Raw genomic sequence first — 144,179 nt, 5'->3', positions numbered from 1 at the left:
ATGACTTTGTGTTACGATTCCTGTACTCCAGACTGGAGAAGATCTTATGGCAGAGATCTGAGTACAGGAATGAAATACAGGTTGTGGGAGCTGGAAAGCCTAGTAACCCCTGGCACCCTAACTCCGTTGTCTCGCCCGTGTTATCAGAAATCCCCTGCGAGACTATGGTTGCTTGAGCCCATGGCAGCCGCGTTCGAAGGGCGGATTATGTCTGCCCAACCCCGATGCCCCCGCAGGTCTTAATGGGAGACAAGGGGAAGTCCGAGACAGGGTGATAACAAGGGGCCCTCTGACTAAGCAACCAAGCCAGGGGTTACAAGCTAACTTAACTAAATCAAAAGGTATGTGCGGACTAGCCGCCAGGGAAAAGGACAACCAAAGATCCACTGATCCGACACTCCTATCCGGCACCGCTGGACACCAGAGTGGATCTTGTGGAAGCGGAATCCTCCGCAAAGCTCCAGAACACAATATAAACAAAATAATAAATAATAGCGGACAAGCCGCAACACACGGCTGCGCCGCGACTCACGAACACCACCAGATGTTAAAGGTGCTCGATCAGACTCCAGGAACAGATGGTAACTTCCGAGTACAGGATCACTGAGAACAGGAACAAACGAACAGACCGGGACTGGGAACTCTCTCAGCAGCAGAATCAGACAAACAGGAAGCTATCACCGGCGTCTGTGAGGAGTCCTGGGAGTGCTTTTAACAGAGAGTCCTAATTAAACAATCCAGAGCAGCTGGCCCACTGCATGATTCCAACTGACAAAATGCAATCAGCAGCCAGGTGAGGCTGAACACATGGAACAAGCTGCAATTACACAGACTAACCAGCGGCAGCAGACAAGAGCATACTAAAACAGAGCAACAGGAAATCCTGGCATGCAAGACAACTAATAAACATGAAATACCTAACAAAAATGCAAAACAGGAATGAGCCACAGCCGTGGCTCATAACATTACCCCCCCCTTGAGGAGGGGTCAAAAGACCCCAAAATTCAGACTATCCAGAACAAGGGATACAAAAAAAAAAAAACCTGACACATTGGTCTAACAGACCAGAAAACAAAAAACAAGCTGTAGCAACAACTTGTAACAGTGCCCTCCCCTTGATGGTGGCCACTGGACACAAGACAAGGAGAAAAAAAAAAAAAATCTCTCTTTTTTTTTTTTATCAAGGCAAGAGTCAAAAATTATTTCTTTTTCTTCTTCTTCTTTTTACAAAGCTCTTTAGGTCTGACCAAGGTAATTCCCCAAACATTGTCTGAACTGATGGTACCACCCAGCAAGGCTGCGTTCAAATCAGAGACAGGTCTCTTACCCTTGGGAGCTGAACTTTCTGGTAAAGTACTATTATTAGAAGAAGAAGTCAGAAAAGCACATCCTGCAGTCAAAGCAACGGGCTGGGACTCTTGTGCCGAGTTTACAGTATTTGGTGGACTCTCAGCAGACAAGACGGGTGACTTAGAGGAACCTGAACCAATTTCTTTGAAACCGTATCTTTTAACAATTGCATCACAGAATGCTTGGGGATCCTGAAGAATGGGATCTTCAGCTTTCATTAGGCTGGTTGCCCACTCAGAAGGCTCTCCTCTAAAAGAATAAATCAGATAGAGCCCAAGGTTTTCTGAAGTGATGCCCAGAAATGGTCTAGACAACATAATAGTGTAATAGTGTTTGAAAAGCGCCATAAATTGGGCGAAGTCCCCATCAAAGGTTATGGATGTTGAAATATCAGAGTCAGGATCTGTTTCCTTTTCATCTGACTGACTGGAGTGCTTTGCTAGGACCTGGTCACTATTGACCTTACTCGAGGCTGAGACTCTCTGAACCCCACCCGGGGCTGAGACTTTCTGAACCCCACCCGGGGCAGTGACTTTCTGAACCCCACCCGGGGCAGTGACTTTCTGAACCCCACCCGGGGCAGTGACTTTCTGAACCCCACCCGGGGCAGTGACTTTCTGAACCCCACCCGGGGCAGTGACTTTCTGAACCCCACCCGGGGCAGTGACTTTCTGAACCCCACCCGGGGCAGTGACTTTCTGAACCCCACCCGGGGCAGTGACTTTCTGAACCCCACCCGGGGCAGTGACTTTCTGAACCCCACCCGGGGCAGTGACTTTCTGAACCCCACCCGGGGCAGTGACTTCCTGAACCCCACCCGGGGCAGTGGCCTCCGGGAACCCCGCTGGGGTCAGCACCTCGGATTCTTTTACTGGGACCGGGCCGTTGGCCTCCCTGACTGGGATCGGGCCACCGGCCTCCCTCTCTGAGTCGATAATTATCGAAAGTTCTTCCGTGACTATGACTTCCGGGACTTTTGCTGAAGCAATAACGTTCAGATCCTCCACTAATGCTATGCTTCTTAAGTTCTTTCCTGGGGAAGCGACTTCTAGACCCTTCTTTGGGGCTGCGTCTCTCGAGACCCCACTTGGGGATATTACTTCAAAGATCCCTTCTGGGGTTTTGCTTCTCGAGTTCCCTTCAAGAACTATGGTTTTAGATACCCTTTCTGGGGTTGCGCTCCTCAAGTCCCTACCTGGGGTAACAGCTTCTGAGACCCCTTCTGGTATGGAAACCTGAGCTACAATATTTGATTTCCCTCTATAAGCTTGGGTATCGGGTACCGCTCCAGCACTCTGGGCATCGGGTACCGCTCCAGCACTCTGGGCATCGGGTACCGCTCCAGCACTCTGGGCATCGGGTACCGCTCCAGCACTCTGGGCATCGGGTACCGCTCCAGCACTCTGGGCATCGGGTACCGCTCCAGCACTCTGGGCATCGGGTACCGCTCCAGCACTCTGGGCATCGGGTACCGCTCCAGCACTCTGGGCATCGGGTACCGCTCCAGCACTCTGGGCATCGGGTACCGCTCCAGCACTCTGGGCATCGGGTACCGCTCCAGCACTCTGGGCATCGGGTACCGCTCCAGCACTCTGGGCATCGGGTACCGCTCCAGCACTCTGGGCATCGGGTACCGCTCCAGCACTCTGGGCATCGGGTACCGCTCCAGCACTCTGGGCATCGGGTACCGCTCCAGCACTCTGGGCATCGGGTACCGCTCCAGCACTCTGGGCATCGGGTACCGCTCCAGCACCCTGGGCATCGGGTACCGCTCCAGCACCCTGGGCTACGGGTACCGCTCCAGCACCCTGGGCTACGGGTACCGCTCCAGCACCCTGGGCTACGGGTACCGCTCCAGCACCCTGGGCTACGGGCACCGCTCCAGGACCCTGGGCTACGGGCACCGCTCCAGGACCCTGGGCTACGGGCACCGCTCCAGGACCCTGGGCTACGGGCACCACTCCAGGACCCTGGGCTACGGGCACCACTCCAGGACCCTGGGCTACGGGCACCACTCCAGGACCCTGGGCTACGGGCACCACTCCAGGACCCTGGGCTACGGGCACCACTCCAGGAACTTGCAACTCCGCTTCCACAGGAACCTCAAGAGAGGAGAGAAACATTCTCTTTTGATTCCTGAATCTATAATGGGGCTCCCTTGCCCAAGGACCCCAATTATAGGACAGAGAGCTTTTTTGTGTGGGTTGTGTGACAAGTACCTCTGCCACAGTAGAGACAGGAGTAGGTCTTGTATCATGACTCAACTTGGACAGAGGGCAAGACTCGTCACCACACTTTGGCTTGCGCAACTCACAGGTCTGCAGATAATGGCCTAAACCCCCACAATATAGGCATAAGTTTAAGTTTCTGCGACGCAGACGCTCCTCTTCTGAGAGCCTGGGCCGCAGAAAACTTTTAAACTTTTTCTCTTCAATTAAACCAGAGGATTCTCTTGTCACCATACTGTGAACAAGAGTCTCTTTAGAGATAGATGTACTCTCAACGACTTCTGGCAAAATAAGCAAGATTTTAGTCAGAAGGTTTTGCAGTTGCTTTAGGGATTGCTGAAAAGCTTCTAGTCGCTCTGGTCTCAAAGCACTGAATACAGAGTTCAGGGCTGCGAGAGATGCCTGCAGGGCTTGCATAGTAGACATAGGAGGATTTAAAACTAGACAAGACAAGACAAGGCAAGACAAGGCTAGGCAAGGCTAGGCAAGGCAAGGCAAGGCAAGGCAAGGCAAGACTAAATTTTGCTAAACAAATCAAGAGTTTTTTTTTGTATTTTTTTTTTTTTTTTTTTTTAAAACACCGGACTGGATTCTAAACTCCGGACTGGATTCTAAACTCCGGACTGGATTCTAAACTCCGGACTGGATTCTAAACTCCGGACTGGATTCTAAACTCCGGACTGGATTCTAAACTCCGGACTGGATTCTAAACTCCGGACTGGATTCTAAACTCCGGACTGGATTCTAAACACCGGACTGGAGTCTGCACACTGAATTCTATACAGGACTGGATTCTAAACACCGGATTGGATTCTGCACACTGAATTCTAGACAGGACTGGATTCTAGACTAGACACTGGACTGGACCAAAAAAGAAAAAAAAGTTTTATTTCTTTTTTGTGGTATGGCCGGTGATAATGTTACGATTCCTGTACTCCAGACTGGAGAAGATCTTATGGCAGAGATCTGAGTACAGGAATGAAATACAGGTTGTGGGAGCTGGAAAGCCTAGTAACCCCTGGCACCCTAACTCCGTTGTCTCGCCCGTGTTATCAGAAATCCCCTGCGAGACTATGGTTGCTTGAGCCCATGGCAGCCGCGTTCGAAGGGCGGATTATGTCTGCCCAACCCCGATGCCCCCGCAGGTCTTAATGGGAGACAAGGGGAAGTCCGAGACAGGGTGATAACAAGGGGCCCTCTGACTAAGCAACCAAGCCAGGGGTTACAAGCTAACTTAACTAAATCAAAAGGTATGTGCGGACTAGCCGCCAGGGAAAAGGACAACCAAAGATCCACTGATCCGACACTCCTATCCGGCACCGCTGGACACCAGAGTGGATCTTGTGGAAGCGGAATCCTCCGCAAAGCTCCAGAACACAATATAAACAAAATAATAAATAATAGCGGACAAGCCGCAACACACGGCTGCGCCGCGACTCACGAACACCACCAGATGTTAAAGGTGCTCGATCAGACTCCAGGAACAGATGGTAACTTCCGAGTACAGGATCACTGAGAACAGGAACAAACGAACAGACCGGGACTGGGAACTCTCTCAGCAGCAGAATCAGACAAACAGGAAGCTATCACCGGCGTCTGTGAGGAGTCCTGGGAGTGCTTTTAACAGAGAGTCCTAATTAAACAATCCAGAGCAGCTGGCCCACTGCATGATTCCAACTGACAAAATGCAATCAGCAGCCAGGTGAGGCTGAACACATGGAACAAGCTGCAATTACACAGACTAACCAGCGGCAGCAGACAAGAGCATACTAAAACAGAGCAACAGGAAATCCTGGCATGCAAGACAACTAATAAACATGAAATACCTAACAAAAATGCAAAACAGGAATGAGCCACAGCCGTGGCTCATAACACTTTGCATCTGATGCCCAAGTCCCTGCCCCCAGCGGAGCTTACGCTCTATGCTTCCCACCAAATGGAAACATGCATAGATACTGTAGGTTCAATTTAGCTAGTAGCCATTTGACCTACAGTACCAATGTGTCTTTGGAGTGTGGGAGGAAACTGGAACACCCAGTGGAAACCAGTGCAAATGCTGGGCCAGATGTACTAAGCCTTGAAAAGTCATATATTTCACAGGGATAAAGTACCAACCTATCAGCTCCTGACTGTCATTTTTCAAACCCATCCTTTAACATGGAAGTTAGGAGCTGATTAGCTGGTAATTTATCACCATGAAATATATCACTTTTCAAGGCTTAGGGTGGATATTTAATTACTGCCGAAGAGACATCGGGAGTGAAAACTCCCAATGTTTCTTCTATTTTTTTTTTCCGGGATATTCAATTTGAACACCCAAAAAAAAAGTACTTTTTCACCCGAAAACACACAGGTTCAGTGAAACCTGTGTTTTTTTGTCAGAAACAGCCCCGTTTTCAGACGAAAATGGGGCTGTTTTCGGGGATTTTGCTTCGCCTGCCGGAGGTGTATCGGGGCTAAATTAATAGGCCCCCGGTGATACTTTTACACCTGAGCAGTAAGTGCAGGTAATTGAATATCCCACTTAGTACATCTCCCGCACTGGGAGTGAGAACATACAAACTCCACAGACAGATGCATTGAACTAGAAATATAATAGCATATCCTAATTAATCCCGATCTGCTAATGTGAAGATTGTGCACTTATTGTTCTGTACCTGCACATAATAGGGTGTTTCAGGAGAACAGTGAGCGCATCTTACCATTGGGTTGTAGTCCGTGACAAGTCTTAACTCATTTATAGTGAGATATCGGTAGAGTTTAGCAACATTCAGTTCCGGATTCTCATTGACTACAAAGTCATCTCGGAAATTGTCAGCCTGTAATCAGTAAAGTGAAACGCTTCATTTTCAATTCTATAATATTTTTAGTTTCTCACTGTATAGTAAACTGAAAATTGCAAAGAAATCTCTGCCTTCTGTGTTACAGTTGCCATATTCCTGTAGCCCCTAATTAGTAATGCCTAGGCAAGATCAATATCTTTAAAGATGAGAAAATACTTAGCTTCTCTCATCTTTTTGCTCAGAACATACTGTAATGCTGCCTCTGGATGGCGCTAAGGGTCCCTTACCAGCTTTCCCTGACTGCATTACTGAGATCTTTTACTATGTATGCACAGTCTTCTACATGTGTGGCCATACCGTATCACGCATGCGCTATGCGCAAATGAAGTTGAAGGAGCTTCCGAAACGACCTTGCCGGAGAGGTAGGTTTAGGCAGGACCTCTCCAGCTGATGTTTTTTTTTTAAATAAAGCACATAGGGCCCAATTCAGACCTGATCGTAGCCGTGCAAAATTTTGCACGGCTACGATCAGCCACCCGAAATGTGGAGGAACACCCAGCACTGGGCTAGTCCGCCCCGCATGCCTGGGCCTCCCCCTGCCGCACGGGTGCGATTGCATCTCACGGCGGCAATGCTAGCGCACCCGGTGAGTAAGTCCCTACCTGTGCTGCAGGACGCAGGCAGAGGTGTTCGCTGGGCGGAAGGGGGCGGGCCGGCGGGGGTTGGCCGCCATTTTGGGGGCACAGTCCGGACAACGCAGGCGTGCACGGACCGTTGCGGGGGGGCGGGCCGCAGTGGCTGCGTGACATCACACGTAGCCGCTGTGACCCAGGAGGGGTGATGTCACGCAGCCACTGCGACCGCCCGCCCGCAACGGTCCGTGCACGCCTGCGTTGTCCGGACTGTGCCCCCAAAATGGCGGCCAACCCCCGCCGGCCCGCCCCCTTCCACCCAGCGAACACCTCTGCCTGTCAATCAGGCAGAGGCGATCGCTAGGCTAAGATGGCGATCATATATCTGGCATGCACGTGCGCACAGCAATGATCAGGTCTGAATTAGTCCCATAGAGAGGCGATATTTTACCCACCACTTTACTAAATAATAGAATAAGTCATATTATTAATGACCTGGACTTGTGCGCTCTTTAACTGACTTTGGGGGTCATTCAGACCCGGCCCCGCAGTTCAGTTTGCTGATTATGGGCGAATGGGGCGGCATGCCGGGACTGTTTAATTTATCGGTTTCCGATAAAAAAAAAATAGCCGCTGACCACCTGACAGCGCAGCCAGGGGTCAACTTTGGTTCTGATATCCTGATTTTTGGTTCTAATATTATTATTTTCAATCTTCAAACTATTTGGTCGATTCAATTCGGCAACTTATGAATAGCGCCGGGAATTAGCTCCCGACGCTATTCAATTCAGCTAAAGTTAAGTCGGCGAATGCCCGTTCTCGCCAACTTAACAGGTAGTTTTGTCGGGAGAACGGGTATTCTCCGACTTAACTACCCGCGGCGATGCCGGGCGCGCGGCAGCACTTTTGACGGTTTTCTTCTCTCACCCCCCGGGGATGAGAGAAGGATTCCCGACAAATGCAGGTAACTAGCAGCTGAATTGAATTGCGTCGGGAGCTAATTCCCGGCGCTATTCATAAGTTGCCGAATTGAATCGACCCCTATAAATGGGATACGGTCGTTAGGTCGACACAGCTTAGGTCGACAGTCATTAGGTTAACCACTGAAGGTCGACATGCATTAGGTCGACATGGTCATAGGTCGGCATGCACTAGGTCGACAGGTCAAAAGGTCGACATGAGTTTTTCACATTTTTTCTTCTTCACTTTTTTTATTTTTTTATACTTAACGATCCACGTGGACTACGATTGGAACAGTAACCTGTGTAGAGGAGCGAGGCACCTTGCCTGAAGCATGGCGAGCGTAGCGAGGGGACACGGTGCACTAATTGGGGTTCCCCGTCAATTTACGAAAAAAACAACGCCAAAAAAAAGTTTTCAAAAACCATGTCGACCTTTTGACCTTTCGACCTAGTACTTGTTGACCTTCCATGATCAACCTAATGACTGTTGACCTAAGTTGTGTCTACCCAACGACCCATACCCCTATAAATGTATTTTAAAAGTAGACATAGCAACAATGATGGTAGATGTCTCTAAACTATTTTTCTGGAAAGTTTTGTACATACAGCATGCTCTTAAATAAGAGAATTGCCTTACCCATTCATTTTCTATACTGTACGTTTCTGCAAACTATAATGATCAATCTATATGATAAAACTGTTCGCAGTAGCGATCTATATATATATTTCCAGATGATATATCCACCTTACCTTCCGGAAAATTGTTATTGTGTTACTTTTGATTTTGTAGTGTTTTAAAACTTCTGTAGTGGAACTGGTCCCATAATCCCATTCCGGATGCTTTGTTACAACTGTGTTAAAATATTCCACTTCCGGGGCCTCCAAATCCTGCCAAAAAGATCACAGCATAAAAAATTATTCCACGGAGCGCAGGTAAGTAGGACATTGTTGAATCATATTAAAAAAAATCAAAAAAACAATTACAGTGTATTTGAATATTTTGAATATGGAATGCACAGAAACTACAGTATGTATTGGATCAGTGATGTATATGGTAATTACACATTTTCTAATAAATTTTGCAGTCATTCTTCCAGGTTTCTGCGTTTTTTGGACTATAAAGCCAAGCACTAAGAAGGTTTGTGTTTTACAGGCTCCACCCACTGAAACAATTACTTTACCCAGTCTGTAACCTTTCCACCGCACAATTTATAATGAAACAACGAGCCTGTTAGGGTCAACGGTTCAAAAATAAAGATCTTCTTAAATTCCTACCACATATATATAATAAAATAAAGTGGTGATAAAAAATAAATAACGGGCCTGATTCAGAGATTTACCTAAACCCGACGTTTGCGTGTATATCTGATGTTTTTAGGTCTGAGCAAGTGCAGATCTGGGCATGCAGTGTAGCTCACAGTGTCCAAAAGAAGCAGCATGAGGGGGCGCAGAAGCCTGTGGCTCCATCCTTGGGTGCAGCTTCACTGGCTCCAGGAGCGTGATTCCACAAGACACCCTGAGTAACCTAAGGCTGTCCTTCAAACTAATGGTAGGGTGGTCAAGGCCCTTATTTAGGACCTTATCAATTGCCAGGGTGCTGTGGGTGAGAAGTTGATGGAGAGAGAATTACAGCACTGAACCATTTATGGCATTGGAGACCCACCAATCTGAGGCATCATCAAAGCCCTTTTAGGTGAGATTTAGCATTTTATTTCGTTTTAGTTTATTCCACACAAAAATGTTTTTATTCCAACAAGCCTTTACGTAAATAATTAATGAGACACACGGGATGGGATTCTGGGCTCGATGCAACAACTTTTTAGGCCTTCGCAGCCGAAGGGAGCATGACCATATGGACCAGCTGTAAACCACAAGTTCTGTGCTACAGATCTATGCAGTCACATACAAAATAGCTCTACACATCTCTAGGGTGGATGAACCTGAAGCTGGGGGACTCCTCAATTTCTGGGTTCCATGTCGTAGCCACATTTGCCCCTACATAATTTACCATTGCTAGACTACCACGGCAGGCCTACGCCCTGTCAGACAATGATATCTGCTCCTGGCTTCCTGTGTCTGCCAACATCCAAACCAAGCTTTTAGAATAGTTCTTTCAATCCAGTGGGTACAATAGTCTGAATGATAAAAAATGTATCCCAGGAAATGCTGGATACACTGTAGTCGTAGAGATGAAGAATTATATTTACCAATGTCATGACTTTTAACAACTTCAAAACTAATCAAATCTTACCACAAAAAACCCAACCACAGCAATATCGGTGGAATCTATGAAGGCTTTGGCAGAAGACACATCTCCAAAAACAGTTGCTTGTCTTGCAGGAACTGCAGGAAAAAAAAGACAATGGATATTTTATTGGCTGATATGACTATAATATACTGTATCTTTATATTACTCATGGCATCATCATCATCATCTTTTCCTCATCATCGTCACTTGCAAATTTTTGGGCAGATTTTCAGATCCCTGGAAAGCCACTTTCTATGCCGGATGCAGCTGATCTCTTTGACATTACCTGATAAATGACAGAGCTCCTGCACAACTTACTTACAAATAATAATTCTTCAGTCCCTATTGGGTTATTAGTTCTACATATAAAGTACAGACCATGAATGTACACTTCTTATGCTGCAATACAATCTGCTTTTGAAACTACCTCCATACTCTTTGCTGTCCTAATTCCCAACATGTGTTACCTGACAATACAGCTTCATTCATGTTACTCTGAGGATGTTTCATTCATGCACAGGAGAATAGGTGTAGATTAAAGAGCCATTAAGAAAAGAAAATCTGTTCTATTGCAGACAAACCTGGAGGACATGAAATGTTGATGGATTCTTCAAGAAACAGCTGAGGAACGCTTCATAGACGATGGTAACGATGAACTTCTAGCTCCCAGTAGGCAGTTTAGTTCTGCATTAATGTTTGACTCTCAGAACCAGGAGTGTACTATAATTTTGCTACTTCAGAAGATCTATAACAAGTATTCTTTGCTGACTGACTAAAATTAACTGTGAGTCTCAGTCAACCAAAGGTCTCGCAATCCCCTTGTTTTATGAACCTTTGTCCACCTTGCTCTCATAGATAGACAGCAGAAACAGTATCCTGTACAGGCCTTAGCTGGTCCTGTCTGAAAAGCAAAAGTCCATATTACTCATACCACATTGGTCTTGGAATAGCATGGCTGAACTATACTGTACTATTAAACTTATTGTGTCTGTAGTCTAGTGATTCCAGTCTTCAACTTTATTGTAACCGAGCACATGACTAGCAAAGACTGCATTTTTTTTAATGCAAAACTATGTAATCTATTTATCAAGGAGCCCTGTTGTTGGCTTTCTTCTAGGGAATGTGTTTAAAATTATATTCATTTAAGTATTAAAATAACTGTAATAATGTCTATGAATTTGTTGAAACAAATCTAGAATTTTTTTTACTCTTGTGTGCATTTTTTTCCACTAATCATAATACAGTTTTAATTAGTAGAACATACAGCCTGAAACTGGATATATTGGCCCATGGATGCACAGAACTCCAGGGACTTGGCAGTTGGTTTAACTACTATTGCTCCAGACCACTATTTCCGAGGAAGCTGAGTAATACCTGGCTGATTCGCCAATATAGTTTGTACATGAGCCCATTACCGGCTACAGAGTATGAAAGCTTGGCATTCCTATGGGATGGGGTGGGGACGATTGCCAGCTCTAACCATTTAGAGTGGGGGTAATGTAAAATAATTTGCACTTCAGTGGTCTGGGTATAATGATAGACACCCGTAGACACCAGCATGTTGTAGTAAAATATTGCAATTAAAATGATGTATTATTGTTAATTATTTGTGCCATCTCTTCTATTATTATTATTATTATTGTTGTTGTTTTTTACATTTCTAATTGGATTGCAAAGAAAGTAGATTTACCATTGGATTATGGCAAAGAAGAAACAAAGAAGAATTTTTTTTTAATTACAAAGTAATATGCAAAGGTTTTTGATGCTTTCTTTTTTTTGGTCTTATTTTTGCTTAACTTTTTAATTATTCTGTTTATGCTATTTTGATCTTAGGGAACTCTTCCCATTACACTGGGGCAAATGGGGATACAAAGTTGCCTCTCCAGGGGTCCCAATGCTTCTCATTACTTTGGGTGCCACAGCCCAGGGGGCGTTGTGATGAGCCCTAGAGATATTCAGGGCAGAGATGGCAGTCTGCAGAGAATTGGGGAGGGTGTTTTTGTGCACCTGTCCTCCCTTTCTTTTGAGGTTCCATCCAGTACTGAGTAGGCTGAGGCTAATTTCCACTATTACAGGAGGGCCTGACACTGCTGGCTCCCCTGTTACACTGGAAACCAGCACAACCAGCTTTGCCAGGGGTCTATCCTCTGACCCATATTCATTGTTCATCTTTCTTAGTATAAACTGGCCCTGGTTTTATAGTACTGAGACTGAAGGATTCTGACCAAGTTTTTGGTTTTAGCAGGTGCCTGTATGACACATACCACTTGTATGATACAGTATACACTTTTTGTATACAACACAGGTTCTCAAACTCGTTCCTCGGGACCCCACACAGTGCATGTTTTGCAGGTCTTCTCACAGAATCACAAGTGAAATAATTAGCTCCACCTGTGGACCCTTTAAAATGTGTCAGTGAGTAATTAATACACCTGTGCACCTGCTGGGTTACCTGCAAAACATGCACTGTGTGGGGTCCTGAGGACCGAGTTTGAGAACCTCTGGTATACAATATAACATACATTCTATTTTTGAAAACCACATAGTAAACTGCAATTTATTAAATTCAGCAATATATTATTATTTATTATTATTATTATTTCTCTGTAAATTAGATGAAAAATAATTTTAAAGGCAGTATTACACTAAAAGTCCCAGCAGAGCCCGAGAGCCACAAATTAGGAGCCAATTGTGTATTTAGAATTGAAATATTGGTTTACGTTCTCCTTAAATTGATGAACAGAGGTTTACATAAAATGACTGAATACAGTACATTAAAATATGTTAATATTTAATCCCATTTATAAGTATTTTTACACTCACAGTAAGTGAAAAAGATTACGTACAATGATATATAATAGAAAATGAAGATCTTTGAAAGTAAAATGTTGTTTTTTGCTGATGTAACGTTTTGCAATCTACAATCAATCAAGCTGAAACGCTCTAAGTGTTGTGGCCAGATAACGCCGCCGAGATATTTCCTGTGCGCAAAACAAACACACATAACAGATTTGTTACTCTGACACATTGCGCTTAACAAGAGCAAAGGGAATTGCAATTAAGTCTCTGCAAGTCCCAGGTTCGCTCTGCATTAATGGAAGGTGATTACACTCATTTACGTTTGTCACCTGGGAAATAACGAGACAGATCTGTCCTGTTACACCTGATGCCCTCAGCTCTGAGATTAGATGTGGGAATTGTGACACCTGAGAATTTTTACACATCTAACAGGCAGAAGGCAAAGGTTTCTACACTTTATATTTAATGTAGCACAGGGGTTCCCAAACTTGGTTCTAAAGGCACACTAATGGCCCAGGTTTTAAGAATAATCCTGCTTTGGCACAGGTGACTTAATTAGTACTTCCGTCAAGTTGATTTAACCATCTGTGCCTAGCCATAGATTTCCTTAAAACCTGGACTGTTAGGGTGCCCTGAAGACTGAGTTTGGGAACCACTGATGTAATAAATAATATATTTAATGAAAAAAGTTATATTTAATGTAATACAGTGTAAAATCATTTTAATGGTCCTATTCCACATTTGCTAGTTCCATATGATACTTGTGATCCAGCATGGGACAGAATTCTACAGGGATATAAATGTTTCACTATAATTTCCCACCTACCGTTGACACATATAATTAGGCTTACCATACTATCCATTCACATCGGGACACTAATGACTTACACAGGTTCGGTGGCTGGTTGACTTCATGCCTGCATTTCACCTGGTTTTAATTAGCCACAGAATCTGTGTAATCCATGAGTGTCCCTGTTTAAAAGGATGGTAAGCCTAGGTATAATGATATCATATAATCACCGCAACCGCTACTAGGGTATTGTCCATTGGTCCCCCCATTGAAGAGAGCCATTCATGGGCAAACCATCGATGGTTCTGGTCTGTCCTTGCCCAAATGAATGGAGACAGCGGGTGAGCATGTGTGGTACAAATAAATCAATGGGCTTTTACCATTGATGGTAAAACCATTCACCATTTGGAGTAGGGATGTGCACTTGAAATTTTTCGGGTTTTGTGTTTTGGTTTTGGGTTCGGTTCCGCGGCCGTGTTTTGGGTTCGACCGCGTTTTGGCAAAACCTCACCGAATTTTTTTTGTCGGATTCGGGTGTGTTTTGGATTCGGGTGTTTTTTTCAAAAAACCCTAAAAAACAGCTTAAATCATAGAATTTGGGGGTCATTTTGATCCCAAAGTATTATTAACCTCAAAAACCATAATTTCCACTCATTTTCAGTCTATTCTGAATACCTCACACCTCACAATATTATTTTTAGTCCTAAAATTTGCACCGAGGTCGCTGGATGACTAAGCTAAGCGACCCTAGTGGCCGACACAAACATCTGGCCCATCTAGGAGTGGCACTGCAGTGTCACGCAGGATGGCCCTTCCAAAAAACACTCCCCAAACAGCACATGACGCAAAGAAGAAAAAAAGAGGCGCAATGAGGTAGCTGTGTGAGTCAGCTAAGCGACCCTAGTGGCCGACACAAACACCTGGCCCATCTAGGAGTGGCACTGCAGTGTCACGCAGGATGGCCCTTCCAAAAAACACTCCCCAAACAGCACATGACGCAAAGAAGAAAAAAAGAGGCGCAATGAGGTAGCTGTGTGAGTAAGCTAAGCGACCCTAGTGGCCGACACAAACACCTGGCCCATCTAGGAGTGGCACTGCAGTGTCACGCAGGATGGCCCTTCCAAAAAACACTCCCCAAACAGCACATGACGCAAAGAAGAAAAAAAGAGGCGCAATGAGGTAGCTGTGTGAGTAAGATAAGCGACCCTAGTGGCCGACACAAACACCTGGCCCATCTAGGAGTGGCACTGCAGTGTCACGCAGGATGGCCCTTCCAAAAAACACTCCCCAAACAGCACATGACGCAAAGAAGAAAAAAAGAGGCGCAATGAGGTAGCTGTGTGAGTAAGCTAAGCGACCCTAGTGGCCGACACAAACACCTGGCCCATCTAGGAGTGGCACTGCAGTGTCACGCAGGATGGCCCTTCCAAAAAACACTCCCCAAACAGCACATGACGCAAATAAAAATGAAAGAAAAAAGAGGTGCAAGATGGAATTGTCCTTGGGCCCTCCCACCCACCCTTATGTTGTATAAACAGGACATGCACACTTTAACCAACCCATCATTTCAGTGACAGGGTCTGCCACACGACTGTGACTGAAATGACGGGTTGGTTTGGACCCCCACCGAAAAAGAAGCAATTAATCTCTCCTTGCACAAACTGGCTCTACAGAGGCAAGATGTCCACCTCATCATCATCCTCCGATATATCACCGTGTACATCCCCCTCCTCACAGATTATCAATTCGTCCCCACTGGAATCCACCATCTCAGCTCCCTGTGTACTTTGTGGAGGCAATTGCTGGTCAATGTCTCCACGGAGGAATTGATTATAATTCATTTTAATGAACATCATCTTCTCCACATTTTCTGGAAGTAACCTCGTACGCAGATTGCTGACAAGGTGAGCGGCGGCACTAAACACTCTTTCGGAGTACACACTTGTGGGAGGGCAACTTAGGTAGAATAAAGCCAGTTTGTGCAAGGGCCTCCAAATTGCCTCTTTTTCCTGCCAGTATAAGTACGGACTGTCTGACGTGCCTACTTGGATGCGGTCACTCATATAATCCTCCACCATTCTTTCAATGGTGAGAGAATCATATGCAGTGACAGTAGACGACATGTCCGTAATCGTTGTCAGGTCCTTCAGTCCGGACCAGATGTCAGCATCAGCAGTCGCTCCAGACTGCCCTGCATCACCGCCAGCGGGTGGGCTCGGAATTCTGAGCCTTTTCCTCGCACCCCCAGTTGTGGGAGAATGTGAAGGAGGAGATGTTGACAGGTCGCGTTCCGCTTGACTTGACAATTTTCTCACCAGCAGGTCTTTGAACCCCAGCAGACTTGTGTCTGCCGGAAAGAGAGATCCAAGGTAGGTTTTAAATCTAGGATCGAGCACGGTGGCCAAAATGTAGTGCTCTGATTTCAACAGATTGACCACCCGTGAATCCTTGTTAAGCGAATTAAGGGCTCCATCCACAAGTCCCACATGCCTAGCGGAATCGCTCCCTTTTAGCTCCTCCTTCAATGCCTCCAGCTTCTTCTGCAAAAGCCTGATGAGGGGAATGACCTGACTGAGGCTGGCAGTGTCTGAACTGACTTCACGTGTGGCAAGTTCAAAAGGTTGCAGAACCTTGCACAACGTTGAAATCATTCTCCACTGCGCTTGAGACAGGTACATTCCACCTCCTATATCGTGCTCAATTGTATAGGCTTGAATGGCCTTTTGCTGCTCCTCCAACCTCTGAAGCATATAGAGGGTTGAATTCCACCTCGTTACCACTTCTTGCTTCAGATGATGGCAGGGCAGGTTCAGGCGTTTTTGGTGGTTCTCCAGTCTTCTGTACGTGGTGCCTGTACGCCGAAAGTGTCCCGCAATTCTTCTGGCCACCGACAGCATCTCTTGCACGCCCCTGTCGTTTTTTAAAAAATTCTGCACCACCAAATTCAAGGTATGTGCAAAACATGGGACGTGCTGGAATTTGCCCATATTTAATGCACACACAATATTGCTGGCGTTGTCCGATGCCACAAATCCACAGGAGAGTCCAATTGGGGTAAGCCATTCCGCGATGATCTTCCTCAGTTGCCGTAAGAGGTTTTCAGCTGTGTGCGTATTCTGGAAACCGGTGATACAAAGCGTAGCCTGCCTAGGAAAGAGTTGGCGTTTGCGAGATGCTGCTACTGGTGCCGCCGCTGCTGTTCTTGCGGCGGGAGTCCATACATCTACCCAGTGGGCTGTCACAGTCATATAGTCCTGACCCTGCCCTGCTCCACTTGTCCACATGTCCGTGGTTAAGTGGACATTGGGTACAACTGCATTTTTTAGGACACTGGTGAGTCTTTTTCTGACGTCCGTGTACATTCTCGGTATCGCCTGCCTAGAGAAGTGGAACCTAGATGGTATTTGGTAACGGGGGCACACTGCCTCAAGAAATTGTCTAGTTCCCTGTGAACTAACGGCGGATACCGGACGCACGTCTAACACCAACATAGTTGTCAAGGCCTCAGTTATCCGCTTTGCAACAGGATGACTGCTGTGATATTTCATCTTCCTCGCAAAGGACTGTTGGACAGTCAATTGCTTGGTGGAAGAAGTAAAAGTGGGCTTACGACTTCCCCTCTGGGATGACCATCGACTCCCAGCAGCAACAACAGCAGCGCCAGCAGCAGTAGGCGTTACACGCAAGGATGCATCGGAGGAATCCCAGGCAGGAGAGGACTCGTCAGAATTGCCAGTGACATGGCATGCAGGACTATTGGCATTCCTGGGGAAGGAGGAAATTGACACTGAGGGAGTTGGTGGGGTGGTTTGCGTGAGCTTGGTTACAAGAGGAAGGGATTTACTGGTCAGTGGACTGCTTCCGCTGTCGCCCAAAGTTTTTGAACTTGTCACTGACTTATTATGAATGCGCTGCAGGTGACGTATAAGGGAGGATGTTCCGAGGTGGTTAACGTCCTTACCCCTACTTATTACAGCTTGACAAAGGCAACACACGGCTTGACAAATGTTGTCCGCATTTCTGGTGAAATACTTCCACACCGAAGAGCTGATTTTTTTGGTATTTTCACCAGGCATGTCAACGGCCCTATTCCTCCCACGGACAACAGGTGTCTCCCCGGGTGCCTGACTTAAACAAACCACCTCACCATCAGAATCCTCCTTGTCAATTTCCTCCCCAGCGCCAGCAACACCCATATCCTCCTCATCCTGGTGTACTTCAACACTGACATCTTCAATCTGACTATCAGGAACTGGACTGCGGGTGCTCCTTCCAGCACTTGCAGGGGGCGTGCAAATGGTGGAAGGCGCATGCTCTTCACGTCCAGTGTTGGGAAGGTCAGGCATCGCAACCGACACAATTGGACTCTCCTTGTGGATTTGGGATTTCGAAGAACGCACAGTTCTTTGCGGTGCTTTTGCCAGCTTGAGTCTTTTCAGTTTTCTAGCGAGAGGCTGAGTGCTTCCATCCTCATGTGAAGCTGAACCACTAGCCATGAACATAGGCCAGGGCCTCAGCCGTTCCTTGCCACTCCGTGTGGTAAATGGCATATTGGCAAGTTTACGCTTCTCCGACGACAATTTTATTTTAGATTTTGGAGTCCTTTTTTTACTGATATTTGGTGTTTTGGATTTTACATGCTCTGTACTATGACATTGGGCATCGGCCTTGGCAGACGACGTTGCTGGCATTTCATCGTCTCGGCCATGACTAGTGGCAGCAGCTTCAGCACGAGGTGGAAGTGGATATTGATCTTTCCCTAATTTTGGAACCTCAACATTTTTGTTCTCCATATTTTAATAGGCACAACTAAAAGGCACCTCAGGTAAACAATGGAGATGGATGGATACTAGTATACTTATGGATGGACGAGCGACTGCCGACACAGAGGTAGCTACAGCCGTGGACTACCGTACTGTGTCTGCTGCTAATATAGACTGGATGATAATGAGATGAAATCAATATATATATATATATATATAATATCACTAGTACTGCAGCCGGACAGGTATATATATATTTATTATGTAATGACTGATGACGGACCTGCTGGACACTGTCAGCTCAGCAGCACCGCAGACTGCTACAGTAAGCTACTATAGTAGTATGTATAAAGAAGAAAGAAAAAAAAAAAACCACGGGTAGGTGGTATACAATTATGGATGGACGAGCGACTGCCGACACAGAGGTAGCTACAGCCGTGGACTACCGTACTGTGTCTGCTGCTATATAGACTGGATGATAATGAGATGAAATCAATATATATTATATCACACTAGTACTGCAGCCGGACAGGTAGATATATTTATTATGTAATGACTGATGACGGACCTGCTGGACACTGTCAGCTCAGCAGCACCGCAGACTGCTACAGTAAGCTACTATAGTAGTATGTATAAAGAAGAAAGAAAGAAAAAAACCACGGGTAGGTGGTATACAATTATGGATGGACGAGCGACTGCCGACACAGAGGTAGCTACAGCCGTGGACTACCATACTGTGTCTGCTGCTAATATAGACTGGATGATAATGAGATGAAATCAATATATATATATATAATATCACTAGTACTGCAGCCGGACAGGTATATATATTTATTATGTAATGACTGATGACGGACCTGCTGGACACTGTCAGCTCAGCAGCACCGCAGACTGCTACAGTAAGCTACTATAGTAGTATGTATAAAGAAGAAAAAAAAAAAAAAAACCACGGGTAGGTGGTATACAATTATGGATGGACGAGCGACTGCCGACACAGAGGTAGCTACAGCCGTGGACTACCGTACTGTGTCTGCTGCTAATATAGACTGGATGATAATGAGATGAAATCAATATATATTATATCACACTAGTACTGCAGCCGGACAGGTAGATATATTTATTATGTAATGACTGATGACGGACCTGCTGGACACTGTCAGCTCAGCAGCACCGCAGACTGCTACAGTAAGCTACTATAGTAGTATGTATAAAGAAGAAAGAAAAAAAAAAAAACCACGGGTAGGTGGTATACAATTATGGATGGACGAGTGACTGCCGACACAGAGGTAGCTACAGCCGTGGACTACCATACTGTGTCTGCTGCTAATATAGACTGGATGATAAGGAGATGAAATTAATATATATATATATATAATATCACTAGTACTGCAGCCGGACAGGTATATATATTTATTATGTAATGACTGATGACGGACCTGCTGGACACTGTCAGCTCAGCAGCACCGCAGACTGCTACAGTAAGCTACTATAGTAGTATGTATAAAGAAGAAAAAAAAAAAAAAAAACCACGGGTAGGTGGTATACAATTATGGATGGACGAGCGACTGCCGACACAGAGGTAGCTACAGCCGTGGACTACTGTACTGTGTCTGCTGCTAATATAGACTGGATGATAATGAGATGAAATCAATATATATATATATATAATATCACTAGTACTGCAGCCGGACAGGTATATATATTTATTATGTAATGACTGATGACGGACCTGCTGGACACAGTCAGCTCAGCAGCACCGCAGACTGCTACAGTAAGCTACTATAGTAGTATGTATAAAGAAGAAAGAAAAAAAAAAAACACGGGTAGGTGGTATACAATATTATATATATATTATATACAATTATATATATATATATTAAACTGGTGGTGACTGGTGGTCAGGTCACTGGTCACACTATCAGCAACTTGCAAGTAGTACTCCTAAGCAGACAATCACAATATATATTATACTGGTGGTCAGTGTGGTCACAATGGCAGTGTGGCACTCTGGCAGCAAAAGTGTGCACTGTACGTTATATGTACTCCTGAGTCCTGCTCTCAGACTCTAACTGCTCCCCACTGTCAGTGTCTCCCCCACAAGTCAGATAATATACAGTCACACTATCTATCACTTCAGCAAGTAACTAGTACTCCTCCTAATGCTCCCCAAAATTACTACTGTGTCTCTCTCTACTGTCTCACTCTCTTCTCTATAAACGGAGAGGATGCCAGCCACGTCCTCTCCCTATGAATCTCAATGCACGTGTGAAAATGGCGGCGACGCGCGGCTCCTTATATAGAATCCGAGTCTCGCGATAGAATCCGAGCCTCGCGAGAATCCGACAGCGGGATGATGACGTTCGGGCGCGCTCGGGTTAACCGAGCAAGGCGGGAAGATCCGAGTCGCTCGGCCCCGTGTAAAAAAACATGAAGTTCGGGCGGGTTCGGATTCCGAGGAACCGAACCCGCTCATCCCTAATTTGGAGTAGACCATCGATGGTTGTTAACAATAGATGGTTGATGGCTAATTCTAGTTCATACTGAAGAGAATCAAGAGCAGTCAGGGTACATTATTAGCCTGGATCCAGCCTGTGTGTTCTTTCCATCTATACAGACTCGGAATAAGACACGCCAGATGTTTTTTTCTATCTACCCCCTTCCAGTACCAGGGTCAGCCAAGCATTGATCAGGCATATCTTTGTAATGCTACAGGTTGGAAAAAGTACTCTTTGAGCTTGCTGCCCATCTTTTGCCAGACCCACCTCCCCCCAATAGCCCCTGCATACCCCTCCTTTTCCTTGAAGTTGAATTCATTGAAATACGTTCATGTGAAGACAGTTTACACAATGTGGTCTCTGATAAAATGTTTTACATATTATACTCACTATGTATTGTCTTCAATTGAAACAGCTGCAAAAAACTGTCACAGTTTCAGGTCAGCCAGCAGGTGTACAGGGAGAGTTTACCAACTGTCACATTTTCCAGAGCACAATGGTGATGCATTGTAAATAGCAGGCAGACGTTTTGTCACATAACTCCAAAACGAAGCAACCAATTACAACGCCAATCTTTTTTCTTTGAATCTATGACCAAGACCTGTAATTTGGTATTTGATTTGCCTTGCTCAGACAACAGCATCATAGAATTTTGTAAATCACAAAACTCATCCTTTTGCTATTAATATATAGATAATAATAAATGGGAGAGAAATACTTTACCAACCAATCAGCTCCTATCTTTTCCAAACACAAACTGTAACATGACAGTTAGGAGCTGATTGGCTGATATTTTCTCTCTCTCAAGAGCTTCACCCAATGGGGTGAAGAGGAAGCACAGCAGTTTTATTAAGGCTGCCCCTTAATTCTTTCCTATATTATACTTTCATGCCTCTTCCACATATTTAAGCCATGAACATAAATGCTATAGCCATATGTGGGTGGTTTAGCCTTAATAACCTAAACCAAAGTTTCCTAAACTAATACATTACAATCCAGGTTTTAAGGATATGTAGGCTTGAGACCATATGGTTAAATCAAATTGACTGAGGTACTAATTAAATTACCTCTGCTCAAGCATGGATATCCTTAAAACCTGGCATGTAATGACAACATTTGAGAAGCTCTGACCTAGGTCATACCTCCCAACATGACCCTCTCCAGGAGGGACAGAATGCTCTGCTCCTGGAATCCCCTCTTAATGTATGATTGCCATCACCTGTGGTGAAACACCTTTCTTATCCATCAACCTGTTCAAAACAGGTGCCGGCAATCATAAATTAAGAGAAAAGTCCAGAAGCAGAGCATTTTGTCCCTCCTGGAGAGGGTCATGTTGGGAGGTATGCTAGGGGGTAATTCCAAGTTGATCGCAGCAGGAAATTTTTTTACCAGTTGGACAAAACCATGTGCACTGCAGGGGAGGCAGATTTAATATGTGCAGAGAGAGTTAGATTTGGGTGTGGTGTGTTCAATCTGCAATCTAATTTGCAGTGTAACAATAAAGCAGCCAGTATTTACCCTGCTCATAAACACTATAACTCACCCAAATCTAACTCTTTCTGCAAATGTTATATCTAACCCCCCTGCAGTGCACATGGTTTTGCCCAACTGCTAAAAAATTTCCTGCTGCGATCAACTTGGAATTACCCCCCTAAACCCTAAAGCTTATACTGCAGTTTTGAATTAGTTCTTCATTTGTATCTTTACCAAACATAAATACCAAAACCAGTCTGACAGGTCACACAATATATAAGAAGACGACACTTGAAAAATAAAAAAATTGCAAAAAATTAGTCACAGTAAGAAGAAACTTAAAATAGATAGCAAGCCGGAGTGAGCAGGCGATACAGAACATTCTGTCAGGACAGATGCTGGACACCTAACATAGATAGGCTATACATTCGGTTTGGCGTTGAATAAGGGGTTGGGGAGGCCCCCAGTAGGGAGAGAGTAAGACCCTGTGAGTGGGTTGGGAGGCCTCAGGATGCTGAAAGAGGGTGGAGGTTATGAAAGATGACTTGAAGAACATTGTGAAATCCTGCAGACAAAGATAATCCGATTTTGCCTAATGATACGTCTCCCAATACCACCTACTGACACCCCAACATCAATGAATAATCACTGTTGGAACTTACTTTCAATAGAAGTGTTGTTCCCAATCTCAGAACCAAGAGATGTCCTCACTAGAACCAGAAGAAAGAAGACAGATAAGACAGGACACATTTTTCTGGCCTTGCTGTCCATTGCTGTCCAGTGTGTGGACTGCGTGTCCTTCTTCTTCTCAGAATGCCGCAGTGACAGCTCATTCAATAGCAGAGTGATGACGAGAGGCCCCAGGTCCTGGGAATTCCACATCTGCCATCTGAGATAAGGGGCTACAGGTAGCAGAAGGAGAGAGCCTGGACGTATAATACCTGTCTGGCCGGGCGAGCAAGCGTGTGAGATCACTTATGAGGAATTGTCTTTATCTCAGGATTGGGAAGTACAGTAGGGTGAAACTATGTCTAATCAGCTGCAACACTGGGTGGTCTATAGGTTTCTACATGTAAGGAAAATTCCATACATAAGGAAAGTTAACATATTTTTTTACAAAATGAAAGGTGTTCTTCTAGGGCTCGGTACCTGTGCTTTGTGAACTAATTATTTTGCGTGTAAAGTTGCATTCTGTTAATAAGTTTATATATCAATGTCTGGAGCAGGGGCGTAGCCAGAACTTTGTGGGCCCCATAGCAACATTTTGAAGGGCCCCCGTCCCAATACTTCTAGAGAGACACCCCTCCACACCAGTTGTTAATTTTTTCCCCCATAACAGTGCCCTAGTTAATTTTGAGGTGTAGTATGGTATGCCGGCGGCCGGGCTCCCGGTGACCAGCATACCGGCGCCGGGAGCCCGACCACCGGCATACCGACAGCGTGGCGAGCGCTAATGAGCCCCTTGCGGGCTCACTGCGCTCGCCGCGCTGCGGGCACGGTAGCGCACTACGCACGCTACACTATTCTCCCTCCAGGCGGGTCGTGGACCCCCACAAGGGAGAAAAAGTGTTGGTATGCCAGCTTTCGGGATTCCGACGCCGGTATACTGTGCGCCGGGATCCCGACAGTCGGCATACTGAAGACCACCCTTCATTTTCTGTACCATATTAGAGCCTTAGTTAATGTTGTGCCCCATAGTAGTGCCCTAGTTTATTTTCTAAACCACAGTAGTGCCCGGGGCTGTCATCAGAAATTGTGGGGCCCGAGACTGACAAAATAGGAAGCCACTCCCATCTCAAAAAAAAAACATTTTTTTTATATATATAAAAAATAAAATAAAAGTATATTTACAAAAAAAATCCAATTCCTATGCCCCACAGTTTTGCCCCATCACCATATTATACCCCACATTAATGCCCTTGTCAACATTAAATGCAACTGCTCATTGTCATGGATTCTGCTCGTTGTCAGGGGTTCTGCTCGTTGTCAGGGGTTCTGCTCATTGTCAGGGGATTCCCTCCCTGCCGCCACAGCCACTGTAGCCCTCCAGCAGCAGACTTCAAGTAAAGAAAAACTATTGAAAAAGTCCCTCCCAAAATGGCTGCTGCCTCAGAGGAGACGGTTATTAAAGATACTAGAGCCTCCTTTAATATCTTTAATAACTGTCTCCTCTGAGGCAGCGGCCATCTTGAGAGGGATATTTTCAATAGAGCGAGCAGATGGGAATGGATGGTGGCAGCAGGTGGGGGCATGAGGGGCCCGGGCCCTCTACTCTCTGTTAAAGCGGCCGGGCCTGGGACAGCTGTGTCCGCAGCACCCCCCTGATGGTGGGCCTGGTAATGCCCTAGTTAACATTATGCCAATGCAGGGCTGCCAGTACACATTATGCCACACCGTACCCCCAATTCACATTATGACATACAATGCCCACAGTTCATATTACAGTATGTAACATTATAATGCCCTCCAGTTCATTTTATACCACATTACAAAGAGCGGGTCCAGGGCATAACTACACTATGTAGACAAAAGTGATTGGACCCCTCCCTCCCCCTTCCTCCCCCACACTCAAGGGAAATGGAGCACACCACGCAGACTCGTGTTCGTGAAGGTATAAAATGAGTAGAGGGACACTGATTAGATCATTTGCTCATCGAGCTTGAAAAGGGGATCATCGTAGCCTGCGAGGTGTCATGTTTCCAGGTACCGGGCCATTTTTCAATCCCGGGTATCGGGATTGAAAAATGGTCAATCCCGGGATTCCCTGGATTACCAGGATAGGCTATTCCCTATGTGTTCGCCCCCTCGCCTCACCCGCCCCCCCTGCACATATAACTCACCAGAGAACGAGGTCGGGTGGGAAGCATCCGTCTGACTCGTCGACGGGCGATGCGCAACTTGACCTGTGACTGCACGTCACGCTGCGCAGGGCAGCTGGGAGCCTGGCAGTGTCTGAGTATTCTGAGGACGCTCAACGGTGCCCATCTTAAAAAATAACAAAGCTGGAGCATCCAATGCTGGGATTGAATCCCGGATGTTTTTTGGCCTAAATCCCAGGATCCCATTGATTCCCAGAATTGGTCTCCCTATTTGGGATGAACTGGAGCCTTCTAGAACGGCATGACTTTCTTTAGTGTCACAGTTGGTGACTGTACTTAAGGCGGAATGGCAAAACCTACCTCCTGCTGCTGTCCAGGAACTTGTGGACAGTTTGACAAGAAGGGCGTCTGCAGTTATCACAGCATGTGGTGGATCTATACAGTACTAACGTCAGTAACATCTCGCTGATCTATGTGCTGTCAGTGTCCAATCACTTTTGTCTACATAGTGTAGATATATTGTAGGCCCCAAGGGAAAAGTTCGTAAGGGCCCCTATGTACCTCCTATTGGGAAAAAAGTATATAACAAAGTATATAACACATGTAACTGTGACAGGGAAGGTGGCCCCTCTCAGCTCTAGGCTGCACTACCTGAACCTATGGTAGCTACACCCTGTATATAACACATGTAACTGTGACAGGGAAGGTGGCCCCTCTCAGCTCTGGGCCCCATAGCAGCTGCACTCCCTGCACCTATGGTAGCTACACCCTGTATATAACACATGTAACTGTGACAGGGAAAGTGCCCCTCTCAGCTCTGGCCCCATAGCAGCTGCACTCCCTGCACCTATGGTAGCTACACCCTGTATATAACACATTTAACTGTGATAGGGAAGGTGGCCCCTCTCAGCTCTGGGCCCCATAGCAGCTGCACTCCCTGCACCTATGGTAGCTACACCCTGTATATAACACATGTAACTGTGACAGGGAAGGTGCCCCTCTCAGCTCTGGCCCCATAGCAGCTGCACTCCCTGCACCTATGGTAGCTACACCCTGTATATAACACATGTAACTGTGACAGGGAAGGTGCCCCTCTCAGCTCTGGCCCCATAGCAGCTGCACTCCCTGCACCTATGGTAGCTACACCCTGTATATAACACATGTAACTGTGACAGGGAAGTTGCCCCTCTCAGCTCTGGCCCCATAGCAGCTGCACTCCCTGCACCTATGGTAGCTACACCCTGTATATAACACATTTAACTGTGACAGGGAAGGTGGCCCCTCTCAGCTCTGGGCCCCATAGCAGCTGCACTCCCTGCACCTATGGTAGCTACACCCTGTATATAACACATGTAACTGTGACAGGGAAGGTGCCCCTCTCAGCTCTGGCCCCATAGCAGCTGCACTCCCTGCACCTATGGTAGCTACACCCTGTATATAACACATGTAACTGTGACAGGGAAGGTGCCCCTCTCAGCTCTGGCCCCATAGCAGCTGCACTCCCTGCACCTATGGTAGCTACACCCTGTATATAACACATGTAACTGTGACAGGGAAGTTGCCCCTCTCAGCTCTGGCCCCATAGCAGCTGCACTCCCTGCACCTATGGTAGCTACACCCTGTATATAACACATTTAACTGTGACAGGGAAGGTGGCCCCTCTCAGCTCTGGGCCCCATAGCAGCTGCACTCCCTGCACCTATGGTAGCTACACCCTGTATATAACACATGTAACTGTGACAGGGAAGGTGCCCCTCTCAGCTCTGGCCCCATAGCAGCTGCACTCCCTGCACCTATGGTAGCTACACCCTGTATATAACACATGTAACTGTGACAGGGAAGGTGGCCCCTCTCAGCTCTGGCCCCATAGCAGCTGCACTCCCTGCACCTATGGTAGCTACACCCTGTATATAACACATGTAACTGTGACAGGGAAGGTGGCCCCTCTCAGCTGTGGGCCCCATAGCAGCTGTACTCCCTGCACCTATGGTAGCTACACCCTGTATATAACTAGAGATGTGCACCGGAAATTTTTCGCGTTTTGTGTTTTGGTTTTGGGTTCGGTTTCGCGGCCGTGTTTTGGGTTCGAACGCGTTTTGGCAAAACCTCACCGAATTTTTTTTGTCGGATTCGGGTGTGTTTTGGATTCGGGTGTTTTTTTTTTTTAAACCCTAAAAAACAGCTTAAATCATAGAATTTGGGGGTCATTTTGATCCCAAAGTATTATTAACCTCAATAACCATAATTTCCACTCATTTTCAGTCTATTCTGAACATCTCACACCTCACAATATTATTTTTAGTCCTAAAATTTGCACCGAGGTCGCTGGATGACTAAGCTCAGCGACCCAAGTGGCCGACACAAACACCTGGCCCATCTAGGAGTGGTACTGCAGTGTCACGCAGGATGGCCCTTCCAAAAAACACTCCCCAAACAGCACATGACGCAAAGAAAAAAAGAGGCGCAATGAGGTAGCTGTGTGACTAAGCTCAGCGACCCTAGTGGCCGACACAAACACCTGGCCCATCTAGGAGTGGCACTGCAGTGTCAGGCAGGATGGCCCTTCCAAAAAATACTCCCCAAACAGCACATGACGCAAAGAAGAAAAAAAAGAGGCGCAATGAGGTAGCTGTGTGACTAAGCTCAGCGACCCAAGTGGCCGACACAAACACCTGGCCCATCTAGGAGTGGCACTGCAGTGTCACGCAGGATGGCCCTTCCAAAAAACACTCCCCAAACAGCACATGACGCAAAGAAAAAAAGAGGCGCAATGAGGTAGCTGTGTGACTAAGCTCAGCGACCCTAGTGGCCAACACAAACACCTGGCCCATCTAGGAGTGGCACTGCAGTGTCACGCAGGATGGCCCTTCCAAAAAACACTCCCCAAACAGCAAATGACGCAAAGAAAAATGAAAGAAAAAAGAGGTGCAAGATGGAATTGTCCTTGGGCCCTCCCACCCACCCTTATGTTGTATAAACAGGACATGCACACTTTAACCAACCCATCATTTCAGTGACAGGGTCTGCCACACGACTGTGACTGAAATGACGGGTTGGTTTGGACCCCCACCAAAAAAGAAGCAATTAATCTCTCCTTGCACAAACTGGCTCTACAGAGGCAAGATGTCCACCTCATCATCATCCTCCGATTCATCACCGTGTACATCCCCCTCCTCACAGATTATCAATTCGTCCCCACTGGAATCCACCATCACAGCTCCCTGTGTACTTTGTGGAGGCAATTGCTGCTGGTGAATGTCTCCATGAAGGAATTGATTATAATTCATTTTAATGAACATCATCTTCTCCACATTTTCTGGAAGTAACCTCGTACGCCGATTGCTGACAAGGTGAGCGGCGGCACTAAACACTCTTTCGGAGTACACACTTGTGGGAGGGCAACTTAGGTAGAATAAAGCCAGTTTGTGCAAGGGCCTCCAAATTGCCTCTTTTTCCTGCCAGTATAAGTACGGACTGTCTGACGTGCCTACTTGGAGGCGGTCACTCATATAATCCTCCACCATTCTTTCAATGGTGAGAGAATCATATGCAGTGACAGTAGACGACATGTCCGTAATCGTTGGCAGGTCCTTCAGTCCGGACCAGATGTCAGCATCAGCAGTCGCTCCAGACTGCCCTGCATCACCGCCAGCGGGTGGGCTCGGAATTCTGAGCCTTTTCCTCGCACCCCCAGTTGCGGGAGAATGTGAAGGAGGAGATGTTGACAGGTCGCGTTCCGCTTGACTTGACAATTTTCTTACCAGCAGTTCTTTGAACCCCTGCAGACTTGTGTCTGCCGGAAAGAGAGATCCAAGGTAGGCTTTAAATCTAGGATCGAGCACGGTGGCCAAAATGTAGTGCTCTGATTTCAACAGATTGACCACCCGTGAATCCTTGTTAAGCGAATTAAGGGCTCCATCCACAAGTCCCACATGCCTAGCGGAATCGCTCTGTGTTAGCTCCTCCTTCAATGTCTCCAGCTTCTTCTGCAAAAGCCTGATGAGGGGAATGACCTGACTCAGGCTGGCAGTGTCTGAACTGACTTCACGTGTGGCAAGTTCAAAAGGTTGCAGAACCTTGCACAACGTTGAAATAATTTTCCACTGCGCTTGAGACAGGTGCATTCCACCTCCTATATCGTGCTCAGTTGTATAGGCTTGAATGGCCTTTTGCTGCTCCTCCAACCTCTGAAGCATATAGAGGGTTGAATTCCACCTCGTTACCACTTCTTGCGTCAGATGGTGGCAGGGCAGGTTCAGGCGTTTTTGGTGTTGCTCCAGTCTTCTGTACGTGGTGCCTGTACGCCGAAAGTGTCCCGCAATTCTTCTGGCCACCGACAGCATCTCTTGCACGCCCCTCTCGTTTTTTAAATAATTCTGCACCACCAAATTCAAGGTATGTGCAAAACATGGGACGTGTTGGAATTTGCCCATATTTAATGCACACACAATATTGCTGGCGTTGTCCGATGCCACAAATCCACAGGAGAGTCCAATTGGGGTAAGCCATTCTGCGATGATCTTCCTCAGTTGCCGTAAGAGGTTTTTAGCTGTGTGCGTATTCTGGAAAGCGGTGATACAAAGCGTAGCCTGCCTAGGAAAGAGTTGGCGTTTGCGAGATGCTGCTACTGGTGCCGCCGCTGCTGTTCTTGCGGCGGGAGTCCATACATCTACCCAGTGGGCTGTCACAGTCATATAGTCCTGAGTCTGCCCTGCTCCACTTGTCCACATGTCCGTGGTTAAGTGGACATTGGGTACAACTGCATTTTTTAGGACACTGGTGAGTCTTTTTCTGAGGTCTGTGTACATTTTCGGTATCGCCTGCCTAGAGAAATGGAACCTAGATGGTATTTGGTACCGGGGACACAGTACCTCCAACAAGTCTCTAGTTGCCTCTGCAGTAATGATGGATACCGGAACCACGTTTCTCACCGCCCAGGATGCCAAGGCCTCAGTTATCCGCTTTGCAGCAGGATGACTGCTGTGATATTTCATCTTCCACGCAAAGGACTGTTGGACAGTCAATTGCTTGGTGGAAGTAGTAAAAGTGGTCTTACGACTTCCCCTCTGGGATGACCATCGACTCCCAGCAGCAACAACAGCAGCGCCAGCAGCAGTAGGCGTTACACGCAAGGATGCATCGGAGGAATCCCAGGCAGGAGAGGACTCGTCAGAATTGCCAGTGACATGGCCTGCAGGACTATTGGCATTCCTGGGGAAGGAGGAAATTGACACCGAGGGAGTTGGTGGGGTGGTTTGCGTGAGCTTGGTTAAAAGAGGAAGGGATTTACTGGTCAGTGGACTGCTTCCGCTGTCGCCCAAAGTTTTTGAACTTGTCACTGACTTATGATGAATGCGCTGCAGGTGACGTATAAGGGAGGATGTTCCGAGGTGGTTAACGTCCTTACCCCTACTTATTACAGCTTGACAAAGGCAACACACGGCTTGACATATGTTGTCCGCATTTCTGTTGAAATACTTCCACGCTGAAGAGCTGATTTTTTTGGTATTTTCACCAGGCATGTCAATGGCCATATTCCTCCCACGGACAACAGGTGTCTCCCCGGGTGCCTGACTTAAACAAACCACCTCACCATCAGAATCCTCCTGGTCAATTTCCTCCCCAGCGCCAGCAACACCCATATCCTCCTCATCCTGGTGTACTTCAACACTGACATCTTCAATCTGACTATCAGGAACTGGACTGCGGGTGCTCCTTCCAGCACTTGCAGGGGGCGTGCAAATGGTGGAAGGCGCATGCTCTTCACGTCCAGTGTTGGGAAGGTCAGGCATCGCAACCGACACAATTGGACTCTCCTTGTGGATTTGTGATTTCGAAGAACGCACAGTTCTTTGCTGTGCTTTTGCCAGCTTAAGTCTTTTCATTTTTCTAGCGAGAGGCTGAGTGCTTCCATCCTCATGTGAAGCTGAACCACTAGCCATGAACATAGGCCAGGGCCTCAGCCGTTTCTTGCCACTCCGTGTGGGAAATGGCATATTGGCAAGTTTACACTTCTCCTCCGACGATTTTATTTTAGATTTTTGAGTCCTTTTTTTACTGATATTTGGTGTTTTGGATTTTACATGCTCTGTACTATGACATTGGGCATCGGCCTTGGCAGACGACGTTGATGGCATTTCATCGTCTCGGCCATGACTAGTAGCAGCAGCTTCAGCACGAGGTGGAAGTGGATCTTGATCTTTCCCTATTTTTGGAACCTCAACATTTTTGTTCTCCATATTTTAATAGGCACAACTAAAAGGCACCTCAGGTAAGCAATGGAGGTGGATGGATACTAGTATACTTATGGATGACGAGCGACTGCCGACACAGAGGTAGCTACAGCCGTGGACTACCGTACTGCGTCTGCTAGTATAGACTGAATGATAATGATATAAAAAATATATATATATCACTACTGCAGGACAGGTATATATTGTATAATGACGGACCTGCTGGACACTGTCAGCACTGCAGACTCCTAAACTACTAGTATGAAGAAGATAGAAAAAAAAAAAAAACACCACAGGTAGGTATACAATTATGGACGAGCGACTGCCGACACAGAGGTAGCTACAGCCGTGGACTACCGTACTGCGTCTGCTAGTATAGACTGGATGATAATGATATAAAAAATATATATATATCACTACTGCAGGACAGGTATATATTGTATAATGACGGACCTGCTGGACACTGTCAGCACTGCAGACTCCTAAACTACTAGTATGAAGAAGATAGAAAAAAAAAAAACCACCACAGGTAGGTTTACAATTATGGACGAGCGACTGCCGACACAGAGGTAGCTACAGCCATGGACTACCGTACTGCGTCTGCTAGTATAGACTGGATGATAATGATATAAAAAATATATATATATCACTACTGCAGGACAGGTATATATTGTATAATGACGGACATGCTGGACACTGTCAGCACTGCAGACTCCTAAACTACTAGTATGAAGAAGATAGAAATATAATGAATGACGGACCTGCTGGACACTGTCAGCAGAATGCGTTTATAGAATAAAAAAAAAAAACACCACACGAGTGTTTAACTTTTTCAGTCAGACAATATACTGGTGGTCACTGCTGGTCAGTCACACTGGCACTCTGGCAGCAAAAGTGTGCACTGTTAAATATGTACTCCTGCTATAACTGCTCCCCAGTCTCCCCCACAATTAAGCTGTGTGAGCAGTGAGCACTACTCAGCACAGTCAGATATACATAGATGATATTATCATGCAGCACACTGAGGCTGAGCTCAGATATGGTATGTGACTGTGTATCGTTTTTTTTCAGGCAGAGAACGGATTATATTAAATGATAAATAAAACTGGTGGTCACCACTAGTATAACTATCAGCAAAACTCTGCACTCTCTGAGTACTCCTAATGCTCCAGTAAATCAAGTGTCTCTGTCTCACTCTCTATCTAAACGGAGAGGACGCCAGCCACGTCCTCTCCCTATCAATCTCAATGCACGTGTGAAAATGGCGGCGACGCGCGGCTCCTTATATAGAATCCGAGTCTCGCGATAGAATACGAGCCTCGCGAGAATCCGACAGCGGGATGATGACGTTCGGGCGCGCTCGGGTTAGCCGAGCAAGGCGGGAAGATCCGAGTCTGCCTCGGACCCGTGTAAAAAGCGTGAAGTTCGGGGGGGGGGGGTTCGGTTTCCGAGGAACCGAACCCGCTCATCTCTATATATAACAGATGTAACTGTGACAGGGAAGGTGGCCCCTCTCAGCTCTGGCCCCATAGCAGCTGCACTCCCTGCTCCTATGGTAGCTATACCCTGTATATAACACATGTAACTGTGACAGGGAAGGTGGCCCCTCTCAGCTCTGGGCCCCATAGCAGCTGCACTCCCTGCACCTATGGTAGCTACACCCTGTATATAACACATGTAACTGTGACAGGGAAGGTGGCCCCTCTCAGCTGTTGGCACCTGTAATCCAGACAGGTGTGTGGGCGGAGACTCTGCAGAAGTGAGCTGTGTGTGCAAAGAGCAGGTTGTGAGAAGTTGAGCGCTAGCTGCATAGAGTTTTACAAAGGAGGTTTTCCTGCTGGCTTCCCCGGGTGGGATGGATCTCCCCGGGGGAGAAAGCTCCCTGAATATGGACTGCGTCCAGAGCACTGAAAGTGCTACGACAGTACACCCTGGAGCCATAGTAATAGGCAGCCAGCCAGTGGCAGAAGTGGCCAGTTGTTCCATTAATGCGGACTCCCCCAAACTGCAGGAGGGTGCTCCTCTGAGTGAAGGTGTAACTCAGGGTGGAGTGGCAGCAACTGTTGCCAGCCTGACTGTTAGTGAAGCAGGGGGATCCCGGCCTTTGGATGCTGGGGAGAATGTGCCGGCATCCCCGGGAGATACAGAGGATGAGGAGGAGATGGAGACGTATGAAAATTACACTATTAAAGAACTGCAGCGAGAAAGCCTGTCTCTGAACAATAAAATAGCAAGTAAAAAGAAGAAAAGGAACTCATGTTATAAATGGGAGTGGCCAATGTTGAAAGAAGAGCTTCTTGAAAGGGTTAAAGCTCAACTGGCAGTGAAGCGGTTACAGGAGAAAAGCAAAGCAAAAAGTGACTTACCTGTTGTTTCCTGTGAGTCTGTGGTTAAAGATAATCAAGAAATGGAGGTCTGTCAATCAAAGTTCTGTTGCAGAGGTACCGGTGGCTGCAGAGATTGGGGCTGGGGAGGCGTCTGCCCAAGATTCAGCAGTGATGCAGGCAGGAAAGGGTGCACAGGATACTGAGGTGGCAGGTGCAGCAGTAATTGCTGCTGAACTTGCTGAGCCGACGCCCATGCTGTGTGAACCTTCTACTGCTGGTGTAGCAGCTGAAAGTGAAGGTCTGGAAGTGGAGCGTTCTGACTTCCAGCTAAGGATGGATATTATTGGTGCGGAAATCTTGTTGGTGGCAAGGGCGGAAAAGAGCACTGAGGCAGGCACCTCTGGGGCGACTTTGGGTGCAGGTAGGTGTTCGGCACCGAATGGCAAACCAGGGGTTAATGCCCAAGAAGTGCTCTCTTTTTCTTCCACAGGTACAGAACAGCAGCACCAGCGAACAGCACAAGGAATGACAATTTTGCATAAGAATAAACTGTCATCTGGTGAACAACAGTTCATTGAGACTGTATATGGACAAATGCAGGTACCGGAAAGAGCTCAAGTGGCAGCTCAGTTATTGCATAAAGAGCAAGTAAGATTGAATAAGGGGTCTTGGGAAGGTAATGCAATGTCTCTGCCATTGGATGATGTCAATAAGCAGCCAGTCCCAGGTACTATTTCCTATGCTATCATGGTTAATGCTAAGCCAGGTATAAGCTCTAATATTTTCCAAACAAATGTGGGATCAAGTCAGGTGGGGAAGAGGAGAAAGTTAATTCAATTTAAATGGCTGGGAAAAGGTGAATCACCTGCCAAAGAAGTTTTCCTGCAAATGATCTTTAGTTTGGGGTTCCATGCAACTGACCTAGACGCCTGTATCCATCCAGTAAAAACTGCAGATTTCGATCTTTTATTTCATATCAGGGGCTTCAAGCTTTTTGGATAAAATGGCAGGCATATAGGTCATCTAAGCCATATGATGCATATAAGGCAGTGCTGGTTACAAAACAGGATAAGGTAAAGGTAAATATTTTGGTGAGGAATGAATCAATTCCTGTGCGAGATATAAAATACTGGTTTTGTGATGTGGAATCAGATTTGATAAAGGTTGGCTTTACCATGGGAGTGTGGGGAGGAGCATGAGCTGAAATGGTCAAATTAAGGAATACAGACAGGGGATTGGCACATATTCCTTCTGCTGCTTATATTGGTAGAGATCGTATACAATGATTTTACCAGGGGCAACCAAGAACATGTTTCCATTGTGGGGACTTCCGCCACTTAAGTAGCGATTGTACTTTGACTAAATGTACTTTATGTGGTAAACTGGGACATACTTCTAAGGAATGTAATAATGTTACGTGTAATCTGTGCGGGGAGGAGGGTCACCCCTACAGCAGATGCCCCTGGGCAGAACACAATATGGAGGAGGATGTGCCAACTGGGGGAAAGAAAGATGGTCAGAATCAGGCATTTCAGTGGGTAGCAGGTGGGTAGCAGGTGGGTAGCAGGTAATCAGGGAAATCAGAAGACTGTGAACAAGAAGGTAACATCTGTTGTGGTAGTGGAAAATCCTACAATATTGAATAAAAATGATTCCTTTCAAGAAGTAAAGAAAAGTAGTAAGAAAAAGAGAAAGGGGGAGGAAGCACAAGTGAGTTTAAGTAACCGGTTTGACGTTTTTACTTCAGATGAGGAGAATGAAGGGGAAATTGTTATAAATGGGGGAGAGCCCGTTTTAGTCCCCAAGGTGAACAGACGAAAAGCAAGGAAAGTGGTAATAAGCCCTAAGGTAGGGGTGGTGCAGGGCAAAAAGAGCAAGGAAAAGAAAAAGAATATTAGAAAGAGACAGGCAGCGGAAATAGAATCTGATGTGGAAATCCAGGACAGTCTGGAATGGGACCCAGTTGGCACAGAGCTGGTTAAAGAAAGTGTGGAAAGTATGGGGGAAGAAAGTGACCTAAGTGATGTGGAATTAAGTGGTGGTGGAAAAAAATTAGAATCATCTGGTTCAGTAATAGGTCCAAGTATTCCACTGGAAGATAAGGTACTGGGTGATCAGTGCCTGGAAATGAAGTCTGCTTGTAAACCACCAGACCCAGGACCCCCTCCTAGTGAGGACTCTGGGAAAATGGTGGTTAAGAAGGGTAGAGTCACTTCCAAGAAAGTGACTAGTCAGAATGCTGGATCCTCTAGGAGGGTCTCAGTGAGGTTTGTAAAGGAAAAGTGAGCAGGGTCCTGCTTCTATAACCCAAAGAAACATGGATCCCCAACCCATACAATGTGCCACCATTAATGTGGCTTCCATAGTTTCTGAGCGAGCTCGTTATATGGCCTTTGATTTTTTCAATACAGTTGAGATTAATGTTTTGTTTTTGCAAGAGACCAGAATTAGTATGTTGGACATCCTCCACAAGGCAAAAAGGGAGTGGAGGCGTGGGCCTTCCTACTGGTCTCTTGCGGCCGAGCCGTACAGTGGGGTGGCAGTGCTTTTTACTGGCATGGAAACCATGCACAGGGTTATAGAACTACAGGCAGGTAGATGTATAATTTTAGATGTCAACCTGAGGGGACATGACCTGAGGCTCATTAATATCTATGGGCCACAGTCAAAGTGGGACAGGAAATGTCTCTTCAGGGAGATAAAACTGTTCCTTTTTACGGCTCAGCAGATTGTCTTTGGTGGTGATTTTAACACCGTTATTAGGCCAAAAGACAGGGGAGGTTCAAAGACAGCCCTGGGCTATGACTCTAATTTTTTAGTTAGTATGATTAGACAGGCAGGTTTGGTGGATGTGCACGTTCGCCATTCTCCAGACCTCACAGATTACACTTTCTTTAGTGGTAGTGGTAGTCATAGATCTAGGATAGATAGGGATTTTGTTAAAGAGACCTCAAAAACTTTGCCTCCAGAAGTAAAGCCAGTAGGCTTCTCTGATCACGTTTTTCTCTCTGTCATTTTGAATGCTTCAGAAGCTGCTCAGAAGGGGCGGGGCCTATGGCGTCTGAATTCTGAGCTCCTAAAGGAGGAAAAGATTAGACAATCCCTTAGAGACTTCCTTCAATCTCAGGAAACACTTTTGGAGGCTGGATGGAGTAGAACTGAGTGGTGGGAAGAAATTAAAAAGAGAATTCGTAGATTCTTCAAGAGGTTGGTAGCAAAAAAGAACTTGATAAAGCAAAATATCTACCAGAGTATGAGAAGGAAATTAGATTTCTTGATTTCTGAGTGTGGAGATAGTGGGGAAATCTCCCGAGTGAAGGCTCAGATGAAGGAATATCCGTATAACTGGCTGGATTCTTTGATTTTGGAAAGGGATTTTGGCAAATACCACTCGCCTGATCCTTACCAGAATTGTGGAAAATCATTTGAGATGAAGGAGGTGAGGGGTCTTTATGACAAACAGGGTGTTCTTCGTGAGGATAAGGAAGGCATCTTGGGAGTCATTAGATCTTATTACTCCGATCTTTTGTCTGAGCAGCAACTTATCAGAGAAAGTATGGAAACATTTCTGAGGGAGACGCCTGGACTTTCTAATCCAGATGCCTCGATTGAAATCTTGGGTAGGAATGTGACGGCAGAGGAAGTTAAGATGGCAATTGATAAGTTAAATTGTAGGAAATCCCCAGGCCCAGATGGTTTAACATCTGAGTTTTATAAAGTATTTGCAGACCTCTTAATTCCTCGCCTAGTAGAAGTATATAATGAGTGTCTGGGTGAGGGAACCTTCCCTCCTTCTATGAGGATATCTGCCCTCATATTACTGTCCAAGGGGAAAGATCCGTCTCGTATTGAGAACTGGTGCCCCATTGCCCTTCTCAATACACTGTTAGGATCTCCTGCTCTGTGCTGCCACGTCGCCATGGCGACCGGGAGGCAAGTGTTAGCGAAGTAACCTGAGCGCAGCTGATACTCCGGTCCGGGTTTTAACTGTGTAGTGGTTACAGGCTCTGTGCACGGCAGGGAATCCGGCGCTGGTTTTGTGCTCACAGTCTGTGAGGTCTGAGTGGGGCGTGGACAGCACCTGCTATATAAACCATCCTAGCAAAACAGAATGTAAGTTGCTCATATCAATTTGACAATATACTTCAGGTGCTTGAAAGGGAGGGGTAATTCTAAGCAAGAAACAGGATGGGGATTAACCCCTGGTGCCCCCCAGCACATGTGTGCTGCCCTGGGGTGGCTGGCCTGTGCCGATTTGTGGGGTTCTGCACCCCAGGCCCAGATATAGTATTAGATTTAGGACCACCAGCATCAGAGGAGCCTTGTCGAGGCCTGGTGGCTTTGCCATATTTCTGCAGATATATGTAACGAAGACCTCTGGATTTCTATTATATGTAGGTTTTCAAGTCATGTTACCCATATAGTTTGGTGTGCTGGGGGGCACCAGGGGTTAATCCCCATCCTGTTTCTTGCTTAGAATTACCCCTCCCTTTCAAGCACCTGAAGTATATTGTCAAATTGATATGAGCAACTTACATTCTGTTTTGCTAGTATGAGAGGCATAGATGGGACCAGTGTTTGGAGGGCATGCTGGCTCCTACAGTGCCACATGGAGATCCCAGGGGTGGCTCCAGGTAAGTTAGCTCTCAATTTGGATATATCTGTTAGGTGCCATTATCATGTGGCACTATATTTAGTATGACCCAGAAGGGCTATTATTATTATTATTATTATTATTATTATTATTATTGGTACTGGAGATGGGTCTGGGGTGCGGCTCCCCCTGATTGGAGTGGCTGGGCTACTGTGGGGTAGCACACTATAATATTTATTTAGCACCCCCCTTAACACTGTTATTAATCCTTTAGGTCTTTTAATTACACTGTCACTAGTGTGTCACTTTTTGTATACAGATTTAGCGTTCCCTTTAACACATACTAACACTTTACCTTCTCACATGTGTGCTGCCCTGGGGTGGCTGGCCTGTGCCGATTTGTGGGGTTCTGCACCCCAGGCCCAGATATAGTATTAGATTTAGGACCACCAGCATCAGAGGAGCCTTGTCGAGGCCTGGTGGCTTTGCCATATTTCTGCAGATATATGTAACGAAGACCTCTGGATTTCTATTATATGTAGGTTTTCAAGTCATGTTACCCATATAGTTTGGTGTGCTGGGGGGCACCAGGGGTTAATCCCCATCCTGTTTCTTGCTTAGAATTACCCCTCCCTTTCAAGCACCTGAAGTATATTGTCAAATTGATATGAGCAACTTACATTCTGTTTTGCTAGTATGAGAGGCATAGATGGGACCAGTGTTTGGAGGGCATGCTGGCTCCTACAGTGCCACATGGAGATCCCAGGGGTGGCTCCAGGTAAGTTAGCTCTCAATTTGGATATATCTGTTAGGTGCCATTATCATGTGGCACTATATTTAGTATGACCCAGAAGGGCTATTATTTATTATTATTATTATTATTGGTACTGGAGATGGGTCTGGGGTGCGGCTCCCCCTGATTGGAGTGGCTGGGCTACTGTGGGGTAGCACACTATAATATTTATTTAGCACCCCCCTTAACACTGTTATTAATCCTTTAGGTCTTTTAATTACACTGTCACTAGTGTGTCACTTTTTGTATACAGATTTAGCGTTCCCTTTAACACATACTAACACTTTACCTTCTCACATGTGTGCTGCCCTGGGGTGGCTGGCCTGTGCCGATTTGTGGGGTTCTGCACCCCAGGCCCAGATATAGTATTAGATTTAGGACCACCAGCATCAGAGGAGCCTTGTCGAGGCCTGGTGGCTTTGCCATATTTCTGCAGATATATGTAACGAAGACCTCTGGATTTCTATTATATGTAGGTTTTCAAGTCATGTTACCCATATAGTTTGGTGTGCTGGGGGGCACCAGGGGTTAATCCCCATCCTGTTTCTTGCATATAAACCATCCTCTCAGGCTAGGCAAATGCTGCTGAATCTTTGTTTGTTAGTCAGTTCCAGAGAGTTAGCTAGTACTGTGTGACTTTGTATTTACTTGTTGCTTACTGCGAATAGGCCTTGGGATTCGGTACTTCATTCTGCCAATCCGGACTTAGCAGTAAGACTGGAGTCAGTTGTTTGACCTGCTGGGGTTCTTTTGCTATTCTGTGAACCCAGCAGGTTTGCGGCTGTACTCTCAGACCTGCTTGCTTAATCCTCCCTCACTGTGCAGGGCGTCCAGGTGTCAGTTTAGTGGCAGTAAGCTGAACCTGTGCCCTGCAAGTGGGGGTTAGGATTGTGGATACTCTCCTTGTGTCTATATTTCTATCTCTGACCAAGGAGTTTATTCCCACACCCGTTGGTAACCCTTTGGGGTTTTTTCTGTTGCTCTTAGCAACATCATTTCAGGTGCTCCACATGTGAAATCACTACACATCGCTTCATTGTCCGCTCTATTCCATCTGAGCATTCCTGACACTAGGGAGACACCCAATTCCTGTGCCTTTGGGCTTCTCCGTTCACTTTGTGTTTATTAGTTATTCCATCACCCCCTGTATATGTTATGTTATACTGTCTGTGAGTTCGTTTTGCTTCGCTTCCCTCTCTGTTCATACACCGGTATACTCCTGTTAGCACTGGTGTGCGTAACATACAGATAGGAAGATTTTGGCAAAGATACTTTTCAACAGGTTGTCAGAATTTTCAGAACTGCTTTCCCCATCTCAGCATTGTACGGTGAAGGGCCGAATCGCATTTAGTGCTGTCCGGGAAGCCATAGAGCGGTGCCGTGCTGAGAAATGGGGAAAATACTTGCTGGTATTGGATCAGTCTAAGGCTTTTGACCGAGTAAATCATGAGTACCTATGGGCCCTACTTGAAAGGTATGGTTTTCCAGTCAGGGTGGTGAATTGGCTGAGAACAATATACAGTCAGGCCGAGAGCTTCCCGCTTGTTAATGGTTGGGTGGGTCCTACTTTTGAGGTGAGCTCTGGAGTCCGTCAGGGTTGTCCCCTGAGCCCCCTCCTATATGTATTCGCGATTGACCCCTTCATAAGAAGGGTAGAGAACGGTACGGTGGGAGGGGTGCAGCTGAGCCCAGAGTTCCCTTTTAAGGTAGTGGCCTATGCAGATGATGTCACCCTTTGTTCTGTCATCAGTGGCAGAGGCACATGACGTGGAAGAGCTCATCTGTGAATACTCTGTAGCCTCGTTCTCTAGGGTAAACCAAGAGAAGGGTGAAGCTTTCTGGATGGGAGAAGAAGGGAAAGAATTTTCCCTTCCGGACAGTCTCCCCCTGGCCAGTCCTCAGATAAAGATTCTAGGTATTTGTTTTGACCATGGTGATTATGCCACTCTAAATTGGGTGAGGTGTCTGGAGAATGCTGCCAAGAAAGTGGAGTGCTGGAAGAGATGTAAATTATCTTTCAGGGAAAGGGTGGATTTGTGCAAAACTTACCTGATCCTGTTATTTTTATATGTCAGCTATGTGTGCTTTTTGCCTCAGTCTTTATGGGTCAGATTGAACTCCTTGTTTTTCCTTTTATTTTGGGGAAACAGGATGAATCTAATCAAGAGAGGTATTACTTACAAGTCGAGGAAAGATGGAGGGGCTGGCATGATCAACCCTATAGTCTTTTTTGTTACAACCTTTTTAAAACTTAACCTTGGGAGTTTATTGTTAGAAACTCCTCCTTGATGGGTAAGTGGATTTGAGGTCTGGGTGTCCCCCTTCCTCAAACTTTGGTTAGGTGGTGGCCAAGTGAAGAATCCTCAAATTCGGAAAGGGTATCTTCCGATCTACGTTGTCCAGAGCTTGAAGGTGACAAAGCGTTGGGGTCTGGAAGTGGGTGAAGTCAAAAACCTTTCCAGGAAGGAGTTGGGGGGAGAGGATTTTGAGAACCCATTTTCATGTTCTGCTGTCACTAAGGGATTGCCCAAGTGATGTCGCTTCTGCTGGATTAGCTCTCATAAATTCAGAGAGAATACCGTTGAAGTTTAGAGACATTGCTTGGCTTTCTTTCCATGGGAAGCTTTACGTAAAGGGGAACATGATGTGGAGAAATGCCAATGATCGTGGTTGTCCACGGGAGGAATGTCTAGGGGAGGTGGAGACAATGGACCATTTTTTGATCAAGTGCAATTTAATGTAACAGTTTACAAGAGAGTTTCAGGAGCTTTGGGTATCCCGTGCCTTTCGGGGCTTAGTTACCCAGAGTGGGCTTAGAAAAGCATTCAAAAGATATGGTGTATTTAATTTGACCACGATTTAGTCAGTTTAGTAGTTAGATATCACACACGGATGGCACGGTGTCAGGTTTCCCTAAGAAATAAAATCCTTCCTTGTGAAGTGGTGGTGGATTTAATTCTGCACGAGGTGGAGCGGATGATGGTTCTAGACAGGGAAAGGGTGGATGCTGTCAGGTGGTCCAATTGCTGGGGCCACCTGAAACCTCCTTGTGTGGGTGGCAGAAATCAGTTTTCAAAGTCTAGCTGGAACTTTTTCTATGTAACTGTGACAGGGAAGGTGGCCCCTCTCAGCTCTGGGCCCCATAGCAGCTGCACTCCCTGCACCTAGGGTAGCTACACCCCTGTATATAACACATGTAACTATGACATGAAAGGTGGCCCCTCTCAGCTCTGGGCACCATAGCAGCTGCACTCACTGCACCTATGGTAGCTACACCCTTGTATATAACACATGTAACTATGACAGGGAAGGTGGCCCCTCTCAGCTCTGGGCCCCATAGCAACTGCACTCCCTGCACCTATGGTAGCTACACCCTTGTATATAACACATGTAACTGTGACAGGGAAGGTGGCCCCTTTCAGCTCTAGGCCCATAGCAGCTACACTAACTGCACCTATGGTAGCTACACCCTGTATATAACACATGTAACTGTGACAGGGAATTTGGCCCCTCTCAGCTCTGGGCACCATAGCAGCTGCACTCCCTGCACCTATGGTAGCTACACCCTGTATATAACACATGTAACTGTGACAGGGAAGTTGGCCCCTCTCAGCTCTGGGCCCATAGCAGCTGCACTCCCTGCTCCTATGGTAGCTACACCCTGTGTATAACACATGTAACTGTGACAGGGAAGGTAGCCCCTCTCAGTTCTGGGCCCCATAGCAGCAGCACTCCCTGCACCTATGGTAGCTACACCCTGTATATAACACATGTAACTGTGACAGGGAAGGTGGCCCCTCTCAGCTCTGGGCCCCATACCAGCTGCACTCCCAGCACATATGGTAGCTACACCCTGTATATAACACATGTAACTGTGACAGGGAAGGTGGCCCCTCTCAGCTCTGGGCCCCTCTCAGCTCTGGGCCCCATAGCAGCTACACTCCCTGCACCTATGGTAGCTACGCCCATGTATATAACACATGTAACTGTGACAGGGAAGGTGGCCCCTCTCAGCTCTGGGCCCCATAGCAGCTACACTCCCTGCACCTATGGTAGCTACGCCCATGTATATAACACATGTATCTTTGACAGGGAAGGTGGCCCCTCTCAGCTCTGGGCTGCACCCCCCGCACCTATGGTAGCTACATCCTTGGTTTAGAATTGTCTCCTGTTTGGACCTGGCTTACATGTTTGCTCACGGTCATTTTGGTCATCACATGCATAAACCATTGCCTAAGAAATCTGAATTCTGCGCATAAGTATTGTGAGCTAAATATTTCCAATGGTAATAAATAAGAGTATTGACTTGTCTGGGGAGCCATCAGTCCTCCCCCAAGAACAATCATCTAGCACTGTGACACAATGGTTAGCATTGCCACCTGACACCACCGAGGTCATCGGCTTGGCTCCCACCATGGTCTTGTATGTGTAGAGTTTGTATGTTCTCTTTACATAGGTTCTTTTTCCCGGTACACCAGGTTCCTCCCACTGGCAATAAAATGTTGCCAGATGAATGGACTGCTGACAGATGGACTCTGGTGCGCGATAGGGAACAGCGTAAATATCACAAGGGTTGCAAAACCACAAACTCATAATGATAAGTGAATATATTATGTTTTACTATGGTTTATATCTGAGTTAGAGATAGCAGTAAAGTAATTTATAATATCGCTGCTGCCTGGAAGGAAATTCGAGCAGTGTCGCAAATCTGGCCGATCGCCTCCATCGCGCTGGATAAATAAAAATCCGTACACAAAGCGCTTTAATTATATTTCATTAACATATCAAAATGTGCCTTCCCGAGCACCAGAGTCACATATTACACACGTGTAGGTGCACACAGGGTCATGTAACCATTGATGCTGTGCAAAGTTGGAGCCGTGTCACCAATGAGAACAGGTTTCAGGTAGTTTTGGCACCCGCCAGGCAAGAAAGGGTTAAGAGAGGAAGGTTTAACGAGACATTTAAGAAGCGACTGAGACATGCGTGACATTTTATTTGTGCTGCATTTAGCGCAATCATTCCCGGAAAGCAGAAATGTAACTTTCACTTTTTTGTTTAATAGGAATTCGCCGGCTATGAACGGGATTTAAATGATCAGATAGGGTGGATACGCCCGGCTGAGTCGCATCATTTAGAGAAGGGGTGGGGAATCTGCGGCCCTCCGGCTGTTGTTGAACTACATATCCCAGCATGCCCTGCAACAGTTTTAGCATGGCCAAATAGCAAAACTGTAGCAGGGCATGATGGGATGTGTAGTTCAACAAGAGCTGGAGAGCCAAATCCCTGATTTAGTGCAATGGCTGGGAGGTTCGGCAGGGAAGTGTGCTCGCTGTGAGCTGATGTCCTCTGTGCCCAGGTATGGTCTGGGGGGAGATTTATCCAAACTATAGAGAGATAAAGTGGAGAGGGATAAAGTACCTACCAACCAGCTCCTAACTGTCATTTTTTAAACACAACCTGTAACATGGCAGAAGCTGATTGGTTAGTTCTTTAACTTTATTTCTCTTTGAGCTTTGATAAATCTCCCCCTGGGGCAGTCCAACTTCCTGGCAGATTGCGCTAAATAATTAGATTTGGCCAGACGTATCCCCCTCTTAAGACTGCTCCCACATAATCGTGTCTGCTCATTTGGCCATTTTACTGAAGAGAAGAAGGCTGCATAGACACATCTCTGGGTCGGTAGGGCGAATAACAAAATTGCAGAGTGCTATTAGCAACCGATTGCACACAAGGGCAGAATCTGCTCCACCCCTACATTTACCCATGTGTGAGAGGCTCTAGAAGACTTTTGGGGGTAATTCAGACCTGATCGTAGCAGCAAATTTGTTAGCAGACGGGCAAAACCATATGCACTGCAGGGGGGGCAGATGTAACATGTGCAGAGAGAGTGAGATTTGGGTGGGTTATATTGTTTCTGTGCAGGGTAAATACTGGCTGCTTCATTTTTACACTGCAATTTAGATTTCAGTTTGAAGACACCCCACCCAAATCTAACTCTCTCTGCACATGTTACATCTGCCCCACCTGCAGTGCAGCATGGTTTTGCCCAACTGCTAACAGATTTGCTGCTACGATCAGGTCTGAATTACCCCCTTTGTCTCTTCAGCTGGTGGCCAGCAGATCGTGTGGGGGTCACAGCTCAGTATCATTCCTTGCTGAAGGTCGCGGAGACAATGCGTATTGTGGACATTTGCAGGCAGCATTCAATATTCAATGATTAGGAAAAGAGACATTTTATTCATTCCACTCCTTGCGAATGGACAGGTTCCAATCCCACGTCAGGTGGTTGTGACTGTCGTCATCGGTGAAGAAGGACTTGTTGTGGTAGTTTCCTCTGGCCAACATTCCCTTCGGTGCTTCTTCCAAAGGCGTGAGGAACTCGTACTCCTCTGGCCGGGGACCGTAGCTTCCCACCATAAAGGTAGCTTTGGCAACTGGGATGTGAGGAAAGAATACCCGATCATTAGTGGAAAGGAAATCCTTGCTGTTATTTAAAGATTAATTGCATGCAAATATTGGAACCTCCGGTGGACCCCTTCCACATAGAGTTTTAGGTTAGAGCGGGTCCCACACCTGGTGCCTCATCTCATACATGGTCATCCTCAGGGTTGTGTGTAGACCTATTTTTAGATTTTTAGAACTTCTTCAGGTTGAAGATTCTTGGTAGCAGAGGACCTCATGAACTGTCTGACCTCCAGGCGTGGTGCCCCCCTTCCCCCACCAGACTAATACTGTACATGCTGGAAGGGGCTAAGTAGTAGGGTTAAGTAAGTTCTCAGAGCAGTAACTAGACTTTCTGGTGCCCTGTGCCAAAGAGCGCGCCCCCCCCCCCCCCCCCATTTTTTTCAATAGGGACATAAGGTGTATGCCTTGTGGGGAAGAGGCATGACAAGATTGATCCCAGGGAAAGCCCATGCTATGATGCCCCTTCCCACATTTTATATATATATATATATATATATATACCACTGGTACTTTGTGAAAAAATGATCAGCACTGCAGCTGAGCAGATCTATGTAGTGTGCAGCCACACATCCAATCTCTTACAGCCACGCACTACATAGATCTGCTCAGCCGCAATGCTGATCATTTTTTTTTAACAAAGTGCAAGGTAAGCTTCAAATAGTTAGAATTCTCTAGCTTAGAATTATCGACCATTCTATACAAGGGCTGATAGCTCAATGAATAGAGTGTCTGACTGCAATGCCCAAGGCAATGGGTTTGAATCCCGGGTATGTCAGCATCATGAAACGTAATAAAGGACAGTGTGACTGAATCACAAAGAAATCTCAAGTTGAGTTCATGAATGTTGTATAAGTATTAGTGACAGAAGGGGTCAGGGAGGAGACAGGGGCGACTAGGAGATGCTGTGCTTCAAAAAGGGGGGGAAGCTGCAAGTGAAAGTAATCAAAATAGATAATTAACAAGTGCCGCCAACAGCGCCCCCTACCCTGCAATGCTATGTGCGGTGCCCGCTCTGCACACACCTAGTTACGGCCCTGTAAGTTCTACTTTTAAAATGTTGACACCCCCTAGCCATTTACCTTTTACGCCTGTCCTGTATGTGTGCTGCACGTACTTCAAACCAGAGACTATATCCTTGTTTATCTGCAATATACAGAACATAATGAATATTGTTACAGACATATTGAATGAAAGGACGTTACACTGTGAGCATGGAGTCATGGTTGTAATTGTATCATACTGGATGGTGAATGTATTGGCGTGATCTCATATTAATATACCGCACAATGGCCCTCATTCCGAGTTGTTCGCTCGGTAAAAATCTTCGCATCGCAGCGATTTTCCGCTTAATGCGCATGCACAATGTCCGCACTGCGACTGCGCCAAGTAAATTTGCTATGCACTTAGTAATTTTACTCACGGCTTTTTCATCGGACTGGCGATCGTAATGTGATTGACAGGAAATGGGTGTTACTGGGCGGAAACAGGCCGTTTTATGGGCGTGTGGGAAAAAACGCTACCGTTTCCGGAAAAAACACAGGAGTGGCCGGAGAAACGGAGGAGTGACTGGGCGAACGCTGGGTGTGTTTGTGATATCAAACCAGGAACGACAAGCAGTGAACTGATCGCAGATGCCGAGTAAGTCTGAAGCTACTCAGAAACTGCTACGAGGTGTGTAATCGCAATATTGCGATTACTTCGTTCGCAATTTTAAGATGCTAAGATTCACTCCCAGTAGGCGGCGGCTTAGCGTGAGCAACTCTGCTAAAATCGCCTTGCGGGCGAACAACTCGGAATGACCTCCAATAGATCTTAATTGAGCTAGCACCTTAATTTTGTATTTGAAGCAATAGAGGTCCACAGCTACCAAAGCCGTCACAAATAATACCTATATTTCCCAATTACAAGTACAGAGACTTGGAGACGCGTCCGCTCACATACATATATCATTGCCCTGACTGCTGGGTGAAGACAATACAGGGCCAGATTCATAGATGGTTTGCACTCAGGTCCAATGTTCTCAGATCTGCGCATGCCCAGTATCAGTATTCCGCATGTGCAAATTCCAGTCTTCGGTGACGGTCGCAGTGGCCCCTAAGCCGTAGTGTGATCGATGGGCGGCGACAGCCAGTGTTTCAGTAGAAGAAGAGGGCGTGTCGGCACTGCTTTGTGGGCGTGCTGGAACGCAGCTTGACTGGTCCCAGCAGCTGGAACCACTGGCCACCCGGAGTAACCTGAAGGTTTTGGTAATCACCAAAGAGGTCACTGACAAAGAGAATCCTATTTATCTTCACATATTGATAAATATGACCTGCAGACGGGATACGGTTACCATCCCGACAGTTGGGATCCCGGCGCACTATGGAATACCGAAACCAGAATTCCTGAAAGGGGACAAAACACTGATGACGGAATCCCAACCATCGGGATCGTGATCATCCACACAGCGGCCCAGTTACGTACTAGATTGGGGATTGGGGGGTTAGGTTTAGGCAACCCCCGGGTGACTTAGGGTTAGGGTGTGGGGGGATGGTTAGGTTTAGGGTGCGGGGAGGGGGGCTAGTAAGCCAACACCAGGGGGTTAGGGTTAGGCTGTGGGGGGGACGGGACGGTTAGGGTGAGGCGAGGGGGATGTTAGGTTTAAGCCCCACCTGGGGGGAAGGGGGCTAGGGTTAGGCTACAGGAAGGGGGGGGGTGCTGTTAGGGTTAGAGGTTAGGAACCTAAAAGTAAGGGTTAAGGTAGGATAGGGGGGAGTAACACTCCGTAACCACCCATTTCAGGATTTAGGCTGCCTGGATGCTGCCGTCGGTCTCCTGTCAGCATTCCGACGGCCGGCATTTTGTTACCAACCCCCACAGACAGCTTTTTTCAGGGACACAGCCCTAGAAAACCAAATAGTTCACAGTTTAATGCAATAATTATTATTACAAAATGAAATCCAAACTTACCTTAAAGTGGATTTTAACTTTATATTCAACACCTTCTTTTAGGACAAATGTTTCCTTCTTCAGCTTTGTCAGGTCTCCTGTGGGACATAAAGGAAAGTGTATGGAGGCTTTACGCTGTCGGGTGGCGGTTATGTGTATGGTGTCGCTCACCGCAATTTCCTTAATTAAACTACTTATTAGCTCTATTTTTATACAAATAACTGTTTTTACAAAGCATTCTAGTCCAACAAACATAATCCAGAATTATAATAATAATAATCTTCCTAATTTCTTCTTGCAGTTTTGCGTCGCACAACACATTCTTTGTCCTGGTAACGACGCCACGCACCTGTCAGATCCATTGTGATTGGCCCGGGCGCTGCTGCACATACCAAGGTGAGGCGGGTTACTGTCACATTTGGGGCTGACGGGTCTGAAAAACAAGAATTTAGCACAAACTTCAATTCAGTTGCAAAGTGTGTGTATACCAGTCACATCCCAGCCATAGGACGCCAGCCGTATCACAATGATCCAACCAAAGAGTAACCCAAAATATCTGGCCAGCGATATCCAGTATACACCTGTACAAATACGTGGTCAGATCAGGAAAACATCCGATGTCTCTCCGCTACACACAACGCAAACTTCTCACAGTCACAATTTTCCCGATAGACCCCGATAGAATTTTACTGGCAAAGTCCCAACATGCGCCCATGATATTATATACGTTCCCTAAATAGATCTTCTAGGTAATTAAATAATCCATGTGATGGTGCTTTTTAATCATTTAAAATATATTTGCTTGATCCACTTACTTTGATTTGTTAATAATAAATCCTGAAACTAAATAATTTGTATATACTGTATATATAATATTTAAAGGGTTTCATGTACAGTTCTATACATGCAGTGTCATATTGTGTTGTTTTACCATGGTAGATCACATCAGGGCTGAACTCTGACCCATCTACATCGCAAGGATATAGGGGGTCATTCCGAGTTGTTCGCTCGTTATTTTTTTTTCGCAACGGAGCGATTAGTCGCTAATGCGCATGCGCAATGTCCGCAGTGCGACTGCGCCAAGTAAATTTGCTATGCAGTTAGAAATTTTACTCACAGCATTACGAGGTTTTTTCTTCGTTCTGGTGATCGTAATGTGATTGACAGGAAGTGGGTGTTTCTGGGCGGAAACTGGCCGTTTTATGGGTGTGTGCGAAAAAACGCTACCGTTTCTGTGAAAAAACGCGGGAGTGGCTGGAGAAACGGAGGAGTGTCTGGGCGAAAGCTGGGTGTGTTTGTGACGTCAAACCAGGAACGACAAGTACTGAACTGATCGCAGATGCCGAGTAAGTCTCGAGCTACTCAGAAACTGCACAGAGAAGTCTTTTCGCAATATTGCGAATCTTTCGTTCGCAATTTTGATAAGCTAAGATTCACTCCCAGTAGGCGGCGGCTTAGCGTGTGCAAAGCTGCTAAAAGCAGCTTGCGAGCGAACAACTCGGAATGACCCCCATAATACAGTAGCCTCCGCGTGCCTGCATTAAAGCCCAGCGGTTGTGTAACCAGACGAGGGCAAAGCCAGAGCCGGCCCTAGGCATGGGCAAACTTGGCAAATACCTAGGGCAGGGGTGGCCAACCAGTCAGTGACAAAGAGCCAAAAAACCTTGTTATGTACGTGAAAGAGCCGACATAGAGCCGAAGGCACGCATGCAAAAATAGAATGTGGCCTTGTGCCTGCTAGACCACACCCCTGGTATAAAATACACTGAAAAAGCCAGAACGACATAAAATACATTTTTAACACTAGATCCATTGAAAAAGCCAGATTCACATAATAAACTTCAGCTCCCCTGTGTCACTCCAGCCAGCACCCTCCTATCACTCCAGCCAGCTCCCCCGTGTCACTCCTGCCAGCACCCTCCTATGTCACTCCAGCCAGCTCTCCCATGTGTCACTACTTCCAAGACCCTGCTGTGTCACCTCAGCCAGCTCTCCCATATGTCACTCCAGCCAGGTCTCCCATGTGTCACTCCTGCTATCACCCTCCTATGTCACTCCAGCCAGCTCTTCCATGTGTCACTCCTGCTACCACCCTCCTATGTCACTCCAGCCAGCTCCCCCATGTGTCACTCCTGCTACCACCCTCCTATGTCACTCCAGCCAGCTCTCCCATGTGTCAATCCTGCTACCACCCTCCTATGTCACTCCAGCCAGCTCTCCCCTGTGTCACTCCTGCCAGCACCCGCCTGTGTCACTTCAGCCAACTCTCCCGTGTCACTCCTGCCAACACCCTCCTATGTCACTCCAGCCAGCTCCCCCGTGTCACTCCTGCCAACACCCTCCTATGTCACTCCAGCCAGCTCCCCCCTGTGTCACTTCAGCCAACTCTCCCATATGTCACTACTGCCAGGACCCTGCTGTGTCACCTCAGCCAGCTCTCCCATGTGTCACTACTGCCAGGACCCTGCTGTGTCACCTCAGCCAGCTCTCCCATGTGTCACTACTGCCAGGACCCTGCTGTGTCACCTCAGCCAGCTCTCCCATGTGTCACTACTGCCAAGACCCTGCTGTGTCACTCCAGCCAGCTCTCTCATGTGTCACTACTGCCAGGACCCTGCTGTGTCACCTCAGCCAGCTCTCCCATGTGTCACTACTGCCAAGACCCTGCTGTGTCACCTCAGCCAGCTCTCCCATGTGTCACTACTGCCAGGATCCTGCTGTGTCACCTCAGCCAGCTCTCCCATGTGTCACTACTGCCAGGATCCTGCTGTGTCACCTCAGCCAGCTCTCCCATGTGTCACTACTGCCAGGATCCTGCTGTGTCACCTCAGCCAGCTCTCCCATGTGTCAGTACTGCCAGGATCCTGCTGTGTCACCTCAGCCAGCTCTCCCATGTGTCACTACTGCCAGGACCCTGCTGTGTCACCTCAGCCAGCTCTCCCATGTGTCACTCCTGCCAGGACCCTGCTGTGTCACCTCAGCCAGCTCTCCCATGTGTCACTACTGCCAGGACCCTGCTGTGTCACCTCAGCCAGCTCTCCCATGTGTCACTACTGCCAAGACCCTGCTGTGTCACCTCAGCCAGCTCTCCCATGTGTCACTACTGCCAGGATCCTGCTGTGTCACCTCAACCAGCTCTCCCATGTGTCTGTACTGCCAGGATCCTGCTGTGTCACCTCAGCCAGATCTCCCATGTGTCAGTACTGCCAGGATCCTGCTGTGTCACCTCAGCCAGCTCTCCCATGTGTCACTACTGCCAGGACCCGGCTGTGTCACCTCAGCCAGCTCTCCCATGTGTCACTACTGCCAGGACCCTGCTGTGTCACCTCAGCCAGCTCTCCCATGTGTCACTCCTGCCAGGACCCTGCTGTGTCACTCCAGCCAGGTCTCCCATGTGTCACTACTGCCAGGACCCTGCTGTGTCACCTCAGCCAGCTCTCCCATGTGTCACTACTGCTAGGACCCTGCTGTGTCACCTCAGCCAGCTCTTCCATGTGTCACTACTGCCAGGACCCTGCTGTGTCACTCCAGCCAGGTCTCCCATGTGTCACTACTGCCAGGATCCTGCTGTGTCACCTCAGCCAGCTCTCCCATGTGTCACTCCTGCCAGGACCCTGCTGTGTCACCTCAGCCAGCTCTCCCATGTGTCACTCTTGCCAGGACCCTGCTGTGTCACCTCAGCCAGCTCTCCCATGTGTCACTACTGCCAGGATCCTGCTGTGTCACCTCAGCCAGCTCTCCCATGTGTCACTACTGCCAGGATCCTGCTGTGTCACCTCAGCCAGCTCTCCCATGTGTCACTACTGCCAGGATCCTGCTGTGTCACCTCAGCCAGCTCTCCCATGTGTCACTACTGCCAGGACCCGGCTGTGTCACCTCAGCCAGCTCTCCCATGTGTCACTACTGCCAGGACCCTGCTGTGTCACCTCAGCCAGCTCTCCCATGTGTCACTACTGCCAGGACCCTGCTGTGTCACCTCAGCCAGCTCTTCCATGTGTCACTACTGCCAGGACCCTGCTGTGTCACCTCAGCTAGCTCTCCCATGTGTCACTACTGCCAGGACCCTGCTGTGTCACCTCAGCCAGCTCTCCCATGTGTCACTCCTGCCAGGATCCTGCTGTGTCACCTCAGCCAGGTCTCCCATGTGTCACTACTGCCAGGATCCTGCTCTGTCACCTCAGCCAGCTCTCCCATGTGTCACTACTGCCAGGATCCTGCTGTGTCACCTTAGCCAGCTCTCCCATGTGTCACTACTGCCAGGACCCTGCTGTGTCACCTCAGCCAGCTCTCCCATGTGTCACTACTGCCAGGACCCTGCTGTGTCACCTCAGCCAGCTCTCCCATGTGTCACTACTGCCAGGACCCTGCTGTGTCACCTCAGCCAGCTCTCCCATGTGTCACTCCTGCCAGGACCCTGCTGTGTCACTCCAGCCTGGTCTCCCATGTGTCACTCCTGCCAGGACCCTGCTGTGTCACCTCAGCCAGCTCTCCCATGTGTCACTACTGCCAGGACCCTGCTGTGTCACCTCAGCCAGGTCTCCCATGTGTCACTACTGCCAGGATCCTGCTGTGTCACCTCAGCCAGCTCTCCCATGTGTCACTACTGCCAGGACCCGGCTGTGTCACCTCAGCCAGCTCTCCCATGTGTCACTACTGCCAGGACCCTGCTGTGTCACCTCAGCCAGCTCTCCCATGTGTCACTACTGCCAGGACCCTGCTGTGTCACCTCAGCCAGGTCTCCCATGTGTCACTACTGCCAGGACCCTGCTGTGTCACCTCAGCCAGCTCTCCCATGTGTCACTACTGCCAGCGCCCCCCTGTGTCACCTCAGCCAGCTCTCCCATGTGTCACTCCTGCTACCACCCTTCTATGTCGCTCCAGCCAGTTCTTCCACGTGTCACTACTTCCAGCACCCTCCTGCGTCACTCCAGTCAAGTCCCCATGTTACACTCCTGCCATGACCCTCCTGTGTCACTCCAGCCAGCTCCGCCTTGTGTCACTCTAGCCCACCCTCGTGTATCACTACAGCCCCCCCACCAACTCGTGCCATTGCAGCAGCCACTTATATGTCCTCTGTTTTCCAGTGGGTGTCTCACCTCTACTATCTGGCTCCTTCAGTTTTCAGTTTGTAGTGCTGCTGCGTGTCTGGCTGGAGTGCAGCGGTTTCTGTATCTGCTGTGGTCACATGCTTTAGAGTGTTGGGAGACACATTTAAATAAAGAAAGAGCCGCATGCGGCTCAAGAGCCACTGGTTGGCCACCGCTGACCTAGGGCATTTGGTATGCCCAGGGGCACAAGCAGCTTCTCCTGATTAAAATGATATGCGACATGCCTATATTCTGTGTGTGATTGACGCTGTACTGCATAAGAAGAAATGCTACGTTACAGTGTATTCCCGGAAATCACTGTATCGTAGTATTTCATATGCAGATACAGTCACACTCGCACACAGAATATAGGCATGCCGCATATCATATTAATCAGGAGAAACTGCTTGTGCATGCTAGTCACATAGCTATGCAAATAAGACACATTTTCATAAAAAAAGGGCTGCCAGCTGACTCAGGCCAGGCGCCTCCTGCTGCATGGCGTATTGAGGCAAGATGTATGAGGACACATCCAAGCAGAGGCAGAGGTTACAGTGTTAGCAGCCATGTGAGTGCGGGTGGGTTGGTTGTGCAATAGTGTTCGCCATATTTGTAAGGGGCATTATGTGTGTCACTATGTGTATAAGGACATTAATAATGTGCAGCATATGTGTAAGGGACATGGGGGGTCATTCAGACCTGATCGTACGCTAGCTTTTTGTGCAGCGCTGCAATCAGGTCAGAACTGCGAATGCGTATGCACAGCAATGCGCACGCACTTCGCACCGGTACAAAGCGGATCGTTGCTGTGCGATGGGTTTTACGAAGTATCCATTTGCTCAGCCGATCGCAAGGAGATTGACAGGAAGAGGGCATTTGTGGGTGTCAACTGACCGTTTTCTGGGAGTGTTTGGAAAAACGCAGGCATGTCCAAGCGTTTGCAGGGCGGGTGTCTGACGTCAATTCCGGTCCCGGACTTGCTGAAGTGATCGAAGCGACTGAGTAAGTCCTGGACTACTCAGAAACTGCACAAATATTTTTTGTACCACTCGGCTGCACATGCGATCGCACACTTGCAAAGCTAAAATACACTCCACTGTAGGCGGCAACTATCTGATCGCAGCGCTGCAAAAAATTGCTAGCGATCGATCAGGTCTGAATGACCCCCATTATGTGTATAAGGGCATTAATAAAGGCTGGCATAATGCGTAAGGTGCATTATGTTTATAAGGACATTAATAATGTGTGTCATACTGTATGTGTAAGGGGCATTACTGTGTGGTATGATGTGTATAAATGCATTACTAATGTGTGGCATTATGTGTATAAGGTGCTCTACTGTGTGGCGTAACGTATAGAAAGGGCAGTACTGTGTGGTCTAATGTGAATAAAGAGCAATATGGTGTGGTGTAATGTGAATAAGGAGCAATTCAGTGCGATGTGATGTGAATAAGGGGCAGTACTGTGAGGAGTAACGTATATAAGGTAAAGTGGTACTACTGTGTGATGTAACGTGAATAAGGGACACTATCGCATGATATAATGTGAATAAAGTTGCACTACTGTGTGGCGTAATTTGAATTGGGGGTACTATTGTGTGGCCATGCCCCTTCCCAGCAAGAACACACCCCTTTTTGGGCTGTGCGCCACATGTGCGCACTGTTCCTATTTAAAATATAGGGGGTAGGAACACTAAAATGAGGACTGCTATGGGTGAGGGGTGATGGTGCTGGGAAAGGGTTGCAGGGTCAGAGGCGGAACTAGTGGCGGTGCTAGGGGGCACCATCCAAAATCTTGCCTAGGGCATCATATTGGTTAGGGCCGGCTTTGGGCAAAGCATCTATGTTTGGGTTGTAGCCACACGCATAGTAATGATGTAAGAAGCTGCGACTCTGCAATGTGATTGGCTGCTAGTCAGCTGACTGTCTGTCCTTAACAGATGTGCAAATTCCTCTTTTTTGATGACATGCGCATATGTTGTGCAAGTACAGCCAATTCTTATGTAATTATGCCTGAGGCTGGCATCTGTGGGCTGCACTAGTTTGCACTTGCTCATGTAAGAAGTTGGTGGGTTGGGGAATACATTACTATATGTGCACCCTGGTCCCTGCACACTCTGCCATCTTGTTCCCGCAAATTCATACTTTACACTAGGCACTTTTGCGCAAAGCTAACTACAAGTACAAAAGCAGAAACTTTGGTTTCACATCGGATCTAGGCCATACTTTAAAGCGGCGACATTTTATTCCTGCTGATATCCTTTTACTTTAATGAGAGAGAATTTCACAGTCACGTTTCGTCATCTATACGTACAGTACAGTATATAAGTAAAGCAGAATACCTGAGACTACCAGCCCGTCTCCCAGCAATGACTTCTTATACTTGGCTAAGCTTTCGTCATCCTTGTCCAACTCCTGGATTTCTTGCAGTGACTTCTGCTGCGGGGGCTTGTAATTCAGTTTCCCATCCAAATCGTCTTCATCCTCTAGGTCCGGTACGGCTGGGTCGTATTCCGTCATAATTATCTGCCGAGATTACACAGTATATATATATATATGGCACAATTAGAGTATAAAATAATGTGACTTATATCTACTGCTGTAGTTACCTGAGCTGTAATTACAGGTTTATTAGAGATCAGCCGCCGTTACTATAAAACATATTCTCATTATTTGAACCCCACCTAAGAAAGATGTGCGACATTCTGTGTAACTGAAAGACAAATCCGTGCGTCGTTCTCGTGCGCTGCCAGCACGCCTGTTCTGCCCATCGTCATCTATACCATTGTCCTGTGCCCAACGTTATATATACAGACAGTGGGACAATAAGTTACGTTCCCGGACCTATGTGTTTTTTCGCAGCTGCAATTTGGAAAACCTCAGAGGGTCCGGAAAAAATATCCCCAATAAGTGCCGACGTCGGGCTGCCTTCGAGGATAATGGGATAGCCCTGGGGGACAATTAGTCCACAGTTATTTTTTTATGAAATACCCCAAAATGGCTGCTGAGTGGCATCGCAGGGACAGAGCTTTCTTGCAAGCTCCTCCTCTACATGCGATTATCGAGACATCCATGCGTTGTAATCAATAATCGCATTGTGGATTGGGCCGATGTTATCACTTCACATCCGCATCTGACGATGAGGATGGTGATAAATCCGCCACTTAGTGGTTTTATTCACTGGCGTATCTATAATCGGTGCACTGTGTGCTGCACCCATTTCTTGAATACTTACCCCTCAGAAGACCCGCACCGATGGCAGCGGCACTGTTTAAATCAGTGCAAAAATGGTGTGGTGGCCTTTTTCCTTGCGTTTTGCACATGCGCAGAAGAGAAATCGCTGGAAAAATGTCTGCAGCGTCATTTTCCCGGAGATCTGCGCATGCGCAGTACAGTTTGACTTTACAGCGCTACTGGCAGAGAGGAGGGAGGGCCCAGACAGTGGAGGCAGTACAGGGGCCTCCTTCTCTCTTAAAACGCCCCTGATTTTATTGTCTTGCTAATTACACAGTGTCTCAACTTAACACAGTGTGGGGAGGATGTACTAAGGGAAAAATGCGGTAAAACCCCCGTTTTCGGGGTTTTTACTGCATTTTCAAATGTACTAAGACGCGGCTGCCGAGTTTTCGCCGCCCAGGGTATTGCCATCTTTAGAAGCCTATGGGCTTCTTATCGCCGGCTGCCGCAACCCGCCGCCTCTGCTGCCCCCCCCCCTGCCGCAGATGCCAACCCCCCTTCCCCCCGGCATACCTTCCTCCAGGAAGCCAGGACCCGGAAGGAAAACTCCACCTCCCCCTAGCAACCCAGCCGAAGGTCCTTCCTGCTGCAGGGAGAGGAGGAGGCGCCAGGACAGCCTGCTGCTGCTTCCCGGTGTGGGTGGAATGTGGAGAGCCCGGGGAGGTGACGGAGAACCCCACACACCACCTCACAGGTATCGCGGGGGGCCTCCGTCACCGCATTGCAATGTTAATACATCCCGCCCTATATATATACTGGCAATAGCCCATTGAAAGATGAACTGATGGCTTCCAGACTCTATTCCCTTACAGAAAGCAGACACTGACATCCGTGGCCTCTCTAGGCAGTAGCCTTTGGTAATCTGTCTGTGCCCCCTTTACTCTCCGGTCTATGGCTGCAGCTATCAGGTAATCAGCTGCACCTTACTGAGTGGGCTGTTCGCTTCTAGTAGCCGGCTGCTAGTACAAGCTGTACTGTACCGCTGTATATTCCTTAAGCAGCTGACAGGGTGTAAGTTACTCGTGTCTGCAGCATCCTGTCACGTATGCAAAGCAGAAGTTTCTGTATTTCCTACTACATTTGGTGAGCGAAGGGTTAATAAATGCCTCAGCTGCGATGGGTGCTGTAATGTTGGATTGTCACTTACTCAGACCTCCCAACATACTTGAACCAGAGCCGGATTAAGACTATGGGGGCCCCGGGGCACTTCTGACAGCGGGGCCCCTAATAAAGAGGCAGATAGAGGATTTATCCGAAAAAAATAAAAAAATAAAAAATATTTATTTCTTAGAGGGTGCGGCACTGAATAATAACACAAACACAACTTCAATCGCTTTGGACTCTGTGTTATTATTCAGCCTGAGTGCCGCACCCGCTAAGAAATAATTCTGCTATTACTGTGAAGGCACCAGTACAGTGTGTATAATATATATATATATATATATATATATATATATATAAATATATATAGTCAGACCCTAATTTACAGCAGCAGTTTAATTGAGCCAGGCTTACTTTTTGTTCTGCCCCTGACACAACAGGAGAGGGAGAGCTCGTTTATCTCTGCCTCTCCTCCAAGCAGTTTGCAAGCTTGTACCTCCGCCTGCGCTGGCTCGGCTCCACGCATCGCCAGGGATCCCTTGCTTCTCCTTCCCGCCAGCCTGCGCGCCTAGCCAATGACTGAGCCGCAGGCTGCCTATTTCACACCGTATTGGACAGCTGAGCCGTCGCTCAGCAAGTCCTGTACTGAAATGCGGCGTCAGCGCCACGGCTCACAAGGGAGTGAGGAGCTGGGAGCGCTGGCAGCACAGATCGGATTCGATCTGTGGCGAGTGGCGGGGGCCAGTTTATAAAGGGGGGCCCGGGGTACATGCCCCCCGGGCCACCCCCCTTAATCCGGCTCTGACTTGAACGGAGATCCGGGACTTCTGCACAGCAGAGCCTCGTCTGCGCCCAAAAGGGTTGTGTAGACTATGGGAAAGGGGGCGTGGTTTCACAGAGTTCCCGCCCATGGGTCACGCCCCCTTTTTGTCACTGAGGGGACATGCCCAGCTCTGTGAGCTGCTGTTATTTACTCAGTCCCCGATGTCACGTCTATTCACCGCTGCTGTACTATACAGAGCACTGATTGACAGGGAGTCTCCTATCTGCCCCCCCACGCGGGACACTGTGGCCCACGGGTAGGACAGTGCCTGAAAATCGGGACAGTTGGGAGGTATGCTTACTACACTCTTATTGTGTGTACACACAGTGACATTTTTTCTTTCGATTTTGACTATATAGTCAAAATCGCAAGAAAAGTTAGTGCAGATCGCAAGGTGAAAGTCACCTTGCGATCCCGATTCGATCCCAATGTGCGGTCCCGCCAGGTCGGCATCGCAAGAAAAGATAGACTGTGCAGGCAAGTCAATCCTTGCTAGATCGGTGTACTATCTAGTTCATCTCACATGTCAATTAAATCTCACATAAGCCAAAATCGTAAGCACACATAGTCCATATCTCAAGAAAAGTTAGTCAAAATCGGTGGACTCCGGGGAGTTCAGGAGAAATCACAAAGTGAAAATCAGGCATAGTAAGGATCTCACCGTGTGTACACACCATTATAGTGGTCTGGCTGCACTGCAAAGGGCTCTCCATCTCCTCTCCACCCCGTTTAGCACCGCCTCCTTCACACAGCCACTGGAAACCGGGGAGACACACAAGATGCGACGGTGATGACCAAGCTGCTGATTTACAGAAACAGGATGCCGGGACCGCAGAAATCACCCAGTAAGCTGCAAGTTACCTCTCTCTTCTCTGTCCGTCACCAAGATGTCTGCTCCAACCGCTGCCAAATGTCACACTAGCCAGCATGAACCAGCTTCTCTCTGGAGCCACATGTGACCTCCAACTGTCACACTCGCCAGCACGAACCAGCCTCTTTCTGGAGCCACATGTGACCTCCAACTGTCACACTCGCCAGCACGAACCAGCCTCTCTCTGGAGCCGTGTGTGACCTCCAACTGTCACACTTGCCAGCACGAGCCAGCCTCTCTCTGGAGCCGCATGTGACCTCCAACTGTCACACTCGCCAGCACGAGCCAGCCTCTCTCTGGAGCCGCATGTGACCTCCAACTGTCACACTCACCAGCACGAGCCAGCCTCTCTCTGGAGCCGCATGTGACCTCCAACTGTCACACTCACCAGCATGAGCCATATTACATCCACCCAAGGTGGCGTATTATTGTAGCATGGGGGGCCATGTGGTCACAATGGCACTGTACATAGTTGGGTTATGACACAATGCAACTTCATATACAGTACATACTGTGAAATGTAAACGATAATTGCCCATTGGGACCAGCAAAGGTCAGGTCATACTGTATGAGCAGATATGACACACAGGAGTAGTCTTCTGTTTGTCGGCGGCCGGGCTCCCGATGACCAGCATACCGGTGCCGGAATCCTGACCGCCGGCATACCGACAGCTTTTCTCCCTCTTGGGGGGTCCACTACCCTCCTGGAGGGAGAATAGATAGCCGTGCCCGCAGCGCGGCGAGCGCAGTGAGCACACAAGGGGCTCATTTGCGCTCGCCCAGCTGTCGGTATGCTGGCGGTCGGGATTCCGGCACCGATATGCTGGCCGCTGGGAGCCCGACCGCCAGCATAACATACTACACCCGACACACAGGGTGCTGTGTACACACTGTGTAATGATTGGATGTACCTAGATTAATTCAATTGACATGTGATATATATATATATATATATATATTATATATATATATATACAGTATATATAACCACATGAGCCAGTGACATTAATAGACAATATAACTGCATTCAGATAAACAGGCCGGCCCTGACCTGGAACTGCGTCCGCTCCACTTTCTGTATTGTAGACGGGAATATTTATTTTGCTTCTTATCTGCCGTATTGTTATACGATTGTTCTTGGCAATGGCCGTTTCCCACGCGTGGGGCTGTTTATAATCAGCGTGAGGAAGTGGAGACATGGCTGCCACACAGGGGGGGAGATGTATAAAGCAGTATAAAGAGTGGAGAAGCGGACCTGAGGTGAAGTTGCCCATAGCAACCAAATGAATGGTTGCTATGGGCCACATCTCCACTGGTGTACTTCTCCACTCTTTACACTTCTTGATACACCTCGGAGAGAGAGGGGAGGGGAGAGAGAGAGAGAGAAAGAGAGAGGTTAGCAGCCTCGTGAGCTAGACGAGATTCCCCTGGGACTTGGCACGTGGCCCAGGCTGATCCTATTAGTAGATCTGGAACATATGCGATTAGATGAGATTACCCGGCCTGGCCGGAACATCCACTGACCACATCCTCCTGACTGACAGTCAGAAGACAAGCTCTACCAGTAGCCTCTGTCACATGGCAGGGTGCGATCATCTGCAGCAGATAGTGCCAGGGCTCTGGTGATGGTGACATGTCACTGGCTGATTGGTTGTGACACGGAACATGCTGTAAATCTTTACAGGGACTATTTGCTTCCCAGGTCCTTATACGTTTATTCCAGGGAGTTTCGCGCAGGGCTGAAACACACTGACCAGAATCATGGTTTAATCAATGAATGGGGAGAGGGCGGGGCATAGTGATGCGTTTCTAAGAAGACGCATCATTTTGGCCCCCTATGCAAATATGCACCTATCATAGCAAATTTTCCGCGAGGGGGTCGAGGCCTAATGACACGACTAGCCTGACCCCCTTCCCCGTTGCTGCCCACCTGCATCTCCTCTCCGAGCTTGTCCCAGAGAGAAAGAACAATGGGGCAGATGTATTAACCTGGAGACGGCATAAGGAAGTGATACACCAGTGATAAGTGCAAGGTGATAAACGCATCAGCCAATCAGCTCCAATATGCAAATTGACAGTTAGGAGCGGATTGGCTGGTGCGTTTATCTCCTTGCACTTATCACTGGTTTATCACTTCCTTATGCCTTCTCCAAGTTAATACATCTGCCCCATAATGTAGTGTGGCATGGTCATTATTACTCACGGGGGCGTGCTGCGAGTCACGGGGACCCACACTGTGTGACATCATATTCACATCTTACCAAAATCATCTCCCTTTTACAATACGTGCGCTAAGTGTATTCTCCTATTTTTCTACAAGTTGCTAATGGGGAATGAGGTGATTCTCCCGTCTGGGTAATGCAGGCCGCTATATTTTTCCAAGCACTAGAAAGTTTTCTCCACATATATTTTACTTTATCACCATCATGTCTGTCTGCGCACATTGGGCCTGATTCTGAGTGGGAAATAAATTAACGGAGCAGGTAACTTTGCACCTGGGTAACACTGTGCTGCGCTGCAGGTGGGGCAGATGTAAGATGTGCACTTAGGTAACACTGTGCTGCGCTGCAGGTGGGGCAGATGTAAGATGTGCACTTGGGTAACACCATGCTGCCATGGGTTCCGGTATGAAAGATAGATAGTGTCTAGTTAGACAGTCAATAGATAGACACCATATGTTAGACAGACATTAAGTCGACAGGTCAAAAGGTCGACAGGTCAAAATGTCGACATGAAGAAGGTAGACACCATGTTTTTTGCATTTTTGTGGTTTGTGTGGATAGTTTTGTCATCTGGGACATCCAATTGTAGAAAGGCATACCCTCGCGGGGCTCGCTTCGCTCGCCACGCTTCAGGCACGGTGGCTCGCTGCGCTCGCCACAAGGTTTATAACCAACTCTATGCCGACATGGATAGAGAAAGTATGAAATAATCCAAAAACATGTAACATAAAAAGAAAAATTGTCTATCTTTTTTATGTCGACCATTTTCAAGGCGACCTCTTCACCATGTCGACCTTTTGACCTGTCGACCTTTTGTACGGTCTACCTTTTTCATGTCGACCTTTTGACCCTGTCGATCTACTGTATGTCTAACATATGGTGTCTAACTAGACACTGTCTATCTATCAAACGGATACCGCTGCCATGCAGGTGGGGCAGATGTGACATTTGCACCTGGGTAACACCGTGCTGCCATGCAGGTGGGGCAGATGTAACCTATGCACCTAGGTAATACCGTGCTGCACTGCAGGTGGGGCAGATGTGACCTGTGCACCTGGGTAATACCATGCTGCGCTGCAGGTGGGGCAGATGTAACCTATGCACCTAGGTAATACCGTGCTGCACTGCAGGTGGGGCAGATGTAACCTGTGCACCTAGGTAATACTGTGCTGCGCTGCAGTTGGGACAGATGTAACCTGTGTACCAAGGTAATACTGTGCTGTGCTGAGGTGGGGCAGATGTAGCCAGTGCACCTAGGTAATACCGTGCTGCACTGCAGGTGGGGCAGATGTAAACTGTGCACCTAGGTAATACCGTGCTGCGCTGCAGGTGGGGCAGATGTAACCTGTGCACCTAGTTAATACTGTGCTGCGCTGCAGGTGAGGCAGATGTAACTTGTGCACCTAGGTAATACAGTGCTGTGCTGCAGGTGGGGCAGATGTAATCTGTGCACCTAGGTAATGCTGTGCTGCGCTGCAGGTGGGGCAGATGTAACCTGTGCACCTAAGTAATACCGTGCTGCGCTGCAGGGGGGCATATGTAACCTGTGTAATACTGTGCTGTGCTGCAGGGGGGGCAGATGTAACCTGTGCACCTGGGTAATACCATGCTGCACTGCAGGTGGGGCAGATGTAACCTGTGCACCTGGGTAACACTGTGCTGCACTGCAGGTGAGGCAGATATAACATGTGCACCTGGGTACTACCATGCTGCACTACAGGGAACAGATGTAACGTGCAGAGAGAGAGAGAGAGATTTGTGTGGGGTGTGTCCTAGCTCACATTTACACTGCAGTGTGAGAATAAATATGTCCAGCATGTGTTGGCTACATGCAGAAGCAGCCAGTATTTACCCTGCATTTAATATATTCCCCCCCCCCTCCCTTGCAGTACAGCATGTTTGTCAAGGTGCAGAATGATTTCATTTTCTTTGCTTTGCTCCTATCTCGGAATTAGGCTCGTTACATCTATTCCTGTAGCAAATCTTTGCTAATATTCTGCAATACCCTACATGCAATAAGAATGTAGTTTTCAGGTGCCCTCACCTGGCCGTATCGCAGGTACTTTGCAACTACAGTATTTCTAAAAGCGTGGCCCAGTATGTAGTGTGTCCTCCTCCGGCTCCCCCACTGCAACCCCAGCCCGTTTCCTGGAGCATACAGCCGATGCTGACCCTCCCCCAGCCGACAGTAAGAGGAACTCCACACATATAAAACACCATAGGGGGTAATTCTGAGTTGATCGCAGCAGGAATTTTGTTAGCAATTGGGCAAAACCATGGCCCTCATTCCGAGTTGATCGGTCGCAAGGCGAATTTAGCAGAGTTACACACGCTAAGCCGCCGCCTACTGGGAGTGAATCTTAGCTTCTTAAAATTGCGACCGATGTATTCGCAATATTGCGATTACTAACTACTTAGCAGTTTCAGAGTAGCTTCAGACTTACTCTGCCTGTGCGATCAGTTCAGTGCTTGTCGTTCCTGGTTTGACGTCAGAAACACACCCAGCGTTCGCCCAGGCACTCCCCCATTTCTCCGGCCACTCCTGCGTTTTTTCCGGAAACGGTAGCGTTTTCAGCCACACGCCCCTGAAACGCCGTGTTTCCGCCCAGTAACACCCATTTCCTGTCAATCACATTACGATTGCCGGAGCGATGAAAAAGCCGTGAGTAAAATTACTTTCTTCATAGCAAAGTTACTTGGCGCAGTCGCAGTGCGAATATTGCGCATGCGTACTAAGAGAATTCTCACTGCGATGCGATGAAAAATACCGAGCGAACGACTCGGAATGAGGGCCCATGTGCACTGCAGGGGAGGCAGATATAACATGTGCAGAGAGAGTTAGATTTGGGTGGGGTGAGTTCAATCTGCAATCTAAATTGCAGTGTAAAGGTGGGTACACACTATTAGATATATCTGCAGATCAATTGATCTGCAGATATATCTATGTACGGATCGGGCAGTGTGCTGTGCATACACACAGCCCGATCCGTCGGGGGACTGACGTCATGAACTGGGCGGGCGCTCGCGCCCGCCCAGTTCACCTGTCAATCACCGCCGGCCGCCGCAGCATGTGTACGGGCGGTCGGACGACCGCCCCGTACACACACAGCGACGGGCCAATATATCGTTAGATATATTGGCTGTCGGCTGTGCTGCGCGGCCGACGCGATACGTCTGTGAACGACGGAGTTCACAGACGTATCGCCCGTACACACTGGCCGACGGTCCCGCGATGTATCGGCCGTTCAAGAGAACGGCCGATACATCGACCAGTGTGTACGGGCCTTAAGACTAAAGCAGCCAGTATTTACCCTGCACAGAAACAATATAACCCACCCAAATCTAACTCTCTGCACATGTTATATCTGCCCCCCCCTGCAGTGCACATGGTTTTGCCCAATTGCTAAAAAATGTCCTGCTGCGATCAACTTGGAACTACCCCCTATATATAATAATATTCCTCGCTGTAACCACAGACTTGCACATTAGTTGCCATTTTCATAAGGTTCTAGTTTCAGCATTTATGTAACAGCCTGGGAGACCGTCAGCAGACCTCTTACCTTTCTTACACGTCTGAGTAACCGTTACCCCTGCATTACCCCTGTGTTACCCCTGCTAGAGAGAACACAATCATTTTGATTTTTGTTTCCTATAGGGTGTAAAACATCCGGCATTCATTGTAAGTGTTTCATGTGTTGTAAGCTTGCGAGCAGGGCCCTCCTACCTCTATGTCTGTCTGTTTTTGCCTAGTTTTATTCTATTACTGTTGTCCTAATTGTAAAGCGCAACGAAATATGCTTCGCTATATACGAAACTGTTAATAAATAAATACAAGTGTTCTTAAAGTCTATTTAATGAGCTTTGATGCTTATGGCCTTTAAAGTAATAAGCAGTGTCGGACTGGGGCATAAATAGCCCACCGGAGAAATGCAGTGGTAGGGGCTCATTCTTAGAGGCTTGGCTAACCATTAGTGCATTGTCTGGGCCCCTTGATAAATAATATATATATATATATAGTAAATACTGCTAGTGCATGCATGATAATGTATCAACAGCAATGCCCTGTATAAAATACACCATAGTCCTGTGCAGTATAATGTAACATACTCATAATACATAATTGAGAGGTTGGGCCCCCAGGCAGGGGGGCCCACCGGTGGTTTCCCCTGTACCCCTATGGGCCAGTCCGAGCCTGGCAATAAGACTCTGTAGACTAGAAACATCAACGCTTGGTACAAATGAAGTTGTGCGGAGACGCTGAGCACACAGATTGCTATGTAGTTACAGAGATTTCGGAATGCTAATTTCGCATCTTAATTAATATTGGGGGTAATTCCAAGTTGATCGCAGCAGGAAATTTTTTAGCAGTTGGGCAAAACCATGTGCACTGCAGGGGGGGGCAGATATAACATGTGCAGAGAGAGTTAGATTTAGGTGGGTTATTTTGTTTCTGTGCAGGGTAAATACTGTCTGCTTTACTTCTAAACTGCAATTTAGATTGCAGATTTAACACACCCCACCCAAATCTATCTCTCTCTGCACATGTTACATCTGCCTCCCCTGCAGTGCACATGGTTTTGCCCAACTGCTAACAAAGTTCCTGCTGTGATCAACTTGGAATTACCCCCCATTGTGGGATAAACATCTAAATGAAGAAAACATGAGTGGACATCTATTATTATTTAGTGGGGGATAAGGCTGGAGTATACAGGATAGCGGCAATGTGTGCCAGGCAGTATGGATTATGGATGCTAGAGACGTGAGACTATCAGTAATGGAGATATGTGAGGGAATAATTACTAATTAACGGCAGATCTGCAGTAATGCAAAGAGATCCAATTTATTCTTTATTGTCTAATCCGCATTAGATAAATCTCACGAGCGATTCCGCGGTCAGCGCGACACCTGCGTGTCAGTAACCCCCTGTGCTCACTCTCCGGCCGATATAGTACACCTCTGAGGGCATTCACCCGGCCAGGACACAATGGGAGTTGTCGTTGCAGTTCCTCATTTTGCTAAACACCCCAAATGGACGTGACACAATTTAAACAATCCAACAATCAGAGCGGACACCAGCGCAGCCCCCTGTTCTCAGCGTTCCACCCAACCTGCAGAATGTGCATTAATGGCTACAGATGGAATTTAGTGAAGAGAAATGTATAAGGGGACCGCATGCTGGCACTTGTGGTTCTTCCAAGACAGCTGTGGAGTCGTACGTTTCCCAGGCCTGCGAAAGACCCCACAACATCATCTAGAGATGTCTTTAATCTTCACCCCACTCCCTCCCATTGTAAGGTGACGGGATATAAGTGAAGCGACTTACCGAGCTGAGGCCTGCGTCGATGGGGATGAAGTGTTCTCTAATCTGCTCGCTCTGCCTGTCAGTTGAATAAAGGGAAGGAAGTTGGTTGAGCAAACAGCCCCTTTCTTTCTAAACCACTTGCACAGGAAGCTCTCAGCACTTGTTACTCTTCTGCGAAACAATGACAAACTGTCGCAGCGTCCCTTATGTACTATATGTGGCGCACTGACAGGCCCAGAGACACCGTTCTGCAACTCGTATACCTTTTATATATGTGTGTTACCCACAGTTACTGAGGCCGAGGTTTCAGTCCTATGGGGGTAATTCCAAGCTGATCGCAGCAGGAATTTTGTTAGCAGTTGGGCAAAACCATGTGCACTGCAGGGGGGGCAGATATAACATGTGCAGAGAGAGTTAGATTTGGGTGGGTTATTTTGTTTCTGTGCAGGGTAAATACTGGCTGCTTTATTTTTACACTGCAATTTCATACCTCCCAACTGTCCCGATTTTCGCGGGACAGTCCCGTTTTTTGGGGACTGTCCCGCTGTCCCACCCGCGGGACGCAGTGTCCCGCGGTGGGGGGGCAGTTGGGAGTCTCTGTCTGTCGCTGCCCTGCTTAGCAGAGCAGCGTTGAATAGACGCTGTGCGCATGCGCACAGCGTCTATTCAGGGGAGTCAGAGGGAGAGGGGGCATGCCAGCGGCTCACAGAGCGATGGGCATGCCCCCTCAGTGACAAAAACGGGGGCGTGGCTCGCGATCGCGGTCCTCCCGTGAAGCCACGCCCCCTTTCTTAGGTCACACCCCTTTTTCGGGAGCAAAAAAACATAAAGTTGGGAGGTATGCAATTTAGATTGCAGATTGAACACACCAGAGCCGGCCCTATCCAGTATGATGCCCTAGGCAAGATTTTGGCTGGTGCCCCCCTAGCACAGCCACTAGTTCTGCAGGAGATGCCTGGCATGAGTCAGCTGGCAGCTCTGCTAACGTCGGGCGCCTTTGTTTATGAAAATGCTACATATTTGCATTACTATGTGGCTAGGATGCACAAGCAGCTTCTGCTGATTAAAATGATATGCGGCATGCCTATATTCTGTGTTCAACTGCGGCTGTATCTGTATACGAAATGCTACATTACAGTGATTTCCAGGAATACACTGCAACGTAGCATTTCGTATGCAGATACAGCTGGAGTCACACACAGAATATAGGCATGCCGCATATCATTTTAATCAGCAGAAGCTGCTTGTGCCCCTAAACATACCAAATGCCCTAGGCATTTGCCTAGTTTGCCTATGCCTAAGGCCGGCTCTGGTCAACACACCACACCCAAATCTAGCTCTCTCTGCACATGTTAAATCTGCCTCCCCTGCAGTGCACATGGGGGGTAATTCCAAGTTGATCGCAGCAGGAAATTTTTTAGCAGTTGGGCAAAACCATGTGCACTGCAGGGGGGGCAGATATAACATGTGCAGAGAGAGTTAGATGTGGGTGGGTTATTTTGTTTCTGTGCAGGGTAAATACTGGCTGCTTTATTTTTCACTGCAATTTAGATTGCAGATTTAACTCACCACACCCAAATCTAACTCTCTCTACACATGTTATATCTGCCTCCCCTGCAGTGTACATGGTTTTGCCCAACTGCTAAAAAATTTCCTGCTGCGATCAACTTGGAATTACCCCCATGGTTTTGCCCAACTGCTAACAAAATTCCTGCTGCGATCAACTTGGAATTACCCCCTATATTAGAGTATTTATCATCTGGGATTTATCATCATAAGTGGCAGAGCATTGATAACGCTGACAAATGAAGGGCCTAATTCAGACCTGATCTCAGCAGCAAAATTGTTCTCTAATGGGCAAAACCATGGCCATCATTCCGAGTTGTTCGCTCGCAAGCTGCTTTTAGCAGCTTTACACACGCTAAGCCGCCGCCTACTGGGAGTGAATCTTAGCATAGTAAAATTGCGAACGAAAGATTCTCAAAATTGCGATTACACACCTCTTAGCAGTTTCTGAGTAGCTTCAACCTTACTCGGCATCTGCGATCAGTTCAGTGCTTGTCGTTCCTGGTTTGACGTCACAAACACACCCAGCGTTCGCCCAGACACTCCTCCGTTTCTCCAGCCACTCCCGCGTTTTCCCCAGAAACGGTAGCGTTTTTTCCCACATGCCCATAAAACGGCCTGTTTCCGCCCAGAAACACCCACTTCCTGTCAATCACACTCCGATCGCCTGAACGAAGAAAAAGCCGTGAGTAAAATACCTAACTGTATAGCAAATTTACTTGGCGCAGTCGCAGTGCGAACATTGCGCATGCGCACTAAGCGGAAAATCGCTGCGATGCGAAAAAAATTACAGAGCGAACAACTCGGAATGACCCCCCATGTGCACTGCAGGTGGGGCAGATATAACATGTACAGAGAGAGTTAGATTTGGGTGGGGTGTGTTCAAACTGAAATCTAAATTGCAGTGTAAAAATAAAGCAGCCAGTATTTACCCTGCACAGAAACAATAAAACCCACCCAAATCTAACGCTCTCTGCACATGTTACATCTGCCCCCCCCCCCCTGCAGTGCACAATGGCCCTCATTCCGAGTTGTTCGCTCGCAAGCTGCTTTTAGCAGCATTGCACACGCTAAGCCGCCGCCTACTGGGAGTGAATCTTAGCTTATCAAAATTGCGAACGAAAGATTAGCAGAATTGCGAATAGACACTTCTTAGCAGTTTCCGAGTAGCTCCAGACTTACTCGGCATCTGCGATCAGTTCAGTGCTTGTCGTTCCTGGTTTGACGTCACAAACACACCCAGCGTTCACCCAGACACTCCCCCGTTTCTTCAGACACTCCCGCGTTTTTCCCAGAAACGGTAGCGTTTTTTCGCACACACCCATAAAATGGCCAGTATCCGCCCAGAAACACCCACTTCCTGTCAATCACATTACGATCACCAGAACGAAGAAAAAACCTCGTAATGCCGTGAGTAAAATACCTAACTGCATAGCAAATTTACTTGGCGCAGTCGCAGTGCGGGTATTGCGCATGCGCATTAGCGACTAATCGCTCCGTTGCGAGAGAAAAAATACAGAGCGAACAACTCGGAATGACCACCAATGTTTTGCAGATTAGAGAACAATTTTGCTGCTGTGATCAGGTCTGATTTAGGCCCTAAGGGTGTCATTCCGAGTTGATCACTAGCTGCCGTTGTTCGCAGCAGAGCGATTAGTTAAAAAAACAGCACTTCTGCGTATGCGTATGGTGCGCATGCGTATGGTGCGCAGTGCGCACGCACGTCGTACTTTCACAAAAGCCGACATAGTTTACCACAAGGTCTAGCGACGCTTTTCAGTCGCACTGTCGATCGTTGAGTGATTGACAGGAAGTGGGCATTTCTGGGAGGTAACTGACCGTTTCCAGGGAGTGTGCTGAAAAACGCAGGCGTGCCAGATAAAAACGTAGGAGTGGCTGGAGAAATGGGGGAGTGGCTGGATGAACGCAGGGCGTGTTTGTGACGTCAATACAGGAACTAAACAGTCTGAAGTGATCGCAAGGTCGGAGTAAGTTTCGAGCTGCTCAGAAACTGCACAATCTTTTTTTGTAGCAGCACTGCGATCCTTTCATTTGCACTTCTGCTAAGCTAAGATACACTCCCAGAGGGCGGCGGCTTAGCGTTTGCACGGCTGCGAAAAGCAGCTAGCGAGCGAACAACTCGGAATGAGGGCCTAAGGCATCTTGGAAGGCCAGTAGGGAATGATGCCCAGTTGCTCTGATTGTGAATTACACACAATAAGTGTGGCCAGGCAGCATTCTCTACCGGCTTCCCAGCCTGCAGTCAGACAGTGAGGGCTGACAGCGTGCTGATTGGTGGATGGCTGAAGCTATCAACCAATCAGTGCTGCCAGCCATTCACTACATGGAAGCATGTATAGAGACGGCGCAGGACCACAGGGGGGTAAATTATGATATATAAGAGAACCTACGAATCAGCCTGTGACTATAAGATCCGAGGGAAAGGGGGCTATTGGGATGACTGCCCCATCCAGTCCCCCCCCCCCCTGTGCCGCTGTCTATACATTTAGCAGCAGCACATTTTGCTAGTACATTAACGATTTAGGGACTGATTCTGAATCGGACGATGAATGCACGCTATGCCGATGTGTGACAGTTGGACAATATTGGAAATACCGCGCATGTGACTGGCTCACACTGCGCATGCATCCCGATGGTTTGCGCGCGCAGACGCAGAACGAATTTGGACGCAGGGAGTCTGGATTTTATTTAACGTTCTTGGGAGGTAACGGGGATGGCTAGGTAGATGTGGGGGGGGGGGGGGTGTTGCAGGCATCTTGTGGGCTGGCATGTCGCTGACAGTGGCTGTGTCTAAAAACGGTCAGGCGCTGACGCAGGAGGCCGTGGCCAGGAACAGCCATAGGTCTGCTGTAGGTTTTCATTGTGCATCTACAGAAGCACCAAGACGGATTTGCACCACCGCAAGATGCTGCAAGTGGCGCCACAGTTACCAGCTGCAGCAATAGCACAAGTACACCAGCTGCTTCTGCCACATCCCAAAACCAGGCCCTTAGCCTCTGACACAGGGCAGGTGGGCTCTGCAGGGGTACATCATGGGGGCTATTAGGTTAAGTGTCTCCACGTCCAAGGGATGTCTGCAGGGGCATAGCCAGAACTTTGCGGACTCCATAGAAACATTTTGGGTGGATTCTCCCCAATGCTTCTACAGAGACACCTCTCTCCACAGTGATCGTCCATCATATGCACCATAGAAGTGTCCTAGCTCACATTATACCACACAGTGCCGCCAGTCCAGATTATACCACACAGTGCCGCCAGTCCAGATTATACTACCACACAGTGCCACCAGTCCAGATTATACTACCACACAGTGCCGCCAGTCCAGATTATACTACCACACAGTGCCGCCAGTCCAGATTATACTACCACACAGTGCCGCCAGTCCAGATTATACTACCACACAGTGCCGCCAGTCCAGATTATACTACCACAGTGCCGCCAGTCCAGATTATACCACACAGTGCCGCCAGTCCAGATTATACTACCACACAGTGCCGCCAGTCCAGATTATAATACCACAGTGCCGCCAGTCCAGATTATACCTCACAGTGCCGCCAGTCCAGATTATACTACCACACAGTGCCGCCAGTCCAGATTATACTACCACACAGTGCCACCAGTCCAGATTATACCACACAGTGCAGCCAGTCCAGATTATACTACCACACAGTGCCACCAGTCCAGATTATACTACCACACAGTGCCGCCAGTCCAGATTATACTACCACACAGTGCCGCCAGTCCAGATTATACTAACACACAGTGCCGCCAGTCCAGATTATACCACACAGTACCGCCAGTCCAGATTATACTACCACACAGTGCCGCCAGTCCAGATTATACTACCACACAGTGCCGCCAGTCCAGATTATACCACACAGTGCCGCAAATCCAGATTATACCACACAGTGCCGCCAGTCCAGATTATACCACACAATGCCGCCAGTCCAGATCATATCACATAGTGCCGCTAGTCCAGATTATACTACCACACAGTGCCGCCAGTCCAGATTACACTACCACACAGTGCCGCCAGTCCAGATTATGGGGGTTATTCAGGTTTGTTAGCAAATCAAAAAAGCACATTAATGGGCAAAACCATGTGCACTGCAGGTGGGGCCGATGTAACATGTGAAGAGAGAGTTAGATTTGGGTGGGTTATATTGTTTCTGTGCAGGGTAAATACTGGCTGCTTTATTTTACACTGCAATTTAGATTTCAGTTTGAGCACACATCACGCAAATCTAACTCTCTCTGCACATGTTACATCTGCCCCACCTGCAGTGCAGCATGGTTTTGCCCATTAGTGCACTTTCCAGGGTTTAAAGTGGTCCCATTAGGTCAGTGGTCAGGGAACAGGGGTAAATTACCCCAAATGGGGTAAAAATGAAATTCCTGGGGGTAATGGACGGTCGCGCTGCCGTGACACAGCCCCATCCAGCACCGCGCTCCCTCCTGCCTGCCCTGCGCTGTGCTCCTGGCCACCCTGTGCTGTGTTCCTGCCCACGGTTTGACGTGCTGATGTCACACCGCGCTCCCTCATGCCCGCCCGTCCTGCGCTGTCCTGTCCTCCCGCCCGCGGCCCACCAACCCACACACAGAATTTGAAGTGTTCTGTGGCTGACCGCTGACGGAGTTCCGCAGGATCAGACAGTGGCCACATAACGGGAAATTCCCACTGACATTACTGAGGTGAGGATGTGTCCACCTGTCTCCTAAAAGTCGTGTGCCCCCCCCCCCTTCCCCCCTCATCCATCTTTTTCACATTCAATCTGGTGTTTTGGGGAGAAAGTGTTAATTAACCCATTCATTGCCAAAAAAATAATTGGTGAAAATAATAAAAAAATAAATGAAATAAAAAATAATAATTTTATATATATATATATATATATATATATACATATATATGTGTGTGTGTATACACAGTATCTCAGAAATGCCATATAAACAGTGATGACCAGTATATATGCACAATAATATATGATTTCCTTCCTTTCAAATCAAGGGGGTAACGTCGGCGTATCTAAATATATTTTGGGGTAAAAGGTAAAAAAGTTCCCTGACCCCTGCATTAGGCAGAGCCAGGGTATTCAGCGTCCCCCTGCAAATTATACATTTGTGCATTACCTCTTATACTTTATAAAGGGACAGTGGTCACACAATAGTACTCACAAATCTAATTACACCACACAGTATACCAGTCTTATTCCCATTATACCGCATGTAGTGCCCTGATTCACATTACACCACATAGTAGTGCCCCGTATTCGTGTTAAGAAGACACACAGAAGTGCCCCTTATTCACATTCCACCGCATGTAGTGCCCTGATTCACATTACACCACATAGTAGTGCCCCGTATTCGTGTTAAGAAGACACACAGAAGTACCCCTTATTCACATGACATCACTCAGTAGTGCCCTTTATTCACGCATGATACACAGTGGTACTGCTTATAAACAATATGGAATTACTGTGCAAGGCCGTCAAGGAGGTGGAACTAGTTCTACCTACAATTACAGGTGGTGGAACTCAGTTCCACTCCTCCGCCCCTGCCCCCCACTTTAGCCCATGGTGCTTTCTGTGTCACACTCACCTGGCAGTGATAACCTACACCCTCACCACCTTATCCCACCCTCCTGCCACCTCAACTGCATAGCCTCCACCTCCTCTGCTGACTGTCTGGGCCACTCTCCCTGCAGAATGTAAGCTGTTGCAGGCAGGGCCCTCTGCCCTATGTCCCATGTATGTCCTCCTCCTATGTAGATCTGTTTCAGCATGCTGAGTGATGTGTTCTGATAATCACATTTGCCTGTACAGGAAGCTGCTGGTGATCTGCAGAAAGATAGATGTATCTCAGCAATGTGCACTAAGGAAGTGACTTCCCCATGTCAGTATTACAGCAGAAAATGCACGGGAAATGAGTTCTATCACCTCTCCTGGACCACTTTAAGCCCTGAGTAAATGTATAACAGCGCTGAGTAATTAAATGGTCCCTTCCAAGCAGGGGGGATCAATAGCATATCAACAGCAATCTACCCAAATATAAAGGTCATTGAGTCTCTAAATCTGTAACTAATGGGCACTTATTGCCGATTTCTTAGATATTGCGGAATGTGAACTATTCTTACATACGGGTGAGAAAAGTTATTAGGAGGGTTATGTACTGGATTTTGGCCCTTGAAGTGAGGCAATGCAATTTGGGGAGTGTCTGTGGGGGGAATTCAAATAGCGGCAGGGTTTACCACGCGCAAATCACGATTTTTCGCAACGGGCAAAGGCTATTTCATTGAATAGCCTTTCCCCGCACTGCAGGGATTTTTGCAGACAATTAGCTGCGGTGTAAACCCAGCGGCTAATTGAATACCCCCCTGTGAGTCTGTGCGCTCGTCACATTCCAACATCCGTATCACAATTCATTCACGCCGTCCTCGCGCAGATTAAGATTTACACCTTGAGTTTTATGTATTTTTTTCTCTCAGAACAGTTTTGCATTTACAGAAAATGCCATTAGCCTCATTGATCCTTCTCAGACGCCAATTAAAATGTAACCAAAATGGCCAAAAAAGTAGGTGTTTTTTTTTTTTAAATTCAAGCACATGAGCTAAAAGCAAAGGTGTATAGTATTTTTATTGCACACCATAAATAAATACTTTGTGGTTATAGGCAGGGCCGGTGCTAGGGTGTTCGGCGCCCCCCTGCAAACTATAAATTTGCGCCCTCCAATATTCCTTTAGCGCGCGCCGGGAAAAGGGGTGTGGTCTCACAAGTAAGGGGCATGGCCACACAATAGTACCCCCATTTAAAATTACGCCACAATGTAGTACAATCTTATTAATCTTATACGTAATGCCCCACCCGTAGTAGTAGCGTACTTATATGTAATGCACCCCAGTAATAGTAGCATCCTTATACAAAATGCCACCCAGTAGTAGTAGCGTCCTTATACGTAGTGCACTCCCAGTAGTAGTAGCGTCCTTATACGTAGTGCACCCCACAGTAGTAGTAGCGTCCATCTACGTAACGCCCCCCAGTAGTAGTAGCGTTCTTATATGTAATGCCCCCAGTAGTAGTAGCGTCCTTATACGTAATGCCCCCACAGTAGTAGTAGCGTCCTTATACGTAATGCCCCCCACAGTAGTAGTAGCGTCCTTATACGTAATGCCCCCCAGTAGTAGTAGCGTTCTTATACGTAGCGCACCCCAGTAGTAGTATCGTTCTTATACATAATGCCCCCAGTAGTAGTAGCGTCCTTACACGTAATGCCCCCCCCAGTAGTAGTAGCGTCCTTATACGTAATGCCCCCCACAGTTGTAGTAGCATCCTTATACGTAGTGCACCCCAGTAGTAGTATCGTCCTTATACGTAATGCCCCCCCAGTAGTAGTAGCGTCCTTATACGTAGTGCACCCCTGTAGTAGTAGCGTCCTTATATGTAATGCCCCTCCCAGTAGTAGTAGCGTTGTTACATGTAATGCCCCCCCCCCAGTAGTAGCGTCGTTATACGTAATGCCCCCCCAGTAGTAGCGTCCATAAAGCGCGCGCACAGACATACCTCACACACAATTCACACATATATACACACACATACACACCCACCATATACACACACGTCACATACACACTTCAAGTTCTCTCTCACCCTCCACTTACCTAAGCCAGTCTCCCTCTGTACAGCAGCCTGGTCCGTGTAGCTCCGCCCCCTTCCGGCCCGTGTAGCTCCGCCCCCTTGTGTCCCGTACTCGGCGCTGTCACAGGTGAAGGGAGGGAGGAAACTTTTCATTCTGCAGGTGCCCGCTGCCAGTGCCTGTCATACAGTGACAGACACAGCACTGGCAGCAGCAGCAGGGGGGACAGGACGGCACAGCAGGGAAGGAATGCAGAGCAGGGGGAGCGCCTCTCCGTCCCAGCGCCTCCCTGCACTGCATCCCTTCGCTGAGCGGGTAGCGCCGGGCCTGGTTATAGGTGGTCATTCCGAGTTGATCGCAGCCAGCAACTTTTTGCTGCTGCTGCGATCAACTAGTCCACGCCTATGGGGGAGTGTATTTTGGGGGTAATTCCAAGTTGATCGCAGCAGGATTTTTGTTAGCAAATGGGCAAAACCATGGCCCTCATTCCGAGTTGTTCGCTCGCAAGGCGATTTTAGCAGAGTTACACACGCTAAGCCGCCGCCTACTGGGAGTGAATCTTAGCTTCTTAAAATTGCGAACGATGTATTCGCAATATTGCGATTACAAACTACTTAGCAGTTTCAGAGTAGCTTCAGACTTACTCGGCATCTGCGATCAGTTCAGTGCTTGTCGTTCCTGGTTTGACGTCACAAACACACCCAGCGTTTGCCCAGACACTCCTCCGTTTCTCCGGCCACTCCTGCGTTTTTTCCGGAAACGGTAGCGTTTTTATCCACACGCCCATAAAACGCCATGTTTCCGCCCAGTAACACCCATTTCCTGTCAATCACATTACGATCGCCGGAGCGAAGAAAAAGCCGTGAGTAAAAAAACTATCTTCATAGCAAAATTACTTGTCGCAGTCGCAGTGCGAACATTGCGCATGCGTACTAAGCAGAAAATCGCTGCGATGCGAAGATTTTTACCGAGCGAACAACTCGGAATGACCCCCCATGTGCACTGCAGGGGAGGCAGGTGTAACATGTGCAGAGAGAGTTAGATTTGGGTGGGGTGTGTTCAATCTGCAGTCTAATTTGCAGTGTAAAAATAAAGCAGCCAGTATTTACCCTGCACAGAAACAAAATAACCCACCCATATCTAACTCTTTCTGCACATGTTACATCTGCCTCCCCTGCAGTGCACATGGGCCCTCATTCCGAGTCGTTCGCTCGGTATATTTCATCGCATCGCAGTGAAATTCCGCTTAGTACGCATGCGCAATATTCGCACTGCGACTGCGCCAAGTAATTTAACAATGAAGATAGTATTTTTACTGACGGCTTTTTCTTCGCTCCGGCGATCGTAATGTGATTGACAGGAAATGGGTGTTACTGGGCGGAAACACGGCGTTTCAGGGGCGTGTGGTTAAAAACGCTACCGTTTCCGGAAAAAACGCAGGAGTGGCCGGAGAAACGGAGGAGTGTCTGGGCGAACGCTGGGTGTGTTTATGACGTCAAACCAGGAACGACAAGCACTGAACTGATCGCAGATGCCGAGTAAGTCTGAAGCTACTCTGAAACTGCTAAGTAGTTTGTAATCGCAATATTGCGAATACATCGGTCGCAATTTTAAGAAGCTAAGATTCACTCCCAGTAGGCGGCGGCTTAGCGTGTGTAACTCTGCTAAAATCGCCTTGCGAGCGATCAACTCGGAATGAGGGCCCTGGTTTTGCCCATTTGCTAACAAAAATCCTGCTGCGATCAACTTGGAATTACCACCTTTAGCTTAGCAGGGATGCGATCGCTTGTGCAGCCCTGCTAAGCTAAAAAATTTAAAGCAGAAGTAGACTAGGCCTATACCTGCTTACCCTGTGCGACGATCCCTGCGATGCTGAAGCCGCCTCTGACGTCAGACATCCGCCCTCCGTTCTGCTGGACACGCCTGCGTTTTACTCACCACTCCCCGAAAATGGCTCCAAACGGTCCGGATCCGCCCTGGAACGCCTTCTTCCTGTCAATCTTCTTTGCGGTCGGCTCTGCGACCGCTTCCTTTGTAAGCCATGACGTAACCGCCGGGCAACGTCAGCACGTGCACTGCGGCCGCCGCGCATGCACATTCCGCACCCGTTCGCACCGCATCGATAAACCGCTGCGTGCGAACAGGTCGGAATGACCCCCATTGTGCCAGCATCCGTCCACATTTCCAAAACAGGAGAATAGCAGGATCCTGCGCTTGACAATGATACAACCCAACAATCCATACAATCTCTTTAAGCTAGGAAACCTGCTTCTTTTAATGAGTGGAAAACAGTTTTAATTTGACACAAGATGTTGCAGCAATGGAGATAATGGAATAGAAGGGGGCGTAATCCATGGTTAGAGGCGCGGAGACTGTAGACTATTAAGATTAAAAAAATAAATAGTGTAAACAAAAACACTAATTGAATCTATACAAGGATACATGTAGCCAGTGCAAGGCATATACAGTGTGTGCTGCAATCATGTGTTGCACCTCAGCCCCCATTACTGTTGCCAGCAGCTAGTGACACGTGTCCTGTTGGTGAGTTCAGTGCTGTTATCTATCGTGAATTGCTGCTGAGGGGGGAGATGTATGGAGAGGTGTTAATTGCATCTGTGATTCTCTCGGCTACGGAGCTGCAAATGTAAGAGAGTGAAGCTGCCGCCCTGGAATGAAATGAGACGCCCGCAGGACTCAGCGTGAGCTCAATCGCAATTGCGTACACATTAGCGGAAACCACACACACACACACTACTGCCCCTTACTCTCGGAATATGTAGCCAGTGATTGTACTTACAAATTCTAATAAAGGTGTTTTTTTAAACATCATGTTGTTAGTTGGCCCTGCTTCACCTCGATGATAGGGCCATACAATTAAGGGTCTTTCGCCACAAGGTTTATACATCTCCCACTAAATAATCAGACTATTTATTTTGCTCAGTTTCCTTCATAGAGGACGGAGGTACACTGCCAGGAAATATGTATACTTTATATAAGCTATGCGTAGAAGTATGTAAGCATACAGTAAAACAAGATTTATAGTAAGACCTTACCGTTGTTAAATCTCTTTCTGCGAGGTACACTGGGTTCCACAGGGAATAACATCGGGGTGTAGAGTAGGATCTTGAGCCGAGGCACCAACAGGCTAAAAGCTTTGACTGTTCCCAGACTGCATAGCGCCGCCTCCTCTATAACCCCGCCTCCGTGCACGGGAGCTCAGTTTTGTTAACCAGTCCAATGCAGTAGCAGGTAAAAGAGACGACAACCGTTAGTAGCCACATACACCACATTCTCACAACAGGAGAAGGTGTCAGCGGCTAATGCCATACAAACCCAAAGAAGCTAAGTGCGTCAGGGTGGGCGCCCTGTGGAACCCAGTGTACCTCGCAGAAAGAGATTTAACAAAGGTAAGTTCTTACCATAAATCTCGTTTTCTGCTGCGGGGTACACTGGGTACCACAAGGAATAACATCGGGGATGTCCTAAAGCAGTTCCTCATGGGAGGGGACGCACTGTAGCGGGCACAAGAACCCGGCGTCCAAAGAAAGCATCCTGGGAGGCGGCAGTATCGAAGGCATAGAACCTTATGAACGTGTTCACTGAGGACCATGTAGCCGCCTTGCACAATTGTTCAAGGGTCGAACCACGGCGGGCCGCCCAAGAAAGTCCAACAGACCAAGTAGAATGGGCCTTGATAGTAGCAGGAACTGGATGACCAGTCTGTGTACATAAGCATGTGCAATCACCATTCTAATCCATATGGCCAGGGTCTGCTTGTGAGCAGGCCAGCCACTTTTGTGAAAACCAAACAGTACAAAGAGAGAATCGGACTTCCGAATGGAGGCAGTTCTCTTCACATAGATACGTAGAACCCGTACCACATCCAAAGACCTCTCCTTGGAAGATAATTCAGGAGAGGCAAAGTCCGGAACCACGATTTCCTGATTAAGGTGGAAAGAAGACATCACCTTAGGTAGATACCCAGGGCGTGTTTGAAGAACCGCCCGGTCACGGTAAAAAATCAGATAGGGGGACTTACAGGACAAGGCACCCAAATCCGACACCTGTCTAGCTGAGGCAATAGCCAGTAGAAACAATACCTTAAGAGAAAGCCACTTAAGATCCGCAGATCCAAGAGGCTCATACAGAGACTCTTGTAATGCCTCTAGAACCACCGACAAGCCCCAAGGAGCCACAGGTGGGACATAGGGAGGTTGAATCCGTAAAACACCCTGAGTGAATGTATGAACATCAGGCAGAGTCGCAATTTTTCTCTGGAACCAAACCGACAAGGCAGAAATATGAACCTTGATGGAGGCCAGACGAAGGCCCAAGTCCAGGCCCTATTGTAGAAAGGCCAAAAGTTTGGCCGTACTAAACTTGTAAGTGTCATGATTGTTAGATGCGCACCAAGCAAAGTAAGAATTCCAGACCCTATGATAAATCCAAGCAGAATCCGGTTTCGGGCCTTCAACATGGTTTTAATGACCGCCTCAGAAAATCCTTTGGCCCTCAGAATGGAAGCTTCAAGAGCCACGCCGTCAAAGCCAGCTGGGCCAAATCCTGATATACACAGGGGCCCTGAACGAGGAGATCTGGTCGCTGCGGAAGTAGAAGGGGACGCTCTATTGAGAGACCCTGAAGGTCTGAAAACCAATGCCGTCAGGGCCACGCGGGAGCGATCAGAAGCATGAGTCCTCCTTCTTGTTTGAACTTCCTTATTCCTCTGGGCAGTAGTGACACCGGAGGGAACACGTATGGCAGCTGAAAGTTCAAAGGAATTGCCAGCGCGTCCACGAACGCTGCTTGAGGATCCCTTGTCCTTGCTCCGAAGACCGGAACCTTGTGATTGTGTCGAGACACTATCAGGTCCACATCTGGGAGGCCCCACTTGTCCACTAGGAGTTGAAATACTTCTGGATGGAGGCTCAACTCTCCGGCGTGTACGTCCTGATGACTGAGGAAGTCTGCTTCCCAGTTTAGTACCCCCGGAATGAACACCGCCGATATGGCTGGCAGATGACGTTCTGCCCACTGAAGAATCCTTGATACTTCCCTCATTGCCATGTGGCTTCGAGTGCCGCCTTGATGATTTATGTACGCCACTGTGGTGGTATTGTCCGACTGTACTTGAACCGGTCTGTTCTGTGTTAAATGCTGGGCCAGGTTCAGTGCATTGAACACTGCCCACAGTTCCAGAATGTTTATCGGGAGGAGAGACTCCTCCTTGGTCCACCGACCCTGAAGGGAGTGTTGCTCCAACACAGCGCCCCAACCTCTCAGACTGGCATCTGTCGTCAGAAGGACCCAGGTGGAGATCCAGAAAGGATGGCCCCTGCTCAATCGTCGGACCTGCAGCCACCAGCTCAGTGACAGACGGACCTCCTGAGACAAGGAGATCATGTGAGACCTGATCCGGTGAGGCAGGCCGTCCCACTTGGCCAGAATCAGTTTCTGCAGATGGCGGGAATGGAATTGAGCTTACTCCACCATGTCGAAAGCCAACACCATGAGACCTAGCACTTGCATCGCCGAAGTATCGACACTTTCGGACGAGATAGGAAGCATCGAATCCTGTCCTGAAGTTTCAGGACCTTCTCCTGAGACAAGAACAACCACTGGTTGTGAGTGTCCAACAACGCCCCCAGGTGCACCCTGCTCTGTGCACGGACCAGGGAAGATTTTTTCCAGTTGATGAGGCACCCGTGGGCTTGCAGAAACTGGAGCGTCAGATCCAGATGGCGTAGGAGAATTTCTGGGGAATTCGCCAGGATCAACAAGTCGTCCAGATACGGAAGGATCCTGACCCCTTGACGGCGGAGTACAGCCGTCATTACCGCCATGACCTTCGTGAAAACTCGCAGGGCCATGGTCAAACCAAAAGGTAAAGCCCGAAATTGGTAATGGAGGTTGCCAACAGCAAACCTCAGGTACTGCTGATGCGACATTGCAATAGGAATATGCAGGTAAGCATCCTGTATGTCCAGGGAGACCATATAATCCCCGGGTTCCAAGGCCAGAACAATAGAGCTAAGAGTTTCCATACGAAACTTGGAGGCTCTCACATATTTGTTCAAGGACTTGAGGTTGAGAATGGGCCGAGAGGACCCATTTGGTTTCGGGACTAGGAATAGCGGTGAATAGTACCCCTTGCCTCTCTGAGCCAGAGGCACCTGTACTGCCACTCCTGTGTCCAGGAGGGATTGCTTAATGTAATGAGAGGCTGTGACAATATACGAGAGACATTGTCTAGCATTATCAGAAAAGTTGGAAGGCAGCTCTGCTTCTACCTCCTGAGCCCACGCTTCAATAGCCTCTGCAGCCCATGTCGCTGCAATAGTGGGCCGATGCACAGCACCTGCTAGGGTGTAAATCACCTTTAAACAACCCTCCACACGCTTATCCGTCGGTTCTTTCAGAGACGTGATGGTAGTTACAGGCAGAGCTGAGGATACCACCAGTCGCGCCACTTGCAAATCCACTGGCGGAGGTGTTTCCCAATTCTTACTTAGCTCTGCCGCGAGAGGATAGCGAGCCAGCATCTTCTTATGAAGTGTGAATTTCTTTCCTGGATTTTCCGAGGATTCCTGACGTATGTCAACTAAATGGTAAGAGTGAGGTAAAACTTGTTTAACGACCTTCCGACATTTAAATCTGTCCGGTTTCTTAGGGGCAGCGTCAGGCTCTGGGTCATCAGTAAATTGAAGACTTAGCCTGATAGCCTCCAATAAGTCAGGAACATCCACCCGTGAGACCGATTCCCCATCAGAAGTATCTGGATCAGTGTCTGTGGGGTCAGTATACACGCCATCCTCATCAGACGAGGTGTCAGGGACGTGGGTGGATTGTGAGGAAGTAATGGCCCGCTTAGAGGACCCCTTGGTTTTGGGCGAACGAGGGTTAGATTTCTGTTTAGTCAGTGATTGGTTCAATTGCTGTAACTGAGTGGACAGGTGATTAACCGCAGGGACCATAAGCGGTTGTACCGGCACATGAGGTCCCATAGGGAGCGTAAGTTTAGTTACCGGCGTACTTAATAACATGGAGAAAGTAGCCCAAGGTGGGTAATTTTGAACCCTCGTTGCTACGGTCCCACTGGGGGGTAAGGAACCCCCAGAACCTGAACCCTCTGCTGCTATGTTTTCCTCTAACGTGTCTGCAGCATCACCACCACGCAATGTGGGATCAGCCCCAGCTCCGTCGCCCCTTGTAGCTGACATAACTGAAAGCTCAATCTATGGGCAACCCAGTACAATAACAGCAGCACAACACTTGACAAGAACCCCCTGTGTAGTGTATTAGCACAAACAGAGAAATCAAGAGGTATATGGTGACTGAAAATCACAGAGAAAAATACACACTGAGTATATCTTGTGAAACACCTATATTAAATAATAACCCTGATGCACTGTGCCCCCTCAGGGTACAGAATATAGGGATGGCAATCTGAGTGAGATACACGAAATGGAGGTCACACAGCAGCTATATGCACACACACATAGTCACATGTACAATGCAGAAATTATGACATGCAATAAAACTGCGCTGGACTAGCAATACAGAGTAATACTAAGTATAGCTATACAATCAATAGATATATCAATGCACAGTAAATACTGGATATATATCACAGGGTACTTGTACTATATAACACTGTCAGCAGACATGTAGAATACTTAAGTGTCCTGTAAAATGCACAGCGCTGACATGCAGGCGGCTTTACAGAGGAGGATTTGCCCAAACAGTCCCAGGATCAGCTCAGCTTGTCCTAATGGCGCCCAAACACTGACAGGGAGTGAGGCAATGAGAGAGATGCAGCTCCAGGGCGGGAACATTTACTCTGGGGCTGGGGGAGGGGCAAGAGGTCAAAGCCTTATCCCCTTGCTGGACTTCACCACTGGGTACTGTGGGCTTATAAAATGAGATTTTACTTACCGATAAATCTATTTCTCATAGTCCGTAGTGGATGCTGGGGACTCCGTCAGGACCATGGGGAATAGCGGCTCCGCAGGAGACAGGGCACAAAAGCAAGCTTTTAGGATCACATGGTGTGTACTGGCTCCTCCCCCTATGACCCTCCCCCAAGCCTCAGTTAGGTACTGTGCCCGGACGAGCGTACACAATAAGGAAGGATCTTGAATCCCGGGTAAGACTCATACCAGCCACACCAATCACACCGTACAACTTGTGATCTGAACCCAGTTAACAGTATGATAACAAAGAAGTAGCCTCTAAAAAAAGATGGCTCACAACAATAATAACCCGATTTTTGTAACAATAACTATGTACAAGTAATGCAGACAATCCGCACTTGGGATGGGCGCCCAGCATCCACTACGGACTATGAGAAATAGATTTATCGGTAAGTAAAATCTCATTTTCTCTAACGTCCTAGTGGATGCTGGGGACTCCGTCAGGACCATGGGGATTATACCAAAGCTCCCAAACGGGCGGGAGAGTGCGGATGACTCTGCAGCACCGAATGAGAGAACTCCAGGTCCTCCTCAGCCAGGGTATCAAATTTGTAGAATTTTACAAACGTGTTCCCCCCTGACCACGTAGCTGCTCGGCAAAGTTGTAAAGCCGAGACCCCTCGGGCAGCCGCCCAAGATGAGCCCACCTTCCTTGTGGAATGGGCATTTACAGATTTTGGCTGTGGCAGGCCTGCCACAGAATGTGCAAGCTGAATTGTACTACAAATCCAACGAGCAATAGTCTGCTTAGAAGCAGGAGCACCCAGCTTTTTGGGTGCATACAATATAAACAGCAAGTCAGACTTTCTGACTCCAGCCGTCCCGGAATTATATATATATATATATATATATATATATATATATATATTTTCAGGGCCCTGACAACGTCTAGCAACTTGGAGTCCTCCAAGTCCCTAGTAGCCGCAGGCACCACAATAGGTTGTTTCAGGTGAAACGCTGACACCACCTTAGGAAGAAACTGGGGACGAGTCCGCAGTTCTGCCCTGTCCGAATGGAAAATCAAATATGGGCTTTTGTAAGACAAAGCCGCCAATTTAACACTCGCCTGGCCGAGGCCAGGGCCAACAGCATGGTCACTTTCCATGTGAGATATTTCAAATCCACAGATTTGAGCGGTTCAAACCAATATGATTTGAGGAATCCCAACACTACGTTGAGATCCCACGGTGCCACTGGAGGCACAAAAGGGGCTGTATATGCAATACTCCCTTGACAAATGTCTGGACTTCAGGAACTGAAGCCAATTCTTTCTGGAAGAAAATCTACAGGGCCGAAACTTGAACCTTAATGGACCCCAATTTGAGGCTCATAGACACTCCTGTTTGCAGGAAGTGCAGAAATCGACCTAGTTGAAATTTCTTCGTGGGGCCTTCCTGGCCTCACCCACGCAACATATTTTCACCACATGTGGTGATAACGTTGTGCGGTCACCTCCTTCCTGGCTTTGACCAGGGTAGGTATGACCTCTTCCGGAATGCCTTTTCCCTTAGGATCCGGCGTTCAACCGCCATGCCGTCAAACGCAGCCGCGGTAAGTCTTGGAACAGACATGGTACTTGCTGAAGCAAGTCCCTTCTTAGCTCCCGAGGCCATTAGTCCTCTGTGAGCATCTCTTGAAATTCCGGGTACCAAGTCCCTCTTGGCCAATCCGGAGCCACGAGTATAGTTCTTACTCCTCTACGTCTTATAATTCTCAATACCTTGGTTATGAGAAGCAGAGGAGGGAACACATACACCGACTGTTACACCCGCGGTGTTACCAGGACATCCACAGCTATCGCCTGAAGGTCTCGTGACCTGGCGCAATACCTGTCCCGTTTTTTGTTCGGGCGGGATGCCATCATGTCCACCTTTGGTCTTTCCCAACGGTTCACAATCATGCGGAAAACTTCCCGATAAAGTTCCCACTCTCCCGGGTGGAGGTCGTGCCTGCTGAGGAAGTCTGCTTCCCAGTCGTCCACTCCCGGAATGAATACTGCTGACAGTGCTATCACATGATTTTCCGCCTAGCGAAAAATCCTTGCAGTTTTGCCACTGCCCTCCTGCTTCTTGTGCCGCCCTTTCTGTTTACGTGGGCGACTGCCGTGATGTTATCCCACTGGATCAATACCGGCTGACCTTGAAGCAGAGGTCTTGCTAAGTTTAGAGCATTATAAATTTGCTCTTAGCTCCAGTATATTTATGTGGAGAGAATTCTCCAGACTTGATCACACTCCCTGGAAATTTTTTCCCTGTGTGACTGCTCTCCAGGCTGGCCTCCGTGGTCACCAGCACCCAATCCTGAATGCCGAATCTGCGGCCCTCTAGAAGATGAGCACTCTGTAATCACCACAGGAGAGACACCCTTGTCCTTGGATATAGGGTTATCCGCTGATGCATCTGAAGATGCGATCCGGACCATTTGTCCAGCAGATCCCACTGAAGAGTTCTTGCGTGAAATCTGCCGAATGGAATCGCTTCGTAATAAGCCACCATTTTTACCAGGACTCTTGTGCAATGATGCACTGACACTTTTCCTGGTTTTAGGAGGATCCCGATTAGCTCGGATAACTCCCTGGCTTTCTCCTCTGGGAGAAACACCTTTTTCTGGACTGTGTCCAGAATCATCCCTAGGACCAGCAGACGTGTCGTCGGAACAACTGCGGTTTTGGAATATTTAGAATCCACCCGTGTTGTCGTAGAACTACTTGAGATAGTGCTACTCCGACCTCCAACTGTTCTCTGGACCTTGTTCTTATCAGGAAGTCGTCCATTTTCTTTGAAGACGAATCCTCATTTCGGTCATTACCTTGGTAAGGACCCGGGGTGCCTTGGACAATCCAACGGCATCGTCTGAAACTGATAGTGACAGTTCTGTACCACGAACCTGAGGTACCCTCGGTGAGAAAGGCAAATTTTTGGGACATGGAGGTAAGCATCCCTGATGTCCCGGGACACCATATAGTCCCCTTCTTCCCGGTTCGCTATCACTGCTCTGAGTGACTCCATCTGGATTTGAACTTTTGTAAGTGTTCAAATATTTCAGATTTAGAATAGGTCTCACCTAGCCTTCTGGCTTCAGTACCACCATATAGTGTGGAATAATACCCCTTTCCTTGTTGTAGGAGGGGTACTTTGATTATCACCTGCTGGGAATACAGCTTGTGAATTGTTTTCAATACTGCCTCCCTGTCGGAGGGAGACATTGGTACAGCAGACTACAGGAACCTGCGAGGGGGAAACGTCTCGACATTCCAATCTGTACCCCTTGGATACTACTTGTAGGATCCAGGGGTCCTGTACGGTCCCAGCGTCATGCTGAGAACTTGGTAGAAGCGTTGGAGGGCTTCTGTTCCTGGGAATGGGCTGCCTGCTGCAGTCTTCTTCCCTTTCCTCTATCCCTGGGCAGATATGACTCTTATAGGGACGAAAGGACTGAGGCTGAAAAGACGGTGTCTTTTTCTGCAGAGATGTGACTTAGGGTAAAAAACGGTGGATTTTCCAGCAGTTGCCGTGACCACCAGGTCCCATGGACCGACCCCAAATAACTCCTCCCCTTTATACGGCAATACATCTTTGTGCCGTTTGGAATCTGCATCACCTGACCACTGTCGTGTCCATAAACATCTTCTTGCAGATATGGACATCGCATTTACTCTTGATGCCAGAGTGCAAATATCCCTCTGCGCATCTCGCATATATAGAAATGCATCCTTTAAATGCTCTATAGTCAATAAAATACTGTCCCTGTCAAGGGTATCAATATTTTTAGTCAGGGAATCCGACCAAGCCACCTCAGCTCTGCACATCCAGGCTGAGGCGATCGCTGGTCGCAGTATAACACCAGCATGTGTGTGTATACTTTTTAGGATATTTTCCAGCCTCCTATCAGCTGGCTCCTTAAGTACGGCCCTATCTGTAGATGGTACCGCCACTTGTTCTGATAAGCATGTGAGCGCCTTATCCACCCTAAGGGGTGTTTCCCAACGCGCCCTAACTTCTGGCGGGAAAGGGTATACCGCCAATAATTTTTTATCGGGGGAAACCCACGCATCATCACACACTTCATTTAATTTATCTGATTCAGGAAAAACTACAGGTAGTTTTTTCACATCCCACATAATACCCTTTTTTGTGGTACTTGTAGTATCAGAAATATGTAACACCTCCTTCATTGCCCTTAACGTGTGGCCCTAAAGGAAAATACGTTTGTTTCTTCACCGTCGACACTGAAATCAGTGTCCGTGTCTGGGTCTGTGTCGACCGACTGAGGTAAATGGGCGTTTTACAGCCCCTGACAGTGTTTGAGACGCCTGAGCAGGTACTAATTTGTTCGCCGGCCGTCTCATGTCGTCAACCGGCTTGCAGCGTGTTGACATTATCACGTAATTCCATAAATAAGCCATCCATTCCGGTGTCGACTCCCTAGAGAGTGACATCACCATTACAGGCAATTTGCTCCGCCTCCTCACCAACATTTTCCTCATACATGTCGACACACACGTACCGACATACAGCACACACATAGGGAATGCTCTGATAGAGGACAGGACCCACTAGCCCTTTGGGGAGACAGAGGGAGAGTTTGCCAGCACACACCAAAACGCTATAATTATATAGGGACAACCTTTATATAAGTGTTCCTCCCTTATAGCATTTAATATATATTCATATCGCCAAATCAGTGCCCCCCCTCTCTGTTTTAACCCTGTTTCTGTAGTGCAGTGCAGGGGAGAGCATGGGAGCCTTCCCACCAGCATTTCTGTGAGGGAAAATGGCGCTGTGTGCTGAGGAGAATAGGCCCCGCCCCCTTTTCGGCGGGCTTCTTCTCCGGAGTTTGTGATATCTGGCAGGGGTTAAATACATCCATATAGCCTCAAGGGCTATATGTGATGTATTTTTCGCCATACAGGTATTATACATTGCTGCCCAGGGTGCCCCCCCCCCCGCGCCCTGCACCCTCCGTGACCGCTGTGTGAAGTGTGCTGACAACAATGGCGCACAGCTGCAGTGCTGTGCGCTACCTGATGAAGACTGAAAGTCTTCTGCCGCCTGGTTCCGGACCTCTTCAATCTTCAGCATCTGCAAGGGGGGTCGGCGGCGCGGCTCCGGGACGAACCCCAGGGCGAGACCTGTGTTCCGACTCCCTCTGGAGCTAATGGTGTCCAGTAGCCTAAGAAGCCAATCCATCCTGCACGCAGGTGAGTTCACTTCTCTCCCCTAAGTCCCTCGATGCAGTGAGCCTGTTGCCAGCAGGACTCACTGAAAATAAGAAACCTAAAAACTTTTTCTAAGCAACTCTTTAAGAGAGCCACCTAGATTGCACCCTGCTCGGACGGGCACAAAAACCTAACTGAGGCTTGGAGGAGGGTCATAGGGGGAGGAGCCAGTACACACCATGTGATCCTAAAAGCTTGCTTTTGTGCCCTGTCTCCTGCGGAGCCGCTATTCCCCATGGTCCTGACGGAGTCCCCAGCATCCACTAGGACGTTAGAGAAAACCGGTTTATGACAGGAAACCGACCTATGCCCTTGCCCTGGTGGTCTAGTGGGGTCCCTGTACTACCACAGTGACCACACCGGCCGCGCCGGATTGCGGTTTCTAGCGGGTCCCACCTGGGGGACCCACTTACCTCCTCCCAAAGTGTGGCCACGCGATCCTGGAGAGCTGCGGCGGGGTGTGTGACTGACTGAAGCGAACCGGAGCCTCCGCTATAAGTACCCGGCAACCAGGGCGCGGGAGTATACAGCGCCGCTGGGGGAGGTGATGGAGCTGCAGCAGGAAATGTCTGACTGACATCTAACACTCACAGTGTCTCTGCTGTAGCCCTTGAAGTCTTCAAAGTTCACTTAAGAAAGCTCTTCTGAGGGCTGCTGGAGCAGCCCCCCTGTTGTATGCCTGCACTGCATGGCACCAACTACAAAACTGAGCTCCTGTGCACGGAGGCGGGGTTATAGAGGAGGCGGCGCTATGCATTCTGGGAACAGTCAAAGCTTTTAGCCTGTTGGTGCCTCGGATCAAGAGCCTACTCTACACCCTGATGTTATTCCCTGTGGAACCCAGTGTACCCTGCAGCAGAAATAAAGTTTTAAAAGTAAACCCTGATGTAACACAGTCCTCTGTAGAAGATTGTAATGTATGTAACTGATATAGGCCCTACACACTTAGCGATTTCACTTAAAGATACGAACGAGATATTGTTCATATCTTTAAGTGTGTATGTACCAACGATGAACGATGCGCTGCCCCGCGCTCATTCATCGTTGGTGTCGACTCGTTTAAACATGCAATCTCATCCATATTAGCATGCAGTGCTATGGAGCCAGGTGACGGAGGGAGTGAAGAAACTTCACTCCCCCCCGCCGCCAGGTCACCCATATCGGACGTCGGGCACCTTGGCAGCCAATCGCTAGGTGTGTAGGGCCCATTAGTTATCATTCAGCTAATCTTACATCAGTGATACCTGCTACACTTCAGGGCCAAATGAGCGGCCTTCTAGCCTCCAAAACGACCCCCCCCCCCCCCCTTGTCTTCAATAATAAGATAAATCAATACAGTTGATCAGCAAAAGAGACATCTCTCTGTAATAAAGTATCAGAGGGAATTTTCAAATGTTTATAGTAGTTTGAGCAAGGGATTGAAGGGGGCCTTTCCAGTTGCCAGGCCGGGCTGTAGAATGGCAAAACCCTGCCTTGGATAGGGATCAAAATATACAGCTCCATCTATACAATATAAAGAAAAGCAATGTATATAGTAAAGGTTGCAGGAGTGCGTGCCAAGCCAGTACATTTGTCAACATGGGGTATACCACTTTTAATGCTGGTCATGTACCAGACCAACTCTGATTCACCCATCCAACTAGTCGGCTGGTTGGAATGAAAATCTGGCAATGTATGGAAGCAAGTGACAATTAGCGACTAGTTGGACGGTTGTATGAGAGCCGGTCTATGATTCATCCTTTTACCTATCCTACCAGTAAGACCTCATTAAGGAGATCCTTTGTGTATAGTCTTCTAGCTGACCCCAGCAATGACCTTGCAGATCTCCCATGTGGCTTGTATTGTCATTAGAAGCAGATCATTATATACATTGTGATATAATGTTCCTGTATCACTCCATCAGTGTTACCAAGTGCAAACCACACCATATAAATATCATTATTGTATCTATTATTCTACATTCTGCATTGTGTTGTTATTTACTGGATTATTCTTGCATTGGGTCCATCTGTCAGAGATCAGAGAGCTCAGGGCTTTCTAATTGGTGACGGAAGGTAATCTTCTGCTAATCCTCATCATTTTGTAGACTATTTCTGTGTGATCACCTAGCACTGCAGCAGAAATCGCCGTGAAGCCAGGTAGAGAACGGTGAGTACCAGATCCACACTCTTCTCCTGTTATCTGCAATTTAGCAAAAAGATGAAAAACCCATGGCACGTGTTCAATATATATTGCTAGTGTTGCTTTAGATACTAATAATGAGTATAATAGTAATAATACATAATATTATTAACGTGCAGCACTAATAGGAATAATTAGCAATTTGTTGTAAGTAACGTCTGTCTGTTTTTGCCCAGTTTTGTTCTATTACTGTTGTTCTAATTGTAAAGCGCAACGGAATATGCTGCGCTATATAAGAAACTGTTAATAAATAATAATGTATTAGTCTTCATTAAGCATTTAGTGCATTTCTCCTTTGTGGACAGGATTTATAGTATTACACTGCTGTGATTTATTGTTATAATGAGAGTCATTTAAGTTATATCTGTAGGCATAAATATCTGCACCTTGCGGACATTAGAGCGTCAGCTCCCCATTCCAATATTCCTGCTGCTGATTCAGTACTTGAACTTTTGGTTTTAAGAAAAAACTGAGCTCATGGCAGAGGCATCACTTTCTACCAGGAACCGATCTTTCTGCATCCACATCAAGGCTATTACACAAGAGTACCTAGGATCAAGAGCTTGCAATCTTCCACAAATGTAACTGAGATGGAATGACCGCTGATTCTAGCAGAGAATGAAAATGCTAGAGGAATATGTACACTGAAATCTGCAGGAATTCCAACAGTGCCCAAATTGTTTCCTTCAGTCTTTAGTTGCTATCAATATACAGTATACTGTTAGTGGAGGATTAGCAAAACCATACAGTATATATTCAATAGGTGAAAATGGCACCCTCACATATTGCATTGTTACAAATAATTCCACCTATAATATGCTAGACAAAACTCATTCTAAAGAAAGCAAAACACGTTATTATATATAATATAATATAAAATATTTAGCAAATATCTTTGTACAAAACACCATATGCTTCGACTGAAGCTTTTGCGTTACACATAAGTCGCTTGTCTTTATCAGGGAGGAAGAAAGGGAAAATAAACACAGGTTCTTCATCCACTTAACGCTCAGCATTATCCTCTCAGCCGTATGGTGACATCTCAACTGTGACAGATTACGTAGGTCCAATTATCCTGCCAAATCCAAAGCCCTCGCGACCTTTGATGATCAGATAAATCGCAGTAATGGAATTTAACAGAGTACAATATTTAAGTACTGAGAGCGGAGATCACTAAAAACATTTCCTACAGGTACAATAGTTGGATTAGAAAAGAAAAAACAACAATCCAGTAAGTGAACTAATTTAAAGTAAAAATAGCTGAATATCAAAACTGAGTTTCGGAGAAAGGTATTAAATCAGTGTTTCTCGAACTCGGTCCTCAAGGCACATTTAAAGTACTGTTGTTAGTGGTATGCATGCTTGAGCACAGATGGTTAAATCAAAATAACTGAGGCACTGCACTTATTATAATAGCCACCTGTGCTTAAGCACGGCTGGCCACAAAACCAGGACTGTTATAAACTTTGGGGGTCATTCTGAGTTGATCGCTTGCTAGCTACTTTTAGCAGGGGGAGTGTATTTTTGCTTTGCAAGGGTGCGAATGCCTGTGCAGCCGCACTCTGCAAAAACATTTTGTGCAGTTTCTGAGTAGCTCTGGACTTACTCAGCGCTAGCGATCACTTCAGTCTTTTTGGTGCCGGAATTGAGGTCAGACACCCGCCCTGCAAACTCCCGGACACGCCTGCGTTTTTCCTACCACTCCCAGAAAACGGTCAGTTGGCACCCATAAACGCCCTCTTTCTGTCAATCTCCTTGCGATCGACCGTGCAAATGGATTCCTCGCTAGATTCAGTGCACAGCAGTGATGCTCTTTGTACCCGTATGGCGCATGTGCGCATTGCGTCGCATGCGCATGAGCAGTTTTGCCGTTTTTTAACCTGATCGCTGCGCATCGAAAATCCATAGCGAGCGATCAACTCGGAATGACCCCCTCTATCCGCTGATAAAAATCCTGGACTTTTGCACATGAACAAGCAAAACCCAGGATTTTGGTCAGTGGAAAAAGAGATGTCCCAGGTTCCGGACCCTGGTCCCAACCAGGGTCACGGAGCTGAGACCGAGGAATTTGCTGTGTTGATAGACCCGTCAATTTCCCGGTCGCAGTGGAAAAGAGGTATAAATGTGCCGTCAGGACCCCTGTCTCACACTATTAACCATGGATATAGTTCTTTTATATATATATATATATATATATATATATATATATAAAAAAAAAAGTAAAAAATTAAAATTAAAAGACTAAAATTAATAATAACAATTAAAAAAAAAAAAAAGTAAATAAAATGACCATAAAACTATTTCCTAGATTTCCACAATGTGTGACCCTGGCTGGCCTATGGTGAATTTATCCCTTGTAATTTTTGAGAGATTACCTCCAATACGGTTACAGTACCTTGAGATATTTCAGATATGACTCTCAAGCGACATCTAGAGTCTGAAAGAGAGAATACACGCTTGATATTCAAATAACATGTGGTTTGCATTATCCCATCAAACCCACATCTTCTGTCCATGAAATATTATTTGCGTTAATAATCTAACTGGAACAAAGCACTGAACGGACTTTATTTACGATCTGTTGTTCAAAGTTTAGCTATGTGACAGCTTAGTTGGCGTAGTGGCTAGTATTACTACCTCACAGCACTGAGGTCTTGGGTTATATTCTCACAAAAAGCACATCAGTAGACCATCGACGGTCGCCATGCACGGCTGTCAGAAGTAATATGCTAGAGCCATTCTTACTGCAGAGCGTTTCGCCTGCGGAGCTCATTAAGCTTACTGCTCACTGTGATACCACCAGGGAAAGCAAGGCCCAGATTAGCCGTGGTGGCAGTGACTTGCGGCCCAACAGATCCCACAGCAGCTGATACCCTACCCCCTCGCTAGTTACACCCCTGGTCTGCCTATATGGAAACTGTCACCATTACAATCCTCACTATGACAGATGTTAGGACATTGGGGGTCATTCTGAATTGATCACTAGCTGCATTTGTTCGCAGCGCAGCGATCAGGCTAAAAAACAGCAGTTCTGCGCATGCATATGCGGTGCAATGCGCACGCACTATGTACGGGCACAACGAACGATGCAGTTTTGCACAGGGTCTAGCGATGCATTTCAGTCGCACTGGTTGCCGCAGAGTAATTGACATGAAGTGAGCGTTTCTGGACGGCAACTGACCATTTTCAGGGAGTGCTTGGAAAAACACAGGCGTGCCAGGGAAAACGCAGGCGTGTCTGGGCGAATGCTTGGCGGGTTTGTGACGTCACATCCGGAACTGAATAGGCTGAAGTGATCGCAAGCGCTGAGTAGGTTTTGAGCTACTCTGAAACTACATAAAAAATTTTTGCAGGCGCTCTGCGAAACAAACGTTCGCACTTCTGCTAAGCTAAAATACACTCCCAGTGGGCGGTGGCATAGCGTTTGCACGGCTGCTAAAAACTGATAGCGAGCGATCAACTCGGAATGACCACCATTATTGTACACTAGGTGCTTCATCGCGCCCTACGGGCGCTCTTCACACCGTCGCAAGGGGCTACGCCCCCTTAACCCTTGCATGCCTTTCTGGGGTTTAATATTTGTATTATATGGAGTATTACCTGCATTCCTTTGTTAGTGGTTAAATATTGCACAATGAAAGGGCGTGCGATAGTGAAGGAGGCGCAGCCCCTTGCGATGGCGTGAACAGCACCTGCAGGGCACGATGTACAGAATGTAGCGGGTGCGGGGGGGACTGCGGATGGTGTCTGTAGATGCTGCGGGTGGAGGGGAGGCAGAAGTGGGGGTGGGGCCCGGATGGGGAAGGTTCGGGAGGTGCTGCGCGTGGGGGAGGGGCAGAGGAGTGGGGGATGCAGATGGGGGAGGGGTCCGGAGGCACTGCAGGTGGGGGAGGGGCAGGGGTGCCACGGGTGGGAGAGGGGCAGGTGTGGGGATGTTGTGGATGGGTGAAGGGTTCCGGAGGTGCTGTGGGATGGGTGTGCCGGGGGTTGGGTAGGGGACCGCAGGCACCATGGGTAGGGTAGGGGCAGGTACGGGTGTTGCAGTGGATGGGAAAGGAGGTCCGGAGGTACTGCAGGTGGTGGAGGGGCAGGTGCGGGGGTGCCATTGGTGGGGGAGGGGTGGGTGAGGGGGGGACCGTTGATGGAGGAGGGTGTCTGCAGATGCTGCGGGTGGAGGGGGGCAGGTTTGGGGGGAGACGTATAAGGGGGGTGAATGGTGGAAGGGGCCTGGAGGTGCTGTGGGTGGTGAAGGGGTGGAGGAGTGGGAGCCACGGGTGGTGTAGGGGGTCTGGAGGCACAGCATGTGGGGGAGGGGTGGAGTGCCGCATGTGGTGGAGGGGAAGGTGCGGAGGTGTAGTGCATTGGGGAGAGGTCTGGAGGCGCTGCGGGTACTGTACATGCCATAAAAGGTAGTTGGAGGGTATGCAGTAACAGGGCCAGGACAGGGGTGACAGGGTCAGTACAGGGTTGACGGGGCCAGGACAGGGGTGACGGTGCCAGGACAGGGGTGACGGGGCCAGGACAGGGGTGACAGGGCCAGGACAGAAATGATAGGGACAGGATAGGGGTGACAGGGCCAGGGTAGGGGCGGCAGGACCAGGACAGGGGTGACGGGGCCAGTATAGGGTTGACAGGGCAAGCACAGGGGTGACAGGGCCAGGATAGGGGTAACAGGGCCAGCATAGGGGTGACAGGGCCAGGATAAGGGTGAAAGGGCCAGGATAAGGGTGAAAGGGCCAGAATAAGGGTGGCAGGGCAAGGCCAGGGGTGACAGGGACATGACAGAACACAGGGCACGGGAGAGATTGGTATTAGGGACAAAACAGTGGTGACAGACAGATGTGTTTTACCGGAGTCACTGCTGCTGGCTGCTGCTGTTCCATTCCAACCTGTTGGGATCTGCTGCTGCTGGAGACTTGGCATGGCTGACTCTCTCAGGCTGGAGTCCTGCTTTCTCTGCCAGTCCGCATCCCTCCCCCCCTCCTCAGTCACACACCGCAGACCTCGCGCAGCTGCCGGGCACTGTGGTAAGGTGAGACTGGAAATGACTGGTTAGCCCCCAGGAGATGCTGCGGCTGGAGGGAGGAGGGGGTCATAGCATGCACGTGGCGCGGACCTCACGGCTTTCGGGCACTGTGGTAAGGGGAGACTGGGAGTGACTGGTTAGCTCCCAGGAGACGCTGCGGCTGGAGGGAGGAGTGGGTCAGAGCCTGCAAGCAGCTTGGATTTCTGCAGCGCTACCCGCCAGCTAAAGTGTGTGAATGAGCTGGGCGCACTCCACTGCGGGTGGCAGCGCTGCAGCTAGCGGTGGGGTTGCCGGGGCTGGAGATAACAAAGGCAGTATGGAACCTGCACAGCGGCAGGTGCCCCACTAAACTGCAGCTAAGAAGTGTGGAGTGTGTCAGAAAGTGACGCTCCTCCGCACCAGAGAGACCCTGCTGAGTATGCCGATGTGGGGGGTCAAGCACACAGTGAGCCGGTGCCCGTCTGTCTGTATGACATACCCCTCACACACCCCCATACCTCCCAAATGTCCCGATTTTCGCGGGACAGTCCCATTTTTTGGGGTCTGTCCCGCTGTCCCACCCGCGGGTCGCAGTGTCTGGCGGTGGGGGGGGGGGCAGTTGGAAAGCTCCTGTACTCGCTGTTCTGCTTAGCAGAGCTGCGGTGAATAGTGGAGACAGAGGGAGAGGGGGCATCAGGAGGTACGGATTACGGGGGGGGTTCCAGCAGCAGAGCCGGATTAAGGGGGGGGGGGGCAGGGGATACGTACCGTTGGCCCCACAGTTTTAGGGGGCCCCCCGGCTGGAGTAGCTCTGTCCCAGCTCAGAAGCTCCCCCCGTCCTGCCAGCAACAGCGGCAGCATTGTGCTACAGTCAGCACACGCTGCTGCATATTGGCAGGTCTGTGGTGTTGCAGGAGGCAGCGGTCTCCCTGCTTTCTTCTCCCTGTGCGGGTGTGTAGGGGGAGCGACCACGTCCTCTGGATTTAGCCCTAGCTGAGGGGTCAAAATCCCATAAAAAAAATAAAAATAAAAATCGGAATTTGCATAAGGGGGCGTGGCCGCACGGGCCGCGATTAGACCACGCCCCCAACCCACAGCAGGCACAGCAATGAGATAGGGCTCCCCTGTCTCTAGTGCCCTGTGCCCCCTGGACTCATAATCAGCCCCTGGGGGCATGCCAGCAGCTCACAGAGCGCTGGGCAAGCCCCCTCACTGACGAAAACGGGGGCCCTCCCGTGAAGCCACGCCCCCTTTTTGCCGAGTGTGTTTCCCTCCTTCTGCCTGGAGAAAGCTCCTGCAGAAAGCTGGGAGGTATGCACCCCTGCCTGTGACATGCCCAATGCCCATGCTATCTGCTTCTGCTCCTAGTCTCCTGTAGATTTGGCCAGATCTCTGTGACTCATTTGAATAACTCCGCCCACTGTTGTGACTCCGCCCAGCGTTAGCAAATGAATCACAAGGTCACAGAATAGGGCTATTATATAGGAGATTTTTGGTTGTTTGTCTTGATTAAATATGAATTCAAATATAAAACAAAGAGAGCAGCTAGAATTTCATCTTACACAGAGAATGTACAGAATAGAGGTTTGTATTAGACATACGTCCAGTTCTGAAAAATAGGGACATTCCCTGGGCACTAAAATCTCTAGGGACAGATCTTTAATGTTGGGCTCAGGGCCAGAGGGTTACTTTGTAGGTTTGTCCCCGGGCAGCGCAGCAAATAGTTACACCCCTGTGTGTAAGATATGAACCTATTTAAGCAGTCAGGGGAAGTCTGTTACTGTACGGTCCACGCTGTGATGCATGTGGTGGAAATGCGTTTATGTTGGGTTTCTGTTGTTGCGTGCAGGGGACATCCTGGCTGCTACTTTGACTGTAGACCTCGAATACTGGGCAGCGTTATCTGGGGTGTGGAGTTGAGCTAGAACCCTTACTGTATGTAGGAATGTGCACTGGAAATGCTCATACAGTACTCACCTGCAATTATAACATGTGGATATCTTTGTAAAGGTGTCTTGGGAACAATGACACATACCGTCACCGTAGCATTCCACTTGCGGCTTCATGTTCCGGTTTGTGACATGCATTGTTTCCTGCTTTTTATCATTTGCTACAATTATCTCAGAGCACTAGTAACAAACGCGTGTCAGAGGCAAACGCATCGCCAAATATTGACTGTTTAGCTTACCAGATTGCCGACCCAAGGTCATGGGGCCATAGCGGATCCCATTACCTTACGTCACTAAACTAGACCGTGGGCCTTTACTTTATCCTTATATCTTTCATCACTGTTTTGTTCCCACGGGAACCTTATAATGAGGTTTCCTACAGTCCATCACAGACAGTAGCCTTGAGGTGTTGGAATATATGCATGAAGGTGAAAGCATGAGATATACTTGTCTTTAGGAAATCATGTTGGCTGATGCAATCGCTCATTTACCCCAATTTTATATTTCCCTTTGCTGTCGTCTATTTCATGTGCTATAATAATATTTCTGCTACAAGTCCGCCCCTAGATTGTATAGAAGTGTTGCTAAGCCTGCATACCTCATAGCGCAGTTGACTTTGCAATTATTCATGTATCTCCCTATCTAAAGATGCATACACACATTTGTCTGCTCTCGGAACAATCTACCAAAGTTCCTTTGACTGGATCCTGACAATAACATCTAATGTCTGTATCTGTAGGTGTCTGAGAGTGGAACACAACATTCACAGAAATGAACACCAGCTCCCCAGCACAAAGTGCCTTGGCTCCTATTGCTAATTCCGGGGGACCCACTACACCTCGGAAGGGACCTCCTAAATTCAAGCAAAGGCAGACCCGTCAGTTCAAGAGCAAGCCACCAAAGAAGGGCGTTAAAGGGTACGTATATGGTATATGTGTTGTGTATTAGTCATTATGGATTGTTGCAAATGCCGGATCTCATTCATGGGCTGATGGTCCCCTGCATGTAGTAAAGTCTTGTCTGACATATATAAGTGGGATATCACAGAGGCTGGTGTGAAATCACAGCCGTTGGCTGCCACCCATCTGATTTTGAGGCCCTTACGGGCTGCAGTGTGTGCACCATTGCCGCCTTCTCCACTTACGCTACTCTATAAGCCAGAAAACACCAGTGGGGGAAGGGGGGGGGATCTTGGCCGAGGCTGAACTTCTGCCGCTGGACATAATTGCTGGTTACCACAAGAAATTGAAGCCTCCATTGTGGAATGACAATGGGAACCTTTTTGGGAACACAATAGGCTTCCCTATAGAGTGTAAGCTTGCGAGCAAGGCCTTCCTACCTCTATGTCTGTCTGTTTTTATCCAGTTTTGTTTTTCCACTGTTGTTTCCAATTATAAAGTGCAACAGAATATGCTGCGCTATATAAGAAACTGCTAATAAATAAATAATAAAGAACCAGTTGTGTTCTTGGAGGCTATTGTTGGGTTTCAGCTGTTTTATAAACTGAACTTTCCATTCATTGTACAGGTTTGGTGATGATATCCCTGGGATGGAGGGACTGGGAACAGGTAAGGAATATTTTGAAACACGTCTGTTTTCCATATGTTAGCTTCTCACATGTATTGTCACTTACCTTCACCATAACTGGCTTCATCATCTCATACATGTTGAGTTGTGTGAACTTTGGTATCGGGAAGTAAGCATTGAGTATGGGAATCATCCAGTCACCTAGAAGTGGACGGGTGGTCTTCTGTATGCCGGCGGTCGGCCTCCCGGCGCTCAGTATACCAGCGCCGGGAGCCCGACAGCCGGCATACCGACACTTATTCTCCCTCATGGGGGTCCACGACCCCCCTAGAGGGAGAATAAAATAGTGTGGCGCGCATAGCGCGCCACCGTGCCCGCAGCGTGGCAAGCGCAGCGAGCCCGCAAGGGGCTCATTTGCACTTGCCACACTGTCGGTAAGCCGGCGGTCGGGCTCCCGGCGCCGGTATGCTGGTCGCCGGGAGCCCGACTGCCGGCATATCGTAGTGAACCCGAAGTGGACACATATGCGCTTACAATGCAAACAGAGAAAAGAAGCAAACATGTTAAGATATTAGCATGCATAAAACGGGGAATTGATGCAAGGGACGAGAGTATTATACTCCCATTATATAAATGGCTAGTGAGGCCACATCTTGAATACTGTGTGCAATTTTGGGCACCATATTACAAAAAGGATATCCTGGAGCTAGAGAAGGTTCAGAGGCGGGCGACCAAACTAATCAAGGGCATGGAGATGGTGGAATACGAGGAAAGGCTTACAAGGCTAGGCATGTTTACATTGGAAAAGAGGAGACTAAGAGGGGACATGATCAACATCTACAAATATATAAGGGGTCAATACACAGAGCTCAGGAGGGACCTGTTTTCTATAAGATCAGCACAGAGGACACGTGGTCACTCGCTTAGGTTAGAGGAGAGGAGTTTACGCACATTGAGGCGAAAAGGTTTTTTCACAGTAAGGACAATACGTGTTTGGAATTCCCTGCCTGAGAGAGTAGTAACTGCGGACTCAGTCAACACCTTTAAGAATGGGCTAGATAAATTCCTATTGGATAAAGATATTCAGGGTTATGGTGAGTAGGGACGCATTATAGTTAATATAACTAGTCCTAACATAAAAATAACTAGTCCTATAATAAGACTGCATAGGAGACCACAAATATGTTGAACTCGATGGACAATTGTCTTTTTTCAACCTTAGTTACTATGTTAGAATGTTACTATGTATTTACACGCGTGTATGCTGTATTTGGGTGCAGCCCAAGATACGTCCAGCATGTGCGCCAGGTGTGCGTTGGCCATACAAGCATACTACGCCCCATAAAGTGGTACAGATGTGGCTGGGCAGTGTTACTAATACATGATTGCAATGCATTACCCTATTTGTACACAATGTAACAATATCATGAACTGGCACATACACAAGTGTTTAAATAGCTATCGATAAATACGAAAGTTGCATTTTCAACAAAGAAGTGTAATTAAATATACAAATACAAATTAAACTCTAAAGATAAATAGCTGAGGCACCCAATAGTAAATGAAGCAAATTAAATGCAGCCAATGCGAGTCTTTGATTAGAGCCTCATAATATGTATGATGTAGATGACCTCATACAGTCTTAGGTGTAGAGCACGTCCATCAGGGAGATATGGTAATTCAATGTAACTTAACAAAAACATGCTAAACCTCGAGAACTCTCCCCATGTCTCTGGTATGGGATAATCTGCATTGAAACTTACATAAATGAACATCAGACAGGTACACAAGTTGTTATTATTATTATTATTATTACATTTTATTTATAAGGCGCCACATGTGTTTTGCAGCGCCGTACAAAGGACAGTACAGGTAGACAAAACATTGCATTACAGTAAATAAATAACAGAAATAGAGTACAGGTAACAGAGCACCACACGTTCTCAAGACATAGTACAGCTAAGATGTAAGTATCGAGGGAGTGCTCATCGTACTACTAGAGGCTGGTGGTCATAGATGGAGATGAGCCTTTACTAGCAGGATAAAGATGGTCGTTGAGTAGGGGAGAGCTGTGAGTGAAATGTGTTGAGACGAGGGCTTAGATAACAAGAGGAAAGAGGGCCCTGCTCTGAAGAGCTAACAATCTACTGGGGAGGGGCGACAGACAGATGACAAGAGGTGCAGGCAAGTGGGAGGTAGCCTGATGGCAGTATGCAAGCAAAGCTAAGATGTTCACGGCATGAGGCAGGTGGGTGGAGGCGCGCTTCAGCACTGGGTTATGCATCGGGAGGGTATGCTTTGATGAATAGGTGGGTTTTTAGTGCCCGTTTGAAGCTTTGCAAGGTTGGGGAGAGTCTAATGGAGCGGGGGAGTGCGTTCCACTGAAGGGGTGCAGCACGGGCAAAATCCTGAACTCGTGCATGGGAAGCAGTAACCAGGGCGGTGGAGAGGAGACGGTCATTGGTCGACCGTAGGGGGCGGGAGGGAGTATGAAGGGAAAGGAGGTTGGAGATGTAGGGAGCAGTGGAATTAGAGATGGCCTTGTATGTGAGGGTGAGGAGTTTGTGTTGGGGTCTCCTGCCCTGTGCTGCCACGTCGTCATGGCAACCGGGAGACAAGTGCTAGCGGAGTAACCTGAGCGCAGCTGATACTCCGTTTCGGGTCTTTTGCTGTGCAGTGGTTACAGGCTTTGTGCACGGCAGGGGATCCGGTGCTGGTTTTTGTGCTCACAGTCTGTGAGGTCTGAGTGGGGCGTGGACAGCACCTGCTATATAAAGCCTCTTCTCAGGTTAAGCAGATGCTGCTGAATCTTTGTTGGTTAGTCAGTTCCTGAAAGTTAGCCAGTACTGTGTAGCTTTGTATTTGTTTGTTGCTTACTGCAAATAGGCCTTGGGATTTGGTACTACACTCTGCCAATCCAGACCTAGCAGTAAGACTGGAGTCAGTCGTTTAACTTGCTGGGGTTCTTTTGCTACTCTGTGAACTTAGCAAGTTTGCGGCTGTATTCTCAGACTTGCCTGCCAAAATCCTTTCTCACTGTGCAAGGTGTTCAGGTGTCAGTTTAGTGGCAGTAAGCTGAACCTGTGCACTGCAAGTGAGGATTAGGATTGTGGAGACTCTCCTTGTGTCTATCATTCCATCTCTGACCAAGGAGTTTACTGCCACACCCGTTGGTAACCCTTTAGGGTTTTGCTGTTGCCCTTAGCAACAGCATTTCGGGTTGTCTACGTATTAAATCACTACATCTCGCTTTTTTCCATCTGAGCACTCCTAATACTAGGGAGATACCCAGTTTCTTAGCCTCTGGGCTTCTCTGTTCACTTTGTGTTTATTTTGTTACCCTATCACCTTCTGTGTACGTAATGTCATATTCCCCAGTCTGTCTGTGAGTTCATTTGTTTTGCATCCCTCTCCGTTCAGACACCAGTACATTCCTGCAGGCACTGGTGTGCATAACATATTCAGCAGCCAAATACTCCTGTTGAAATTTTGTGGGAATATGGAGCATACCCCTCAAAATACTTTGCAACAGGTGGTCGATCAGGTGCAGGTCTTGACTCGACAATTTAATGATTTGTCCATTAAAATGCACACCTCCCAGGCCGCTGGCGGAGCTCCCGCAGCAGCAGCACCTTCAGGGGTTAAGGAGCCGAAAGTAAATCTCCCGGATCGTTTTTCTGGAGATCGCTCGCAGTTCTTTTGTTTCAAGGAGAGCTGCAAGATATATTTCCAGCTTAGGCCTCAGTCTTCTGGGTCAGAGATTCAGCGGGTGGGCATAGTGATTTCCTTGCTACAAGGAGACCCACAGGTCTGGGCATATGGGTTGCATCCTGACTGTCCGTCGCTTAAAAGTGTTGATGCTTTTTTTACGGCACTGGGCATGTTGTATGATGACCCTTACAAGACGGCCTCAGCCGAGGCTCAGATTTCGATCCTTAAGCAAGGGCGAAGGCCAGTTGAGGTTTACTGTACGGAGTTTCGGAGGTTGGCCCATGATACCCAGTGGAATGACCCAGCCCTGAGACACCAGTACCGAAGAGGTCTTTCTAACCAGATAAAAGACCAACTGGTACAATATCCCTTGCCTGATAGCTTGGATCAGCTCATGCAGTTATCCATCCGGGTGGATAGACGGCTGAGAGAGCGTAGGCTTGAAAGGGAGACCGAGGTTTCCTTCTTTCCCAAGGGAACCTCAGACTCTGAGGAATTTTCCGAGGAGCCTATGCAGATTGGGGCTACCCGTCTCTCCTCGCGTGAGAAGACGCGGAGGAGACAGCAGGGGTTGTGTTTGTACTGTGGGAATAAAGGTCATGTGGTAGTATCATGCCCAGAAAAGCCGGAAAACTTCAGGGCCTGAGGGTGATGGGAAATATCCTGTCAGGCCAGAAGTCAGAATTTCCCAAGAAGACTTTTATCATTCCGGTGACCTTGAAGATCCTCGGTCAAACTGTCAAGACTGAGGCCTTTGTGGACAGTGGGGCCACACTCTGTTCCCTTAGTACCCTTGGCATCGGAAATTGAGATCTGTGGGTTAAACGGGGAACCATTATCCCAGGGTAAAATTACCTCTTGCACTAGCAAGATTTCTTTGTTTATTGGAGCCACGCACTCTGAAAAATTGTCCTTTTATGTGACTGTCTGTACTTTTGCCCCATTGGTGTTGGGGTTACCCTGGTTAAGGGCCCACAATCCTCAATTTGACTGGGTCTCTGGGGAGATTCTTAGTTGGGGTACTGATTGTTTCAGGAGTTGCTTGAGCCTTCCAGTCAGGCTTTCGCAGCTAAGTTTGCCAGGATTGCCAGGATGTTATGCAGATTTTGCGGACGTGTTCTCCAAAAAAGTTGCAGAGGTACTACCTCCCCATCGCCCCTATGACTGTGCCATTGATTTGTTGCCGAATGCTAAGCTTCCCAAGAGCAGGTTGTACTCCCTGTCACGTCCGGAGACTCAGGCTATGGCAGAGTACATTCAGGAGAACTTGGCTAAGGGATTTATCAGACCTTCACAGTCTCCAGTTGGGTCGGGGTTCTTCTTCGTGGGTAAAAAGGACGGTTCGTTGCGACCCTGCATCGACTTCAGGGAATTGAACCGTATCACGATTAAAAACTCATACCCACTGCCTCTCATTTCGGTCTTGTTTGACCAGCTTCGTACTGCCACCATTTTTTCTAAGATTGACCTACGCGGTGCGTACAATCTAATCCGAATAAGAGAGGGGGATGAATGGAAGACTGCCTTTAATACCCACTCAGGGCATTATGAATATTTGGTGATGCCTTTTGGGCTCTGTAATGCCCCGGCAGTCTTCCAGGATTTCATGAACGATGTGCTCAGGGAATATTTTAATAGATTCTTAGTAGGGATGTGCACTTGAAATTTTTCGGGTTTTGTGTTTTGGTTTTGGGTTCGGTTCCGCGGCCGTGTTTTGGGTTCGACCGCGTTTTGGCAAAACCTCACCGAATTTTTTTTGTCGGATTCGGGTGTGTTTTGGATTCGGGTGTTTTTTTCAAAAAACCCTAAAAAACAGCTTAAATCATAGAATTTGGGGGTCATTTTGATCCCAAAGTATTATTAACCTCAAAAACCATAATTTCCACTCATTTTCAGCCTATTCTGAATACCTCACACCTCACAATATTATTTTTAGTCCTAAAATTTGCACCGAGGTCGCTGGATGACTAAGCTAAGCGACCCTAGTGGCCGACACAAACACCTGGCCCATCTAGGAGTGGCACTGCAGTGTCACGCAGGATGGCCCTTCCAAAAAACACTCCCCAAACAGCACATGACGCAAAGAAGAAAAAAAGAGGCGCAATGAGGTAGCTGTGTGAGTAAGATAAGCGACCCTAGTGGCCGACACAAACACCTGGCCCATCTAGGAGTGGCACTGCAGTGTCACGCAGGATGGCCCTTCCAAAAAACACTCCCCAAACAGCACATGACGCAAAGAAGAAAAAAAGAGGCGCAATGAGGTAGCTGTGTGAGTAAGATAAGCGACCCTAGTGGCCGACACAAACACCTGGCCCATCTAGGAGTGGCACTGCAGTGTCACGCAGGATGGCCCTTCCAAAAAACACTCCCCAAACAGCACATGACGCAAATAAAAATGAAAGAAAAAAGAGGTGCAAGATGGAATTGTCCTTGGGCCCTCCCACCCACCCTTATGTTGTATAAACAGGACATGCACACTTTAACCAACCCATCATTTCAGTGACAGGGTCTGCCACACGACTGTGACTGAAATGACGGGTTGGTTTGGACCCCCACCGAAAAAGAAGCAATTAATCTCTCCTTGCACAAACTGGCTCTACAGAGGCAAGATGTCCACCTCATCATCATCCTCCGATATATCACCGTGTACATCCCGCTCCTCACAGATTATCAATTCGTCCCCACTGGAATCCACCATCTCAGCTCCCTGTGTACTTTGTGGAGGCAATTGCTGCTGGTCAATGTCTCCACGGAGGAATTGATTATAATTCATTTTAATGAACATCATCTTCTCCACATTTTCTGGAAGTAACCTCGTACGCAGATTGCTGACAAGGTGAGCGGCGGCACTAAACACTCTTTCGGAGTACACACTTGTGGGAGGGCAACTTAGGTAGAATAAAGCCAGTTTGTGCAAGGGCCTCCAAATTGCCTCTTTTTCCTGCCAGTATAAGTACGGACTGTCTGACGTGCCTACTTGGATGCGGTCACTCATATAATCCTCCACCATTCTTTCAATGGTGAGAGAATCATATGCAGTGACAGTAGACGACATGTCCGTAATCGTTGTCAGGTCCTTCAGTCCGGACCAGATGTCAGCATCAGCAGTCGCTCCAGACTGCCCTGCATCACCGCCAGCGGGTGGGCTCGGAATTCTGAGCCTTTTCCTCGCACCCCCAGTTGCGGGAGAATGTGAAGGAGGAGATGTTGACAGGTCGCGTTCCGCTTGACTTGACAATTTTGTCACCAGCAGGTCTTTGAACCCCAGCAGACTTGTGTCTGCCGGAAAGAGAGATCCAAGGTAGGTTTTAAATCTAGGATCGAGCACGGTGGCCAAAATGTAGTGCTCTGATTTCAACAGATTGACCACCCGTGAATCCTTGTTAAGCGAATTAAGGGCTCCATCCACAAGTCCCACATGCCTAGCGGAATCGCTCCCTTTTAACTCCTCCTTCAATGCCTCCAGCTTCTTCTGCAAAAGCCTGATGAGGGGAATGACCTGACTCAGGCTGGCAGTGTCTGAACTGACTTCACGTGTGGCAAGTTCAAAAGGTTGCAGAACCTTGCACAACGTTGAAATCATTATCCACTGCGCTTGAGACAGGTACATTCCACCTCCTATATCGTGCTCAATTGTATAGGCTTGAATGGCCTTTTGCTGCTCCTCCAACCTCTGAAGCATATAGAGGGTTGAATTCCACCTCGTTACCACTTCTTGCTTCAGATGATGGCAGGGCAGGTTCAGGCGTTTTTGGTGGTGCTCCAGTCTTCTGTACGTGGTGCCTGTACGCCGAAAGTGTCCCGCAATTCTTCTGGCCACCGACAGCATCTCTTGCACGCCCCTGTCGTTTTTAAAAAAATTCTGCACCACCAAATTCAAGGTATGTGCAAAACATGGGACGTGCTGGAATTTGCCCATATTTAATGCACACACAATATTGCTGGCGTTGTCCGATGCCACAAATCCACAGGAGAGTCCAATTGGGGTAAGCCATTCCGCGATGATCTTCCTCAGTTGCCGTAAGAGGTTTTCAGCTGTGTGCGTATTCTGGAAACCGGTGATACAAAGCGTAGCCTGCCTAGGAAAGAGTTGGCGTTTGCGAGATGCTGCTACTGGTGCCGCCGCTGCTGTTCTTGCGGCGGGAGTCCATACATCTACCCAGTGGGCTGTCACAGTCATATAGTCCTGACCCTGCCCTGCTCCACTTGTCCACATGTCCGTGGTTAAGTGGACATTGGGTACAACTGCATTTTTTAGGACACTGGTGAGTCTTTTTCTGACGTCCGTGTACATTCTCGGTATCGCCTGTCTAGAGAAGTGGAACCTAGATGGTATTTGGTAACGGGGGCACACTGCCTCAAGAAATTGTCTAGTTCCATGTGAACTAACGGCGGATACCGGACGCACGTCTAACACCAACATAGTTGTCAAGGCCTCAGTTATCCGCTTTGCAACAGGATGACTGCTGTGATATTTCATCTTCCTCGCAAAGGACTGTTGGACAGTCAATTGCTTGGTGGAAGTAGTAAAAGTGGGCTTACGACTTCCCCTCTGGGATGACCATCGACTCCCAGCAGCAACAACAGCAGCGCCAGCAGCAGTAGGCGTTACACGCAAGGATGCATCGGAGGAATCCCAGGCAGGAGAGGACTCGTCAGAATTGCCAGTGACATGGCATGCAGGACTATTGGCATTCCTTGGGAAGGAGGAAATTGACACTGAGGGAGTTGGTGGGGTGGTTTGCGTGAGCTTGGTTACAAGAGGAAGGGATTTACTGGTCAGTGGACTGCTTCCGCTGTCGCCCAAAGTTTTTGAACTTGTCACTGACTTATTATGAATGCGCTGCAGGTGACGTATAAGGGAGGATGTTCCGAGGTGGTTAACGTCCTTACCCCTACTTATTACAGCTTGACAAAGGCAACACACGGCTTGACAAATGTTGTCCGCATTTCTGGTGAAATACTTCCACACCGAAGAGCTGATTTTTTTGGTATTTTCACCTGGCATGTCAACGGCCCTATTCCTCCCACGGACAACAGGTGTCTCCCCGGGTGCCTGACTTAAACAAACCACCTCACCATCAGAATCCTCCTTGTCAATTTCCTCCCCAGCGCCAGCAACACCCATATCCTCCTCATCCTGGTGTACTTCAACACTGACATCTTCAATCTGACTATCAGGAACTGGACTGCGGGTACTCCTTCCAGCACTTGCAGGGGGCGTGCAAATGGTGGAAGGCGCATGCTCTTCACGTCCAGTGTTGGGAAGGTCAGGCATCGCAACCGACACAATTGGACTCTCCTTGTGGATTTGGGATTTCGAAGAACGCACAGTTCTTTGCGGTGCTTTTGCCAGCTTGAGTCTTTTCAGTTTTCTAGCGAGAGGCTGAGTGCTTCCATCCTCATGTGAAGCTGAACCACTAGCCATGAACATAGGCCAGGGCCTCAGCCGTTCCTTGCCACTCCGTGTGGTAAATGGCATATTGGCAAGTTTACGCTTCTCCTCCGACAATTTTATTTTAGATTTTGGAGTCCTTTTTTTACTGATATTTGGTGTTTTGGATTTTACATGCTCTGTACTATGACATTGGGCATCGGCCTTGGCAGACGACGTTGCTGGCATTTCATCGTCTCGGCCATGACTAGTGGCAGCAGCTTCAGCACGAGGTGGAAGTGGATCTTGATCTTTCCCTAATTTTGGAACCTCAACATTTTTGTTCTCCATATTTTAATAGGCACAACTAAAAGGCACCTCAGGTAAACAATGGAGATGGATGGATACTAGTATACTTATGGATGGACGAGCGACTGCCGACACAGAGGTAGCTACAGCCGTGGACTACCGTACTGTGTCTGCTGCTAATATAGACTGGATGATAATGAGATGAAATCAATATATATTATATCACACTAGTACTGCAGCCGGACAGGTAGATATATTTATTATGTAATGACTGATGACGGACCTGCTGGACACTGTCAGCTCAGCAGCACCGCAGACTGCTACCATAAGCTACTATAGTAGTATGTATAAAGAAGAAAGAAAAAAAAAAAAACCACGGGTAGGTGGTATACAATTATGGATGGACGAGCGACTGCCGACACAGAGGTAGCTACAGCCGTGGACTACTGTACTGTGTCTGCTGCTAATATAGACTGGATTATAATGAGATGAAATCAATATATATATATATATATATATAATATCACTAGTACTGCAGCCGGACAGGTATATATATTTATTATGTAATGACTGATGACGGACCTGCTGGACACTGTCAGCTCAACAGCACCGCAGACTGCTACAGTAAGCTACTATAGTAGTATGTATAAAGAAGAAAGAAAAAAAAAAAAAACCACGGGTAGGTGGTATACAATTATGGATGGACGAGCGACTGCCGACACAGAGGTAGCTACAGCCGTGGACTACCGTACTGTGTCTGCTGCTAATATAGACTGGATGATAATGAGATGAAATCAATATATATTATATCACACTAGTACTGCAGCCGGACAGGTAGATATATTTATTATGTAATGACTGATGACGGACCTGCTGGACACTGTCAGCTCAGCAGCACCGCAGACTGCTACAGTAAGCTACTATAGTAGTATGTATAAAGAAGAAAGAAAAAAAAACCCACGGGTAGGTGGTATACAATTATGGATGGACGAGCGACTGCCGACACAGAGGTAGCTACAGCCGTGGACTACCGTACTGTGTCTGCTGCTAATATAGACTGGATGATAATGAGATGAAATCAATATATATATATATATATATATATAATATCACTAGTACTGCAGCCGGACAGGTATATATATTTATTATGTAATGACTGATGACGGACCTGCTGGACACTGTCAGCTCAGCAGCACCGCAGACTGCTACAGTAAGCTACTATAGTAGTATGTATAAAGAAGAAAAAAAAAAAACCACGGGTAGGTGGTATACAATTATGGATGGACGAGCGACTGCCGACACAGAGGTAGCTACAGCCGTGGACTACCGTAATGTGTCTGCTGCTAATATAGACTGGATGATAATGAGATGAAATCAATATATATATATATATATATATATAATATCACTAGTACTGCAGCCGGACAGGTATATATATTTATTATGTAATGACTGATGACGGACCTGCTGGACACTGTCAGCTCAGCAGCACCGCAGACTGCTACAGTAAGCTACTATAGTAGTATGTATAAAGAAGAAAGAAAAAAAAAAAAAAACCACGCGTAGGTGGTATACAATTATGGATGGACGAGCGACTGCCGACACAGAGGTAGCTACAGCCGTGGACTACCGTACTGTGTCTGCTGCTAATATAGACTGGATGATAATGAGATGAAATCAATATATATATATATATAATATCACTAGTACTGCAGCCGGACAGGTATATATATTTATTATGTAATGACTGATGACGGACCTGCTGGACACTGTCAGCTCAGCAGCACCGCAGACTGCTACAGTAAGCTACTATAGTAGTATGTATAAAGAAGAAAGAAAAAAAAAAACCACGGGTAGGTGGTATACAATTATGGATGGACGAGCGACTGCCGACACAGAGGTAGCTACAGCCGTGGACTACCGTACTGTGTCTGCTGCTAATATAGACTGGATGATAATGAGATGAAATCAATATATATATATATAATATCACTAGTACTGCAGCCGGACAGGTATATATATTTATTATGTAATGACTGATGACGGACCTGCTGGACACAGTCAGCTCAGCAGCACCGCAGACTGCTACAGTAAGCTACTATAGTAGTATGTATAAAGAAGAAAGGAAAAAAAAAAAAACACGGGTAGGTGGTATACAATATTATATATATATTATATACAATTATATATATATATATATTAAACTGGTGGTGACTGGTGGTCAGGTCACTGGTCACACTATCAGCAACTTGCAAGTAGTACTCCTAAGCAGACAATCACAATATATATTATACTGGTGGTCAGTGTGGTCACAATGGCAGTGTGGCACTCTGGCAGCAAAAGTGTGCACTGTACGTTATATGTACTCCTGAGTCCTGCTCTCAGACTCTAACTGCTCCCCACTGTCAGTGTCTCCCCCACAAGTCAGATAATATACAGTCACACTATCTATCACTTCAGCAAGTAACTAGTACTCCTCCTAATGCTCCCCAAAATTACTACTGTGTCTCTCTCTACTGTCTCACTCTCTTCTCTATAAACGGAGAGGACGCCAGCCACGTCCTCTCCCTATGAATCTCAATGCACGTGTGAAAATGGCGGCGACGCGCGGCTCCTTATATAGAATCCGAGTCTCGCGATAGAATCCGAGCCTCGCGAGAATCCGACAGCGGGATGATGACGTTCGGGCGCGCTCGGGTTAACCGAGCAAGGCGGGAAGATCCGAGTCGCTCGGCCCCGTGTAAAAAAACATGAAGTTCGGGCGGGTTCGGATTCCGAGGAACCGAACCCGCTCATCCCTAATTCTTAGTTGTATACTTAGATGACATCCTAATCTTCTCCCATTCCCTGGAGGAACATCGGAAGCATGTACGCTTAGTCCTCCAGAAACTCAGAGACCACCGGCTTGGGGCGAAGCTGGAGAAGTGCGAATTTGAAGTTCAGCAAATCGCATTTCTAGTATATATTATCTCCCCAGAAGGTTTCCAAATGGAGGGTTCCAAGGTACAGGCAGTCCTGGATTGGGTGCAGCCCACTAGTTTGAAGGCGCTTCAGCGTTTCCTGGGCTTTGCGATTTATCGCTGGATTTTCGTCTATAGTGGCGCCCTTGGTGGCACTCACTAAGAAAGGGGAGGATGTTGCTCACTGGTCTTGTGAGGCCAAAGCGGCTTTTGCCCGTCTCAAAAGGGCATTTGTCTCGGCCAAGGTGCTGCGACACCCAGATCCAGAGCGTCCTTTTGTGGTGGAGGTGGATGCCTCTGAGATGGGTATTGGGGCAGTGCTCTCTCAGATGGGAGTGTCTGATAATCGCCTTCATCCCTGTGCTTACTTTTCCCGTAAATTTTCGCCTGCCGAGATGAATTATGACGTGGGTAACCGGGAATTGTTGGCTATTAAGGATGCACTCAAAGAGTGGAGACACTGGCTTGAGGGGGCTAAGTTTGTGGTCTCAATTCTCACCGACCATAAGAATTTGGCATATTTAGAGTCAGCGAAGTGTCTCAATGCCAGGCAGGCACGATGGGCTTTGTTTTTTGCTCGCTTTCATTTTTTGATAACATATCGCCCTGGGTCAAAAAACATCAAGGCTGATGCGCTCTCGCAGAGTTTTGCTCCAATCCAGGAGACCACCGAGATGCCATTGCCCATTGTGTCCCCATCATGTATTAAAGTGGGCATTACCCAGGACCTCTTGTCATTAGTCCTTAGAGCACAGGAGCAGGCTCCTCCAGACCTTCCGGTAGGTCTTTTGTTTGTGCCTCCTAGGTTAAGACAGCAAGTGTTCCTGGATTTCCATGCCAAGAAGTCGGCAGGTTACCCGGGTATTGCCAGAACTCGGGAGTTGCTATCTAGGGCGGTGTGGTGGCCCTCGGTGGCTAAGGATGTGGATCAGTGGGTTCGTACATGTGACATCTGTGCCCGAAATAAGTCTCCTAGAGGGGTTCCTGTTGGCCCATTACATCCACTCTCTATTCCATCTAATCCATGGACCCACATTTCAATGGATTTTGTGGTGGACTTGCCCAAATCCTCGGGGATGACAGCCATCTGGGTTGTCGTTGACAGGTTTTCGAAGATGGCGCACTTCGTTCCACTGGTTGGGCTGCCATCGGCCAGACGCCTGTCTGAATTATTTATGCTGCATGTTGTGCGCCTCCACGGGTTGCCACTTGATGTGGTCTCTGACCGCGGATCCCAGTTTGTGGCCAAATTCTGGAGGGCATTTTGTTCCGATCTCCAGATTTCTGTCAGCTTGTCGTCAGGCTACCATCCACAGTCTAATGGGCAGACTGAAAGGGTGAACCAGTCCTTGGAGCAGTTCCTCAGGTGTTATGACTCCAAATGTCAGACTAACTGGGTTGCTCATCTGTCCATGGCGGAGTTTGCCTATAACAACGCGGCTCACTCTGATACAGGGATCTCTCCCTTCCTTTGTGTGTATGGGCATCATCCTAAGGCCAATTCTTTTGACCCCCTGGATTCCACGCCTGGTGGTTCCTCTGTGGTTTCGGTCCTTAGGGGTATTTGGAGGAAAGTGAAGAAAGCCCTTGTGTCTGTGTCATTAGTGACCAAAAGGGTTTTTGATAAGCGGAAAAGACCCTGCAGCTTCAAATTAGGAGACTTAGTCTGGTTGTCTACCAAGAATTTGAAGTTGAGACAGCAATCTCATAAGTTAGGCCCCCGGTTCAACGGCCCTTATAAGATCACTAGTGTTATCAATCCGGTGGCATTTCAGTTAGATCTGCCCCGTTCTTTGGGTATCAATAAAACATTTCATTGTTCCCTTTTAAAACGGGCGATTAGTAATCCTACTTCCAGTGGAAGACCTTCTCCTCTTCTGATACGTGGCCAGAGGGAGTTTGTTGTTGAAAGGATTCTTGACTCCAAGATGGTTCGGGGTCGGCTGTCATTTTGGTGCACTGGAAGGGGTATGGCCCGGAGGAGCGGTCGTGGGTGCGCAGTTGTGATCTTCATGCCCCCAGACTGATACGCTCTTTCTTCTCGCAGTTCCCCGATAAACCCGGTGGTAGGGGTTCTTTGACCCCTCGTCAGAGGGAGGGTACTGTTAGGGTCTCCTGCCCTGTGCTGCCACGTCGCCATGGCAACCGGGAGACAAGTGCTAGCGGAGTAACCTGAGCGCAGCTGATACTCCGGTTCGGGTCTTTTGCTGTTCAGTGGTTACAGGCTTTGTGCACGGCAGGGGATCCGGTGCTGGTTTTTGTGCTCACAGTCTGTGAGGTCTGAGTGGGGCGTGGACAGCACCTGCTATAAAAAGCCTCTTCTCAGGTTAAGCAGATGCTGCTGAATCTTTGTTGGTTAGTCAGTTCCTGAAAGTTAGCCAGTACTGTGTAGCTTTGTATTTGTTTGTTGCTTACTGCAAATAGGCCTTGGGATTTGGTACTACACTCTGCCAATCCAGACCTAGCAGTAAGACTGGAGTCAGTCGTTTAACTTGCTGGGGTTCTTTTGCTACTCTGTGAACTTAGCAAGTTTGCGGCTGTATTCTCAGACTTGCCTGCCAAAATCCTTTCTCACTGTGCAAGGTGTTCTGGTGTCAGTTTAGTGGCAGTAAGCTGAACCAGTGCACTGCAAGTGAGGACCAGGATTGTGGAGACTCTCCTTGTGTCTATTATTCCATCTCTGATCAAGGAGTTTACTGCCACACCCGTTGGTAACCCTTTAGGGTTTTGCTGTTGTCCTTAGCAACAGCATTTCGGGTTGTCTACGTATTAAAACACAACACCTTGCTTCTTTCCATCTGAGCACTCCTAATACTAGGGAGACACCCAGTTTCTTAGCCTCTGGGCTTCTCTGTTCACTTTGTGTTTATTTTGTTACCCTATCACCTTCTGTGTACGTAATGTCATATTCCCCAGTCTGTCATTTGATTTGCATCCCTCTCCGTTCAGACACCAGTACATTCCTGCAGGCACTGGTGTGCATAACAGTTTGAAGAGGATTCTGTCGGGGAATGGGACCCAGTGTAGATTTTGTTGAAGGGGAGTGGCAGATGTGGTACTGCCGTAGAGATGAGCGGATTCGGTTTTACTCGGTTTTACTCGGTTCTCAAAACCGAATCTTATTGGCTATCCAAAACACGTGACATCCGTGAGCCAATAAGATGTCGTTTTGAGAACCGAGTAAAACCGAGTAAAACCGAATCCGCTCATCTCTGCGGGAGAGGAAGATAAGCCTAGCTAATATATAATTAGGTCACAAAGGTAGAAGAAAACCAGGATGAGGCTAGGAAGACGTATTTTGTGCTGCAGCTTGAGTTCCATTGCTCTGATTGGCTGCATGTTGTTCTAACCCCTCCCATCTCCTGGGAGTTTGCGTGTTCTCTCTTTTGGAGAATTAATGCAATCAGGAATCTGACTATATACTATACATGCCTGTACATGATGACTTGCCCTGGGCAAATATGTGAATGCCAAGTTTTCATACTCTCTTAGTTTTTGTGTAGTTGTCTCCTATCATACCAGTAATGATTAATGCTTTGTCTTTGTAGATATCACTGTTATCTGCCCATGGGAGGCATTCAACCACTTAGAGCTGCATGAGCTGGCTCAGTTTGGAATCATCTAGCACTCCATCAGCTGAAACTCTATCAAGTTACCAAAATCGTATGATGTATCTTGTATCTCAGTGTTGTGTTGGCGACAAGGAACCTGGAATTACATTTATATAGAATGCTACTAAGCTATATAGCGCAACGCCTGGTAAAACTGTGCAGGACGAATGTTTCATCACTGCTACATTCATCAATGAGAAAGTCTATGTCTGGTGATGGATGGGCTCCAGGACAGAATATTATTTGTTTCTTATACTGTATGTGTAAACTAAAACTGTTTTGCGTCTTTGCTGTAATTACCTATAACTAATGTGCTGTGATTAATGTAAGTTATACAATCTCTCAGGGGATAGCGTACCATAGGGAAGGTCCTGGGGGACCACCTTAATTTGGAAGACTAGTATGTAAAATGCTGGCCCCATATAGTAGTGGACAGCTTAATTACATTAAATATGAATAAAATCATGACTATCCCATAACTATTCATTTTTTACAAGTTTGATTCCTTTTTTTTATCGCTTTCTTATCTCAGAATAAATGTTAATTATTTAAACGATCAGGCTAATGAGAATTGCTGTTCAGTGCAACCCTGAACTGTGGAGATATGGATTTAAGATTGATCAGTTTAGAGGAAGCCCTGCGCCTATCAGCACTGGGACAAAAACAGTCATTTATTATTACTATTATTATTATTATTATTATTATTATTATTATGTAAATGATTTGCTTTATTTTGGCCTATTGATTACGGGGATTGTAGACTGGGTTACAAATGAATAATCACAGCAAGAATTAATATATTAATACTTACTATTTATATTGATGTTATTTTCTCAAATCCACAGTTACTTTTCTGGGTTTGGATGTGTCTGTGTATTCTTGTCTTTATTTATTATACATTTATATATGAATTTCCCTTTTCCAACGTACAGCGGTGTTACATTGCAGGATGCGTATTAGTTACCGGCGGTTACAGATATTCTTTGTGGTACATTAGGATGTGGCTCATGTAGAACGGTGATGAACCTGAAATAAATGTATTGTTATAACTTTGGCTTCTTACCAAAGTGTGACATGAACTTTGTGACCTTTTTTATTATTTCCGTCCAGCTACTGATATTGTTTTCTGAGACTTCCTACGGTTTCTACAGTCAGAGCAAATAAAGAGCCAGTAACTCTGCACCTGGACAAGAGAGCGGAATACTGTATGGCCGCAAAACGGACTCGGAAACGCTTCCTGTAGTTCTTCCCAATGCAATAAAACCGATGGGCAGTACGGACAGTGTTATGGTTAGCATTACTGCCTCACAGTACTGAGGTCATGGGTTCGATTCCCACCATGGCCCTAACTGTGTGGGGTTTGTATGTTCTCTCCGTGCTTTTGTGGGTATTCCCTGAGTACTCCGGTTTCCTACTACAATCCAAAAATATACTGGTAGGTTAATGGCTCCCCAAAAAAATTAACCCTAGTGTGTAAGTATGTGCGTGTACATGTGGTAGGGAATATAGGGGTTGATTCAGATCTGATCGCACAGTGGGCGATCAGGTCCTAACTGCGCATGCGAATGCACGGCAATGCGCATGCCCATCGGAATACAACAAAGGGGATCGCCGTTCAGAGACGGGATGGTGCGAAAAATCCAATCGCACGGGCGTTCGCAAGGAGATTGACAGGAAGAGACCATTTGTGAGTGGCAACTGAGCGTTTACTGGGAGTGTCCAGAAAAACGCAAGCGTTCCCAAGTGTTTTCAGGGAGGGTGTCTGACGTCCGATCAGCCTGTTCTCATCGCACTGTAGGAGTAAGTCCTGGGGTGTGCGCAGACTGCACACAGTGGATTTTCGCAGCTCGGCGTACACATGCACTCGCACACTTGCACGGCGAATATACACTCACCCTGGAGGCGGCGACTATCTGAATGCAGGACAGCAAAGTTTGCAGCCCAGCGATCAGGTGTGAATGACCCCCATAGATTGTAAGCTCCACTGGGGCAGGGACTGATGTGAATGGCCAAATTTTCTCTGTAAGCGCTGCGGAATATGTGTGCACTATATAAATAACTGGTAATAAATAATATAAATAAATAAAACCATAGAGCTAGTGATCTGTAATTAAGAATAGCAGCAATTTAATTCTCCACTCTTAAGAAAGATCGCAAACCCTAGGTTAATACAAGAAGTCTCCCCTCTGCGCTGAGGTTTTGCATTAAAAGCAAAGATTCATTAATTAAAAATAAAACTCCGTTATTAAAAGCTTCTTCCACTAAAATGATACTTTCTGCAAAAGCAGACTGGTACGCAGGAGCAAGTAACAGTATAATTCACATACGTCCTGGAATACTGACCTTCTTCCATTTTTGGTGACAACATTTTCTCAGGTGGAGTTTGGTCCCAGACAGTTGTGCCCTAACACCCCCACAGCAGAATGAAGTGATCACCTTCATTCCAGCCCTATTCATAGATTGGGAGATGTAAATTAGTGATGAGCGGATTCGGTTTTACTCGGTTTTACTCGGTTCTCAAAACCGAATCTTATTGGCTCACTGATGTCACGTGTTTTGGATAGCCAATAAGATTCGGTTTTGAGAACCGAGTAAAACCGTGTAAAACCGAATCCGCTCATTACAGCGCAGAGTGCAATTCAGTGGAACAACGAAGTAAAAGCGTACCATGAAGAACGAAACACTGGAGCTTCGCAACTCTCCCAAACAGCTATACCTACTTCATTGCTCGAGAATTTATTATCCTATTGCTGTGACATCTCTAACTCACTGCTTTCCTACCAAGGTCACTCTTACTAAGTGCAACCTAGAAGATCTTGTCCCCGTCCTTTTCTTCTCTTCACTAGACACTCTGCACACCCTGTTGTGTCCTTACCAAGATGTCTTACTCTACAACTACACCCCCACCCCCACTCTCTCTACTCTCCTGCCCGTGCTGTTGCTCTCACGATCCGATGCTCTGCAACACAACCCTGGCTTTTTAAATTGTTCTGCCTGCAGAATGGTTCCACACTGCTGAAGAGCACTGGAGGACATCATGCTCTTACATGTACTTTATCCATTTCAGGTTCATACTCTCTTACCTACAGCTCTGCTATTCAGGGCCGTCTTAAGAGCAGTGTAGGCCCCTGGGCAAAGCAATGCACTGGGACCCCTAACCATCTTCCAGTGGTAGGGATGGGCGGGTACTGTCAGCGGCAGCTTTGATATCCCACAGGCGGTAGGGGGTGTTCTATCTTCTGCTCAGCATGTAGGACCTGGAGCAGTAATTTCGGCTAATTACTCCTTTACTGCACAGATGGTGGGAGATGGGGCGGGAGGGAGAACACTAAACTGTATTGGGGTTAGGGTTGAGCTAATTGAGCTGAATGAAGGGGCCCTGGTACATGACTTCTAGGGTAGTAGGGGGTGTTAACTTCGCAGTGGAGGGGTGGATAGTGGAGTGGGCTTATTATTCATAATTTTCTGGTGGGAGGGCAGCTTGCTTGACTGCAGATATCTCCAGTTCCTGGAAATAGATTTCTTAGCTTTCAATGTGACAACAAACTAGTGCGTCACACCTTTCAGGAGGTGCTGGGGACTTGGGGATCAGAGTTCAGGAGCCAGAGCAATCCAAAGACGAAAATATAAAACTGCATATCAGGTGTGTGGAGCTGGAGCAGGGACCGGCTGCTGGAAGGCTGATATCTCTGGTTCCTTGGCATAGTAGAGACAAGCTGCCTGTGTCCACCGAAAGAGGAGAGTCCCAGCTTTTGCAGAAAAACTCTTAAGTCAGACAGAACCTGAGATATCTGGATGGGAAGAGCGATTAATAGGCTGGATGGGGGCCACTGCTTCGAAGTCGAATATCTCCGGTTCCCCATGGCTGATTTTCCAAAATCTGGTAACCCTAGAAAAAGGGCGCCCTCAGCAATCAGCCTAGTGCCCTTATACTCCTGGGGCCCTAGCGCAAGTGCTCATTGAGTTCATACGGAAAGACAGCCGTGCTGCTATTCTGAAACCATACAGCTTTAACTAAAATCTCTTATCTCCTACCAATGATAAAAGCAGAGCCGTAACTAGATATTTGGTGCTCTGTTCTAGAAAGAGAATTAGTGCCCCCCTCCCCCCACACATGTAAAATAGGGACCGTGCACGCTGAAGGCGCGTGTCAAAAATGTAGGTGTGTGTCTTAATGGGGAAGGTGCGTGGCTGTTAGGCGCGGCGGTGCGCCCGCTCGCTGACAGTGCAGCGGTTACGGGCGCCGCGCCTCTCTTCTTGTTTCTTCTGCACGGCGCCTAGTAACGCCGGGACGCTAGGCGCGCGCAAGCCGCCGGCTCCCTGGCAACGCTAGGACGCCGTGCGTGCAGGGCCGCCGGGTCCTTAGCAACGGGGACGCCACAGGCGGACCGCGTTCTCCGTTGCACTAATCAACATTCACCGGTTTTCCCCTGCTCGTGCAGCAAAGCAGCTGCACGGCATTTGTTCATTAGCCTTTGTGTTTCTATTGGAGGGTTCCCTGTTATATGCCTCCTCAGTGCCTCACACTAACGCCGGTGATAGCTTCCTGCATGCTGCTCATGTTTGGTGAACGTCTGTTCTTGGTCTGTCGTATCCGGTCCGTCCTGCTCCCTGAGTTCCTGTATCTTGGAGTTCGTTAGCCGGTCCTGGGAATCCTTCTGGTCCTCATTTACCTGTGGCAGTCGGTTGGGGTTCTCACCCGGGTTTCGTGAGTGGCGGCCTTGCCGCGTGTTGCGGCCTAGGCCGCTTTAGTATTGTTTTTTTGTACTGGAGCATTGCGGAGGTTTTCGCTTCCATTGTCCTCCCCGGAACTCGGCGGTGCCGTGTAGGGGAGTGGACAAGTGGTATCTTTAGTTGTCCTTTTCCTTGGCGGAAAGCCGCGCATACTTTTTGTTTTAGGTTAGCCAGTAGCCCCTGGCCTTGTTGTTTCAGTTAGAGGGCCCCTTGTTATTACCCTGTCTCAGTTCGCTCTTTGTCTCTCCTTAAGACCTGAGGGGGCATCGGAGTTGGGCAGACTTAATCCGCCCTTCAAACGCGGCTGCCATGGGCCCAAGAAACCATAGTCTCGCAAGAGTGAATTGACAGCACGGGTAAAACAACGGAGGTAGGGTGCCAGGGGCTATTCCCATTCCGTTTCCCTTTCCCAGCATTACGTCCTGCTGCTCTGGACTACTGTATAAGATCTCTCCAGTCCTGAGCATCCGGGTCGTAACATTATCACCGCCCCATATAAAAAAAAAAGGGGTTTTATTTTTTGTAGTGGTGGGCCTAGAAATTCGTCCTCATGAATCCAGCAGGGTTAGGTCCAAATCCCAGTCAGCTTTTGGCCAACCAGATTCAGGAGTTAACTCAGATGGTTCAGGATCTTTCTCTTCGGGTGAGTTTGCAGGAAGATCTTTTGCGAGCCTCCCCGAGTGTGGTTCCTGAACCGAAGATGCATTTACCTGATCGTTTTTTGGGTAGTCGGAAGGATTTTTTTAATTTTAAAGAAGCTTGTAAGCTTTATTTTCGTTTAAAGCCTCGTTCTTCCGGTACTGAGTCCCAACGGGTCGGGATTGTCATATCTTTACTCCAAGGTGATCCACAGACCTGGGCTTTTGGGCTAAAATCAGGTGATGCTGCATTGCTATCAGTAGATGCCTTTTTTAAATCCTTAGGCCTTTTGTATGATGACCCTGATAGAGAAGCATCAGCTGAGAGCCATCTGCGTGCTCTAAAGCAAGGGAAAGGTCCGGCAGAAGCATATTGTACCGAGTTTCGCCGTTGGTCGAACGACTGTGGCTGGAATGACCCGGCCCTGCGCAGTCAGTTTCGCCTCGGTTTGTCTGAAATTATTAAAGACAGTCTCCTTCAGTACCCCGCTCCTGAGACTCTAGACAAACTCATGGAGCTTAAATGGAGTATAAAAAATTCCCAGTTCTGCGCCTGTATATGTAAGCTGCTTTGATTTTGTTTTAAAGTTAACAATAAGGGTTATGTCAAAGCGCTATGAGGGGAAGGGGAAGATACCAGTATGTTTACAGCACTTTTTTGAATTAATAAGATGAGTGTCCGGAATTTTTATTTTTTATTTTTTAAGCAGTGTGTTTGGATTCCATATGTATGCCTTCTGGGATGTCCTCAGCAGGTAGTTATAGGCTAGCTTTCCCTATCTATACCTTGCTGTATTGGTGATTTCTGGCTCCCGTGGCTTTTTTGAATTTATTAATTCAAAAAAGAGCTGTAAACATACTGGTATCTTCCCCTTCCCCCTTCCCCTTCCCCTCATAGCGCTTTGACAAAACTCATGGAGCTTGCCATTAAAATTGATCGTCGTCTCCGAGAGCGGAGGGCTGAAAGAGGAACAACTTTTAGGCCTAGTCCATGTGTATACACTTTTCCTGAGGACATCGAGGAGCCCATGCAGATGGGTTTCTCCTGGCTGTCCCCAGAGGAAAGGACCAGAAGGTTAAAATCTGGTCTCTGTTTGTATTGTGGTGGCAAGGGACATATCGCACGTAGTTGCCCAAATAAGTCGGAAAACGCTTTGACCAAGTGAATGGTGAGGGGGTTCACTTAGGTCTGCAGTTAATCTCCTCTAAAGATTCTTTATTAGTTCCGGTAAAGATTTCCTTTGGCAGCCTCAGTTCGTTGGTGTCGGCCTTCGTCGACAGTGGAGCTGCAGGAAATTTTATGGATTTAGCTTGGGCTAAGGCTTTAGGCGTTCCACAGATACCCTTAGATAGACGTATCACCATGCACGGCTTGGATGGGGGTCCGCTTTCCAATGGGGTTATTACTCACCGCACACCTCCAGTATTGCTGACAGTGGGGGCCCTACATTCAGAAGAAATAGAATTTTACCTTACACATTGTCCGGCAGTTCCAGTAGTTTTGGGTCACCCCTGGCTTGCCTTTCATAATCCCACCATAGATTGGCGGTCTGGGGAGATTTCCCAATGGGGTCCTTTTTGTTGCAAGGAGTGTATTTCCCATCCAGTTCGGGTTGCGGCTGTTACCCCAGAATCTATTCCTTTGGAATATCAGGATTTTGACGATGTTTTTTCCAAAGGTAACGCGGACGTTCTGCCTCCCCATCGGTCCTATGATTGTGCTATTGACTTAATTCCGGATGCCACTTTACCTAAGGGGAGATTATATGCCCTGTCTGGGCCAGAAACCACGGCTATGGATAACTACATTCAGGAGAGCCTGAAAAAAGGTTTCATTAGGCCCTCGAAGTCTCCATTGAGTGCAGGGTTCTTTTTTGTTGAGAAAAAAGATGGGTCGCTCAGACCATGTATTGACTTTCGGGCTCTGAATAAAATTTCTGTTAAGAACACCTATCCCTTGCCATTAATTTCAGTGCTCTTTGATCCGTTACGCTCTGCCGTCATCTTCTCTAAGATCGATCTTAGAGGAGCTTATAACCTCATCCGAATAAGATCTGGGGATGAGTGGAAGACGGCTTTCAGCACTCAGTCAGGTCATTATGAATACCTGGTGATGCCATTTGGGCTGTCTAATGCGCCTGCGGTATTTCAAGACCTTATTAATGATGTGCTTCGTGACTTTCTTGGGAAGTTTGTAGTCGTTTATTTAGACGACATCTTGATCTACTCCGAGTCTTTGGAACAACATGTTTCCCATGTGTGTCTGGTTCTTCAAAAGCTACGGGAGAATCATTTATATGCTAAACTTGAGAAATGTGATTTCCACATCACGGAAGTGTCTTTTTTGGGGTATATTATTTCTCCCCAGGGGTTTTATATGGAACCGAAAAAACTCCAGGCCATCCTTAATTGGGCGCAACCCACGAATTTAAAAGCAATTCAGCGCTTTTTAGGGTTTGCAAATTATTATAGGCGTTTCATTCATGCCTTTTCTGATTTGGTCGCTCCAATTGTAGCCTTGACTAAAAAAGGAGCAGACCCTTCCAATTGGTCGCCAGAAGCTGAGTCTGCCTTTCTGGCCTTGAAGCAGGCCTTTGTCTCGGCTCCTATTCTCAGACATCCTAACCCGGTGCTCCCCTTTATAGTCGAGGTAGATGCCTCAGAGGTTGGAGTGGGGACTATCCTTTCTCAGGAAGATCCGGAAGTCTCAGGAGTTACACCCTTGTGCCTTCATGTCCAGGAAATTCTCCTCTGCAAAATCCAACTATGATGTTGGTAATCGAGAATTGTTGGCAGTTAAATGGGCTTTCGAGGAATGGAGGCATTGGCTGGAAGGTGCTAGGCATACCATTACAGTGTTTACTGACCATAAGAACCTGCAATATATTGAGTCAGTTAAATGACTTAATGCTCGGCAGGCACGTTGGGCATTGTTTTTCACTCGTTTCAGGTTTATTATCACCTTCAGGCCCGGTTCCAAGAATACGAAAGCTGACGCCCTGTCACGTTGTTTTCTTCCAGTTCACAATAACCATCCTGCCACCACCCCCATTGTTCCATCATCTATCATCCGGGCAGGCCTCACACAGGATTTATTTACACAGCTGGTCCAGCTTCAACAGCAGGCTCCCAAAGCTACTCCTGCTGATCGTCTTTTTGTCCCTGAATTTCTGAGAGGCTCTGTTCTAGCTGAGTTCCATGACAACAAAGTGTCTGGTCATCCAGGTATCACTAAGACCTTGGAACTAGTATCTCGTTCGGTGTAGTGGCCTAGTCTCTCTAAAGATGTTAAAGAATTTGTCCGTTCCTGTCAGGTTTGTGCTCAGTTCAAGGTTGATCGAGCGTTGCCAGTCGGACAACTCATGCCTCTAGCCATTCCTCTCAGGCCATGGTCACATATATCCATGGATTTCGTGGTGGACCTTCCTTTTTCTGCGGGCCTTCGAGTCATTTGGGTGGTGGTAGACCGTTTTAGTAAAATGGCTCATTTCATTGCTCTCCCCCGGTTACCCTCTGGGTTAGCAGTTTTGTTCCTCCGCCATGTGTTCAGGCTCCATGGTTTACCCACGGATATTGTCTCTGATCGGGGTCCGCAATTCATCGCACGATTCTGGAAACGTTTTCGTGCCTCATTGAATATGAAACTTTCTTTAACATCTGGATATCATCCCCAGTCTAACGGACAAACTGAACGTGTAAATCAGTCATTAAAACAGTACTTACGGTTATATTCGGCCAAACTTCAGAATGATTGGTCTGAATTTCTGCCGTTGGCTGAGTTTGCTTATAATAACTCTTGTCATTCCTCCACCAAGGAGTCTCCGTTCTTTTCAGTGTTGGGTTTCCATCCTAGAGCAAATTCTTTTTACCCTCATGTTCCAGTCTCTTCGTCGACCTTAACTTCCCGTCTTAGAATTATTTGGAGAAAAGTTCACCTTGCCCTCAAGAAGGCTGCCTTCCGAGAAAAGATTTTTTCGGACAGGTCCCGGCGCCCATGCACGTTTAAGGTGGGAGATAAGGTGTGGTTGTCAACCCACAACATCAGGCTCCGACAGCCCTCGGCTAGATTAGGACCCAAATTTATTGGACCGTTCCTTATCATTAAAAAGGTCAACCCAGTTGCTTTTCGATTACGTTTACCGAGATCACTAAAGATTGGCAATACGTTTCACTGTTCCCTTCTGAAATAGTATTTTTCCTCCAGGAGATTTCTTTGGAGGGCTTCCCGGAGTAGACTTCCGGTGAATGTGCAGGGGCAGCAGGAGTACTTGGTGGAGAAGGTTTTAGATTCTTAGAATGTCTCGGGGCCGACTTTATTTTTTGGTCCACTGGAAAGGCTATGGCCCTGAAGAAAGGTCTTGGGTGTTGGATAAAGATTTACATGCTTCAAGACTTAAGAGGGTATTTTTTCAGGAGTTTCCTCAGAAACCCGGCTCTAGGGGTTCTGTAACCCCTCCTCAAGGGGGGGGGGGGTACTGTTAGGCGCGGTGGTGCGCCCGCTCGATGACAGTGCAGCGGTCACGGGCGCCGCGCCTCTCTTCTTGTTTCTTCTGCACGGCGCCTAGCAACGCCGGGACGCTAGGCGTGCGCAAGCCGCCGGCTCCCTGGCAACGCTAGGACGCCGTGCGTGCAGGGCCGCCGGGTCCTTAGCAACGGGGACGCCACAGGCGGACTGCGTTCCCCGTTGCACTAATCAGCATTCGCCGGTTTTCCCCTGCTCGTGCAGCAAAGCAGCTGCACGCCATTTGTTCATTAGCCTTTGTGTTTCTATTGGAGGGTTCCCTGTTATATGCCTCCTCAGTGCCTCACACTAACGCCGGTGATAGCTTCCTGCATGCTGCTCATGTTTGGTGAACGTCTGTTCTTGGTCTATCGTATCCGGTCCGTCCTGCTCCCTGAGTTCCTGTATCTTGGAGTTCGTTAGCCGGTCCTGGGAATCCTTCTGGTCCTCATTTACCTGTGGCAGTCGGTTGGGGTTCTCACCCGGGTTTCGTGAGTGGCGGCCTTGCCACGTGTTGCGGCCTAGGCCGCTTTAGTATTGTTTTTTTGTACTGGAGCATTGCGGAGGTTTCCGCTTCCATTGTCCTCCCCGGAACTCGGCGGTGCCGTGTAGGGGAGTGGACAAGTGGTATCTTTGGGTGTCCTTTTCCTTGGCGGCAAGCCGCGCATACTTTTTGTTTTAGGTTAGCCAGTAGCCCCTGGCCTTGTTGTTTCAGTTAGAGGGCCCCTTGTTATTACCCTTTGTCAGTTCACTCTTTGTCTCTCCTTAAGACCTGAGGGGGCATCGGAGTTGGGCAGACTTAATCCGCCCTTCAAACGCGGCTGCCATGGGCCCAAGAAACCATAGTCTCGCAAGAGTGAATTGACAGCACGGGTAAAACAACGGAGGTAGGGTGCCAGGGGCTATTCCCATTCCGTTTCCCTTTTCCCTGCATTACATCCTGCCGCTCTGGACTACTGTATAAGATCTCTCCAGTCCTGAGCCTCCAGGTAGTAACATTTCCCATTCCGTTTCCCTTTCCCAGCATTACGTCCTGCTGCTCTGGACTACTGTATAAGAACTCTCCAGTCCTGAGCATCCGGGTCGTAACAGTGGCTACAGAATAGTACCAATTCACATTGCACCGCACAGCAGTGCCACTTATACACAACATTATGCCAGGCAGAGCTGCTTATGCACATTATGCCAGGTAGAGCTGCTTATACACATTACGCCAGGTAGAGCTCCTTATACACATTATGCCAGGTAGAGCTGCTTATACACATTACGCCAGGTAGAGCCCTTTACACATATTACAACAGATAGAGCCCCTTCTACACATTGGGGGTCATTCTGACCCAATCGCACGCTGCAGTTTATCGCATGCGCCAGCACATGCCAAATGGTCGAAGGCCATCAGAGCGCTACGATTGCCTCTACCTGATTGACAGGCAGAGGCGGTCGCTGGGCGTGGGGGGGCGGAATGGCGGCGTTTGGCCGCCATTTCGTGGGAGCATTCCGGCAAATGCAGGCGTGGCCGGACCGTGCGGGGGGCGGGCCACAGCGGCTGCGTGACGTCACACGCAGCCGCTGCGACCAGGAGCAGCGAGGAACAACTTCCGGCCAGCCACAGTAGCTGCGCTGGCCGGGAGTTACTCAACAAGTACAAAAGCATTGCCGCTGTGCAATGCTTTTGTAGTTGTGCGGGGGAAGGGGGAGGCGGACATACATGCGGGGTGGGCTAGCCCTGTGCTGGGCGTCCCCCCGCATGTCTGTGTCCCTGATCGTAGCTGTGCTAAATTTAGCACAGCTACGATCAACTCGGAATGACCCCCATTATTCCAGGCAGAGCTGCTTATGCACATTATGCCAGGTAGAGCTCCTTATACACATTATGCCAGGCAGAGCTGCTTATACACATTATGCCAGGTAGAGCTCCTTATACACATTATGCCAGGCAGAGCTGCTTATACACATTATGCCAGGCAGAGCTGCTTATACACATTATGCCAGGCAGAGCTGCTTATACACATTATGCCAGGCAGAGCTGCTTAGACACATTATGCCAGGCAGAGCTGCTTATGCACATTATGCCAGGTAGAGCTCCTTATACACATTATGCCAGGTAGAGCTCCTTATACACATTATGCCAGGCAGAGCTGCTTATACACATTATGCCAGGTAGAGCTGCTTATACACATTATGCCAGGTAGAGCTGCTTATACACATTATGCCAGGTAGAGCTCCTTATACATATTATGCCAGGTAGAGCTCCTTCTACACATTATGCCAGGTAGAGCTCCTTATACAAATTATGCCAGGTAGAGCTCCTTATACACATTATGCCAGGCAGAGCTGCTTATGCACATTATGCCAGGTAGAGCTCCTTATACACATTGTGCCAGGCAGAGCTGCTTATACACATTATGCCAGGCAGAGCTGCTTATACACATTATGCCAGGCAGAGCTGCTTATGCACATTATGCCAGGTAGAGCTCCTTATACACATTATGCCAGGTAGAGCTCCTTATACACATTATGCCAGGCAGAGCTGCTTATACACATTATGCCAGGCAGAGCTGCTTATACACATTATGCCAGGCAGAGCTGCTTATACACATTATGCCAGGTAGAGCTCCTTATACACATTATGCCAGGTAGAGCTCCTTATACAAATTATGCCAGGTAGAGCTCCTTATACACATTATGCCAGGCAGAGCTGCTTATGCACATTATGCCAGGTAGAGCTCCAGATACACATTATGCCAGGCAGAGCTGCTTATACACATTATGCCAGGCAGAGCTGCTTATACACATTATGCCAGGCAGAGCTGCTTATGCACATTATGCCAGGTAGGGCTCCTTATACACATTATGCCAGGTAGAGCTCCTTATACACATTATGCCAGGCAGAGCTGCTTATACACATTATGCCAGGTAGAGCTGCTTATACACATTATGCCAGGTAGAGCTGCTTATACACATTATGCCAGGTAGAGCTCCTTATACACATTATGCCAGGTAGAGCTCCTTATACACATTATGCCAGGCAGAGCTGCTTATACACATTATGCCAGGTAGAGCTCCATATACACATTATGCCAGGCAGAGCTGCTTATACACATTATACCAGGCTGAGCTGCTTATGCACATTATGCCAGGTAGAGCTCCTTATGCACATTATGCCAGGCAGAGCTGCTTATACACATTATGCCAGGTAGAGCTGCTTATACACATTATGCCAGGTAGAGCTCCTTATACACATTATGCCAGGTAGAGCTGCTTATACACATTATGCCAGGTAGAGCTCCTTATACACATTATGCCAGGCAGAGCTGCTTATACACATTATGCCAGGTAGAGCTGCTTATACACATTATGCCAGGTAGAGCTCCTTATACACAGGGCCGGATTAACAATGGGGCGGATGGAGCTGCAGCTCCAGGCCCCCCCACTGGAAATAGGCCCACAGATCCCCTGCAGTTCAGATAGTGTTGACAGGAAAAAAAACTTTTCTCCTGTCATCACCAATAGCATTCCCTCACTCGACTCCTGTCACGGAGAGACAGAACTCTGCCTATCCCCTCTGAAGCTACCAACAGCTGTCACTGCCCAATTAAGCACATACCCAGGATCGAAGTAAGCTCCTCCCCCAGATCACAATAAGCTCCGCCTCCTGGTGCATCTACAGCTGTGCCCACGATTGCTCAAAGTTCTTCTCACTTGCCATCCCAAGCTGTGTCTCTGTGGGACCTTTATAAACTTACTAAGCCCCCTGGTTCTTCCACTGCTGAGCCCAATGGCCCCTGTTGCCTGAAGCCACACCCCCGGGCCGTTCTAAGCCCCGCCCACTGGACAGTACACTGCAGTGCAGTGTTCCCCGCCTGTGTGATCTGTGAGGTGTTCTGCAGCTGAGGTTTGAGGTACAAAGGAGTATATGCTGCGTAGCCCTATGCCCAGGACTTTTTCACACCTAAAGTTATGTGTGCATGTTCTGTGACCTTAATGGCATAATGTTTTAATTTATCATGCATGATAATCAATTGAATTCCGGCCAGTGTGTATACGGACACTACCTTGCGGTGTAATGTGACTATCAGACGCTGCCGTGCGGTGTAATGTAACTATTGGACACTACCTTGCGGTGTAATGTGACTATCGGACGCTGCCGTGTAGTGTAATGTGACTATCAGACGCTGCCGTGCGGTGTAATGTAACTATTGGACACTACCTTGCGGTGTAATGTGACTATCAGACGCTGCCGTGCGGTGTAATGTAACTATTGGACGCTGCCGTGCGGTGTAATGTAACTGTCGGACGCTGATGTATGGTGTAATGCAACTATTGTACGCTGCCGTGCGGTGTAATGTGACTCGGACGCTGCCGTGCGGTGTAATGCAACTATTGTACGCTGCCGTGCGGTGTAATGTAACTATCGGACGCTGCCGTGTGGTGTAATGTAACTATCGGACGCTGCCGTGCGGTGTAATGCAACTATTGTACACTGCCGTGCGGTGTAATGTAACTATCGGACGCTGCCGTGTGGTGTAATGTAACTATCGGACGCTGCCGTGTGGTGTAATGTAACTATCGGACGCTGCCGTGCGGTGTAATGTAACTATCGGACGCTGCCGTGCGGTGTAATGTGACTATAGGACGCTGCCGTGTGGTGTAATGTAACTATCGGACGTTGCTGTGCGGTGTAACGTGTCTCGGACACTACCGTGCGGTGTAATGTAACTAGCAGACGCTACCGTGCGGTGGAATGTAACTATCAGATGCTGCTGTGCGGTGTCATGTGACTCGGACACTACTGTGCAGTGTAATCTAACTAACGGACACTGCTGTGCGGTGTAACGTGTCTCGGACACTACCGTGCGGTGTAATGTAACTAGCAGACGCTACCGTGCGGTGGAATGTAACTATCAGATGCTGCTGTGCCGTGTAACGTGTCTTGGACACTATTGTGCGGTGTAATGTGACTAACGGGCGCTGAGGCATATCCCATGCTCCCCTCTCCTTAATCCAATCTGCTGCAGCGGTACACAATAGGCCTTTCCTATATTTCAGCTCCAGGCCCATGTGCACATTAATCTGGCACTGCTTATACACATTACGCCAGGCAGAGCTGCTTATACCCATTATGCCAGGTAGAGCTCCTTATACACATTATGCCAGGCAGAGCTGCTTATACACATTATGCCAGGCAGCTCCCATTATGCCAGGCAGAGCTGCATATACACATTATGCCAGGCAGAGCTGCTTATACACATTATGCCAGGCAGAGCTGCTTATACACATTATGCCAGGTAGAGCTGCTTATACACATTATGCCAGGTAGAGCTCCTTATACACATTATGCAAGGCAGAGCTGCTTATACACATTATGCCAGGTAGAGCTGCTTATACACATTATGCCAGGTAGAGCTGCTTATACACATTATGCCAGGCAGAGCTGCTTATACACATTATGCCAGGTAGAGCTGCTTATGCACATTATGCCAGGTAGAGCTCCTTATACACATTATGCCAGGCAGAGCTGCTTATACACATTATGCCAGGTAGAGCTGCTTATACACATTATGCCAGGTAGAGCTGCTTATACACATTATGCCAGGCACAGCTGCTTATACACATTATGCCAGGTAGAGCTCCTTATACACATTATGCCAGGCAGAGCTGCTTATACACATTATGCCAGGTAGAGCTCCTTATGCACATTATGCCAGGTAGAGCTGCTTATACACATTATGCCAGGTAGAGCTCCTTATACACATTATGCCAGGCAGAGCTGCTTATACACATTATGCCAGGCAGAGCTGCTTATACACATTATGCCAGGTAGAGCTGCTTATACACATTATGCCAGGTAGAGCTCCTTATACACATTATGCCAGGTAGAGCTCCTTATACACATTATGCCAGGCAGAGCTGCTTATACACATTATGACATTATGCCAGGCAGAGCTGCTTATACACATTATGCCAGGCAGAGCTGCTTATACACATTATGCCAGGTAGAGCTGCTTATACACATTATATTTTTTCTGCGGCCCCCCGCAGAAAATGTGGGCGCATGCGCAGTAGGGCCTGCTGCGCATGCGCTCGTGGCCCCTCAGCAAAAATTCTGTACGAATCGCTACTTGCAATTCATACTGAATTTTCCCCTATGTCAGGTAGATCCCCTTACACACATTACACCAGGTAGATCCCCTTACACACATTACACCAGGTAGAGCCCCTTATACTTATAAAGACAGGTACAGCCTTTATAGACATTATGCCAGATAGAGCCCCTTATACACATTATGCCAGGCAGAGCCGCATCTACACATTATGCCAATTAGAGCTCATTCTATACACAACACGCCAGGTAGAGTCCCTTACACATGTTATACCAGGTACAGCCTTTATATAAATTATGCCAGGCAGAGTTGCTTATATATATTACGCCAGGAAGAGCTCCTTATACACATTATGCCAGGTAGAGCCCCTTAAACACATTATGCCAGGTAGAGCCCCTTATAATCATTATGGCAGGTAGAGCCCCTTATACACATTACGACAGGTAGAACTCCTTACGCACATTATGCCAGTTACAGCAGCGTATGCACATTATGGCAAGTATAGCCCCTTTTACACATTACACCAGGTAGAGCTCCTTATACACATTATGACAGATAGAGCCCCTTATACACATTACACTACATAGAACCCCTTCAGAGAGTGAGAGGTGTGTGTGTACGTGTATTCCCCTGCACCCCCTCCCCAAAGCATCTTTGTTGAACTTATATGACTTATCCCTGTATATAGAACATCAGCAGTCCGCAGCTACCTCCTGTACCCAGAAGTCCCACAGGGGAAGATGAGGGGAGACAGAGCACATGGAAGGCACACTTGGACACTCTCAGCCTCATATGCTTCACTGTCTCTGTGTCTCGGCCTTTCCCCTCACTCTGTGTATCCATCTGCCCCCTTCAGTCTGTGTCTCTCAGCCTGCCACCCTTCAGTCTGTGTCTCTCAGCCTGCCACCCTTCATTCTGTGTCTCTCAGCCTGCCACCCTTCATTCTGTGTCTCTCAGTCTGCTGCCCTTCATTCTGTCTCTCAGCTTCATACCCTTCACTGTCTCTTAACCTGCCCCCCTTCATTATGTCTCTCAGCCAGCCCCCTTCATTCTGTGTCTCTCAGTCTCATACCCTTTACTGTCTCTTAACCTGCCCCAACTCACTCAGTGTCTCTCTCTCTGCCCCATACCCTTCACTGTCACTCAATCTGTCCCCTTAACTCTGTGTCTTTCAGCAACCCTCCCACCACCTCCTCACTCTGTGTCTCTCAACAACTATCCCACCACCCCTGTCACTCTGTGTCTCTCAGCAAACCTCCTCCCATCACTCTGTATCGGGTCAGCAACCCCCCATCACTTTGTGTTTCTCAACAACCCTCACACCACTCCGTTACTCTGTCTCTCAGCAACTCTCCCACCACCCCATCACTCTGTGTCTCTCAGCAAACCTCCTCCCATCACTCTGTGTCTGTCAGCAACTCCCCGTCACTTTTTATCTCTCAACAACCCTCACACCACTCCGTCACTCTATGTCTCTCAGCAAACCTCCTCCCATCACTCTGTGTCTGTCAGCAACTCCCGTGTCACTTTGTGTCTCTCAACAACCCTCACATCACCCCCTCACTCTGTGTCTCTCAGCAAACCCCCTCCACTCACTGTGTCTCTCAGTAACCCTCCCACCACTCCCTCACTCTGTGTGTCTCTGCAAACCTCCTCCCATCACTCTGTGTCTCTCAGCAAACTCCCTCCAGTCACTGTGTCTCTCGGCAACCCTCCCACCACTCCCTCACTCTGTGTGTCTCTGCAAACCTCCTCCCATCACTCTGTGTCTCTCAGCAAACTCCCCCCAGTCACTGTGTCTCTCAGCAACCCTCCCACCACTCCCTCACTCTGTGTGTCTCTGCAAACCTCCTCCCATCACTCTGTGTCTCTCAGCAAACCCCTCACCACTTTTTAACTCTCAGCAACCCTCCTACCACTCCCTCACTCTGTGTCTCTCAGCAAACCCCCTCCCATCACTCTGTGTCTCTCAGCAACCTTCCCACCACTCCCTCACTCTGTCTCTCATCAAAGCCCCTCCCATCACTCTGTGCCTATCAGCAACCCTCCCATCACTTTTTATTTCTCAGCAACCCTCCCACCACCCCCTCACTCTGTGTCTCTCAGCAAACCCCTCCCATCACTCTGTCACTTTCAGCAACCCTTCCACCACCCCGGTCACTTTGTGTCTCTCAGCAACACTTCCACCACCCCCTCACTCTGTGTCTCTCACCAAACCACCTCCCATCACTCTGCGTCTCACAGCTGACCATCGTCACTCTGTTTCTCTCAACAGCCTTCCCACCACCCCATCACTCTGTGTCTCTGAGCATACCCTCTTGCGTCACCCTGTGTCTCTCAGCAACCATCCCACAACCCTGTCACTCTGTGTCTCTCAGCAGCACTCACCCCACCCCCATCACTCTGTGTCTCCCAGAACCTTCCCCCCCCGCATCATTCTGTGTCTCTCAACAACCCTTCCTTCATCACTCTGTGCCTCTCAGCATCCTGCCGTCCATCTGCGCCTCTCAGAAACCCCCGGTCACTCTTTCTCTCTTAGCAACCCTCCCACCCCATCACCCCCTTACTCTGTGTCTCTTAGCAAACCCCCATCACTCTGCAACCCTTCCCCACCATCACTCTGTGTCTCTCAGTAACCCAACCACCCACCATCACTCTGTGCCTCTCAGCAACCCCCCCATCCCCCCATAACTGGCAGCCATTCTCACCTGTTTCACGGTGAGACGCACCAGACACACACCCCATGTGCACACCTCTGCTGCCACCCAACCCGCGCAAACACCGTGGATCCTGCTGCAGGGCACTGTGGGATGGGAGAGAGGAAGATGCACCAGAGCAAGGGTAAGCCGAGAGGGGGCGGAGCATGCAGGTGGAAGTGCTGCCCATTGTCTTGTGTGTAGTGGGGTGCTCGGCAGAGAAGAAGCCGAGCGCACCAATACACACATGACAGCGGGCAGTGCTGCAGCTAGTGGCTGCGGTGGTGGTGAGCAGCCCTGCGGATGGTGCCTGACGGTGCACCCACAGCGCATAGGAGCTGTGTGCAATGCACCTCAGTCACACACCTATTAATGGCCCTGACTTCAAGTCCCACCACCTCTTTGTTACCTTCAGCTCTCTCCTCAGCCCACATGCTCTTTCCTTACCCTGCACTCACAGCCCTTGAGGACACTACCAAAATGTTAACTATTCACAACATTGCCTCCTACCAGCCTTCTCCTATCCTACGGCTACCCTCCTTCACCGCCTTCCTACCCTATCTTCCTTCTCCCCCACCACTGGAGAGGAGATCTGCATTCTCCTTGCTTCTTCCATCTGCCTTCTTAACCCCATTCCCTTCCACCTCCTCTGTTCCTCACTCCTGCATCCAGCTCTCATCTTGTTTATCTCTTCAACATGTCCTTCTGCTAGTTCTGTCCCCTCCTTCTTCAAACATTGTCACCTTGTTGAGGGCTGTTTCAATGGAGAGAAGGGGGCAGAAACCATATTGGAGATGGTTAAGAAGGTAAGTGAGAAAATAATGTGACAAGATCCCCGGAATAGTGGTAGTTGGCAGGTATATTCGCCCCAGGCTTCTTACCTATGTATTTTAAAACCCCAGGAATATTGAGTTGTTTCGGCTTTTGGCTTTTGGTAAGAACCAGAGTAGGGTCCAGGGGTTGGATGTGAGAATAGAGGGCAGGTTCTCCATCCATTTAGGCCCAGTTTGGGTCTTTTGGCTATTAGCCTCACAGAAGACAAATTATGGTTTTCAGCTGTATGGGTGTGTTAAAAAGGCGGTCAGCCTGACCATCTGTCTCTCACACTGCCTGGGGAAAAGGAGATATTATGGAGTCTCTGAGAGAGAAACCTGCTCTTGAAATCCAGTGAGCTGTGCATCGTAAAAACTTTTTGTATTCTGTTTTTCTGCATAATAAAACTGGCTGAGGCCATTTGCCAAAACCAACAGAGTTCTGTGATCTCTCAGCTGCTGCACACTGCTATTTACCCCAGGAACAGGTACCTGTTCCCCTGACCCTGTTGCTATAGGAAAAGGAGGAGGAAGAAAGACAATCCTTTTCAGGAGCTTTGGGGTAAAGGGGAGGTGAAAGATGAGGCAGTCGTTCTGGAGAGAGTCTGTGTCAAATTAATTATTATGCCCCACACAGTAATGGCCCTTGCACCATATTATGCCCCACACAGTAGTGTCCCTTGTACCATATTATGCCCCACAGTAATGCCCCTTGCACCAGATTATTCCCCACAGTAATGCCCCTTGCATCAGATTATGCAACACACAGTAAAGCCCCTTTCACCATATTATGCCCCAAAGTTATGCCCTGCACTAACAACAGTGGTGAACTCAGCCGGGGGGCAGGGTGGAAATGCCCCCCAGGATGCTCCTACTTTCAGCACCTTGGGCCGGCCACCGACCACTGAAATACACTGTTACAGTATGGCATTGGGTGCACGCTACTTATTACCATATTTAGGTCCATATTATACTACATAGCAGCACAGACACAGTCCCATCTATTTCCTTTCTGCTGTCTGGTCATTGACTCCACCCCTCCTCTCTCCCATTCACTGGACTGCATAACACATGTGACTGACTTCCACACTGACCTGCTTGCCCAGCATGCTGCTCTGACGCTGTCACTGCACTGTCCAGGAGGAGGCGTTACCAGCAACTGTCATCTGCCCGTATCCATGTGTGCCTCTCCATCTACCCATGTGTGCCTCTCCACCTACCCATGTGTGCCTCTCCACCTACCCATGTGTGCCTCTCCACCTACCCATGTGTGCCTCTGCCCGTTCCCATGTGTGCCTCTCCACCTACCCATGTGTGCCTCTGCCCCGACCCATGTGTGCCTCTGCCCGTACCCATGTGTGCCTCTGCCCGATCCATGTGTGCCTCTGCCCTGACCCATGTGTGCTTCTGCCCTGACCCATGTGTGCCTCTGCCCCGACCCATGTGTGCCTGTGCCCTGACTCATGTGTGCCTCTGCCCGTACCCATGTGTGCCTCTGGCCCAACCCATGTGGGCCTCTGCCCGTACCCATGTGTGCTTCTGCCCCGACCCATGTGTGCCTCTGCCCCAACCCATGTGTGCCTCTGCCCCAACCCATGTGTGCCTCTGCCCGTGCCCATGTGTGCCTCTGCCCCAACCCATGTGTGCCTCTGCCCCCGACCCATGTGTGCCTCTGCCCCGACCCATGTGTGCCTCTGCCCGTACCCATGTGTGCCTCTGCCCGTACCCATGTGTGCCTCTCCACCTACCCATGTGTGCCTCTGCCCCAACCCATGTGTGCCTCTGCCCGTACCCATGTATTCCTCTGCCCGTACCCATGTATTCCTCTGTCCGTACCCATGTGTGCTCCTGCCCCGACCCATGTGTGCCTCTCCACCTACCCATGTGTGCCTCTGCCCCAACCAATATGTGCCTCTGCCCCGACCCATGTGTGCCTCTCCACCTACCCATGTGTGCCTGTGCCCCGACACATGTGTGCCTGTGCCCCGACCCATGTGTGCCTCTGCCCCGACCCATGTGTGCCTCTGCCCCGACCCATGTGTGCCTCTGCCCAAAACCCATGTGTGCCTCTGCCCCGATCCATGTGTGCCCCTGCCCCTACCCATGTCTGCCCCTGCCCCAACCCATGTGTGCCTCTGCCCGTACCCATGTGTGCCTCTGCCCATATCCATGTGTGCCTCTGCCCCGACCCATGTGTGCCTCTGCCCCGAACCATGTGTGCCTCTGCCCCGAACCATGTGTGCCTCTGCCCCGAACCATGTGTGCCTCTGCCCCGTACCCATGTGTGCCTCTGCCCCGACCCATGTGTGCCTCTGCCCCGACCCATGTGTGCCTCTGCCCGTACCCATGTGTGTCTCTGCCCCAACCAATGTGTGCCTCTGCCCCGAACCATGTGTGCCCCTGTCCCGACCCATGTGTGCCCCTGCCCCGACCCATGTGTGCCTCTCCACCTACCCATGTGTGCCTCTGCCCCAACCAATGTGTGCCTCTCCACCTACCCATGTGTGCCTCTCCACCTACCCATGTGTGCCTGTGCCCCAACACATGTGTGCCTGTGCCCCGACCCATGTGTGCCTCTGCCCCGACCCATGTGTGCCTCTGCCTGTACCCATGTGTGCCTCTGCCCCAACCCATGTGTGCCTCTGCCCCCACCCATGTGTGCCTCTGCCCCCGACCCATGTGTGCCTCTGCCCCGACCCATGTGTGCCTCTGCCCGTACCCATGTGTGCCTCTCCACCTACCCATGTGTGCCTCTGCCCCAACCCATGTGTGCCTCTGCCCGTACCCATGTATTCCTCTGCCCGTACCCATGTATTCCTCTGTCCGTACCCATGTGTGCTCCTGCCCCGACCCATGTGTGCCTCTCCACCTACCCATGTGTGCCTCTGCCCCAACCAATGTGTGCCTCTCCACCTACCCATGTGTGCCTCTCCACCTACCCATGTGTGCCTGTGCCCCGACACATGTGTGCCTGTGCCCCGACCCATGTGTGCCTCTGCCCCGACCCATGTGTGCCTCTGCCCCGACCCATGTGTGCCTCTGCCCCGACCCATGTGTGCCTCTGCCCCGACCCATGTGTGCCCCTGCCCCAACCCATGTGTGCCTCTGCCCGTACCCATGTGTGCCTCTGCCCATATCCATGTGTGCCTCTGCCCTGACCCATGTGTGCCTCTGCCCCGAACCATGTGTGCCTCTGCCCCGAACCATGTGTGCCTCTGCCCCGAACCATGTGTGCCTCTGCCCCGTACCCATGTGTGCCTCTGCCCCGACCCATGTGTGCCTCTGCCCCGACCCATGTGTGCCTCTGCCCGTACCCATGTGTGTCTCTGCCCCAACCAATGTGTGCCTCTGCCCCGAACCATGTGTGTCCCTGCCCCGACCCATGTGTGCCCCTGCCCCGACCCATGTGTGCCTCTGCCTGTACCCATGTGTGCCTCTGCCCTGTGTGCCTCTGCCCCAACCCATGTGTGCCTCTGCCCCAACCCATGTGTGCCTCTGCCCCGACGCATGTGTGCCCCTGCCCCAACCCATGTGTGCCCCTGCCCCGACCCATGTGTGCCTCTGCCTGTACCCATGTGTGCCTCTGCCCCAACCCATGTGTGCCTCTGCCCCAACCCATGTGTGCCTGTGCCCCGATCCATGTGTGCCTCTGCCCCGACCCATGTGTGCCTCTGCCCGTACCCATGTGTGCCTCTGCCCCAACCCATGTGTGCCTCTGCCCCGATCCATGTGTGCCTCTGCCCCTACCCATGTCTGCCCCTGCCCCAACCCATGTGTGCCTCTGCCCGTACCCATGTGTGCCTCTGCCCATATCCATGTGTGCCTCTGCCCCGAACCATGTGTGCCTCTGCCCCGTACCCATGTGTGCCTCTGCCCCGACCCATGTGTGCCTCTGCCCCGACCCATGTATTCCTCTGCCCGTACCCATGTGTGTCTCTTCCCCAACCAATGTGTGCCTCTGCCGCGAACCATGTGTGCCCCTGCCCCGACCCATGTGTGCCCCTGCCCGACCCATGTGTGCCTCTGCCTGTACCCATGTGTGCCTCTGCCCCAACCCATGTGTGCCTCTGCCCCAACCCATGTGTGCCTCTGCCCCGACCCATGTGTGCCCCTGCCCCAACCCATGTTTGCCTCTGCCCGTACCCATGTGTGCCTCTGCCCGTACCCATGTGTGCCTCTGCCCCAAACCATGTGTGCCCCTGCCCCAACCCATGTGTGCCTCTGCCCGTACCCATGTGTGCCTCTGCCCCGACCCATGTGTGCTCCTGCCCCAACCCATGTGTGCCCCTGCCCCAACCCATGTGTGCCTCTGCCCGTACCCATGTGTGCCTCTTCCCCAACACACACGCCCCCTTTTCGATTTTGTAGCGATGTTTATGTGTGAATTGTTGGAGGGTGTGTTGCTGCAGATGCAGTGGGCCTATTTTGGGGTGTGGGCCTGGAGCTGCAGCTCCATCAGTCCCATTGCTAATCCTGTTCTGTGAAAACACAGCAGGCAAAGGGCAGAGCCTCCCATTGGATGTAACCTGTGTGGGAGGGAGTTTCTCGCCCAATCAACTGTGGACTGGGTGTGATAGACATGCTGCTAACCCAATGAGAGATCCTAGCCACGCCCAGCGTTATCCACACAGGCACAGAGTCACAGATCTGGGCTATTATATAGGAGATTATATAGGAGATAAGGTGCTTGCCTAATTTGTATGTCTGAATGTTTATTTAATAATAATAATAATAATAATAATAATAATAATAATAATTTTATATTTATATAGCGCTCTTTCTCCAACAGGACTCAAGGCGCTTTACAGATATCAAAAACAATGCACATGATACAGAGGATTTGAGTAATACAACAATAGATAAGCAACACAGACATAAAAGAAAACCTTAAGCACACAGAAAGCATAACGCAGGATTGGTGCAGGTATTTTAGGTAATAACTTCCAAGGGTTGTGTATTCCACCCTCACAAGGTACCAGGTGCGGCAGCCATCTTGGGCGCTCAGCGTAGGATTACCCAGGGTGGAATAGTCCACCCCTAGAAGAGATGACACAAAATTATTTGCAATAATGAGTCTCCTGTAATCAGACCTCTAGCTGCATGGTCACTGTTATAATGTCCTGTTGAATCCTTCATCAGGTGCCTTTTGACTTTGACTAAACAATACGGTTTTCAGCAGCTTTTCAAGCAGTAGCAGCAGACGTTTGCATTAATGAGTGCGCCTATTGCATTAGCTAAATATAGGTGAGGAGTATAATGTGCAAATTCCACCCAGAATCAATTACACTATTATTAAAGTCCACAAAAGACGATCACAGTTTGACAAAGACACGCTAGAATGACGAGAAACAGAAGATGAAATTCCTCACTAATGTTACTTATTTTGTTTCTCTTCTGGACCTTAAGATTAGTTTTGGTGCCTTTATATCCAGATTTGGGGGACAGTATACGCGCACGCAGGGGGGGTTTCCGAGTACCTGGAAACCCCCCCTGCCCGCCGATCCATCGGCGCAGCTAACCGATGTGTCTTGACACTCCTCGGGCTGTCTATAACGCTGCAGCAGCATCCGTCCTTATATTTAAACTGAGAGGCTGGCTGAATGAACAGTAGGGGGAGCGGGAGAGCACAGCTGCTCCTCTCAGGCAGTCTCCATGTGGCTTTGTGACAGAGAGCTGGTCGGGTGAGGCAGTGACTGTCTCTGCACTGACTGCAACAACTAGCAGGTGTGTGTCTTGCATGTGGGTGGGAGGCAGGGACGGATCTAGACTTTTCTTTAGGGGGGGGCGGTTTACTGTTTAATTTTGACTCCTCCCTCTACAGTTCCAACTCCTCCCATCTGCAATCCTAACTCCTCCTCCTCTCAATTCTGACTGAACTTTTTGAGTGAGACTGAGAAAGAGCTTTGTGATTGTTCTATGTACATGTGACTGTGCTATGGGGTAATTGTATTTATTAGCCCTAGTACCCACACACCAGCAAGTGAGGGGCTAATGTTCTGTAACACTTGCTCTCCTGGCTCCTCTATGCTGCTGTGGTATAAGCTGCAGCACATCGTTCTGCCTCAGACTCTCCCCGGAGAGCTCTCTTCTGCTCAAAAGTGGGCATGGCTATGACTGTGTTAGGGGGGGGGGCGGTCTCCCCCTTCGCCCCCCCCCCCTAGATCCGGCCCTGGTGGGAGGTGGTTTTGGGGAGCGGTATATTTATAAATGGCAGTGGCTTGGTCAGCATTTACTCTACAGGTGTGTGGCTGACTTGCATGGGGGGACACACGTTTTTTGTGATGGTGGCCTGTTTGCTTTACTTGCTGTAAAAAATGATGCTGGCTGTGTTTTATTTTAATGTGAAAGAGGTGTATGTTTGTGTTCTATCTATATAGCTATCTGTGTGTGTTTGTGACATACATGTGTGCTATAGAGTCGTGTGTGTGTGTGTGTGTGTGTGTGTGTAGCTATGAGTGTGTGTTTGTGACATACATGTGTGCTATAGATATAGCTTTGTGTGTGTTTGTGATATACATGTGTGCTATACAGTATAATATATATATATATATATATATATATACTGTGTGTATATGTATGTAGGCTTGTTGCTAATAAAGAATTAACGGATTCCAGACTGCCGAGTGCCGCCTGCTTTACTCTTTGATCTATATATATATATATATATATATATATATATATATATATTTTGAGATACAGTTGCCAGGTTTTAATTTAGATGATATGGTGATAGTGTAGGACCTGCATGAAGGTGGGGTACCGTGGAGCGGTATGCAGGCTTCCGTGCATTGGCCAATTCACTAACTAAACCCCCATCGTTTATTCATTTATCCAGAGATGTTGTGAGGATAATTGAGCTTATTTTGGTGAGTGCTGTACTTTTTGTTTCTATGCATACATATATATATATATATATATATATTTATTTGTAAAGTGGCACTCCTCAATACTTAAAACATCCAGTTAATACATTGGCCCTCATTCCGAGTTGATCGCTCGCTAGCTGCTTTTAGCAGCAGTGCACACGCTAAGCCGCCGCCCTCTGGGAGTGTATCTGAGCTTAGCAGAAGTGCGAATGAAAGGTTCGCAGTTTTGCTGTCAAATATTTTCATGCAGTTTCTGAGTAGCTCCAGACCTACTCCTACCTTGCGATCACTTCAGACAGTTTAGTTCCTGCTTTGACGTCACATACACGCCCAGCGTTCGGCCAGTCCCTCCCCCGTTTCCCCAGGCGCGCCTGCGTTTTAATCTGACACGCCTGCGTTTTTTAGCACACTCCTGGAAAACAGTCAGTTACCGCCCTGAAACGCCCCTTTCCTGTCAATCACTCACCGATCAGCAGTGCGACTGAAAAGAGTCGCTCGGCCTTGTGTGAAACTGCATAGTTTTGTGTGAAAGTACGCCGTGCATGCGCACTGCGGCCGTTACGCATGCGCAGAAATGCCGATTTTTAGCCTGATCGCCGCGCTGCGACCGAAAGCAGCTAGCGATCAACTCGGTATGAGGGCCAATGTCCATATGCGGCGGCACTCGAAATAAATAGACCAGGCAGGTTTGAGTTAACAAACGTTTCAATGCTCAGACAGCAGCATTTTCGTCAGGGTGCAAGACCTTGCACCCTGATGAAAATGCCGCTGTCCGAGCATTGAAACGTTGGTTAACTAAAACCTGCCTGGTCTATTTATTTTGAGTGCCGCCGCCGCATATGGACTACACACACACACACGAGTGCCAACATTAAACATTACTGTGTGTGTGAATATATATATATATATATATATATATATATATATATATATAAAAATGTGTTATGGAAACCCCCTCGGATAAATCCTGTGTTTGCCCCTGGACAGGCAGCTGTTTCCATCTTTCCTGCGCACGGTGCCCAATGAAAAGATATAGAAAAAAGCCATTTCACAGCTCCTCAGACACCTCGGGTGGACCTGGGTGGGAATCCTGACCAGAGACGATGACCTGGGGGTACTAGACGGCCAGAATTTTAAAGAGGAAATCAGGCAGAACGAGGGTTGCTTGGCCTTTCTGGAGATGATCCATTTCCGGTGCTCCACCGATCGAATCCGGAGGATCCTCGATACTATCGTGAATTCAACAGCGGGGACAATTGTTCTGTACTGCGAGGAAATGCACCTGAAGCCCCTTCTAGACATGATGTCAGAGCAAGAGAAGAGCGGCAAAATATGGATCTACACTCTTTGCTTTACATACATCCCGGGAATGTTCTCTGAAAGAGCCTCCAGGCTGCTGAACGGTTCCATCGGCCTAGTCCTTCACAGTGAGCCCATGCCCCAGTTGGGCCATTACCTCCAAACTCTCCA

At 48.1% G+C, this 144,179-nt stretch overlaps 3 protein-coding genes across 10 annotated transcripts in view; 1 reads left to right on the top strand and 2 right to left on the bottom strand.

The window, feature by feature from the left end:
- ERP27 (endoplasmic reticulum protein 27) overlaps window positions 1–23,405 on the bottom strand; it is a 28,676-nt gene extending 5,271 nt beyond the window's left edge. Inside the window, exons 1-4 of the mRNA XM_063941566.1 lie at window positions 23,186–23,405; window positions 10,207–10,298; window positions 8,706–8,843; window positions 6,281–6,397 (exon numbers count right to left, since the gene is read on the bottom strand). Coding sequence (XP_063797636.1) covers window positions 6,281–6,397; window positions 8,706–8,843; window positions 10,207–10,298; window positions 23,186–23,405 — 567 coding nt within the window. The remainder of the gene's footprint in view (window positions 1–6,280; window positions 6,398–8,705; window positions 8,844–10,206; window positions 10,299–23,185) is intronic.
- A 15,781-nt stretch (window positions 23,406–39,186) lies between these two features.
- PDE6H (phosphodiesterase 6H) lies at window positions 39,187–117,437 on the top strand. 4 transcript variants are annotated; one of them, XM_063941340.1, is made up of 4 exons: window positions 39,187–39,274; window positions 99,606–99,783; window positions 100,394–100,434; window positions 116,296–117,437. In XM_063941340.1, the coding sequence occupies exons 2-4, from the start codon at window positions 99,638–99,640 to the stop codon at window positions 116,370–116,372; spliced, it is 264 nt and encodes an 87-aa protein (XP_063797410.1). In that variant the 5' UTR covers window positions 39,187–39,274; window positions 99,606–99,637; the 3' UTR covers window positions 116,373–117,437. The 4 variants fall into 4 exon arrangements, with proteins under 4 accessions (XP_063797410.1, XP_063797412.1, XP_063797409.1 ...); XM_063941342.1 differs by lacking the exon at window positions 39,187–39,274 and adding an exon at window positions 57,599–57,702; XM_063941339.1 differs by lacking the exon at window positions 39,187–39,274 and adding an exon at window positions 60,064–60,220.
- On the bottom strand, window positions 44,039–67,403 carry ARHGDIB (Rho GDP dissociation inhibitor beta). 5 transcript variants are annotated; one of them, XM_063941335.1, is made up of 7 exons: window positions 59,794–60,032; window positions 59,607–59,687; window positions 56,114–56,297; window positions 49,035–49,118; window positions 48,707–48,783; window positions 46,837–46,900; window positions 44,039–45,726 (listed from the first exon to the last, which is right to left on the bottom strand). In XM_063941335.1, exons 2-7 carry the CDS (start codon window positions 59,643–59,645, stop codon window positions 45,527–45,529), a joined length of 648 nt encoding a protein of 215 aa, XP_063797405.1. In that variant the 5' UTR covers window positions 59,646–59,687; window positions 59,794–60,032; the 3' UTR covers window positions 44,039–45,526. The 5 variants fall into 5 exon arrangements, with proteins under 5 accessions (XP_063797405.1, XP_063797407.1, XP_063797406.1 ...); XM_063941337.1 differs by lacking the exons at window positions 59,607–59,687; window positions 59,794–60,032 and adding an exon at window positions 67,349–67,403; XM_063941336.1 differs by having other exon boundaries at window positions 59,594–60,035.
- Window positions 117,438–144,179: the final 26,742 nt, after the last annotated feature.

The sequence above is a fragment of the Pseudophryne corroboree genome, chromosome 9 (genome assembly GCF_028390025.1).
Source record: "Pseudophryne corroboree isolate aPseCor3 chromosome 9, aPseCor3.hap2, whole genome shotgun sequence".
NCBI classification, from domain to species: domain Eukaryota; kingdom Metazoa; phylum Chordata; class Amphibia; order Anura; family Myobatrachidae; genus Pseudophryne; species Pseudophryne corroboree.
The sequence above is the reverse complement of the archived record's forward strand: the minus strand, read 5'-3'. Positions and strand labels throughout refer to the sequence as shown.

Coding starts and splice junctions, on each gene's coding strand:
- ARHGDIB (XM_063941334.1), bottom strand. CDS start 59,645: ATGGAGAGCCCTTTGCAGTGCAGCCAGACCACTATAATG. Junction 49,119..56,113: donor AGACGGGCTGGTAGTCTCAG/GTATTCTGCTTT, acceptor CTTGTTTTTCAG/ACCCGTCAGCCCCAAATGTG. Junction 46,901..48,706: donor AAGTTAAAATCCACTTTAAG/GTAAGTTTGGAT, acceptor TGTATATTGCAG/ATAAACAAGGATATAGTCTC.
- PDE6H (XM_063941340.1), top strand. CDS start 99,638: ATGAACACCAGCTCCCCAGCACAAAGTGCCTTGGCTCCTATTGCTAAT. Junction 99,784..100,393: donor CCAAAGAAGGGCGTTAAAGG/GTACGTATATGG, acceptor TTCATTGTACAG/GTTTGGTGATGATATCCCTG. Junction 100,435..116,295: donor GATGGAGGGACTGGGAACAG/GTAAGGAATATT, acceptor TTGTCTTTGTAG/ATATCACTGTTATCTGCCCA.